Source organism: Leopardus geoffroyi, chromosome C3 (assembly GCF_018350155.1).
Source record: "Leopardus geoffroyi isolate Oge1 chromosome C3, O.geoffroyi_Oge1_pat1.0, whole genome shotgun sequence".
Lineage (NCBI taxonomy): Eukaryota > Metazoa > Chordata > Mammalia > Carnivora > Felidae > Leopardus > Leopardus geoffroyi.
In genome coordinates this window covers 9679028-9822332 of record NC_059338.1, presented here as the reverse complement: position 1 = coordinate 9822332, position 143305 = coordinate 9679028, and the positions used below count along the sequence as shown (strand labels likewise).

The 143305-nt window shown below is 50.0% G+C and overlaps 1 protein-coding gene and 1 long non-coding RNA gene across 2 annotated transcripts; both read left to right on the top strand.

Moving 5' to 3' along the window:
- Positions 1-32929: 32929 nt before the first annotated feature.
- FAM78B (family with sequence similarity 78 member B) lies at positions 32930-113820 on the top strand. Its single transcript, XM_045455669.1, has 2 exons — positions 32930-33369; positions 112326-113820. Exons 1-2 carry the CDS (start codon positions 33107-33109, stop codon positions 112846-112848), a joined length of 786 nt encoding a protein of 261 aa, XP_045311625.1. The 5' UTR covers positions 32930-33106; the 3' UTR covers positions 112849-113820.
- On the top strand, positions 73152-76933 carry LOC123586447. Its single transcript, XR_006706796.1, has 2 exons — positions 73152-73373; positions 74777-76933. It is a non-coding gene; the product is annotated as an uncharacterized LOC123586447 (long non-coding RNA).
- Positions 113821-143305: the final 29485 nt, after the last annotated feature.

The window sequence follows — 143305 nt, the reverse complement described above, 5'->3', positions numbered from 1 at the left end:
AGAGTTGCCAGGATCCGTAAGGGAAGAGATTCAGTCCTCTGCTGTTTTTAGCAAGTAACACCTGGTGTCCAAGGTAGAGAAAATAAACCCATTCCATCAAAATGCCAGAACATAGGCCCGCAAGCTGCTTTATCAGAGAACTAGGTGAGAGGATTCATAGGTAATAACCAGGAAACTATTTCCTAGTAATACAAACTCTTAAAAAAATAACTGTAGCATGTCTTGACCCCCTCTAAACTTCTTCCCCCTTCCAAGTGACCTACAGTGAATCTCTTGGCATCCCAGAACTCTTTGGTGAGATGGCGATTTGCAATTAACTTTAGGATTAAAAGAGTAAACACAAGTTGGTCCCACATGGTCTTGACACATAACAGACCATTTTAAAAGGCGGTATTCGCCAGTTTGGAAGGGAATCACTAGTGTGAAGAAGAAAATCAGCCCAGGTGTGATTTGTTGATAATTTGGAGCAAGGGCCATATCTTATTCATCCTTGCAACCCCAGCACCCAGCACAATGTCTAACGTATAGTCAGTGCCCCATAAATTTTTATGATGATTGATGAACGTTAGCTAATGCGTAATGATGACCATGTCTGCCACCCATGCTCCAATTCTCAAAAACCAGTGACTGTCCTTCTAAAATCTACTTCGCTGGGCAGAAGGAAAATCAAAATGATGCAAACAACTCTGGTCTGAAATTCCAAGGGAATTTTTTCAACTTTTAACTTGCTTGGCTTGTAGCATTGTGACATTAATGAAAGCAATTCTATTCTTGGTGGGTAAGTTTCTACACCACGTATAAAATTCTTGAACCCCAATGTAGAATTATAATAGTGTCCAACAGCAGCATAGAACCATATTCCCATTTTTATTATGTTTACTTGGCAAGATTTATTTGGAGTTCCAATCTGAGATATCAGAAAGAGATCTTCTTCTGCTGGAGTCCCAGTTTCAGATTCCGGAACTCCTTTTTAAACCTCTTTCAACTCTGTCTTACCTTCCATTACCTGTACCCACCCACTCACCCTGATCTGCACCAAAACAGAATCTACTTCTCTTCTGAATCTCAGTGAATGGCAACACCATCTACCCAGGGACTCCAGTCTAACACTTTGGAATCATTCTTACTCCATAGTCCCCTCACTGCCATGACACACATCCACATCCACACACATACATCTTAACAGGCTCTCAGGTACCAGTGATTTCGCTTCAGCCACCACTTTAGTTCAGGACATTGTCTTTCTGAACTACTGCAGTGTTTCTGTGTTCCAGAAAGAAGAAAGCCATAAATGCTGTAAGTCTTCTGGCCATCTCTATGCATTTAAAATTACCTGAATTCAGAGGTTCCTGGGTGGCTCAGTCTGTTGAGCTTCCAACTCCTGATCTCAGCTCAGGTCATGATGCCAGGGGTTTGTGAGACCGAGCCCCACATTGGGCTCTACGCTGGCAGTGCAGAGCCTGCTTGAGATTTTTGTCTCCCTCTCTCTCTCTCTGTCTCTCCCCGTTTGTGCTCTCTCTCTCTCTCTCTCTCTCTCTCTCTCTCTCAAAAATAGAACAAATAAAAATTTATAATTACCTGAATTCATAGGTTAGGAAGTGTACTCAGGTGAGTACAACATTGAGGTAATAAATGAGACTGTAGAAGGAGATGAACTCTCCAAAAGGGGCAGACTTATTCTTCAGGACCTTGGAGAGAACCAGCAACATGGCAGATAAATAGATGGAGGCAAGACTGTAAACGAGGCCAAATGCTGGAAAGAACTCAAGCTAGATATTCCAGTCACAGATTTTCTTTCTGATTCTTGAAGCTTCGAATCCATTTTTTTTTTTTTCTGGGCTTTTGCACCAGATGTTTCCCCTGAGTGGAACCCTTTGCCCCTACATATTTGCATTGCCCTCTGCTCCTCACCATTCAGGTCTCAACTCAAATGACTCTGCAGTCAAGCCTTTCTTCACTCATTCTTATCCTATGTCCTCATCTTACTTTCTATGTGAAACTATGCTACTTATTCCTGTGTTTACTTGACTGTTGTCTCCCTCACTTTCACAGAAAGTAAGCTCCCTGAAAGAACAGACCATGTCTATGTAATATCTCCAGTGCTTAAAACATATCTGATACCTTGAAAGAACTCTACAAATAGTTGACAAATGAGCAAATGAAATACAACAAGAAATGAGAGCGGGCAATTAGATTTGAAGTTGAGGAGATTGTCGAGGACCTTGACCTGAACAGTTTGAGCTAGTGCCAGACACTTACCATTGAGATCTGAGATGCCACATGCAGATTTGTGTTAGCATGACCCATATAGAAACAGGCATCTAACACATTCATTGGGTGGCACGGCCAATGCTACATTTTCATTTGTAGACTCACCAATACATTTTGAGCTAATAAAAGCAAGACAGTCCCACATTTGGATCTCTGCAAATGCAGAAGGGAATAAGGAATGTTTCCCCATTCATTTCCTTTAGTAAGGGACTTTAATTTTTCTCAGTGACATCCAGTGGAGACTGGCTGGGCAAATCACTGGATGGGGTGTTTAACCACTCCACAGAGGTCAGTGAGCAACAGCTAGTGCCCCTGAGCACTCATTTACAGAATTATCAGGAAATGAGAGCGTCTTGTGGCCAGGGAGCTTGGATGCTGCCATCTCTGCTGATGGCACACCAGGGTGGTGGGGCCAAGGTTCTGCCCAGGAATTTGGTAAACGGGTTTTATTTGACCCACACAGTGGCATTTGAGTTTGAGGTCCCCCACTATGAAATGCAAGAATCAGATGGTTCTAGGTACTGGGGACATGAGAGTGATTAGGGAGATAAAGTATCTATATGGGATCGATGTGTCCATGTTTCCAAAAAAAGGAACAAATCTGTGATACATCGCTATGGGTGTGGATATCATGCACTATTTTGCGCAGCATCCCCTTGAAAGATGTGGTGAGATGTGTACATGTGTACTTGCATGCATACACGTGTTCACATAGGAGACACTCAATGCGTATTTACTGAATAAATTAGCGAGGGGCTTCAGAGCATTCATCAAAATCCTAACCCCTAAAAAAATATATTACAAATTACTGCTGTACATTTTACAGCTTGTGAATCCACTGTGCTTTTTCTCTTTCTTATTTTCTCCCAGTTTTAGTCCAGAACTAAGAATAGAGATGTAACTAAAACCCATTAATTAATTATAAATAGACCTGATCGATCAATCATCAATTAGTCTGCTTGCACCCATTTCATGTGGTTTGATAGGGCCTTCACTGCATGAGTGAAGCCCAGATTTCTTAGTTTGGACATATGGGCTCTCCCCCTGGCTCTGCCACGAACTGGTTGTGGTTCTTTGAACAAGTCACTTGGCTCTCTGACCAAAGTTTGCTCATTTGTAAAATTATATGATCTCCAGGGCTCCTCTCTCCTTTACGGTCTCTGTTTCTGTGAAAAACAGACACATAAGAGGTAAGAAGCTGGAAACTCAGAGCAAACACAGTCTAGCAAGGAAAGACCGAGAAGAGATTTTTTTTTTTCTTCCCCAATAATTAAGGCAAGGAGGCCTCCACATGCCCGGGCAGCAATCCATGGAGGGACAGGAGTGAAACGTGAACTCATTAGCAGGATGTTGAGTAAAACTCAGAAAGGAAAAGCGAGTAATCGGGAGGGAGTCCAACTGGAGACTGAGAATTCTAAAGAAAGAATGGAAAAGTACTGCTAATTAGGTCATTTAGAAACTGAACAACTGAACGTGATTCCTGCTGAAGCAATAGGAAAAAAGCCAGGGGATGCATAAGAGTAACAAGAATACATGTTAACAGACAAAAGCAGGACCCCCAAGTAACTCACGACGATAAGCCACATGCAATCCAATAGATGCCAGGTAGAAAACAGCACCTGAATTGAAGCACAGTTTTTTAAAAATATACAGAGGAAGCACATAGTAAGTGCTCAGAAAATATTTGCTGAATTCAATTGTATTATTAAAAGTTCTGGTGTGGGTACCTGGGTGGCTCAGTTGGGTAAGAGTCCGACTTCCGCTCAGGTCATGATCTCACGATTTGTGAGTTCAAGCCCCGCGTCGGGCTCTGTGCTGACAGCTCAGAGCCTGGAGCCTGCTTCAGATTCTGTGTCTCCTTCTCTCTCTGCCCCTCCCCCACTTGTGCGCATGTTCTCTCTCGCTCTCTCTCGCTCTCTCAAAAATAAATATTAAAAGAAATTTTTAAAAAGTTCAGGTGTGCTTTGCTAGGTAAAAACTCTGGCATGAAGAAAATGAAAAATCTGAGAAATCTCAGAATCATTATTCCTCTTTAACAAAAGGATTCACTGCAAGTCTATTTTAATTAAGCAGAAACCTTTTACCTTTAAAGTGTAAAATTAAAATATTTGTTTCTGAAGATTTTCCATTGACAAATAAGATAGAGCTCAGAATCGGTGTTTTACTTAATTTTGCATCCACTGTTCCCAACACAGTATCAGGCACAGAAGGTGGTGAAATAGCTTTCAGCGAGTAAACATGTGTGTTTTGTTTATCTGTTGCTACATAACAAACCTCCCTGATTTAATGGCTTCAAACAACTTTCTCATCTCTTACATCTCCCTAGGTTGACCAGGCTAGCTGGGAAGTTCTTGTGGTCTCACTTGGGTTCTCTCGTGTGCTTGCAGTCAGGTGGCAACTTGGCATGGGGTTATCTGGAGGCTCCTCTCCCTCTTGGGGTAGTCTCAAGCCTCTCCCTCTCCATGTGGACTCTCCGTGTGGTCTTTGAAGCAGGGCAGTCAGTAGCTCAGGGATTCCAAAAGTACAAAATCAGAAGCTACAAGGCTCCTTAAGACTTGGGTCCAGAGGTGGCACAGCGTCCCTTCTGCCATAGTCCAGTGGTTAAAGTGGGTCATTGGTTAAAGCCCAGAGTCAGCAGTGAAGGAACCACAGAAGGATACCAACAGGAGGTGTGGCTCAGTGGGGCAGTTTTTGCAGACTAGTCACCCCAGCTTGCCCTCGCTCTGGGTCTGCAACTTCCAAGGAGGCAGGAAGAAGGCTTAGAGCCACATAGCTACAATCACGGGCCATCCTTATGAAAAAGGAAGAATGACTCAGAACCAGAGCCCCAAGGATGAAACCAGGAGCTGGGGAGAACCATTCCTAAAAAGCAAAACTGTGCCTTAATCAAGGAACATTCCCTGCCTCGAGTCAGAGAAATTGGGACAGGTGCCAGGCTGGATTTTTCAGGATTGCTGTAAATCAGGGACTGCTTGTGTCTCCTCCCTTTCTTTTTCTTTTTGAAAAGGGGAATCAATTGTAGTTTTTCTATATCTTTCATTATTATATGATGGGTGGGGGTTGGGGGACAGATAACCTATCTTTTGCTATTCTCTGTACCAGAAGAAGTGATAGGGACTCCCTGGGGGCAGTCCCATCCATACTGGCACCTGATTTAGTGGGCAACATCTTGGGCCTTAAACTGATGCCATGTTGAACTGGGATTTGTAGGGGCAAGTGTATTTTTTATCTAGAAAGGACCTGAATCATTACAAGCCAGAGTATGGTAGCTAGTCTCCAGAGATGATTTCCCAATGATCCCCACCTCCCTGCATCACACCGTTGTGTAGACCCCTCCCTCACTGAAGGTGGGCTTCCCTGAGACTCGATTTAACAGAATATGACAGAGCTGACACTGTACCAGGTAGGACCTTAGTTTCACAGGTCTAGCAGCTTCTACTATTTCATTTGTTGAAACCTTGAACTTCCACATAAGAAGTCTGGTTCTCCTGGAAAGACCACATGGGGAGGTGACATGAAGAGGTCAAGTGGAAAGGGAGAGGTAAGACCACTTAAGGAGGGAAGAGGCCCAGCTGTGCCAGCATCCCAGCCAAGTCTCCATCTAAGTACAGCTGCAAGAGAGAGCCCAAGAGAGACCAGCAAAAGAGCAACCTATAGAAATTTGAAAGGTAATAAAACGATTGTTTTAAGCCACTATGCTTTAGAGTAGTTTATTAGCGTAGCTATAGACAACTAAAACAACATCAGTGGATGAATATGGGCAAAGTATACTCTCTGAGGAAGTTATATTTTCATGTGCTATCCATAAGTTTCTTTTCTCTATGTAAGAAATATTTGTTGAGCCCTGACATCTGTCAACACATCCTTCTTGTGCATGGAGCAAAATGGTGTCTCCTTTGTCTCGCTTACCTGCTCTCTCACCCTAAATCAAGCTTCGATTAAGATTTAGGAAAAAATACTTAGTTGGAAAGTGAAACGTTTAATTAAAAAAATTTTAGTGTGGGGCGCCTGGGTGGCTCAGTCGGTTAAGCGGCCGGCTTCGGCTCAGGTCATGATTTCACAGTTCGTGAGTTCAAGCCCCGAGTCGGGCTCTGTGCTGACAGCTCAAAGCCTGGAGCCTGTTTCGGATTCTCTGTCTCCCTCTCTCTGACCCTCCCCCGTTCATGCTCTGTCTCTCTCTGTCTCAAAATAAACGTTAAAAAAATTTGTTTAGTGTGTTTGACACTGGCTCGAGCATCCTCAGGTCTGAGGGGAGATGGTTTTGATGCACTCGCAACAGGAAACCATCGCGGATTCTAGGGGGACCAGTGACATGATGAAGTAATGTTTGGGAAGTTTCATTTGGCAGTGGAGTGCAGACAGGTTTCAGGGTGTGTGGGTGGAGCCATGAGGCATGGGCTCAGATTCAAGCTGACCTGCGTCCAAACCAGGGTAGATGGGAAAGGAGAGAATTTGATTACAGGACTTAGTGAACTATGGAAAATAAAAGACAGCATGCCAAAGATTACTGAGATTGGGAGAATAATGATGCCATTAATAATAATAAAAATAATAATTAATGATAGAAAAGAAAAAAGAAAAAAAGAAGGAAGAATGTAGGACAATTGGAATAAGCACCGTTCATGTATGGGAAGAACAGATCCATCCCGATTTGGACTCATTTGGACAAGAGAACAACTGAACACAGCTGTTTTAGAGGCAGTTGATTGTTAAAAGGGAAAAAAAAAAGACAATGGGTGAGAAAGAGGAGGATTCAGGAGGTTCCGTGTTTGGCCCACTTGGAATTAGCATGGCTTTGCCCCCACCAGCCAGTGAACAGTGTGGCCCAGGCCACAATTAATGTCTGGATCTGAGACCTGGAATTCTCAAGTCTTTTCCAGTTACTGCTTCCTAAGAAGATCCTAACACATCAAGGTGGACACAGGAACCCCATTGAAGAGTAGAGTGCTAGCAAGGAAGGCCTACCAAAGACCAATGCTCTGTGGAGGGGCCATTGACTAAGCTAGTGAATTTGAACCCAAGGCAAATAATTTTCCAACTTCCCCCCAAATTATTTAAAAAAATTTTTTTTAACATTTATTTATTTTTGAGAAACAGAGAGAGGCAGAGCATGAGCATGCAAGGGGGAGAGAAAGAGACGGAGACACAGAATCTGAAGCAGGCTCCAGGCTCTGAGCTGTCAGCACAGAGCCCGATGTGAAGCTCAAACTCACGAACCATGAGATCATGACCCAAGCTGAAGTCGGACCCTTAACCGACTGAGCCACCCAGGTGCCCCAAAATTATTTTCAAAGTAGTACAACTTCATTACTTATTGTTAGGGACTGAATGCTGTGTCACACCTCAAAATCATTTGTGGAAGCCCTAACCCCTATGTGATGGCATTAGGTTGTGGGGCTTTTGGGAGATGATTAGGTGAGGGCATGAAGGTAGAGCCCCCATGATGGGTGCAGTAATCTTATATGAAAAGGAAGATACATCAGAGGTTCCATTCTCCGCCATGTGATAAGGTAGCAAGAAGGTAGCCATCAGCAAGCCAGGAAAAGAGCCTTTACCAAGAGCCAAATGGTCATCACCTTCACCTTGGGTTTGTAGCCTCCAGAACCGTGAGAAATAAATGTCTATTGTTCAAGCCTCCCAGTCTCCGATACTTTAATATAGCAGCCCAAGCTGGCTAAGACATTTACCCTTTAAATAGATACAGTATCCTGCATGGAAATGAACTTGGTGAACTCCTAGTAAGCTCGTAGTTGTTCAGCATAGTTCAAGCTCCCATGGGAAGCAGCTTGTACCTCCAATGTCTGTGGCACTAGATATTCCTACATTAAAGCCATAAAGTAAAAATAAACAATGTTTGTGAAGATGACGAAACAGAACTGGAGTTACTTCTGTTCTGTCACCCCATGTGATCACTTGTAGCTTTTTATGTGTGTTTAAAAGTTTTAGACAGTGAAACACAGTGGCTGGAGAGATCATTTGACAATGTGCTTAAATGGATCTGAAATCCAGATGCCTCTATAATGTAGGCTCAAAACCACAATGTGTGGTTGGGACCTTGTGTATTAGGACTCCATTGTAGATGTGGAGATCATTAAGTCTTAATGGCAATGCCATGATTGTTTAGCACTCAGATAACAATTGTTGTTTAGGAAGGAGAATGTTATTATTATTGCTGGCATATGATGATAATAAAAAGCAGGCCCACTTCCATTCTTTTTTATAATTAAAAAAATTCTCCACAGGGGCGCCTGAGTGGCTCAGTCGGTTACCCGTCCAATGTCAGCTCCGGTCATGATCTCGCGGTTTGTGGATTCAAGCCCATGCTGGGCTCTATGTTGACAGGTCAGGGCCTGGAGCCTGATTCGGATTCTGTGTCTCCTTCTCTCTATGCCCCTCCCCCACTTGTGCTCTGTTTCTCTCTCTTGAAAATAAATAAGCACTAAAAAAAAATTTTTTTTTTAATTCCCCACGGAAGATGCATCAACTTATTACCTACACCAAGGGCGGACCATTCTCACTGCTCTGTCATTGGCATGCCAAACAGAGCCTGATTCTGAAAAACAATAACCTAGGGAGGTAGCACTAAACCTCCTCAAGTCCCCAGTATGAATGGCCACAGACAGAATGAAGAGACACATATTGGAGCACAGACCTTCTCCATAGGTTGCACAGCCCACATGGGACTCTCTGACTATCAGAGAAGTCAAACAACTTGCCCAAATACCTACATGTACCTGAGTTGCTACATGAGACAGACTTGGGGAACTCACCAATACCTGTCTTTTCTCTTTCTTTGGCACACTGCTGCATCACGATCCCAGCCCCCTTGCAGCTAGGTGGGGCCATGTGACTAGTTCCAGCCAAGGGAATAAGGGGGGAAACAGTTTGTGCCATTTCCAGCCCTGGCCCTTAAAACAAGTCCTACTACCTACCCCATGCTCCTTCTCTTCACTTGTCTCCTGGCTGGATACCAAGGATCCAGTGGAGGGCTCAGAGGAGGTGCTAGATGGAAGGAGCCCAGGTCCTATTCTACGTGGATATACGCCAGTGTGATCAAGCACAAGCTAGCCTGCCAGGGGACGAGATGCCACATGGAGGAGAGACAAGCCATCCCAGCTGAGCCATCTTTGACTGGCCAGCCCCAATCAGCTCTGCAGATTCTCACAGATGTATGAGACACCTGATATATAAATATATAAATGAGCGGCAGCATGGGGGAGAAATGTACCTTTATGATGTGAAGCAACCGAGATTGTGATGTTATTATAGCTGTTACTCCACACAGACACAGTGCCGTGATTTGAATCAAGGCCAGTTTGACTTGGAGTGCCCCAAAGGGCACAGAAGCATGACTGATAACAGATCCTACCTCCTACTCCAGATTGCCCAAATTACACCTGGCTGGATAGGAAGCTGTCCTTAAAACCCCATCACACACGATGTCGTCAGTAGTACTAGACTCCAGGAAAAATAGCTGTGGAGCTTTTGCTACAAAACAAACCACTTCAAAACCAAGTGGCTTACAACAACAATGAAAAGAAAAAAGCAAAGAAAAACATTATTTTAGCTCACGGTTTGGAGAGTCTGCAGTTTGGGCCTCCCACAACTGAGTGGTTCTTCCAGCCTGGACCAGACTCTGCTAATATCAGCTGGGCATTCATACAGCTGTGCTCAGCTGTAGAGCCGCCTGGGAGCCGGCTAATCCATGATGGCTTGGCTGCAATGGCTTACCTCTGCTCCGCACGATGTCTCTTCCTCCAGCAGGCTAACCTGAGCTTGATGGTTTGGTGGCAGCAGCAGAGGTTAAAAGAGCAGCAAGAGGAGAAACTTCAGTGCGCAGGCACTTTTCAAAGTGCTCCCTTTAGCCAAATTAAGACACGTGGCTATGCCAACAGTGGGGTGGGAGGGCACTACCAAATGCTTGGATACAGGAAGTGGGAGCAAATGTGGTCATCACCACAATCAATCTACCCCAATATCCAAAGATCACTGTTTGGAGACCTGAGCACACAAAAAAAGGTGTGCTGTTGACTTTCCAGCTCTGACCTCCAAACCCCCAGCAATCCAATAGCAATACAATCTGTGGGGCAACAGCATCGGTTGGCTTTTTTTGGAGTTTATTGGAAACCAAGCTTGGGAGGAAATGACCGATTCATTGTTCCTGTGGCTGGTTTGGCAGAACTCTGGAGGCAGAGAGTCGTCTCCATCTGACAGAAGGATGGTTCCGCTGGGTGTGAGAAATCTTCTTCCTGTAAAAAGTGAGTCATGATAAGAATAGAGTGCCAGACCTCCCTCGTACTCGTCAGTGGCAAGGAGAATGTGACCAAATCCCTGATGAGTGCACTCCCTTTCCTGAGAAGGAAGGGCTGAAAGAGTCTAGAAGGAGAAAGACAGCCGCCCAGTCTGCTCTCTGCAAACGTTTCCTTTTGTCTTGATTTCTATGTTCAAAATCTTCTCCTTGTGCCTTGCTGTTGTTTCTATAAAAATGTCTTTTACTTGGCAACATCCTAGCCAAGAGAGGCAAAATATCTAACAAGAAAAAACACAGCTTGTCTGTCATCTCAGTGACTTAAGGCCGGAACAATAACTTGTTATTGAGTTATGGGTTGCATTGTGTCCCCTCAAAATTCATATGTTAAAATTCTAACTCTCCAGGACCACAGAATGTGACCTATTTGCAAATCGCGTCATTGCAGATGTAATTAGTTGAGATGGGGTCTGCTCAGAGAAAGAACGGACTTGTGATGACAAAGCAGACGTCGTGGTGAATCAGCGGAAGCTAAGGAACCCTAAAGATTGCCATCCAGCCACTGGAAACTAGGAGCAAGGCATGGAACAGCCTTCAGAGGGAACCAACTCCACCAACACCTTGATCTCAGACTTCTGGTCTCCAGAACTAAGATGATACATCTGTGTTGTTTAAGACCCTCAGGCTGTGGTACTTTGTGTTACTGTAGCCCTAGCAAAACAATACTGGAGTGAGCAATGTTAGAAATAAGCCCACCGACCCAATCAAAGGAGGGAACAGTGAAGCGAGGCTTTAATCAATCTTCTTGCAAGAGCTGGTGTCTGATAAACAGGCACACTCGGGGCAGTTACAGCAGACAGTTTATCTCCTAGCGTGCAAGTCCCTCCCCTGGTTCCTCATTGGCTGAGCACTACAGGGGTTGCAGCCTGACGTGGAAGTCCCCTATGCCCACATAAGGCAAAAAGTAGTCTGATTGGAATAAATGCACATTCCCTGAGGTGACCCAGAGACTTTCAGTCCCTCCTCCCTTTGTTCTTTGGCCATGCTCATTGCAAAGCTTGGGGAAACAAGCCCGGAAAACGGAGGGGGGGGGGAGGGGGGGTGGAGAAGAACCAGGAAGTGAAGTGTCTAAGGGTTTGGGATACCTCTGTGGGGGTGAAGGGTTGTACATATTTCCAATAGGTTGTAAACTTACTGTTAACCAGACAGCACAGCTTTTATTTGGTATTTCTGAAAATGAGTCATCTCCCTTACTTCTCACAGCAACTCCCTATATCATGGGCCATTTCCACTCATTTTCTCTTCCACTCCTTGACCCCAAGAGTGTTGGCCCCGGTTGCAAATGAGAACACTGAGGCTGAGTTAGCATGGTCAGAAGCCAGGCTCAAGCCCAGGTGGCCTGAACCCATCTGTGCATTTTCCTTTACACAATGTTGCTGCCTCTTGGTTGCTGACAAAGGCTGACGGCAAGGCAAAGGTTGGGGCAGCAATTCTAAAGGCAGCTACACCCACCCCCATTGTGTAACAGAATGGTTTAGGAAAGAATTTGTTCTTAATTGATTCTTTATAAACTCAATGATGTTTTAAGTGTTTCCAGGAGTTCCCTATTAAAAGGAGCCCTGTGGGAGACCCTTTTGTGTAACAAAGGGTCTTTCTGGGTTGTGAATGATAACCTTACCTCCCTCTAAATTCTTTTGCTTTGCAAGTGTAATTTGTTCTCATAGGAGAGGTTTTTGAGAAAGCGGGCCTGCCTTCAGCCCTACACCTCTGCCTTGGCTGGCGGGGGCTCGGTAAATGCTCGCACTTGCCATTGTGGTTGATGGCACTGAAGGACGCCCACAAGTTGCACTGCCTTTTAAATACACGTGGTGTCTGGAATGATTTCCTCCCATTTCAAGCCATTTTCAGCATCCTCAACTTAAAATCACTGCTTGGGTAGAAAAAGGGAAAAACATCATTTTGCTAAATGCCAACATTTAGCTATTAATTACTGCCTAACTATTAGTGAGCTTTGTGTTAATTACTATTCTGAATACCTAGGTACTTGTAAATTAGCAGGTGCTTCACTTACTTTCCTCGGTCTGTCTTTAGGCTGCCTGTGCAGAAGGATTCCCCTTGGGAGATGCATATAGCCCGCTGGAGAGGCAATGGTGGTGGCCGGAGTCACTAGAATCTTACGACTCGAATAACAACCTCTATTTGAGAATACAGGTTGCCAATGTTTTAGATAATTTTCAATGTTCTTTCCTGCAATAGCTTTATTTTAGTTAGTTAGTTAGTTAGTTCACAAGCTCAACTGAGTAGCTACTAAGTGCCAGGCACTGTCCTTGGCCCTGAAGATGCAGAGATGAACAGAGGAGTCAGCCCTACCCGTCACTCCTCACCATTTAGTGGGAGGATACACATGTAAGTCAATAACCACAGCAATGTGGTAAGTGCTGTATCAGAAGGCTGGAGAAGGCAATTGGGGAGCGCAAAAAAAGAAGCACTACGCTTTGCTGGAAATGGCAAAAACCATTTCCCAAAGTTGGTGGCATTCTCACTAAATCTTGAAGGATGAGTAGGAGTATGACAAATGCATAATGTGACAAAGGACATTTCAAGAAGAGAGAGTAGTGCATGGAAGATGCAGTTATGAGCACCTGGTGTTTGGAGACTGGTGGGTGGCTAGACATAGGAGGTGACGAGAGAGTAGCAGAAAGTGAGTTTAAAACCAGTTTTCTGGGGGCAAAATCACAAGAGAGCTTGGGCATTAGTCGACCAGTCATAGGGAGCCATTGAGGGGTTTTACCCTAGAGAGGAGGATTGACTTGATTAAATGTGGTCTGAAAGGTGAAGGGGCTGGAGGCAGGGAACTGAACGGGGAGACAATAATAGTGGATGAAGATCCAAGCTGGGAAAGCAGCGGTGGAGACGGAGAGAGGCACGGTGATTTAAGCAATAACAGCAAGGTCAGATTCTAAAAGTTTGTCACTGGGAGATGAGACAGAGGAAGGGTCTGGGACAACCACACATCTCCAGCTTGTACATCCAGCTATACTAACCCAAAGTGGGTGATGCGGGCAGAAGGGCTTTGTTCCCAGTATTGTTTGTTTTTTTTTAAAAAAAAAAGAGAGGCGCCTGGGTGGCTCAGTCGGCTGAGCATCCGACTTCAGCTCAGGTCATGATCTCACGGTTCATGGGTTCCAGCCCCGCGTTGGACTCTGTGGTGACGCCTTGGTGGCTGGAGCCTGCTTTGGATTCTGTGTCTCCCTCTCTCTGCCCCTCCCCTGCTTGCACTCTGTGTCTCTCTCTCTCTCTCAATATTTTAATGTTTAAATAACATTAAAAAATATTCAAAATAAATAAATTAATTAAATAATTTTTAAAAAGAAAGAAAGAAAGAAAGAAAGAAAGAAAGAAAGAAAGAAAGAAAGAAAGAAACCAGCCCAGAATGGCGTCATTTGCCCCAACAGAAGCAAACCAAGACTTAATTACAGTTTTGACCTCCCCAGGGATGTGACCTTTTAAAAGTTAATCAGAAAATTTCTGATTAGCCCTAGTGAGGTAACCTGCATGAAAAAATAAAATAAAAAATCTTGCTGCTGTGTGTCAACCAAACTTCAATTAAAAAAAATATTTTTAATTGTATTTTTATCCATAACCAAAAAAAAAAAAAAAAGAAAGAAAAGAAAAGAAGAAGAAAGAAAAAAGAAATTCTGATGTTTCCTTACCTCCAAAAAGAAGATGTCAGCGCCTGAAACAATCCTTCTCCTCTCTCTCTCTCTCCCCCCCCCCCTCTCTTTAGCTGATAACTTCCTGCCCCACCCTCCTGCCTGTAAAGACCTTCTATTTTGTACACCTGCTCAGAGCATCTTTCTACTTGCTGGATGGGACGCTGCCCAATTCATGAATTGCTTAATAAAGCCAATTAGATCTTCTAATTTACTCAGCTGAATTTCGTTTTTAACAGTATCTTTGGGGTGCAGACATTGCAAGGAAGCTTCCAGAGGTGAGATTTGTGCTCACTCCTTCAAGGGTAGTTTAGGACCTGCTCGCTCACTCTGCCCCAGCTACTGTTAGGACCGTAGTCCCTGAGCGACAGAACAGGTGAGTCCTGTTTGCATTCTCGTGAGCAGGAAATGCTGGCTCTAGGTTTTTCAGCCAGGGTTCCAGGGACACACAACAGAACCCCCCCTTCGGCTGCCGTAAGTAGGAAAAGAACTTATTAAAAGATACTGAGCAGCTCAGAAAAATCTCCACGAGGGCTGGAAGGGCAGGTCTGGTGGCCCCACGACTGAAGTCAACACGAGGACCACACTGTGGATGGCTTTCTGAGGAGATCTCACGGGGCGGGGGTGGGGTGGGGCCGTGACAGCACACAGTTCACACCCTTGACCTTGGGCGCTGGAAGCCCCGAGCTCTGCTGCCCCCAGGAGCCACGTGCCACATAGCCTCCCTCAACAGAAAGCAGTTTCCAGCGCCTGCTTCCTCAGTCCGCTGTTTTCCTAACTGAAGTCTCCGGGCAGGGTATCTGATCGTCAGAACTTGCATCTGTGAACGAAGCCCGGCCGCAAGGCAGTCTGGGAAAGCCAGGGCCAGGCTCTTCCCTTGGGGAGGGGCGGCTTGTGTTGCAGAAAATACCCCAAACGTAAGAGGGATTTTAAAACATGTGAGTAGGAAGCAGACAAACATTAGCTCCAGAGGGCTACCGTTGGAAGAAGAAGCTGGAATTAAGTGATCTCTTCCTCCTGGGGCTTGTGAATCACTGCTTTGGTAGACTTCTACTTTGTACTATAGTTTTTCTTCTCCCCCACCCCCACCTCCCCAGACTGGAAAACTCCCTGTGGCACGTGAGGTGTCATTTTCCGTTTTGTGTGCCGCGTTGTTGGTGCCACAAACCCAGGACGGGCTCACAAATGTGTCTGTGTCCAAGCCCATAACAACGATAGAACTCTCTGTGCTTCCTCATTCGGTGAGTACGTCTAGGCACCTACTGTGTGTCCTGAACGTGTTGTACACCCCAGCTGCTTTAGCAGACGTACTGGACACACGTATGCTCACGCCCTGTAGTCACAGGGCCTTCTATGCAAAGTGCACAGAGATGACATCTGACGTTTGTCATCACTGTGGTAACCTGTCATCCTTATGGGAACAATCGCAGTTTGTCCTGGGAAAGAGACCTTCATTCGTCATTCCGGGAGGTAAGAGCCTTTTTGGGAAGGGCCACCCTGGCTGTACCTACTTGACATTGGTTTCTATGGACACTGCCTCAAAAAAAAAAAAAAAAAAAAAATGAAACCAGAAGGAAAAAGTACTGAGTTCCAAGGAGACGTAAGAAAAGGACCTTCTAGGCCATTTAGTCTTTGAAATGAGGATTCTAAGCCTACGGGAGAGGTTTAACCTACTGATAACTCTGTTTCAATCTGTCTTTTCCAAGAGGAACGCTCAGGGACACTCAACCATCCAAGCTGCCAGTTCCCCTGCAGCCCAGGGGGCTGCCCGACTCATTCCTTACCCCAGCAGGGCCGCTCCACCCAGGAGAGCTGAATTACGGGAAGGAGAGAAAGTCATTTATCACAACTCTGCCACAGAGTTAGTCATGATCCCAAGGGGCAGAAGTGAGGCCCTGGGCGGATGGCTTCACTTCTCAGTCTTGAGTTTCAGTGTTGTGGTGTTAGGAGGCCCCATGGGGTTATGGCCTGTTTCCCTGGAAACACAGGCAGGAATGGTCTTCAAGAAAGCCAGGCAAATCCACTGTGACCAGGGGCCCAGGCCCGACACTGCCTGCTGCCTTCAGCAACTTCCAGCTGATTAGGGCAAGTGAGTTCACTAGAATTAAGGGTAAGGTCAATGCGCCAGCCCCCAGCGATAATGGGGGCTTCTGTATCTTGCGCCAGTAGAGCTTTAAGAAGGGTAGAGAGGGGCGCCTGCGTGGCTCAGTCAGCTAAGCGTCCAACTTCGGCTCAGGTCATGATCTCACGGTCCGTGAGTTTGAGCCCTGCGTCGGGCTCTGGGCTGATGGCTCAGAGCCCGGAGCTTGCTATCGATTCTGTGTCTCCCTCTGTCTCTGCCCCTCCCCTGTTCATGCTCTGTCTCTGTCTCAAAAATAAATAAATGTCAAAAAAAAAATTTAAAAAAAAGGGGAGAGAGTGGACTTCTGATCTGAGGCAGAGTGGAACCAATTATGCAGACTTTCGGCATATTGAGATTGGTCCCTTGCTCCTTATCACACTGCAGGTGTCCACGCGCCAGGTTTTCATGACCATGTGCCAATCTTTGGGATCTGAGTCTTCTTCAAAGCCAAGTCTTTAAGCAATCTCATTTTAAGTTATTTTATATCTACTTTCACTTCCAAATAAGATGAAATAAACAGCTAAGAAAAACCTGGATTAAGTGTATGGAATGACAGGTTTCGGACATTGGACAACAGGCAGTAAAGGACAGGGTTCCCTGGGAAAGAAGGAACAAACAAAAGAAGCCCTATGGTGTCCCAGATTCATGTCTGAGTTTCCAGAACACAGAACAGAGAGAGGAGACCCAGGCGAAGAGTGTTCCTGAGTTGGGAGGTGGAGTTGGGAGTCTGGGGAACCCAAGGCACCTAGAGTTCACGTGCACCCTAGCAAAGCATTAGTGAAAACAGACCTGTACAGACAGAAAACTGCAGAGATCTGCAGAAGGTTCCTTTGGAATATTCGGGTGAATACTGATTTAGTGCTTACATGTGAGGAAACTAGCTGAGGCAGAAGAAAGACCCACCAGAAAAGACCAGGAGAAACGATTCCCAAAGCTCACACAGAGCTGGGAGTCATTTGCAACAATTAGAGTGGAGAAACCTGAAATATTTGAGGTATCAGAAAGCGTATTCAAAAGAGAATTGCCAGGTTACCTCCAAACAAAAGATTGGCTGGTATCGCTCAGCAAAGTTCAAAGCAAGCCTCAAAAGGACCACATTGTTTTGTTTGGTTTTTCGTAACTGCATCCCAAACAACGCACAAAAGCCTGCAAGGGAGTACCAAAAATTCAGCACCCAAAAGCATAAAATGCAAAGTGATTAGCATCCAATGAAAAGTTATTAGACATGCAAATAAGAAAATATGTATGATCTTTCATGAGGAAAAAAAATCAACCAATAGAAACGGGTCCACAAATGGTACAGATGAAAGGATCATTAAGGAAAGACATTGTAAATATACTGTATATACTCAAGAAGATAGTGGAAAATGGGGCGCCTGGGTGGCTCAGTTGGTTAAGCAACTGACTTCGGCTCAGGTAATGATCTCACGGTTTGTGGGTTCGAGCCCCGCATCAAGCTCTGTGTGGACAGCTCGGAGCCTGGAGCCTGCTTCGGATTCTGTGTCTCCCTCTCTCTGCCCCTCCCCCACTTGTGCTCTCTCTCTCTCTCTCTCTCTCGAAAATAAATAAAATGTAAGAAAAAAGAAGAAGATAGTGGAAATCATAAGCATCATAAAGAGAGATGTGAAAGATATTTTTAAAAGATCCAAATCGAACTTTTACAGATGGGAAAAACATCTAAGATGGAAAAATACAATGGAAGGTATTAGCATGAAGAGCAGATTAGACACAGTAGAAGATAAGATTAGTGAGTAGCAATAGCAATAATCCTAGAAATATTCAAAACAAACTGTATGGTGAAAAAAACATTAGAAAAAGTGCACAAAATATGAATAACTTCAAGCAGCCTAACATATATGTAATTGGTGGCCCTAAAAGAGAGGAAAAGGATGTAGAGAAAAATATTTGAGGAAGTAGCAAAGAGATCTTTTTTCCATATTTGATGAAAACTATAGACACAGACCCAAGAAATTCAAAAGAGCAAACGTTATCAAAAAAGTATACCAAGGTATATCATAATCAGATTGCTTAAAACCCATGATAAAACAAAAATCTTAAGAACAGACAGATTTTTGGGGCGCCTGGGTGGCTCAGTTCCTCTCAGAGGAACAAAGATAATAACAAGAAATATGTCTTTGGAAACAACACAAACCAGAAGAAAGTAGAGCAACATCTTTAAAGTACTGAAAGAAAAACCCATCAACCTAGAACTCCCTATTTGTAAATTAAACAACACACCTATAAGTAAACCATGGGTCAAAGAAGAAATCACGAGGGACAATATAAAGTATTTTGAATGGAAATAAGGCAGATCCCAACATATCAAAGTTTATGAGATACAGTGAAAACAGTACTAAGAGAAAAATGGATAGCATTAAACACATGTTAGAAAAGAAGAAAGGCCTCAAATCAATAACCTTAAGAAATTAGAAACAATTAAATTAAACCTCATGTAAGAAGAAAGGAAATCATTATAACAGTCTAAATCAATAAAATTTTAAAAAGAATAACGGTAGACAAAATCAAGGAAACCAAAAGCCAATTCTTTGAGAATGTCAATAAAATTTATAAACCTCTACACACATTGATCATGAATTAAAAAAAAGAGAAGGCCCAAATGACCAATATCAGAATGAAAGAGTAGATATCACAACAGATCCTATAGAATTAAAAAAAAATAGAGGCAAACCAGGAAACAGACTATTAACTACAGAGACCAAAGTGGGGGTTGCTGGAGGGGAGGGGGGCAGGTGATGGGTTAAGGAGGGCACTTGTGATGAGCACTGGGTATTGTGTGGAAGTGATGAATTACTAAATCGCACACCTGAAACTAATATTACAGTGTATGTTCACTAACTGGAATTTAAATAAAAGCTTGAGAAAAAAAGATAACAAGGAGTATTATAAACGACTTTGTGCCAACAAATTCAGCAACTTAGATGACATGTTGCAAATTTCTTAAAACGCGTAATCTACCAAAGCTCTACCAAAAAGAAGTAGATAACCTGAACTGTCTTAAAGCTATGAAAGATGGATTTTGTAACCAAAAATCTTTCCACGAAGAAACTCCAGGCCCCGAAAACTTCTCTGGAAAATTCTACCAAACATTTAAGGAAGAAATAATACCAATTCTACACAAACTCTTCCAAAAAATTAAAGAAGGGTATGGTAAGCAGAATAATGGTTTCCACAGATGCCCATGTCCTAATCCCTGAAACCAATAGATGTGTCACCTCACATGGCAAAAGGAACTTTGTAGATGTGACGAAACTGCGAATCTTGAGATGGAGAGATTACCTGCATTATCCTCGTGGGCCCAATGTAATCACAAGAGTCCTTGCAAGTGAAAGAGAGAGGCAGGAGAGTTGAAATAAGGGATTGAAAGATGCTATACTGATGGCTTTGAAGAAGGAAGGCGGGGCTGTGAGCCAAAGAATGCAGCATAAAAGGCAAGGAAACTGACTCTCCCTAGAGCCCCCAGAAGGAAGTCAGCCCTGCCAACATGTTGATTTTAGCCCAGTAAGATTCACTGTAGACTTCTGACCTCCAGAATTGAAAGATTCACAAATTTTCCTTGTTTTAAGCCAATAAAACTGTGCTTATTAGTTCAGCAGCAATAGAAAAGTCGTACAGAGAATGCTTCCAATGCATCCTATGAAGCCCGTGTTATCTTGATATCAAAACTAGACAATGCCATTACAGTAAACCACAGAGTATCAGCACTAGAAGTCCTTAGCAAAGTTAAGCAAATCTACTCTAACAACATATAAAGAAGATAAGTCCTCATGACCAGATACGGCTTACCCCAGGAAAGCTATTACGGTTCGATGTTCCATTGCTTTTCCAACCTGCTCCCAATCCCTTTGATAGACTTGGTCTCCAGCATCCCATCCTATGTCGTCTTCCACCCCATTTCACTCTTCACTCAGAATTTGTCTGCATCGGACTTCTCTCCATTTCCTAAATATATAAAGTCCCTCCATGTGCTCATGCCTTTGCTCATGCCATTCCTCTGCGAACACTGTCTTCCCTAGCCTTCTTCCTGGGGACACTTATTCACCCTTCACATCCTAGAGCAGATCTCTGCTTGTGCTCTGAGAAACCTTTCCCTCCAGCCTCAGGCTCTTCTTCCCCATCTCCCTATCTCTCTCTGCAGCACTCCAATGGGACCTGTCTTACAGGATTTCACCTTCTCTTATAATTCTTACTTTCCTCCCAGACTATGAGTTCCATCAGGGCAAGAAATGGTGTCCAATTCTTCTTTGAATCTTCAATGCCTAGCACAGCGCCTGCCATGTGGGAGACCCTTCATAAATTACTGATCAATTGGCACTTTAATAGAGAGTAGTTGATAGTCACTTGAGATACAGTCTAGTGTTCTGCGGGACAGAGGGAACTAATCTACGAGGAAGAAATGAGCCTCAGAGATTGGAAGCGGTCCAAAAAGAAACACATCATCTTTCCACTCAAAATTACATCATCTAATTGGCATGCTGAAGCATTTACACATACGATATTCTTTTTGAGGGCAATAAGGAAGATGGGATTAATCCTACTTTTCCATGAGGAAACTGACGCTGAGGAGAAATAAATAGTTACCCAACATTATGGTGTGAGACAGTGGCAGAGCAGTGAGATCCACTCCCAGGTGGCTCACGATACCCCATATGCCGCAGTTGCCCACCCCTGCCTGAAGGAAGTGAAAATCAATTGGGTCTTTGTGCTGGACTGCAGGCATCCCATCTGGAGTTCTGAACTGCCTGCCCTCCGGATAACTTCCACTGCAGGCTAAGGTTTCCCCAGCCTAGTAGCAACCCTGGCTGCCCCTTGACCTCTAGACCTTCTAAGCATTGCCCTCACCTCTACCAAAGCACTCAGTCAGAACACTAACAAAAATGGGAAAGAGAATATGTTTGAGTTGAAAATAGGGATGCCTATGTAGCTCGGTCGGTTAAGTGTCCACTCTTGATTTTGACTCAGGTCATGATCTCACAGTTCATGGGATCGAGCCCTGCATTGGGCTTGGTCTGCTTAGGACTCTAGCTCTCTCCCTCTCTCTCTGCTCTGCCCCCTGGTAACCTCTCTCCCTCTTTCTCTCTCTCAAAATAAATGAATAAACTTAAAAAAAAAAAAAAAAGAATTGAACGTAAGTAGGTACAGCCAATAGCCCAGTGAGCTTCCCCATTTTACATCTTAGGAATCACCTAATAACCCAGACACAGTCCACTGGCTCCACGGCCGTGGCATCTTGCAAGTGTTGGGGGGGGGGCCCTCTGGCCAGTCTAATGTGCCCAAGAGTGACCTCTCTATTTACGTGTGACACATACCTCCTCACGCTGATCCCCCCAGTCTGTTTTTTGGTTTCTACCACGTCTGCTCATATACCTTCAACCTTACGTATTCTGCTCGGTTGTGTACACGTCCCCGTGCAACTTGGGTAATGTACATAAAATCTCTTGTGCTTTTACCTCTACTCCTTACCTTGAGAATTTCCTTCATATCCCCCCTTTTCAGGTCCCATTACTCTGTCTAAAAGAGGAGCTGAATTCCTTCCAACCGATCATTTTTTCATCTGTTTCATGTGGTATTTTAATTTCTTCCTCTTTGAGGAAACAACTGTGTAATCTCCTTATACCTCTGCAGAATTATTCAGTTTTACATTCATCTTTGTTACTACCATAGCATGCTTACGAAGGTGCTCTCCTGAGGGATGGCTCTCGATCTTCAACGACCAAGAAGAACAAACAATAATCTTTGTGTCATGCTTTGCAGATTGGAAATTGAGTCACAAAGTCTAGGGACACACGCAGAGAGGGCTGAAAGCCTCTAAAATAGTATTAGTGATAATGATATCAGACACTGGCAAAGCTTTTCATACTCTCTGACTGACGAGACTCTTCAACCCTTAACAACCACCTAGGATTAGTAGGGCAGGGCGGTTTCCAGCAAGAATAGGAGCACCGGCTTATTCCAATGGTAAGTGCTCTCAAAGATTTCTGCCCTTGTGTCGCATTTATTGGCACCATTTTGCATTTGACCTGGCATACTCAGGTTTCCCTTCTCCTTGAGAAGGAAGGACTGCATTGGCTCAAATGCGGAACCCATGCCCTCAGAGAATCCATTCACTTTTCCAAGATTTCTGCCGTTCTAGGAGGCTTGTGCCCTCGAAGCCTCCTCTGTCGCTGCCTTCACGACACTTCTCAACTCTTGCTCTCCACAATAACTCATACAGTTGTCTGCCCTGTAATCGCCCCAGACGTGGAACTCAGCCTTACTCTTTAATTTACGTGCACGCACACACAGACACACACACACACAGAGTCTTCGTAAATAAAGAAGACTTTGTTAAAGATTTGGGGACACAGAAGAGAGGGTCTTTTACATGAAAAATTAATACAAACCTTTTGAAAACTGGATATTAGATTTCCCTGTTCTCCCTTCCCCGCTTGGTAGGCCATCCACCCTCTCCTCCCTGTCTTCTCTTCCCATCCCCCCAATTCACTTTCATTTCTGTGGGAGAACCACCTAACATCTTTTTACCAGGTCTCAAGCTCCTTGTCGTGGAATTCTCCTCTTCCGCCCCAAGCAGTTTATCACCGTATTTCCCAGAACAAAACCAGGCCAAAATCTGGAGAGAGCCATGAAGATTGTCTCTTTGAATTACAAATACAAACAAGGAAACTGAGGCTCAAAGGCTTTCTGTGACCTGCCCAAGGTTAGCGAGTTGGTATCACTTCCAATCTTCCATTACCTGAAAGACACAAAGCCTCAGAGACATAACTTTCCAATAAAGCTCCCCGTGCCAGGCCATGGGCCTATTTTCAGACACAATCAATTGTACTTCGAACATTTTAGGGAAACAGTGTGGTCCTCTCCACCCAGCTCCGTGGCGGGGGCTGGGGGTGGGGGGGGGGTTGTGAAATGAAATTGTGATGTGTGGCCTGCTGGATGCCTGTGTCTGTTGCTACAGGATTGTGGGTGTTGCCAACTGCCTCAGGAAGTGTAAACACTAATGTTATTTTGCTTCCACTGTGTGTGGTACTTACTGGGTGATACAGATAGAATTAGTTTCTATTCCTGTAAACATAATACCCAATTTAAAGGGATTCTCAGGCTTTCTCTTTCCTTTTGGTATTGTTTTCTTCCTAAACTGCTCATTCCCTTTATTATAATGTGATTTGGACTTGCTTTCCATTCATAAATCAATAGTTTCCAGCAGTAATAAATATAAGTACTCATTCCGATGGTAAATGCTCACAAAGATTTGTGCCCTCGTGTTGCGTTTATTTAGCCTGGACTGAGGCCCAGGTTGAATTTTCCGAGTAAATACAGCACACACTAGAGCTCCTTTTGCAATCAGTCCCCGGGGATCCACACATAAGCTCCTCACAACCTCCTGCTGTATCTCCAGACACATGTCCACACCACAAACTGGTCGGTGCAATCCAGGAGGGGTGGGACTTGGAGTTTAACATGAAAATCCCAAAGCAGGTGCTCAGAGAAATGTGTCTGGTCCCACAGGTACAGCTCGGTGTCAGGAAGGCCTGGCCTCCGCACCAGAGTGACGGAGGCATCCCAGCAGGGGGCGGAGTCAGGCCAGTTCCAGGAGCAGTGACAAGGCAGGCCGCCTGATGGAAGTCTGCGAGCAAGGGACAGGATTCGGAAACCAAGGCAGAGTTCGGGGATCTCTCTTCCGCCCCAAACAGCAATAAGTTCCCACACTAATGGAGTTTATAATCTAGCAAGGAACAGCGATCATAATTAAATGATCACAGAAATGATTAATTAATGGCTATCGTGATAAGGGCTGTGAGGAAGAGGTCCAGGGGCCTTACGGATGCACGATATCGAGCCTTCCCTGGGCCTGGGAGGCCAAAAGCACTGCTGAAGGGGTTGAGCATTTTTTAGGTTGAGCGCTGAGGGATGAGTTGGCTGTGTGAGCGGCACCTGCACAAGAGAAAAGGCAAGTGCATTTGATAAATATTTATTAGGTGCCTACCGTAGTCCAGGTACCAAGCTAAGCATTTGGGATCCATCAGTGAACAAAAAGGCAAAGAGCCCTGCCTCATGGAGCTGGCCTGTTTGTGGGACGTGACAGTGAAAAGAACATGGGATGGAAACCGTGTGGGTCTCAATGTGGCTCTGTGTGAGGGGGGAGCCGGGAGGTTATGCGGTGGGGTGGGAAGGGGCCAGACTTCAAAGTCTTCTTCGTCTCGTGGAGAAGCATAACATCATGGCACCTTTATAGCTCCCGCATACGATGCCTGACAGATGGCGTTTGCTCAGCACACGAGTGAATGCATAAATGAATGAATGAAACAATAAACGAATGAATGAATGGCTTCAGACAGGCCAGTAAACAGTGACCAGAGTGTTTCAGAAAGATAATTCTCAGTGTAATGTAAAAGAAGGGATTGAGACCAGGAAGCCAGCTAGAAGAAGTTGCAATGGTCTCGATCAATCGTTGCCAAGTAGGCTTGCTTGTTTACTTGTTTATAAATGACTTACGTGAGCACCAAATACTGGTACATTCTTTAATACAACATACACAAAAATAGAGGTTTTAACAGGAAAAGCAGAAAACAGAAATGCTATTATTTTCTTTCTCTGCTCCAGTGGAGATGAGTTTGGAGACCAGTGCTCTAGATGATGCAGATTGGATGGTGGTGGTGGAGACAGACGAAGGGCAGCAGTGAACTTGCGGACAAGCGGTGGCTCTGTCCTCCACACCGCGCGAGAGCCAGAGAGCAGCCAGCCCTGGTGCGAAAGAGCACCTGTGCATACACACTGGCGTTGAAACGTCGCCCCTGCACCCTAGATCGCAACCCCACTCTCTCACCCACGCAGAGGAATCAATCGCAATGAAACACACCTCATCCAAGATGAGCGGGTGCCTTGGCAGGATAACCCGGTGGTGAGGCAAGAAGGAAGAAGAAGGAAAGGCATCTAGAAGAAAGGTGACTGAGGCCAAAGCAAATCCAGAGGTGACTGCCTTTTGCTGAGAGTGTTCACTGACCTGGGTCTACCTGCAAGTGGCAATCCCGCCTGAGGCCTCAAGCTGTGTAACCAGTTTACAGCCCATCGCCTCCAGTTGTAAAACCAAAACAGAACATGGAGAGGCTATAGCCAGGAGACCCATCCACACTGATGATCGTCTTGCCTGGAAGTTCCTACAGGCAGGGACTGTGTTTTATCCGTCTGCCCCGGTTGACTCTGGCATCCTTTATAACGGTGGTGATGCTCACTGCCATTTGCTGAACACCTACCATGCCCTGGGCATGGCATTAAGGAGATTTACATTTTTTTAATTTTTAAAAATGTTTATTTATTTGTATTCAGAGAGAGAGAGGGGGGCAGACAGAGAGGGATACCAAGAATCCCAAGCAGGGTCCGGACCATCTGTGCAGATCCCGATGCAGGGTTCAAACTCAGGAACTGTGAGATCGTGAGCTGAGCCGAAACCAAGAGTCAGGTGCTTCACCAACTGAGCCACCCAAGCACCCCAGGAGATTTACATTTAATTAATGTTCACAGCAGCCCTATGAAGTAGACATTGTCTTCTGCTTATTCTCATTTGAAAGACACAGAAAATGAAGCTAAAGGACATTGAAACTACACACCTAGTTCTCGTCCAAACTGAGGTTAGAACCCAGGTATGTCTGACTCGACTGCATTAGCTTTTCACTGTACCTCTCCTGGCCTCATGTAGACCCTGGGAGCTGCGCACCCTGGTCCCAGCTTCCCTCTCTGACTTCCTCAACGCCCATACCCACATCCCCATGTGCTACGTCCTGCCACGCTAAACTTCGCTCTGCCCCCTACACACCATCCTCTCTATCATGCTCATGCTTCATGAACTTGGATGCCAGTGCAGCTAGTCCTCAGACCACAGTTCAAGTAACGAGAACTTAGAAACTCACCACGGGTGCGGGGTCTCAGGCCCACCCAGATCTACTGAATCAGAATCTGCATTTCATCAAGATCCTCAAGTGGTCTGTATGTATAATTTGAGAGGCACTGGTCTCAACCTGAAATGTCTTTTCTCTTCCTCCTCACCAGGCTACCTGTTACCCAGCATCACTTGAGCATTTACAATGTACCAAGCACTGTGCTTACAACTGAGGACACCAAGTCGAATTAAATGTGAGACACAAACTCAAGATGATGAAAATGTATTCATGGAATAAGATGGAGTATCTCAGATGCCTCACTGTCTCCAAGCAGCATCGTAATACCAAGAAAAGGCTCGATGATATTTCTGGAAGAAAGTAAAGGCAGAAAGGGAAGGGAGAAAAGGGGAAGGAGGGTGAAATGAGAGAAAGAAGGAATTTCACTACAGCTATACTTTCTAAAATGGCAACTCAAACAAGATGGTTCCATCAGTGACTTCCCTACTTGAATACATGGATATCCTGATGTCAAGGTCACGAGAGCCCCCAACCCACCAAACTCTCTTCCTCTTTTCATGTGATTTGCTTAGAAAATGGTATTATCGGGGCACCTGGGTGGCGCAGTCGGTTAAGTGTCCGACTTCAGCCAGGTCACGATCTCGCGGTCCGTGAGTTCGAGCCCCGCGTCGGGCTCTGGGCTGACGGCTCAGAGCCTGGAGCCTGTTTCCGATTCTGTGTCTCCCTCTCTCTCTGCCCCTCCCCTGTTCATGCTCTGTCTCTCTCTGTCCCAAAAATAAATAAACGTTGAAAAAAAAATTAAAAAAAAAAAAAAAAAAAGAAAATGGTATTATCATTCTAAGTGATTAGCCTGACAATCTTACGTTTATCCTCGACTCTTCCTTCTCCTTTGCTCTTTCTATGAAGCCATTATAAAATGCTGTTATTCTACTCATTCATGTGTCACTTACTCAGTGTCCAGTGTATGTTGTGAGTAGGAGTTCAGGAGTGAAAAGGATCATTTCTGACTGAAGTGCTCACAGTTGTTATGAGTCAGAGGGGTCACAGTGCGTGGGCAGACAGAGATCTGAGTGTTGGCCCCGCCACTTACCAACGTGACCTTGAGCTAGTCCCTCATTCTCTTTGTACCACCATTGGCAAAGGAGGTAAGAGTATCACCTCACAGACTCATGTAAGGAACCATGACACATACATGGTTGCCATCATTATCATTGTCATGGGTGGGTGGGGGCAGATTTGGACTGAGCTTAAACAAAAACAGAGAAGTGGAGAGGGTGGAGGCCTGTGGAGGGAATGGTGAGTTGTCCGCTCAGGCCAAGGCCCAGGGTCTGTTGGAAGCAGAGGGAAAGACAGCTAGAAAGGCTGCCTGAGGTGCCCTCCTGGAGCACTTCAACACCAACCGGCGAGATTTGTGGTGAATCTGATGGTAACAAGAAGACGCTGAAAGTTTCTACGATAGGGAGAGTCATGAGGATTGTTTTTCAAGTTTATTTTTATTTTTAAGTTTATTTATTTATTTTGAGAGAGCGAGAAAGCACCAGTGAGGGAGGGCCGGAGAGAGAGGAGGGGGCGAGAAGCCCAGTGTGGAGTCCAATGCGGGTTCAAACCCATGAACCACCAGACCATGACCTGAGCCAAAGTGGGGCACTCAACTGACTGAGCCACCCAGGCTCCCCAGAATTTGTTCCCCCTTGGTGTGTGAATAATGAGTGGCAAAGACAGAGAAACCTTCAGGCAGAAATGGGGTAGTCAGGAGGAGACACTGGCTTGCAGGGAGAAAGGTGTCAATTCACTGAGATGAAGAAGATGGCAGTACTTCTGAATGGAAACATCTAGTGGTCAGATGGATGTGCTGGCCTTGAGTTGAGGAAATGCTTAGGCTGGAGGCACCAACTTGGGAGACATCCATGGAAAATAATACAACCAATAGCATGGGTAAATGCCCTGAGGGAGTTCAGGTAGGGTGAGGAGAGACACTTGGGGTGGCGGGGTGGTGGGGAAGCAAGAGGAGTCAGAGAAGCTGGGAGGGCAATCATGATTGCAGAATTGCGGGATTAAAAGAAGGGGAGAGAGTTAAACCCTACAGGCAAGAATTGGGAAAAGGACTCTGAACGTGACAGAGACAGGCACGAGTGCCCTTCAACAGGACAGCTGGGGAACTAGAGCATCCTTCTTCACAGTCTTTGTAGCCCAAGGTAATGTGAGGCTGGTAGGAAAGGCTTGACAGCTACCGGCCACGTGAAGCAGTTGCCATATCTTGGGGCCGAACGCCTTCTGCAAAGAGTCTATGGCCACGGTCCACTTCATGCTGAGCCTAGCGTGGCCTGGAAGAGAAATCGATTACTCTGACTTGAACTGGTGGTAGGAGGTTGCTCACAGCCAAAGAGCAGAGTCGTCTCTTTAACCCTGAACCCTTAGGGCTTGAGGATTCATTTACCCTCTTGCCTGTCTTCAGGGCATCGAAGCTAGGTAGAAATCCACATCCATTTTTACCAGCTCCAGAGGCAATTCCTCAACAATATGTGGTAGTCTGTTCTACAGCTTCTGAAAACCCTTGCCAAGGTCAAATAGAAAATAGGCCCTTGTAACCCAGAGTTTCTAAAAAGCACACTTGACCACCAATAGGAAGAAATAAAGTCAGAGATCACCCTGCCCCTGGAAAGCCTGAGCGTGGGGTCAGCAGAGGCTGAGGGAATGGACTGCAAAGGAGGTGCAGAGGCCAGCATCCTGGGGAGTGTGCTCTGGGGCTTGAACTTGGCGAACTGAGGGTCTCTGTCATGCACGAGACCATCAAAAGCAGGACGTACAAAGGAGCATTTGTGCTGTGCCCTGAGAATAAACTCGAATGAGGTTATTCACAAGGAATGATTGTCATCAAGGTCTCGTCATTGAAGTTTTTCCCTTTCTTGGTGCCTAGAATGGAATGGATACCCCTGGAGATGGTGTACTGCTCAGAGACAAAGGGCATCACTGAACACCAAGGAGGCACGTTGGGAGGAATGAGCGGGATGGCAAAGAAGGACCGTGCAGAAAGAATTAGGGTCAAAATTTATGCCTGCTGGAGGTAGGGAGACAAAGCTCATAGTTAGGTTATGGGAAACAATGTTTTATCATCCTAAAAAGATCATTTTAAACATTCTAACATTTACTGAGCAGCTCCTGGGTGGCAGGCACAAGGCTGGGCCACTGGGCATGATGGTACATTCTCTAGAGGGGTGAAGAGCTTATTGAAGGAGATCGGTACAAGTGATCCACCTTCCGGAACAGCGCGGAAGGTGCTAAGAGAGGCAGGGAGCTGATGCTAAAGGGGCGGGGACACTCACTGTGCCAAGAGAGAAAGAGGAACTTGGAAGAACAGCACAGAGACATTATGGCGCTTCTGAGGATTTGCCCTCGTGCTACATGGAGTGGTTGGTTGGCATTTGAAGACTGAATATTTGTGGACGAAAATAGTCTCCGCTGAGTGACCCGAAAGGTCCCTGTCATGAGGCAATTGTTGGGCCACAAACTTGAATGGCCTGGTACAAAGCCAGAGAGGACTTGCCAGCCACTTAGCTCGTGAATGGACCACGCCCAACACCTGGCATTCATGTCCTGGCACAACTTAGCCCTTCTCTTCTCCTTGACATCTGTGTAGTAATTCTATTGTGACTTTTCTTTTTCCTTTGCAGAGCCAGGGAAATATGGAGTTAATATATGGAGTTAATAAGGTACAGAGCTAATGAAGTAAGGAGTTTATTTTAATGGCAAAATTTATTTAAGTCGCTTTAGAAATTACCTTGGTCCCATATTTATAGAACCATTAAGAGTCTAAAAGGATCCCTTACATTTTTCACACTTTGCTGCTTTTTGTAGTGGAAATGATAAGTCATGGTGACATTCATGATTTTGGAGACTCATGAAGGTCATGGATGAACTCTTTGAGAATGTCAGGGGTCCAGGTCTGTGAATAATGAGTTGTATTTTACTAGCACTCTGCTGGATACCACGAGGCCTCATTTGTAGTTTGGAAAGAAGGTATACTCTCTTTTACACGCCTTCCCTAGACTTTGGAGAAGGTTACCACTGCTCTGCCCTGTTTATGAAGGTTTAGCTTGTGCTACCAGAAGATGATATTATCCACAAAATTGCAGCCTGACAAGTAACTCAAGCCAACAAAGATGAACTAAATTCCCCCCAATTGAGTGCTTTTCTCTTGGTCTATTTCCTGGAACCTAATAACCATGGAAACTCAAACTCTGGCCCCTTCCCCAAAATACCCTCCAAGTACCTCAAACTTAGCATGACGATATACAACCTCAATCTGCTTTCAATTCTGTCTTCTTGTTCTGACTATTAGGATCTAATGTATTTATTGCTGAAGCCAGGAAATTCGGAGTTGGCCAGACTCTCTCTCCAACATCTAATCAGTTACTAAGTAAATCGATTTTACCTCTTAAATGACTCTCAAATGCAGCCAGGCCTCTTCTGGCCCCATGGCACGGCCCTCGCTCAGGGCCAAATCATCTGTCATCACAATACCCTGACACCCTGCCTCTAAACTGTCCTTGCCCTATCCTCCAAAAGGATAGAGTAATTTTTCTCAAAATGCAAATTTTGCACTCAATGGCTTCCACTGAAGATCAAGATAGGGTCCTGTCAATGAGATCCGTAGCTACGTGGGAAAATGACAGAAGCACGTCACCAAAGGGCAAAAACTGCTCTTTTGGTAACCATAAAGTGAATCGAGGCGCCAGAAAAGTTAAAACAAGGATGAAGAATGCTTTTGGATCTCAACTGACTTTTTACTCATCACATCTGTCCTAGCTAATAAAGACCATCATCCCAGGTGAGTGTTTCACACTTGGGCACCGGATCCTGCCAATGTTCAATGGTCACAGAAGAAATACGTAAAGGGAAGCTATTGGCTTTTAAATGTAAAAAAAGATGCCCCGTAAGAGCAACAGCATTTGCTAAATATTGTTTTCCGTTTGGCACACGAGACCGCAATGTCAGATGCACGACTTGGGTCCGACTGCACACGGTGTCCAATATCCGTGGCGGCGGTTTCCACAGGACAATTAGGGTGAGGCTGTTCTTTGTTTACGCCTTCATTCATTCACAGACAACTGTCAGGTCAGCCCGTTCGTGCTGGGCTCTGGAGAAGCAAAGACAAGAACGGGCCCCTGAGATTCCAGGCTTTCCATCAGGTAGATGGCTTAGTACACACCGGTGTCCCGGACTTGTATCATTAAGCAGTTACTATTTAAATCCAGCCTGGTTCCAAAACCGTTCCCAAGTTCCCCTCGTACTTAGCAGGTCACAGGTTACCTTGGGTAACCTCGGGAAGGCCGCTAAGCACTCTAATCCAGCTAGATGGTCGTGCTAGGCACAACCTGTCTCTAGGATGCAGCTACATTCAAAACGCGATGTTTAGTTAGGGTAAGTCCACCACTGCTCTAATTCCCCAGTGTGTGGGATTTTGTTGAAAGAGCATTTTCTAGGAAGGAAAAGATTTGGACGAAGGCAGGCGATGAGTAAAAAGCTCAGCTCGCGCTACAACCGAAAACTCCTGGCATTTTGGTGACGTGGTGTTGGGGCACGGAAGGTTTCTCTGGGCGCCCTCCCTACACAGGGTGGTGGAAAGAAAAGCTTCCAGAGCAAACCCAGTCGGGCAAAGCCGTAGTAAATCCACCGCCTTTCGAGCCACTCCGGGAGGCCTCCTCAAGGTAGGGTCCTCGGGGAGCTCCAGCCCAACTCCGATCTAACAGACCGCGTTACAAATACCCCACCAGCCCGGGATACAGCTGCTCCCCTGCCCCTCGGCTGCCCCAGACCGTCACCGCCGGCTTCCCACCACGCTCGGGAGCGCGGCGCCCTCCTCGGCCCCACCCGGGCCCGGCCCGACCCCCAGCCCCCACGCCCACCCGGGCGCCACCTCCCGCAGCCCCGCCCCGCGCCGGCCCCACGTGCAGGGCCCCACCCCGGCGCCCGCGGCCCTTTAAACACCCCCCACCCTACACATCACCGCCGTCCCCCCCCCCCCCGCCACCCGGACGGCAGCCGGAGAGGGACAAAACTCATGGCGTACAGCCAGTCTCCTCCGCGGATCACGTCCCGGGCCGCCCCGCGCGAGGCGCCCTCCACCCGCGGTCGCAGCCCCCTGGCGCCCCCCAGCCCCCAGCGGCCGGGCAGGGGAGTGCGGGGCGGGGCCGGCGGCCGCGCGGGTCTCCGCTGCCGCCGCCGCCGCCGCCGCCTCCGCCTGCCGCTCGGGCCGCCCGCTCGCCCGCCGCTGGGTGCGCTGCACGCGGGGGGCAGCCGCGGTGCAGAGGTTCATGCAGCGGCGGCGGCGGCGGCGGCTGCTGCTGCTGCTGCTGCTGCTGCCGCCGCGGAGGCAGACAGACCGGGCGCTGCCGCCGCCGCCGCCGCCGCCGCCGCCGCCGCCGCCGCCCTCCCCCGGCTCCATGCCGCCGCCGCCGCCGCCGCCTCCTCCTCTCCGGCGAGGGGCGGGGGGCTCCGGCCCCGGGTGGGCACCGCTCCGCGCAGCGCCGCTCCCCCCTCTGCCCTCGGCGGGGGCGCCCGCCGCCTCCTAGGAGCGCACGCTCCGAGCGCCCTGCCGGAGAGAGGGGGCGGGCGTGGGCGGGGGCCGGCGGGCGGGCGTCGGGGCGGCGGGGACCCCGCGCGGCGGCCGGAGGAGGGGGCTTCCCCGGAGGATGCCCGGCGGCGGCTCCCCGCTCCCAGGCGCGAGCTGAGCCGGACCGGGAGCGGGCGGCGCGTCGCCATGCCGGCGTGACGGGCGCCCCCGGCTGCCCGCGCGGGCCCCCGCGCTGCCCCACGCCGCGCCGCGCCGGCGCCGGGCGGCAGGATGGGCTGTATCCAAAGCATCACCTGCAAGGCGCGGATCCGGCGCGAGAACATCGTGGTGTACGATGTGTGCGCCACCATCGACCAGTGCCCCACGCGCATCGAGGAGACCTCGCCCATCGTCCTGCGCTACAAGACCCCCTACTTCAAAGCCTCGGCCCGCGTGGTCATGCCCCCCATCCCCCGCCACGAGACCTGGGTGGTGGGCTGGATCCAGGCGTGCAACCAGATGGAGTTCTTCAACACCTACAGCGACCTGGGCATGTAAGCGACCGGCGGCGCAGTGCCGGAACCGGGTCCCTGGCCCCGTCTCTCCTCCCCACCCCGACCCTCCCGCTCAGCTCCTTCTTAGCGCTCTCCCCATCCTCTTTCTAAACCTTCCTCCCGCCTCCTCTTCCACCTCCCTCCTCCCTGCGCTTTTGTTTCAGTGACAGGGCGGGTGTAGGGAGGCTCCTCGCGAAGGCATTTTCTGGTGGTTTGCTTCTGACTCTCCGTGAACGCGAGGAGGACGGTGCGGGGCGGCGAGAACACGACAAGGAGGGTTCGAGAGACGGGCGTCGGGGTGGCTGGCGAGTGCCCTGGGAGTTTCGGGGCGCCGTCTGGGCTTGGTGGGCGCTTCCCGGGAAGAGTTTGGGGGGACCTGTGGAGAGAGGAGCGGAGTGGAGTGCCGGGGGCGCACGGGCTGTGCCGCGCGTCCTTTGGAAAAGCCCGAGCGGGCTTGGAGGAGAAGGTCCCGGGCGTCCGAGCGGGACTCGCTGGTTCTGCCCTTGGTTCCCTCGACCGTTGGGTTTGAAACCTTGTGCCCCAGGCCGGGGAGCCTGCCGGCGTTAACATTCGGAGCCGCAGACCCGGCCGAGCCGCCTCTCCGGCTCGGCGCCCTCTGGACGAGGTGTGCGGCGGTGAGGAGCCCCTTGTGCGAGCAGCCTGGGGCTGGCGTGGCGCGGTGTTTTCCTTGTGCTCCTGCGAAGCGCAGGTCCCTTGGCTGTCCAGGGTCCTTACTTACTCCACTCACTAACTGCGGCGCTGGAAGGGATTCCCCGGCGCCCACCGGCGAATCCTGCCGGCGAGCTGGGAGCTCTCCAACTTCCTTCAGCAGCGCCGCTCGGTGCGCGCGGGGCTGGGCGGCTGCGGGGAGACCCAGCGCCTCGGCGACGCCGCGACCGCGGCCAGGAGCCCACAGCCTGCCCCAGCAGCGCAGGCTGCGGGCCCTCGCGTCCAAGACTTTTTAGTTACTCGGTTTTCTCAACCTCCCTGCCAGCTCCCTTGCAGGAGCAGAGTCTGAGCAGTGGGCGGCTGCAGCGGCTAACGGTTTGGGGGCCTGCCTTCTACCTGTGTTGCGGTGTTGGTCCAGAGCACCCTACCTGCAGCCTGTAGAGAAACCCTTTCCTGGAAATTCGGCCTCGTGCCATTTATCACCCGAAGACTCTAGAACTTCCAGGGTTCATCTCCTGAATGTTGATATGGGGCGAGCGTGTTTCTATTTCGAAAGGTCAAACTATCCTTTCAGTGGCAGTTGGCAGGCTTTTTCTTGCATTCCGAGAGCATGTAAATTAACACTAGTCGTGGGTGCTAAAAGAAATTTTGACAGGTCGTTTTGTTCCCCTCACCTTTGCCTCAAAGGGTTTGAACTTTTCTCTTTAAGCACGGGATCTCATTGCTGGAGAGAGCTCATTCCTAGTGATGATGGGTGAGAGCCTAGTTTCTTCCTGTAATGCCTCTGCTCAGTGTGTGTTCTTATCTTCCTGGAAGACAGCTGGATGTAAGAAATGGGGGTGGGGGCCATATTATTTTAGGTGGATCATGCTGTTTAAAACCAGACACACCCTCAATAGGATGATTATATCTGAACACAGGGGTCTCTTAAAGTGGCTTTTGTAGAAACTGTTTCCAGCAAAGTCAGACAGAGCAAGCCCCAGACCAAGCAGAGGCTTTCCCTTTTGTCTCCCTGGCCCGGCTCTGATGGCAGTGTGCTCCTTGGCGGGGGTCGGGGCAGGGGGCAGTCATTGGAGTCTGGGGCCTCTGTAGAGGAGGCTGGGAGGGACTGAACAGAAACAGCCTCACTTTTCCCCAGACCGCACAGCCAAACCTCTCTGTTGCTCATATCTCTCGTGAATCAGTATATCAAAAGCCAACAAACAAATAATTTCTTTCCATAAAAGAAAATATATTCTGCCTCAGGAAGAGTCAAGTTGAGCTATAAGCAGACATAGTAGTTGAACTTCCTTGGATCAGTGGGAGGGTGGACCAACTGTGATGGAGATGAGCTGGGGTTGGGTCTGAGGGACACATATTCCCCGACCTTACCTGACCGAATTCTTGCCTTTGGGGCTTGGGGAAAAGTTTTGCTTTTAAGCTGCCACTATCAGTATTTTAAGATTCTTGGTGGTCATTTTGCTGCAGGGGAGCAGGAGTGTCCCCAAGAAATCATGAAGCCTGTTATTGTAGATCTGTGCCCAGAGTCTACCTGTCTTTGTGGTCGCAGCAATTGCGACCTTTGGAGCCCAGATTTGATTGAACCGATCTCCACAAAATGTTTATGACCTGAAAACTTAGCCAGTGCAGACTTTTTAATGGGACCTCATGTTGCATGAATGTCATCACAGCCTATTAGTTATCTGCTTTAGCCAGTGTCTTGAGTTGGGGGTGGGGGGGGGAGCGGAGAACACCGCAGGCTGAATTTTCACCCTGTGCAATGCTGTTGTTCCATGAAGCATGATATGATCAGAGGGTTTAGCTTAGAAAGCTGCCTTTTCGGCATTATAAAAGGGACTGCCAGAGGAAATCCACAATTGAAAATGGCAAGAAACTTCTAGTGACAGGCTTAAAAAGCAAACACGGGCTTTTGTGGTTTAGGGTTTCAACATTTCCAGGAAGGAGTCGGTTTCTGAAGGAGCATTTGAAATCGTTGATGATACTGATGGCCAGAGCATCGTTTGAACTTGAACTCATGTAACTTGGAATGTCCTCCCACGACCACATAGAACCCAGGCTGGGGAATACTTATGTCCCCTATTTATGTCTCCTGGGCCCTGGTGAATGCTGCCGATGCAGCCCTGGGGAGACAGCTGCAAGCCTTCCTCTTTTGGGGATGAAAGGCCTCTGGCTTTTCTCAATCGTCCCATCAGTAAACAAATATTTACCAAGCGCCTCCCAGGTAAGGGTGCCAGCAAAGAAAGCAAAGGACCAGCAGGCAACTTCACTGTTCCTCAGGAGGAAGGAGTGTTCCCCAGGGTGTCGGAGAAATGCTGGAGACGGGGTTGGGAAAGCAGGCAGCGTGTTCTGGAGGCAGACGGATTGGATCTGGATGTGAGTGTGAGGAATGGGTCAGGTTCACCTGGGGGGGGGGGAGGCTAATTCTTAAGGGGGACGAACAGCAAATACATGGAGTCAGGAAAAAAGAAGTTGTTCTAAGGGGGCATAAGTAGGCTGGGGGAAGGGGAGCTGTCAGGTAGGAGAGCAGTGGGAGACGAGGTCCGAAAGCAGGCTGGGGTCTGTCCGGGAAGGCCTAGAAGAACAGTGTGACCCGGAAGAGAAGGTTGAGGTCAGGTCATTGGAGCCAAGACAGAGTGTCGGGAGGCTCTTCCCACCTCCTTCGGACCACGTGGGAGCTTTCCAAGAGCGACATAAAAATCTTTGTGATGGAACAGCTTTGAATGCTAGAGTGCGACTCCCAAGAGGTTTCCTGAGTGAGGTTTGAACAAAGAATGAGGTTCATGTGTCAAGGACGGACGAGGTGAAGCCGGAGTGCGGGGCGAGAGCCAGCAGCAGCCCTCCCCACTCTCTTGGAGCCCCATGGGAGGCATCTTCCGAGCTGTAAGGGAGCTCTGGTCAGCCCGGGTGAAACTTTTTTAGGAGATCGTAGCTCACTCCTGCCTGTCTCTCTACTCTACTCTTTCTTCAGAGCCAACGTTAATGAGAATTTGACTCCACTAACCCACCTTGGTCGTCTGTTCATTTCGACCCAAGCTGGTTTCTATCCATCGCAGAATCGTCCTTGCTCAGTTTGTGACATCCGTGTGACCAATCCAGGAGACATCGTTGAGAAACACTTGCTTTTTCAGCAATGACAGCTTCCTCCATCTTGAATCACCCGCATCTTTTAGCTTTATGCCGTTTTTCTAGCTGTTTCTCTGTCTTACCTCGAAGTACCGTTCATCAGGACGTTACTCATCTGATCCTCTCCCTGGTAATTTTATCCATCCCAACGGCAGCCTCTGCGTGATATGCAGTCACCTGTGGTATAGGTGTGTGTGTCTATGTAGTTTCCACTCGGCTATCTCAAAGACATCTCAAATTGAATGGCTCCAAACTGGAACTCTTTTTTTTTTTTTTTTTTAATGTTTATTTCTTTTGAGAGAGGGAGACAGAGAATCTCAAGCAGGCTCCACACTCAGCACAGAGCCCAACGTGGGTCTCGATCCCACGATGGCGAGATCACGACCTGAGCCAGTGTCTAGAGTTGGGCGCTCAACCAGCTAAGCCACCCAGGCACCCCCAAACCAGGCCTCTTGATTGCCACTATAGCTCCCTCCTCCCCAAATCTGCACCTCCACAGTCTTTCCCCCATCCTGGTAAAGACCAGCCCCTGAGCTGCTCAGGCTGAAACATCTGTGTGTCACCCTAGATATCCTCCCACATGCCCAGTCCATCATCAAACCCTGCTGGTCCCATCTCCGAGATAGCTCTGTAATCCGGCCACCTATCTGCATCCACGCATACCCTCATAGGACAGGTCACCGTCAACTCTCATCTGCTCCAACAGAGGATTTCTAGACAAACTTGCCACCTCCATGCTTGTCCCCACCCCCCACCTCCAGTCTCTTCCCCACCCAGGAGCCAAGTGATACTTTTGAAACCTAAGTGTTACCGCTTTCCTGCTTAAACTTTTTTACTGATAAATTCATTGCAGTCGGAATACAGTTTGAGTTTGTATCCAAATTCAAGGGATAGCCTCTTCCCTGGTCTCTGAATGTCTGTCCTCAAGCCGCGTTGGCCTGTTTCCATTTCTTCAAAAAACCCAGCTTCACCCCAATTCAGAACTTTGCCTGTGCCGCTCTGTGTCTGACGTCCTCTGCTTGCTCACCCTTCTCTAGAAGATCCCTACTTCTCAGTCATGTCTAAGCTGGTACCTCCTCAGAAGCCACTCTGACTTCACAGTTTAAATTCAGGTTCTTCTGGTCTCTTTGAGACACTATTCTTTTACTCGTTACAGTTAGCGAGAATGTAACTGTATACTTATCTAACACCTGACCCTTCTACTGCCCCATGAAAGCAGATACTGTATCCATTCTCTTCCGGCCAAGAGTGCACAGCTTCTAGCAGATACTCCATAAACATTTGAAAAAAATAAATGAGCCATTTTTTTCTGACCTCAGTGAGGCTATGTCACCTTCAACAAATCCTGTCTCTCTTCAAAGTCAGCTGTTCATAGTAAACCCAAGGCTAACCCTACCAAGCTCTTGAACTCTAGACATACGCGCCGTCACTTAGCACGGACACAGTTTAATGCCACTTTGCTTTTGTGTCATTTCGTCCTGCCTTTGCCCCAGCAGATCCACTGCGTCTCAGAGCAGGGCTTCTGTCTGTCGCTTCCTCTGTCTCTGTGCAGTAATCTGTGCACCACGAGTCACGCTCAGCAAACGCGGAAGCCTCGCTTTCCTGTCACCTGTGATAAAGTGGCATCCAGGGCCTGCCCGAGGAGAGGTAACATAGAGACCTTGTCATAGCATGTCACCTGCATCGCTGACTCGTGGCCTGACTCTCAGGACCTGGGTACTTTAGCATTTAGCGTCATTTCCCCCAAAGCTAGCACGCCCCTTCTTGTTCACAGCTGCGTGCTGCCTGCGTGTGCAGTATGGCTTTGCGGGTGGCTCTCACTGGTCGTAGAGGTGCCTCCTTTGGGCATCTGATAAGTCCCCAGGCCATTGCACCAACAACCATCCCCCATTCCTGTTTCATCACTGGGTGGGGGTGGGGGGGGCATGATCTGGAAGTAGCTGGAGCTGCTCCCCACCGGAAATGTTGGGGACTCCCAGTCTAGAGCATCAGATGGGAAACAGGATGTACTTCCCTTCTTAGACTCCTGAGTGCCCTTGGAGGGGGCGGTGGCCTAACCCTTTGCCTCTAATCTTCCCCATCTGGAAGAAAGGGAGCTGCAGCAGATTAGCAGGCCTTATCAGGAAGCACTAAGCTCACTGGAGATAAAGCACAACCCCGGGGCTGGAGGGAGTGGGAGGAACCAGAGGAGACTTCAGGAAGAGGGTTCCAAGGGGAGTTAAAAACGTGGCTGGTGGAACCCAGGATGCTAAAATACAACCGGGCACTGGGTAGACGGGACGGCAGGGTGTCAGTGACCTTGCACGGGGCAGCAGAGGCAGATGCTGTCTTTGGGGCCTGGTCTGCAGACGCTTCATGTTCCAGGTTAAGAGAGAAGGCGTCTGGGTGGCTCAGTCGGTGAAGCACCCGTCTCTTGGTTTCAGCCCAGGTCATGATCTCACAGTTTGTGAGTTCGAGCCCCACATTGGGGTCCTCTCTACCCCTCCCACACTCACTCACTCTCTCTCTCTCAAAATAAATAAGTAAACTTTAAAAAAGAGAGAGAGAAAGAAAGAGAGAAGGCTGGCTGCTGCTGCGGCCTAGGGCCTCGCTTCTCCCTCGGTGCTCCTTGAGGAGAGGCGGAGGGTTGCCCAAAGGCCCCAAGTAGGTGATTCTGTAGCTCCCTTCTCGTCCAGCCACTTGGGTCACAGATAACAGAGGGCTGCCCTTTCTGACGTGTTTACGCTGAACAGGCCGCAGGAAGTGGCCGCGATTCATAAATGGCTATCATGAGAAAAGAAATGATGTCAAGTTTGCTGTAACAGAGCATTCTGGTGAGCACTCCCAGAGAGGCAGGGCCCGTGGAGGGCTGGGGTCCCTGGCAGGGGTCGGGGCCTGCCCGGCAACCACAGAGAAGTGCCCACACCGACAGTCCTGCGCAAGCTGCCCGTCTTTCTCGCCGGCCCTCCCCTGTCACTGAGGCGCCCTGGAGGTTTTGCCGAGGGTTGTAGACGGAGGGGCCAGTGTGTTGAGGTGGGAGAATCATTCCCATCAGGGAAAGCCTCCTGAGTCTGGGAGATGCTGCTACCGAAGGGCCACGAGGGGAGGGCCACAAAGGCAGGGGACAAGATGACACGGAAGGTCTCTGCTCCGTATGCTTTCCACACACGGCCTCCGGGAATCTCAGCAGCCAGGGGGGTGCCTCTGTGGCCGGGAGGGTCAGTAGCGGGCCCAGGGCCTCAGGGGCAAGCGGCCCCAGCCAGGAGGCCTGGCTGGGGCTGCCATCAGCCCATCACTCTGTCTGGTCCACGGCCTTAACTCCTAGGAAGGAGGTGCTCTGAACTCGCTCTGCGGAATATTGCTGTCCCCCGACGGTTCGCTGGTCTTTTCCGAAGCGGACCTAGTTGTAGTGTCTGCTCAGATCTGTCTTATTTCCTCACTCCTCGGGAAACGGAGAAAGTTGTCCTGAGGTCACGGATGTGGGCGTCTCAGAGCTCCCGCTGAGGGCAGACGTTAGCAGGGTCTTTGGGGGCGAGGGGTGCAGAGAAGGCAGGGAACCAGCTCTGTCCTCGCCCAGAATCTCGTTCTCTGGGAACAAGGGGACGCCTCCTTGCCTCACAGGGACCCCACGCCGGCCAGTCTGGGCTGCAGGTTTTAGGCCCATGCCTCCTCCAGGAGCTTCCTTGAGGGTCCCGTGTCAGCCCTCATGGGCAGCATGACAGTCACCCAGACCCCTCAGTTAGCTGGACTTCAGAGTCTGTTTGTCCCTCAGACTCTCCAGACAGTTGCTGTCTGGATGGACGATCGAGAACAGAAGGCAGATCACTCGTGGTGGTGGAAGGACCCTGGGCTTGCGCATCGGCTCAGCGGACATACTCCTGGCACTGTCACTCCTTTCCCAGCCCATGCTGTTCCAGCTCAGGAAGGAGCTGCGGACTTTCCAGCCCCGGGTGGGCAGATGAGGACCAATACCTGAAGTGATTTGCACCCAGATGATGGCTGATGTGTCCGCTGTCGTTCATGTACTTGGTTCTTTCCATATAGACAGATCCTGTCTCTATAAAAAGGAGACTTCACACAGGCACCCTGACAATGATCACAGACACGTTGAGGACAACCGTTATTCCCATTTTAGATGAGTAAGCAGAGGCCCGAAGAAAGAGACTACGAAGTGTGCTCAAGGTCACCCTGGCAGGCACTGGCTGGGTCAGGCCTGGTGCCCAGGCCTCCCAACTCCTGCCCTAGAGCCTTTGTGTGCCAAGTGCACAGTCAGCCAGCCCTGGACAGGAGCCGGGGACAAGAGAGGTCATCCTGAGAGCCGCGCACACTGAGCATCCCTGGGTCAGTCAGCATTTGTGGCCTGTGAAGACCAGAGAGGGGCAGAGAGGAACATCGAAATGCATTCAGCAAAAGCAAAGAGAAATTTTCGGGCTGTCAGATTAAACTGAAATAAATAAGACCTTGGCGTCTGATGGCACCCCAGCGGGGTCTCTGTGACAGGCCTGCCTCAGAAAGCCTCTGGCTGGCCTCCTCTCTTGGGGCCTGACCTTTCCAAGCTGGCTTTGGGCCCGCATCAGGCCCGGGCGCTCCGAGGCTGTCAGAGGTCTGGCTAATGGGAAGCGATAAACCGGTCAGCATCCTTGCTCAGCAGGCCCTGCGGCATCTTGAAGAGGCAGGCGGGCTGAGGAGATCGGGGCTTCTGGGCATGAGGGGTGGCCTCGACAGGCTTTGGCAAATTGGAAACAGCCAGAAACGGGCCAATGAGATGTTGCTTTGCTCTAGAAACGGGAGTAGGGGGCCGGGGTCAGGGGCTGGGGTATGTGGGGACTGAAAGGCATGAAGGGGACTTAGATGGGCTGGTTGTGGGGGAGCAGGGTGCCACCCTCTTGTCCTCCTACTAAGAGCCCCCCGCTGAGCCTCCAACCCCAGGGGGTGGCCTCCACCTACGGCTGACTCAATCCAAGACCAAATTTTTCTTTTTTTCCAGTGACTCAAATAATGGAGAATCTGTTTCAAACCTTCCTGAATAAGCTTCCCAATTTTTAAGAAAGATAAGAAATTTGTGGGGCGCCTAGTTGGCTCAGTCGGTTAAGCGTCCAACCTCGGCTCAGGTCATGACCTCGCGGTTCGTGGGTTCGAGCCCCGCGTCGGGCTCTGTGCTGACAGCTCGGAGCTGGGAGCCTGCTTCAGATTCTGTGTCTCCTCCTCTCTCTGCCCCTCCCCTGCTCACGCTCTGCCTCTAAATAAATAAACGGACAACCATTAAAAATAAATTTGTGCCATAAAACTAAACCTACACTCCCAAGATTTCTTCGTGGCCTTTGATGCTGGGGAGGCTGTCTTATGCTGGGCCACACGTGCACTTCAAGGAAGGGGTGGGTATTGGCCTATTCTGTTGTCTGTCTGCCCTTGAGGCCATAAGCAGCTTACTCAATGATAGTCAGCCATTTGTTGAACATGCGTCTAGTGCTAAATGCCTCATGTGCCCGTCTGCGAAGTAGGGCCGTTCCTTTCCCCATAGTAGAGATGAAGAAACTGAGGCCCGAAGGGGTTGAGTAACTTGCCTGGCATTGCCCAGCTAATCAGAGACAGAGCCAGGATTGGAAGCCAGATTTCCAGAGACTCTGTGATGTTACAAGCCTCATTAAGGGTTGAGTGAATGAATGAACAAACGAGGAAATACAGGGCGTTCAGGAGATGGCCTGAGTGCTTGCTTTTGTCCTTAGTGAGCAGACCCGGGGAACAAAGGGTTTAATCAAATTGGAAATCACCGGCCTCCTCGCCTCCCAGCTGGTTTGCTCAGCTGGTCGTGACATGACGTTAATGAGACCGGGGTCTTGGGGTCGGACCCAGGGGACCCTCTTGGCACCCGAGTCAGTGTTCTTTACCCTTCCGGCTACCAGTCACAGCAGAGTCTAAAGAGAAACACCCAGAAAAAGGCAGGTAGTGGGTCAGCAGAATCATCTGTGAGTCACGGAGTGTTAGGGCAGCATGGGAGCTCATCTTGCCCATCTGCCCATCTCACAGACAGGGACACCAAAGCCCAGAGAGGGGCTGTGACACAGCCAGTGAGTGGCACCACCAGGCCTCAGACCCATGTCCTTCCGACCCCCCACAGCCCTAGTCTGTAAAGTAGTAATTGGGTCACCACGTCTGATTTTTTTCATCCCTGCCCCCACCACCCTGCACACCGTTTGCTGAAGGTCCAGGTTTCTGGACAGAGATGGCCACCCGCCCAAGAGAGGAAGCCACACAGAGCTCAGGAAGAACCCGGCCCTCGGCAGCACAGAGGGGAGCTCGGATCAGCCCAAGGGATGTCTACACAGCTGCCAGGAACGGAGAGACCAGCCCATTCCCAGTGTCCACAGACAGTGATTAGCAAGCAAGAAAGGAGAGGGTCTCCCCAGAGAGGCGCATCACAGATGGCAGGAAATGGGAGGGTTTGGCAGCCCACAGGGGGGGGGGGTGCGGGGGGAGGGATGTATGGAGAAATTGGGATTCTGCCTGGGTGCCCAGCAGCCCAGAATCCCTCTCCCCCACCTCGTACTCCCCTCCCACCCAGGTGCTGATGCTGTACGTGGGCCCCCTGGCTCGCTGCCCACACACAGGCAGGGTGGCTTCAGGGCCCCTGGCAGCTCCAGAAGAAACAAGATCCAAGTGGTGTCAAAGATGACATTGTGAGGGGCCGGGGGCCCTCCCCTGATAGCAGGGCTCAGCCGGGAGGCCCCCGTGGAGCAGAACAGATGGGGAGAGTCTGAGAGGGATATCCTAGCAGCCTGGAGACTCTGTTTCTGTTGTGGCTTTTAATTGGGTTTCTCTCCATTTTTGGGGGGGGGAGGGGGTCTTATTTTTTGTTAACTTGAGGCACTTTAGCAGGGGGCATGATCGAAGTGGGCTGTCTGTTCCCTGCAAAGAAGGGAGGGGTGGACGGGAACAGAAACGAGCCGGTCAGGGCCAACACACCGTTTGCCCGTTGTGGGATTTAAGGAGGCTCTAGAGGAAGGACTGCAGAGGGGGCCTTGTGTGCCTCTCAGCAGCCTGTCACTTCTGCCCGTCTGGTGACTCCAAAACTGTGTCTTTGTACCACTCCAGGCTGCCCGTCAGTCCTGATGACTAGAAAAAGCAATGTCATGTGGTCTGTCCCCCTCTTACGTGGTCCTGTTCCAGCCTGGGCCTCCCTCTCAAAACTTGGCACTAGAACCTACCTCTGGACCTCCCTGGAGGTCCTACCTCCTCCCTGGAGGAGGACGCCCCTTCAGATCTCCTGGCCTAGTTGGGCCCCTCGGCAGTGTCCCCTTGGCCCGCGGGGCCTTTTCAAGTCCCTGTCCACCACGTGTAGCATCTCTTGAGTCCGTGTCGACATTTCCCTGCCTGGTTTCTGGCCCTCTGCTTTATCTCGGGTCAGTCTCTCTTACTCTGCCAAGCTGCTGGGCCTTAGCCAGATGCCTGCCCCAGCCCCGTGTCCTCCTGGGTCCTCCCTGTCGGGCTGCCTCTTTCCATCTGAGGTGGGAGGGAGAAATGCAGAGGGGGTCCTGGCCGGAGGAGCAATGCTGTCCTTTGCCCCAAAAGCCCGTGAGCCACCCTGTCCTCCTCATACCTTCTAAACCTGCACGGGGCTACCGTCGTCTCGTGGTGGGGGCGGGGAGGGTTTCAAAAGCCATGGAAAGAGCTTTATTTTTTTTAAGTTTATTTATTTAGTTAGAGAGAGAGAGAGAGAGAGCGAGCCCAGGAGGGGCAGAGACAGAGAATAATCCCATGCAGATCCTGCTCTGTCAGTGCAGAGCCTGATGTGAGGATTGAACTCATGAACCATGAGATCATGACCCGAGCCATAATCAAGAATTGGACGCTTAACCGACTGAGCCACCCAGGTGCCCCCATGGAAAGTTCTTTATAAGGAAAATTGTTTGGGACTGAAAGGGGAAACCAAACTAGAGTTCTGGAAGACTGGCAAGGCAGCTGAAACTCAGACAAGACCAGAGGACTAGGGACATCCCCAGAGTGGGTGGGGCTGGGAGGGGGCCGGTCCACTCACAGAAGTCTGTACCAGAGGGACGGGGTATGAAAGAAGTTTGAGAACATGGTTCACTGCCCTTGTCCTCTTGGCCATCAGAAAGGCCTGGGTGTCAAGAGCAGACCCTAAGATGTGGGAAAGAGGACAGTTGATGAGGTGTGGATGGGGCCCAGGGAAGCCACAGTCAGCCTGGTTCCTGCCCAGCAAGGCCGGACAAACTCTTGACCTTCTGTCCTGCCCTGCCTGCTGGGTGTGGACTTGGGAGACCCGGGCAGGGTTGGTGCTGATCTCACTCCCGCCCCAAAGCCAAGAACAGCTACCCTTGGTCTTCTTTGCTGAAAAGCCCCTAGGGTAACAGTCTCTGGTCAGGTAGCTGAGCTGAGTGGCCCCAACTAAGGGGTGCCAGAGACAGAAGGGAGGGTTGGGGCCGGGAACCCCGAGGTGGCCCCTCTGCGGCCAAGATGGCGTCCTCCTGCTCCGGCCACTGTCTCAGGTGTCTCTGAGAGAGGTCACCTTTTCCGAGCCTGAGTCCCACAGGGAATCTCACCACCTGGGTGTACCTGTGGGGTCCCTTAATCACTGTTGAAAAGACTTTTCAGAAGTGGAATTATTGCATAATTAGACAAAAGGTTGGACCTGAAGGATGCCTGAAAGGGGTCACTGTGCAGATTTGGAGCTAAAAGGGCCCCTTTCTCCTGCAGGAACTCCCAGGCCTTTGGCGTAGCATGGAAGGGGGGAGAGGTGGCTCTGTCTACCTGGTAAGGTTTTCGCGGAAACCGTATCTGTCAGCCTTTAACCTCCAGATCTGTGCATGCCTTTCCGTTAAGCAGCCAATTCTCTTTTAGCCACATGGCTGAAGGGTGGCGTGCATCCAGGACTCGAAGTCGGGGCACCTGGGCGCAGCAGCCCCCGCTGGGGGTTGTCTGTGAACACTTGGAGCTTCAGATGGTTTTTTCTCGACTCACATGGCGCCACGGTTTCTGCAGCTTGTGTCAGTGACGAGAGACTCCGGATGGAGGAGTCCTAGGCCAGGTACCCCCACAACTGGACGAACAGCCGCCACTGAGCCAAGAAGAGTAGAGATGCTTCCGGGTCAGCAGATAGGTGTGTTTAGCTTTGCTCCAGGGGAGAAATCCATCCTTACTTGAATGCCGAGAGTGGTTTTTCTAAGGTTTACCCTCAGCATCTGGTGCTTCTTGAAATGTCTGGGCAATCAGAATTAGGATCTAGAGTTTCACTGTCGTATTTATGACTTGCCACAAAAAAAGGAAAAACATTTCGGAATGGGTTTTCATGCTATTCCAAAAGAGCAAAGACATTGAAAAAAATGTTCCATTAGAAACCTCTCTGGTTAAATGGAAGTGGAGTAGCTAGAGAGACAGAAGCGGGTAGATGGTGAGGCTGCCTACACGGGGACGGGTCAAGGGCTAAGTATATCCAGAGTCCAAGAACACAGACTATTTACAGGCTAGCATCAAACTCTTGAGCTGTTACGGCTCTCCCTCCAATCATTTCCAGTCTCCAGGATTCAGTTTCTTCTGTGATGCCTCCCCTGTCAGTCAACATTTTGATCCGTGCATGCATGACCCAGGACGGAACTGGGATGGTGCTCCCTGGCCTGTAGCTCCTTGGTGACAATCAACTTCCGTACAAGCTCAGAACGTTGGTTCTGGGTCCCTCCATCCGACTTCTGGTTAGTCACTATTTATGTCCATACGGCCCAACTTGTTACTTGTGTTGTGCAAACGTTCTGTGTTCTTGCCAAGCTTTATCTGCTTGATCTATTAGTTAGTGAGAAGGTCTGTTGAAATTTCTCTCCATGCCGGGGTGTTCATCACTCTTCCTGCAGGGTTCTCGAGTTTGCTTTATACATTTTGGGGCTGAGCCTGCTTGCTTCTTTGGTTTCGCTTCTTCTTCATTTTTGACCTCTGGGGAACGTGTTTTTGCAAGCTCAACTGTGGATCCCGTAAGAGATTTGTAACGGAGGGTCTTCCAAGATACTTATTTCACTACATTATGATTTCCTTACTAGGTTCTTCTGTTCCTTAACTGTAAAGCAAAAGTAAGGCAAGAAGTAAGCTCTTTGTGGCTACCTTTTCTGGTTGGAAGGAATACCTTTCAGAGCAAGCTGCTTGTCCAGGCGAGGCCCTTTGGTAAAAAGAACTGAGGTTTCTCAGCAGCCCACCATTGGGGGTGGAGAGAGGAGCCAAGGCACTGGGAGGGTCTTGGATTGGGGGGGGGGTGTCTGGGAAGACCCCTGCCATGCACTGGACACAGCCGACTGAGGCGTGCTGTTGTCTCGGTGACTCCGTTTCTCTGCATTGTTGTCAGTGCTCTCTGGTCAACCACTATGGCATTTGTCCCCATCTGTGCACACCTCAGGGCCCCAGCTCTTCCTGGACAAGCCAGGATGTTCTGGAGAGGAGAGCTGCATTCCTAGGAAGCCTCGAGGCCCTGCCTGAGCACAGCCACCCTGCATGTCTCTCTGTAGCATCCGAGACTCAGAAGGAGTTGGCTCCAGATTTCCCCGCTCTTCTTCCCTGGGCTGACCCCTGAGGCTCATTTTGCGCTGGCATTTGGCTTTTGGCAGGTGGTGAGCTGGTTTGCCTCCTTCTCTTCCAGATGGCTCCGAGAAGGACCGACAGGAGGAGGAAGGGGGCAGGGAGGCAAAGCTGTCTGCTGTTTGTCAGGCAGAACCAGGGACCCCAGAGAGGGCACACACACACACACACGCACGCCCGGCATTGCCCTGGCACTCCTCTGGCTGACTCTCTCCACATGTGGGGATGGGGGTGGGGACACCCTGTGTCGAACTACCCTGGGGTGTGCAGATCTCAAGGTAGTCGGAGTCACGTAAAACTCGAATCTGGTAACAAAAGGCGAGGCTGGAGCTTCTGCATTTACAAAAGCGCCTTTCTGTAGTTACTTCTGCTGAGGCTCCGATTCATTCTTCGAGGCGGTGGTGTTGTCCACATGACGCCGGAGAAAACCAAGGCTCGGGAAGCTTAAGCAATTTGGCAGGTTTACACGGTTAGGAAGTGGCCACGCTTGCCATCTGATTCCAGATTGATTGCTCCCTTTAGGTAGCTGATGCCAGAAAAGAGGGACACAATGGAACTTTAGACCCCGAAAAGACCACGGAGCCCCCAACCCGACGGCTTTGCTTTGCAGGTTAAGCAACGACACAGATGTGAAAGGAGGTGAAGGGAACTGTCCAAGGTCATACCAACAGCTAAGCGGCAGACCAGCTGAGATCCCCCCAGGATTGAGTTTATTTTAAAATATGTCTGGGTTTTTTATAACAATTCAGTGAGTTTAATTTTTTTATACAAGCTTATCACTTCTCTGAGAAACACACTATGTAACGCAGTAACGGTCTGCAGGAATGACCTCGCCTGGACAGGCGCTTTATCGGGGGCACAGGGTCTCTGCTGTCAGCTGGCCTTCCTGGCTCTGAGGGGCAGAATGACTTATCTCCTCCCTCACATCCATGTAGTGCCCGTCAGAGATCTGGGTTCTACTTCACTCAGGTGACTGACAGGTAAGTCCCTTCCTAACCCACGTAGTCAACAGTGATTCACTGATTCATCACCTGGTAGGCACAGGACGATCATGAGATACAAGATGTTTTACAAAAATGTACCTCATTAATATTGGTTTAAATTCCTATTGTCTACGGCCGCCTGGGTGGTTCATTAGGTTGAGCCTCCGACTCCTGATTTTGGCTTGGGTCACAGCCCCACGGTTCATGAGATCAAGCCTGGCATCGGGCTCTGTGCTGACAGCACAACACAGAGCCTGCTTGTGATTCTCTCTCTCTCTCTCTCTCTCTCTCTCTCTCTCTCTGTGCCTTCCCCACTTGTGTGTGCTCTCTCTCTCTCTCAAATAAATAAACTTTAGAAAAAGTCTTTTTAAATAAATCAATAGGGGCCCCTGGGTGGCTCAGTCAGTTAAGCGTCTCACTTCAGCTCAGGTCATGGTCTCACTGTTGGTGGGTTCGAGCCCCACGCCGGGCTCTGTGCTGGCAGCTCAGAGCCTGGAGCCTGCTTCTGGTTCTGTATCTCCCTCTCTCTCTCTGCCCCTCCCCCACTTGCACTCTGTCTCTCTCTGTCTCTTGAAAATAAATAAATATTTAAAAAATTTTTTAAATAAATAAATAAATTCACATTCTCTCTATTGCACACATAAGGAAACTGAGGCCCTTCAGAGATCATGTGATTTGCCCAACCTTGCAGTGCTAGAACCAGAATCGAAGAGCAGGTTCAAAGGACTCCTGGGCTCTGCTCCTGACCACCGAGATCAGTGCAGCATTTCTCGTACTGTTGCTTCACCTACAAGAGAAAAGTTAACCTTAACGATTCCAAGCAGGGCTGGAGGAGGCTGGGAACAGCAAGTAATGTGAACACCCATTGACAGGACTATTGCACACACTCCTACAAGCTGTAAGTACAGGAGAGGTATTTCAGGATTCTTCTGAGGGCCAACACAACACTCTTTAAAAAAAAAAAGATACAAAGGTTTGTGCTCTTTGTGTTCCCAGCTCTTTAGACCCCTCATGGCTTTACTTGCATTTAGGTGAGGTCTCCACGTGGCGGAATTGGGTGGAGCTAGAGATTCCTTGTCGTTGGTGTCCTTGTTGGAGACGGAGTATTAGATTCCCAGGAGATTAGATTAGTGCACCACGGTGGAGAAGGGCATGGGGTTCAGAGCCGCCCACCTCCTGGAACTCACTGTCCTTGACTCCTCTTTGGCTGAAGGCCACATAGCATGAAGGAGCATGGACTTGGAGCCTCCAGACAGAGGCTGTGTACCTAGGTCCATACGTAGCTGTTACTAGCTGTGTGACTTCAGACATCTCGGGTACCTCTCTGTGCCTCTGCTTCCCCACCCATAAAAGGTGGTGCCTCCTGCAGAACGTTGTTCGGAAGATTTCATGAGTTGACGTTTGTGAAGTGCCTACAGCAGTGCCTGATGTATCGCAGGTGCTCTGTGGTTCTGTTAAATTTTTTTTTTAATGAGCGAACAAATAACTGAATGGACAAGGCTTTATGGAATACCTGGGACATGCCAGGAACTAGGATCGGAAATCTTTCATACCGTGCAGAAACACTGGGTAAAAGCCCTTCCTCCAGCTAAATCAGCCAGCCGGTATTAAGCACTTGGGTGCTCGGTACTGTGCGGGGTCCACCGTGAACTTTGTAGGGAGGCCCACCCAGAGGCGGCAGAACCTGATAGGCCAGTAGAGACCGCCTAAAGACCGCTGTCAGTTGCGTTTTCTCCAGGCAGAATTATACCTGTTCCCTAAAGTGTCGTTACGGGTTCAGACCTGCTCGTCCTTGGGGCCCTGTTCCCAGAGAAGTTCTAGCACGAGTGGGCAGCAGCCATGAATGACTTCCATCCGGGCGTTGTCATCCTAGCATCGTGCCTGCTTTGAGCCTCCAGAACCACAGCGTTCCAGCAAAAGAGGGCAGCTGTTACCTTCAGCAGCCTCGAGGACTTTCCTGGCCATCCTCACCTCCTGCACGTCCCTTTCTAGATGTCAGCACACTCGCCTGCCCCGTGTCCATTGCTGCACTTACTTGGCTTTCCTTGTTTTCCTTCCTGACCACCGCTCCCAGGACAGATTTCTCTCTGCTCCTCTCCTCCTGGATTTGGTGTCTCCTGAACCACAGACCCAGAGCTCAAAGCTCTTGGATTAGATTATAAGCTCAGGATTTCTAGGAATCCTGATGGCTTTGTGTGTGTGTGTGCTTGGCTGGGGGTGGGACCTGCAAAGAAAGATTACAAGGTCATTATCACAGAGTCATCAACCTAGCCTGAGCACTGATACTGAGGAAGGCAGAGGACCCAGAGCATCCAAGACAAAGCTCAGGATAACGGCAGGTAGTAGAAGCCAAAATGAAACGCACGCTAATGCTCAGGGGGCTGTTTACCTGCACCGAGAGGTTGACCGAGATGTCCCCTGAGACCCATTCCCCACAATTTGTCCACTTTACCATCCTATTGGATTTCTGGGTTCTGAATTTGAACATCAGCTTAACGTGCCACCCTCTGACCCTGTAATCAATAAGTTTAATTCAGAGGTACAAAAAGGGATTCGGACAGGATCCTAAATAAACATAATGCTTTGTGGTCCCAGATGTCATAAAACTCTGCATGGAGAAGGTAGAAATTGGCCCTTGAGGCCGAAAGCCTTTTCAACAAAATGGCCATGGCAGTAACTCTGAAAGATCAGTCCATTGAACTAAAGGCCCAGTGCATTCCCGTGAATTGTCCTCAGGGAAGTTTCTGGACCTCCAGGCCATGTCAATAATAACCATTCTTCGTCTTGGTAATAGAAACTTACAAAGTGCTTCTGTTCATAACGTTTCCTTTGCTCCTGGCAATGGTCGTAAAAGGAAGGTAGAGAAGGTATCATCTCTTTTTTGCAAATGAAGAAGGCAAGACTCAGCGAAGTTATGTGACATGTCCAAGGCCAGAAGGCACAGGCATAGGACTAAACAAGCTTCTTCTAACTCGTGATCCACGATTTGTCCACTTTGCCATCCTGCTGGCCCCGGGTTCTGAGCCTCAGCTTGATGGGCAGCTAACCATGAAGAGCCAGTCACCTTTCATTTGGAAAACTTGCATAGATGGGCTCCACTTGGTGCCAAAAATGTGTCCGAGTTGAGCTTATCTTTGAGAATATACGGATCCAAGATGGACATTTTGCTGACTTTCGCTGAAATTATGCTTTTGGGCTCTCTTAAAGTCACAAAACAGCGGAAAGGGAATTGGGGAAAACATCTGACCCATCCCTCACTCTCCCCCAGGAAACCCAGAAGCAGGTGGGTGTCCTGTATGATGGCGGCCCCTTCTGCAACCGCCCCCCTCCCCCACCACCTTTACCCAAGGAAAAGCCTCCTTGCCCTTTGAAAACCCAAGCAAAGTGCTGATGCCATGATGGCATCTGGACCCAACCTCCAGGATGCCCCGGAAGGCAGGACACCAGATGCGCTCTGGGACAATTTTTTGCCATTCAGACAGGTTGGGCAGGGGCAGGGAGACAGGTGCAAGCACTTCCAAAATGTAAAGTCTTGCCTTAACCAAGGCTGACTTGGTATGCTGAGAAGGCAGCTCTGATTTGGAAAAACGAACATGCTGGAACCAGTCTTGATGGAAAAGATGAGAGTCTGAGGCAGGAATGGTGATTCCTACGGTCCTTGGGCCTTCTGGGTCTGTGGATATCAGACACAGATCACCTTCTTTGTCCCAGGGCCTCCCAGGGAGCACAGCCTTTACCTTGACTAAAGCAGATTCAACCCCTTCGGGTGCCCTACCACCTGTCTTTTTTGGCATAGTTTGAGAATCAAGGCACTTAGAAGTCTGATGTGGGTCTAACATTTCAATGTTAGTCAAGCCTAGAAGGTGGTGTTGGGTCCCCCCTCCCACCCACCCCCATCTGAGGCTTTTTCAAAAAAAAAATTGCAAAACGTCTCCTTTCCATAGGCAGGAGAAAGTTTGGAAGCCTTTCTTTGGAAGAGAGGGTCGCGTTTTTAGTGGGAAGATGAATGGTGTCTTAGAGAAATCTCTAGGTGAGGTCCCAGGGGGAGAAGAGGGGGGGGGTTTCTTCCACAAAGAAATGGCAGGTCTCCCCTTCCCCTGTGGGCTACCTTTGATGTACTCTTTCCCCCCGTGAAGCTGAAGAGTCTGCCCTGAGGAAAGTTAGTTTACACCTTGTTACTGAAGAAAAAAGCTGAGGTTGGAGAGGGAAACAGCCACCCACTCCCTGTCTGTCAAGAGCCAGTACATCTTGAGATGAATGGGAGACCTCTCTCTGCTCCCCTCTCCGCCCGCCCCATTACACTCTGATGCTTCCTGCTTCATCCTGAGGACAGCCAGCCGCCTCCTCCCCATCCCTGCCTCCCACCTTTTGGAATTGAGCTAATGCTTTAGGAAATATTTAATGTTCCTATGCCTCCCTTGCATAGAACCAGTTTCAGGGTTCTTGTGATCCTGGATTTACATCCGTCTCTTTCCTTTCCTACAAATTTATTGCCATCTGTTGGTTTCATTCCCATGACACCCACATCGAGATCATTCATAAGGAGGGTCAGAACCATTCCTAGACCCTTCGCTTACACAGCACTTTCCCCCATCCAAATGTCTGAGCCTGTGTGGGTCTGTGAAGGCATAATCTCCCTCCTTTCCCCTTCCTCTCCCCACTCTCGCTTCTCTCTGTCTCTCTGTCTCTCCAAACACAAACGCAGGTGCGCGTATTTGACAGACCGTCAGGCAATTTAGAGTTTTGGCATTTGTTTCCTGAATGATGAGAAGTAGGCACTCACCGATCCCTTTATGCCTTGGGAACCCTGGTTGCTGGACCCACTAATTTGGGTTCAGGGTTTCTTTGCTGCCTTTCCTCAGCTCTTTGGCCTCGTCGTTACTTGCTCCCACATAAAATCCCCTTCCTTCTTTATTCTCATCAAAGGTAAGTTAGCAGGTTGTGCCTCATCTGTCCCTCAGCCCCTGAGGGCATCCAGTCCCTCTCATCCTGCCACCCCACCTGCTCAGGGATTGGAGGGCTTGGGGAAGGACTGAAAGAGATGGCCCATGCTGAGGGGTCAGCACAGAGCCTGAGTCGCAGTGAAGGGCTCCATATGCATTGTTGTTGGTGGTGTTGAAGCAGTCCTGTGTCTTATCCTAACCTTCTCAGATCTGCCCACTCTCTTCTCTCCATCCCCACCCCCTAGTGCAAGCCTCAGCTCCTCTCAGCTCTGTCACTGCCTCCGTGGCCTCCCAGCTGGCCCCCCTGCCTCCCGTCTTCATGCCCTTCCCTCTGCCACGCAGCCTCTGCATCTCCGCGTATACATCTGATCATCTCACCCCTTCTACTTAAAAACCTCCTAAGGTTCTCCATGCCCTCTGAGATAAAATTGAAACTCCTTACCAAATAATGCCAACGTCCGGAGACCTGGCCCTCCCTGCCAGGGAAGCCCAGGCCATCTATCCTGCCTCAGCCAGAGCCATAGTATACTGCATGCCACCCACAGCCAGGGTTCCCCTCCCTTCTGTAATACACCTGTGAGTCTCCCCAGAGAGCCCCCCTGGCATCCACCCCACCCCAAGTCTGGATTAGGTCTCCCTCCCTCCCACTGCCTAGCCTCCACCATACATTAATAGCCAGCACTTACACGTTCCGAAGTATTTCATACATCTTGACTCAATTCTCACACCAGTCCTGTGAGCTGGGCACTGTTATTATGGCCACCTGTACATGCGGAAGTTGAGACGTAGAGGAATTAAACGATTTGCTCAGGACCACACAGCTCTTCAGAGCCACGATTGGAACCCAGTGATCTGGCTCCAGAGTCTGCATTCAGAGCCACCAGGCTCTGTGGTCTCCTGTACTGTTGATCAAACTATGTCCTTTACTGGACGCCTTGCCTGAGAGGCCATGTGCTCTGCGTGCTTGAATCCTGGAGCCGGCCACACTGCCTCCAGGTAGGGGCACATCTCCTTCCAATTAACCCTTCAGCCAATCCAGCCTTCTAGGCCCATGGGGCTCAGTAGATTGAAGACTAACCCACCTTATGCAGCCAGTTGCCCACCCATCATTCCATAATAGGCCTAGAATGCCTTCTATGTGTTAGAAGCGTGGGGTCAGAGACTTAGAACACAACCCTGCCCCCTTGGGGAACTTGTGATTTGGTTGAGGAAATAAACAAGATTATACACAAATCTAGAGCCATGGTAATAATGCCTCAAAGCACAAACAAAGCCAATTTCTTTGATTTATGGTCTATCCTGATACAGAGTCTCCATGTTGTCCCAGCTGGACTCCAGGTCCCTTGAAGGACCATGTGCCCAGCGCTCACCAAGTGCCTCTCTGTGGGCTCAAGGCTCCTGCTGCTGTGCTGTGCCTTGGCCTGAGTGACACAGTCTTCCCAGGCCTGGGTGGTAGAGGTCGCTCAAAGGAATCGGGCATCTGGGAGATCCTAGGTTGGAAGCGGACTTCTGAGGGCAGAGCCCAACGGCAATAGACCTGAGTTGTTGAGGACACCAGAACCTCCTTTAAGGTGTAGTCTGACTGCCCCCCCCATCCCCAACAATCACTTTCCATTGCACAGTGTCCCCTAGTGACCTACCTCAGTATAGATCTCTACAAGGCAGCGATCCCCTTCCATGTCAACATGCCCCAGGACAGGGCTGGCTGCTACCGTGCCACTCACCCTCACGATCAGTCTGATCACAGGGGATCTGTGCCCAGGGCAAGGAAACCAGGATCTCTGACAGCATGCCATGCCAGGGTGCAGGGAGACCACAGCTCTGCAGGACCCGCCCAGGCCCTAGAGCCCGCCTCCTCCCAGGTCTCCACACAATCCAGCCCAGGGCGGTCTCCTTCCTATAGAGTCCAGGTCACTTGCAGACTGTGCTTGGTATGCACAGCCTTGCATCCACCAAGGCATGCAAAAGGCAGTGCCAGCTGTCATGGGCCGTGCATCTAACACCTGGTCACCACCCTTTGCCAGGCCCCACGTAGATCTATACTTCTCATCACCTCCAACAAAATAGATCGCCACCACCTCTTCTATAAGATGGGAATAAGCATGCTTACCTTGTAGAGTTTTTGTGAAGATCCTGCATGTACTTGGCTAACAAATAGTTGTTGAGTACCTGTTGTGGGCCCAGCTCCCAACACGTAGTAATCACTCACTTACAACAGCTTTAAGAAAATCTGTCTTCGAGGGGCGCCTGGGTGGCGCAGTCGGTTAAGCGTCCGACTTCAGCCAGGTCACGATCTCTCGGTCCGTGAGTTCAAGCCCCGCGTCGGGCTCTGGGCTGATGGCTCAGAGCCTGGAGCCTGTTTCCGATTCTGTGTCTCCCTCTCTCTCTGCCCCTCCCCCGTTCATGCTCTGTCTCTCTCTGTCCCAAAAATAAATAAACGTTGAAAAAAAAAATTAAAAAAAAAAAGAAAATCTGTCTTCGATGGGGGTTCAAAATAATGCGGAAGATGTACAGGTAGAAATACTCCACTGTCTTCCTTCAGTTATTCAACGCTCTTAGGATGTTCAAAGAGACGAATGTCTTGCCCAATCACCAGAGTAAAACCCGGAGAGATTTGCATGTCCCCAAACCACTGGTGTGCTCACGATGGGGCACCTGCCCCATCAGCCATTTGACTCGCTATGGTGTAACTGCGCGTTGACTTATCTGCCCCGCTAGAGACCCCGAGGGCAGAGACCATCTTCATGCGTCTTACATGTCCTTCCTCCAGAAGGCACTTGTTGGACCACCACAGGTGAGCCCTGTGTGAGTGTTCCGCCTGTTCACTGGCCTGACCTTCACTGTCAGGGGAGCACGGCCCCCACATGAAGAGGGCGTGAATGCTGTAAACCCTTCATGCCCCTGTAGCACAGCTACTTTTTGCTTACAAGGCAGCGAGGCAGCCTGGGCTTTGGTGTCTGAAGACCAGAGAGCGGTCTGTAAAACGAGAGCATGGGCTAGCTCGGAAAATTTCAGGTGTCCTTCTTGCTTTGTGATTCTGGAACACATTCAGAGAACATCCTGAGGGTGGCAAAGGGTCTGGATATTCTTCCCGTAACGTTCATGGGACTGTAAGTGCTGAGGTAGGGAGAAGATATGACAGCTGTCCTGAATTATTTGAGGCACTGTCATATAGAAGGCAAAGAAGTTGCAACTCTTTTGAAAGACCCCAAAGGCTAGAAACAAAACCAATTATTAATTAATTCAACAAATATTTATTGAGCACCGGCCGTATGCCAAGCGCTATTCTAGGCAACAGGGATGCAGTAATGAATAAAAACGGACAAAAAAGCCTCACCCTGATGTCATTTACATTCTAGTGAGTGCAGACAAGAAAAAAATAAACGTGATGGGTAGGGGCTTCTTGGAACCCCAAAATGGGCTGCCTGGGAGCTCTGCAGGACCTTGTGTTCAAGGATACTTGTAGGACTTCTATGGCTGGTTAGACAAGATGACCTTGTTACAAGTTCCTTTCAGCCCTACAATCCTGTGAGTCTCAGGCTAGTTTAGATGAGTGATCTCTCTTTATTTGGACACCTCTGGGTGAAATCATGACCTCCACTCTATGGCAACTCCCACTCCCCGAGAAGAGATGAGGTGGATACGGCAGCTATTTAATGGATGGCACCAAAAACTGGTATTGGAACGTGTGCAGGGCAAGAGGAAGAGAGGCCTTTCCTTGAGGTCGCTGAGATGTAGAGGCTGAAGAGAGGACTACAGAGGATGGACAATGTGGTTGGACCAATGAGGGTGTCAGGAGGATGGAGAGAGAGAGCGGTGGAAGTGTGGATGGAGCCTTTGACGAGGAGGGAGCAGAAGTAGGAAACAAAGGGGAGCCCCCTAATCGAGACCCAGGACCCCCAGCCTCACCCCCTCCTCGGCCCTACTGCCATCATCATCTTTTCTGAGCTGCAGTGTCCCAGGTTCCAGTCACATCGCTCACGTGCAGTGACGAGGTCTGGGACAGCCACTCTGGAGAGCAGGATGCGGGGGATGAGGGATACGAGAGAACACAGCTTCTACCTCCGGCCACATGCTCCCTTCTGCGACATACCTGGAACCAGCTGCCCCCAGGGGGCTGGAGACTGCCGCTGTTAGCCTTGGCTTTTTCCCATTCCCATTCTTCCTGAGCTCCTGCACCCGGGGCTATAGAGAGAGAGCATCTGGATACGGCTGTCCCTGTTACCCGCATCACTGATCCGCTCTCAGGGGCCAGCACACCGCGAGAAGTCTGCCTCCCTAACCCCCCCCACTCTGCAGGTGTGGAGCGTATTCACCTGAAGCTGAGTCTAGGGCTCCAGACTCCTCCCTTCCCATCTTGCTACTCTGCCTCTGCCTTCCGGTGTTTTCACGTCTACTGATAGCATCGTGGTGCGGCAGTAAGAGCACGGGCCTAGGAGCTCAGAGTGCTAGGATTCTGGCCTTTCATTTGAGTCAGTAATTCTGTGAAATAGATGTCTTGTAGTCTACAGGTGAAGAAAAGGAGTGGGGAGGGGGGTGGGGTGGAGAACTCATTCATCCATATTTATGGAGCTGGACCTGGTATTAGGCCCAGGATAGCATGACATAGTGAAGAAAGGACTGGGCTTCTAGGTGAGAGTCCTGGATTCAGATTCCATCTCTGCTGCTGTCCAGCCGTGTCACGTAGAACACATGAGTTTTCTGATACACTTTATTAGCTACAAAATAAATAGGTGTCCTAGAAGGAGGCAGTAGGGGCATCTGGGTGGCTCAGTTGGTTAAGGGTCCGACTCTTGATCTCAGCTCGGGCCTTGATCTCTGGGTTGTGAGTTCAAGCCCCACATTGGGCTCTGCACTTTAAAAAAAGAAAAGAAAAACAAAATACGGCCATTAGGTGACATTGGGGTCCCGTTAGCCCTTTCCATGCTTGAGGCAGACATGGCTAATCGATCACAGCACACTGTCCGCCCCCCCACCTCTGGGCAGCCCCAGGATCCTCCTGGCCCAGGAGCCAGCAGCTGATGCTGAAAATCGGAGTCACCCATAAAATGAAATTGCTTGCCTTCTCTCCACTAGATCTCCAGGTTCTTTTCTAGTCGTGCTGGGCATAGAAACCCATTTTCCTCCCTGCCAGCCCATGCACTTTCCACCAGGTCAGCCTGGAACCTTCCTTTTCTATAGACCATTAGAAAGAGTAACAGAGTGAGAAAATCTGGGTTCTGGTCCGTTCCCTCCCTTAGTTTCCTGATGTTTAACTAGAGTGTAATGGCAGACTGTGCAGTAGTTATGAGGCGTGAGGGGTGGGGAGGAAGCACCTTTCGAAACTGTAGGAAGCCGTACGAGAGCATTCACGTAGCACGCGCTCAGAGCACCTGCTTTGTGGCGGGCACTGAACTAACATGCGGGGTAGCGCCTTATTCGTATTTGGTCATGGCAGCAACTTGAACACATCACCAGGCGTCTAAACCCTTTTCCCATGAAGAGGCTGAGCAGGGACCAGGCCTCTTGATCCGGAGCAGACACACCGCCCCAATTATGGGCAAGGTGGCCCCGGGCCTGGGACAGAGAAGGTGGGAAGCTCATACTCCGTGAGCTCATTGCTTTTTTTTTCTTTTGGCAAATCTTCCTGTTGCCCCTTTACTCTCTTAGCTGCACTCTTGAGTCTTTTATTTTGGATTTTTGCTTATCGGTGAAGCTGTACTGTTGTACGGAGGGAAGGAAGGGTCACAGTCCGCAATGACACTGGCAGAGAGGAAGGCAGGGCAGCAGTCTGGGCAGAAGGACGAGGCGTCCAGATCTGGCCGTCCTGTTCCCCACATCACTGATCCGCTCCCGGGGGACCAGCACACAGCGAGAAGTCTGCTTCCCCAGCCCCACACCCTGCCCCTCAAGCCTCAGGCCTTCCATTACCCGGGGCTCTGGGAAGATTAACGTGTCATCTGTAAAGCACTTCGCGCTTCTTGGAAAACGCCATGCTGTGAATTCTGACATTGGTAGAAGATAGAACTCTTATCACATCTCTGACTCGCTCCACGCACTAGGATTCTTACAGCCTTGTTCTGTTACCATCCTCTGTGTCCTTTCCTAGTTCTCAGCTGTCCCCACAGACAAGACATTACTGGCAGAGTTTGGTTAAGACACTGTACTTAGCCTACCTAAAAATACTGGTGAGTGGCAAATCTCCCTCAAAGGGGCTCATTGAAAAAAGATTTAGTGCTGAGGCTTGCCATGTTTCTTCGCTTTTTCTGCTCCATCTTGCAAATGCAGGAACCCCTGGGGATATCTGTGGTCTTGGGAGACTAGATCTCTTCTTAATATATCAAAACCAACTTTTAGAAAATGGGTTTGGTCCGTACTGATTCTAAAATACCTTGGATTGTTAACCTTTGCACTGTCTTGGCAGAATACACACAGAATATGACTATTTGGGGGAAGGAGAAACTCATTTAGGCCCCAACCTCCCCTCCCCACTTGACAGATGCCATTATATTGAGTTAAGCGCTATGTCTGGGCCTGCATGGGAGCTGGTGACCCAGAACCCTGGGACCACGATGGAAATTGTTCCACTTGGAATTCTCTCTGGCTTGGGTACCTCTCCGTCTCTTTCCTCACCTGGCCACAGAAGGAGACGCAGACGGTGCCATCCGGCTGCCCTTTCTTTGAATCTTCAAGGAGAATATCCTCACCCAGCGTGTCTCATACTATTGGATTGAAAAGAAAAGCAATGAAAGCTTATCCCTTGTTGATAGTGAACCAGACAAGGGGTGATGCTTTCATTCTAAATGGTAATCAAGAAGATTCAGGTAATGCAACCCGAATCCTCATCAACATGGTGTTCCCTGCTATCCCATCTCCCAGCCTTGGATATTGGAGTCATTCCCAATATACCCTTTGTTCAGAAAGGAATTGCTCTCAGAATTTTGGGCTTTGAAAACAAAAGAATATGTTTTGAAGATTCCATTGCCGGTATAGATTATTTCACTGTGGTTATAGATTATATGTTCCTGCCCCTCAGCTCCCTTTTATCACTTTTCTTCTGGGGCAGACATAAATCATGTCCTCACAGGTGTCGAAAGAAAATTCCTCCTGGGGCGTCTGGATGGCTCAGTCAGTTACGTGTTCGACTTTGGCTCAGGTCATGATCTCATGGTTGGTGGTTCAGGGGTTCGAGCCCCAGGTCAGGCTCTGTGCCGACAGCTCAGAGCCTGGAACCTGCTTTGGATTCTGTGTCTTCCTCTCTCTGTCCCTCCCCTGCTAACCCACTCTCTCTCTCTCTCTCTCTCTCTCTCTCTCTCTCAAAAAATAAACATTAAAAAAAAAAATTCCTACTAAAGTGGGTTCCACCTGGAAGTCATCTGGAGAAGGTAAACTGTTGGTGAACTGAACTCTTTTCAGGGCACTTGTAGGAACTTCAAAATTGGCCTAATTAATGTTTTTGCATAGTAATATACCTGTTTGCATTGTAGACTTAATTAGCTTCTTTAAAAATAATTCTTCAGGTGAAAGATGTTAATGGCTTCTCGTCCTGCCCTGCTGAGCAGAGCCAGAGAGCTTGATAGTTTTAGGCCAAATAAAAGAAAGTAGTACTTTACGCTGTAGGTAGTAAATGTGCAAAAATCATTACTCCGAGAAACAGTATGGACTGAAATTATAAATAGGTTCCAGGAATGAACTTTTAGAGAGTCGTGGATGACAGATATAAATGGGGTTATTAAATGGAAGTTAGGGGACATTTCCTAAATGCTGAAAGTCAACATTATACATGTGTCTCCCGTATTCTCCCATGACCCTCTGGGACACCAAGGTCAGGGGTTCCTTGTAAGATGGGGTGAATGCTGCTCTGACCTACCGAGGGGTTTTAAATTCTCATGCTCCGCTCTTTATAAGCCAGTGTAACCAGCTGAACCTCCGTTATTCTTATTTTTTGGATGTTCTGATCTCTTTCAGTCGACCACTTCTTCATAACTCTCTGAAATGATTTGGAAAACGTAGAGGGTCCTACAGCCCAACCATAAAATGAGAAACCCCTGAGCTCCAATCCTGCCCCTGCCAACTCCTTGCCTGACCCTGGGGTGTCCCTATACCTCTCCTACCTTGTTTTTTTTGTGTGGCAAAGAGAGGGAATTGGGTGAAATCTCCCCTGGTGGGTAAGTTCTAGGAACCCATAAATAAATAAATAGAGTCTGCAAGCTCATTCAGGGAGTGCCTGAAATGAAAACGTGGAGGGGTGGGGGGGGGGGGGGCTGCTTTGCCTTACTTTTCAGAAAGGGTAGAGTAGAGGGCTTCCCCCTTCTAACAGGAAATGAACATTGTAGGGACAGTGTCGGGAAAGCCGGTCAGCGTTGGGGAAACCCTGGTACCTTCCTTTTCTTCCACCCCCGGTAGAGGAAGTGAGCGAAGCACAGGGGAGAGCTCTGTGTGTGGGGATTGGGCAAATCTGAGTTTGGATGCGGCTCTGTCACCAGCTGAGTCCATCTGTCATCAGTGGCATGGAGATAATGATGTGGAGCTGGTGGGATTGTGGCAAGGAGAAAATGAGAGGCATGAAGTATCTTGCCCAGTTCCTGGTGTAACGTAAGTGCCCAGTACATCATAATGTTTACGGGAAGGAGGCAGGGGTTCCGAACCAGGGTGATTATGAGGGCGAGCCCCTCGCCAGCAGCCGGCAGGGAAGGAGCAGACTGCAATTGTGTGAAACCCAGTCCAATTAAATGGGCATGAGATTTGCATCGAAAAATGTTTCTAACCAACAGAAATCAGACTCTGTGTTCTGCCTTCTGGCCACGGTTCTTTTTGTCTTTAAGATTTCTCAGCGTGGCGGATTAATATTGCTTTAAAGTTGTATACGTTCTAATAAATCCGCAAAACCCAGTCCAATTAAGTGGGCATGAGATTTGCATCAGAAAGTGTTTCTAACCAATAAAAATCCGACTCCACGTTCTGCCTTCTGGCCACGGTTCTTTTTTGTCTTTAAGATTTCTCATTGTGGCGGATTAATATTGCTTTAAAGTTGTATACATTCTAATAAAAACATGGGAGTCGCATTTGCACACCTGGGGAGTTTGGGGAAAGATCCCTGCATAAAGGGGACATCTTTGAGTCTGGGTCACATGGCTGTCCCCTGCTGGCAGAATATGCAAATTGCAGGTTCTTTTGTTTCTTTTAAGATATTCTGCTAAGTGAGATAAGTCAGAGAAAGACAGAGGTCATAGGATTTCACTCATACGTGGAATTTGAGAAACTTAACAGAAGACCATAGGGGAAGGGAAGGAAAAATAAGATACAAACAGAGAGGGAGGCAAACCATAAGAGACTCTTAAATACGGAGAACACACCGAGGGTTGACGGGGGTGGGGAAGATGGGTGATGAGCAGCGAGGAGGGCACTTGGGGGGATGAGCACTGGGTGTTGTACGTAAGTGATGAATCACAGGAATCTACTCCTGAAGCCAAGACTACGCTGTATGTTAGGCAACTTGACAAAAAAAGAGAAAAGAAAAAGGTATCGCACCTCTAACGTGCATCTTTGGGAAAGTGTAAGTCTATATACAATAACAAGCACCTTCTCCTAGAGTTCTCATAACCTGCCTTTGAGGAAGATGAAAGGGGTCTTATGAGGAGTTGCCAGCCCGGCGTGCAGCTGCTGGGTCAGGACGGGCAGCTCTACAAAGCTCAGCCCTCGTTCCCCACGCCGCGGTGCCAAGAGAAGAGCAGAGGTGCAGACTCCAGCAGGCACCCTGTTGTCAAAGAGGAGACGGCCGCTTCGCCATCCCCAGAGCCAGCGAAGCCTCTCGTCCTGCCAAGATCCACCCCTTCCAAATAATCCATACCTCCCCTCGATGTCGGGAGTGCAAGTTCTCCAGCAAATCCCCAGCACTGCTGGTGACCTTAGGTTGGCCCCAGAGGTTGTTTGCATATCCCAGAAGGCCTGGGTAGCACTGTGGACACCCCTACACACTGCCCTTATGGCTTTCATCACGGTTCACGTTGGAAAGCCAGCGGATGCCATGGTGCCTTGTTTGATCACGTGGCTGAGCTGGCATTGTCACTCAAGCCTCTACTTACCTCATAATACTTCCAGGCAGTTAGCAACAAAGCTGACCTTACTGGTGCACATAGTTGATGCCATGTATATACACGTATGTGTATATGTATATATGATACATATGATACAGATTTTATACACACACACACACACACACATACATACATATATATGTAGTGTAGTGGCTCCTTTATAGAAACTGTAGTATAGCATAGCATAGTGGTTCCTTTATAGAAAACAAGTCGAAGCAAGAACTTGGTGCCCTCATCCTAACATGAGAGTCTTTGTCTAATTAAGTAGAACAATTTGGCAAGTGTGAGCAACCATTAGGTGGGGGAATCTCCTACTGCTGCACCTTATGGTGGTAAAAGGGGAGAGAGAGGACATATGCGAAAGCCCTTTGCCCTGATGGCTGACGTGCACCAGTCACTTACTGGCGCATGCACGTTACAAACGCCTCATTTCGTGCACTTTACCAACGCCTCATTTAATCCTCAACTATTACCCTGTAAAGGTAAGTAGTAGCAGTCTCCCCGTTTGACAGATGAGGGAACTGCAACGTGAAAATTGAGTGACTTGTCCAAGGTCACACTGTTCAGTTGCAGTGCCCGATTTTGAATATCTGTCAACGCCAGTGTCCTATTCCAACACCCTGAGTGTTGGGGGAGAGGAGAGGTTTGGAACTACCCCTCTAAGCAACCAAGTGAGCGCCGAAAAGCCACTTTGCAGTCATTTGTGTGAACTGCTTACTGAACCCCCAGGTAACCCAATAGTAATGATATCACTGAGCATGTTATATTCACTTTGTTAGAAGTCTTATTTCATGGTGACAGCTAATACGTGCCCAGTCTTCACAGCCCGTTGCTCTTACTATAGACACACCTGCTCACAAATTCTCAAAATTGGAGAAAACTGTACTTAGAGGAGGTTTTATGGCCTTCTTGACTTTCAGCCTCGGAGCGAAGGAGTCTTTCTCAGCTGAAGTCGGTAGCTTTGATCAGAGCGAAAGCAATGCCTGTGTGTCCCTGTCACTGTGAGACCCAGGCCTTCTGCATTCCGCTGAACATCTGCTATGTGGAGCTGGGCTTTTTCAAGTGACACCTCCCGTCCCGGGCAGCCGTGCCGCTGAGGTCATGAGCTCATGCCCCACCGTTAGCACACAGCCGCACACCCTTGCATTTCCCTTCATAAAACAGAACTTCGGAGCTTTCCAGGTAGGAACCTCTTCAGTATCCCTTAGAGGTCATGCCACTTACCCTGGATCTCAGTGACGTGGAACTGCGTGTGATTTTATGCAGCTGTCCCTATCCTTCCTCACATGGAGCCCAAATCTGCCAAATGTGGTCTTCTCCAGGAATCTCACTTCTGCCCACTAGAGCCCCCAAGACCATCTTCTCGCGTAGCAGCCCTGCAGACACTTGAGGAAGCGCTCATGTCCCTAAGTCTCCTCTGCCCCATCAGTCTTGCGCAGCCCTTTTCCATCTCACTGCTCTCCTGCAGATGGCAGGTTCTGGGACACGGGCCCAAATACGCAGAGAAAGTGGCATCTGTGTCTCTCGGGCCCCTCCTGCTCCGTGCCAGCCTGTCACCCTTCTGCTGTCTTGAGTCAAGGAATCCAGTAAGCGAGGCACGGTGTAGGGTTTCCCAGCATGGTCCCCTGGAGTCGCTTCAACCCCAGAGCAGTCTGGCCCTGCCTACTGGGATGAGAGTTCACTGCCCGCTGGACTTCTGGTATTGCCTCCTACTGTCTTCATTGGGAGGGCTAGCGAAAAGCATCCTGGCTCGGGAGAGTGGGTGGTGCACTGAGTTATTTTGCCTCAGCCCGCGCCCTTGCGGTCACTTTGACATCTACCAGGCTTAACAACAGCAATCTCGGTCGAGTCTGGTGCCTCTGAATTCCCGCCATGTTGTCTGGCTCTGCAGATAGGCACATAACCTAGAAGAAAGGACGCAGGGCTGGGAATCCGGGAACCTGAGGGTCAGCCTCGTTCTGCCACTTAAACAGCTGTGTTATGGTGGGAAAATCACCTGACTCGTTTGCGCCTCAGTTTCCTCGTCTCCTTCATGGGGTTAAGAAGGCCTGTTTCACACTGTATCAGGGTTTCTCAACAGGAACATTTTTGACCCTTTGGCTTGAATGATTCTTTGTTGGGGGGACTGTCTTGTGAATTGTAGGATGTTTGGAGCATCCCAGGGTCTCTCCCTACTAGACGCAGGTAGCACCTCCCCATCGTGACAACCCAAAGTGTCTCCAGACACTGCCGAGTGTCCCCTGGGGGGCGAAATCGCCCCCAAGCTGAGAACCACTGCATTAACTCCTGGGATTACCAGGATACACAGTGTGTGCACACGGGGGACCCCCCCGGGGGCCACCCTCAGCACCCTTCAGCACTTTGATCCTCTCTGATCTGACCATAATTATGCAGAAGCAGAGAGAAGAAGCCGCCTAGCCCACACGAGACTCTTACGGGATCCAGCGGGGAGCTTGATAGGTCTGTGCTTCAACTTCGTGCAATTCAAGTAAGTTTCCTTCTTTTAAAGTGTTTAATATCTACCGTGTTGTGAAGTGAAGAGCCAGAAAAGATGAGGAGCCACTTTTCACGGACGATACATTCTAGTGGGAGGAATTTTTCTGCCCAGAAATGCCTGGACTGCAGAACGCGCATACCTGAGACCCGACAGAGGTGCAGAAGGCAGAGAGGAAAGGCTCTGTGCAAGAGGTGATTTGGGGGATCGGCCCTGGGGGTTGAACGGGGTGGCGGCGGGCAGACAGCACAGTCGACAGGTGGTCTGAGCAACGGGAACGGTGTGATGGAGGCCGAGGGGCACGGAGCATGACAGCACGAGGCAGCAGGAGATACGAGCCGGCGGCCAGTTTCTGAAGGTCAGCTGTGTTGTCCTTGATGTGGTTGGCAGTGGAGAGCCCTGGGGGGTGTCTGAGCCCTGGGGCGGCGTGGCCAGAGCCGGGTTTAAAGGGCTGTTTGGTGGCAGTGTCTGGAGTGGATTGGGGGGAGGGGAGGCCAAGTACAAGGTGATTGAGGGCCTGAACGAGAGTAATGTCCGTGGGAGTGGGGAGCACAGGCCGAACGGGGGAGGAGGTGCCAGGAGAGAAGGCAGCAGGACCTGTAAGGCGGGGAAGCGGAGGGGGAGGCGATGGAGGACTGAAATGTGGAATCTGGATCCCTGAGAAGGAGGTGGCCGTCCATAGACCAGGAGAGGCAGAGGAAGGACCGGGAATCAGGAGCTATGGGCGCTGGGGAGGGGCCGCGGCAAAGCATTAAACATGCGGGTTTCCCAGAAGCTTCCACGTCCGCACCTGAACCCGTCCCCCACACTTCCTGTTTGCTCTCACACACATGCTCGTGTGCTCAGTGCTTTGTTTCTTTCCAGTGCGGCCGGGCTTCTCAAATCTATTTAGAATTTTTTCGGGACTAAATAACATTCAGTGAAAAAAAAAAAAAAAAAAAAAAAGAAGCAAAGCTCAGTCTGGGGCCTTAGTCCCTGTGCAAAGCACCTTTTTATTATAAGCAGAGAGAATCGGCGTTTGGAATTAAGTTAGTTAACAGCGGGAGCAGAATTGCATGCGGAGTATATGCCATATGCTGTTGTTTCCGAATTTTCTAACGGTACACCGGGACGCTCCGGGTCTATATACGGTGCCCGCAGCAGGGGCTCGGGGCCCGGACGGGCGCCGCTGGGCGTCCCGCCACTGCTCACGCACCCGGGCACGCAAACAGAGCCGGGACTCTCGGTGTGTGAGCGGGTATCCCCACCGAAGGCTCTGCCCTCCCAGGGCCACCTCAGTCACGGTTTCTTTTGTCCTCTCAGCAGGTGTCCCGACCGGCTTCTTCTTTTCTGCCCTAGACCTTGCTTTACCTCCCCCTACGCTTTTTACTATTCATTCCAGCTCCCTACGATTACCACGTTGAGATCCTTAAATGCATCTAAGAAGGGACAATCAAAGCGATGGCTCCCAGGACACCCATCCATCTTCCGTCCTACGTACATATTTAGTCATTAATATTTATCTGCTAACCAGCCAGAGGGCTGCTCCATGCGTCTGTGGGTCCACCACAGGAAAGAAGGAGGTCCTGCCTTGGCCACCCCGGCTGACAGCCCCGTGCCAGCTTTGCCCCCCCGTGGGGAAGCTGGAGGAAAAGCCTCAGATCCCGCAGGCTCTGGCTTGTGGATGTGGGCAGTGGGATCCAGCTTGAAATCTCCTCCCCTCTGTTCTCCAGCCGATACCTGAGAACACTGGCTTCCACGTGGGTAGCTTTTCACAAGTGATCTGGCATTGAGCCCTGGCAGTTGCCGTGATGGAAAGTAGCGTGGGTGTTAACCCCAAACTTCAGGGAGCAGTGGGGTGCAGAGGGGTGTGTGTGACTTGTCCCAGACGTTCCTGGTGGCAGCAAATCCCATGGTACTTTTAGTAATAACAGTGGCAACCACTTCCGGAGCACCTCGTGTATGTGTGTGTGTAGTACTCTGAGAGGAGCTCTGAGCACATCCAGTAGGGCCCCAGCTGATGAAAGGGGAACAGTAGAGACTCAAGGTTGGGGACACCGGGAGCACCAGATCCCGGCCTTCTGGAAAGAAAGGGCCGTGTGTGGGGACAGATGAGAAGGCGGTCCCAGGAGAATCCCAAGCTCCCCACTGGATTGGTGGTGATCGACTGGAGGCTACTGATACCTGTCCTGTGTCCGACTGGGGCAGGATTGAGCTCGGGGATGGACAGGCAGTGACTGCAGCTCCAAGAAGCTGGGGAAGGAGGTAGGAAAGGAAAGAGGAACTGTTGGCACTTGTCAGAGCCCTTGTACATGCATCATTTCATTTAATCCCCACGACTCGATGAGGAGGGATGGCATCCACTGTATGGGTGAGGAATCCTGTCCTGTGTCGGAGGTCCCGTCACCCAGCAGGGGACAAGACCCAGGCCTCTGTCGTTCCATCCATGGCACCAGGATTGGATGAGATCTCGGGGATTCCTTCCAGCTCGGAAATTTCTGAGTCTCGGGTCCCACCAGGCCTAACTTGGTTGACATGGGAGGACGTCCAGAAGCTTTGCTCTGCCGTGTGTGGGGAGAAGGTATCTAGCATTAGGTTGTAGGCCTGGACTCTGATGTAGACGACCTGGGGCGGGGGGCGGTCAGTCCCAGCTCTGACACTTAATACTTACAGGTCACATTACCTTGGACATAACCTTTCTCTGCCTCAGTTTCCTCACGTGTAAAGTGGCTCATATCGTGACTTACAAGGGCCTGCATTGATATGGCCTCTCCTCCCACCTTCCCAGCCTCTCTCGCCCCCTCACTGTTCCCTGAGCACCCTGAGAACAGTCCCGCCTTGAGGTCTTCCCCTTGGCCATCCCCTTTGCTCCGAATGAGCTTCGCCCAGATATCCACAAGGCCAACTGGCTCACTCCCAATAAATTTTCGCTCAAATACCTTCTCAGTGCGGCCCACCGAGGCCATTTCCCCAGCACTCCCAGCCGCTCACCTGCCCTGCTATTTGGTCCATATTCTTTCTAACCTACCACATGGTTTGCCTTGTAGTTTACTTGGGTGTGATGTCTATTGCCTGCTGTCTGTGTACAAGTCACAGGTCTCTGCGTCGTTCACTGCTGTGACCCAGGTACTCAGTACTGACTCTGGCATAAATGGGTACTCGTCATACCATTGAAAGGATTGACTTTCAGGTTTGTGAGGATTAAATTAGATAGTATTTGGCAATAGCTTAGCTCAAAGCCTGGCCCATAGGAAGGACTTAATAAAACGCTGCTGTCGTTGTGCCTGTCTTTAATATTGATTGATTTGCCGCTGGGTTATAGTTTGGGTTCAGGTCCTACCGAACACGGGCCATATGTAATGACCCGTCCATTATGGCTACAGTCCCTCCTTGCCACCCTTCCTAGTAGAAACAGGCCCTTTCATTGAGCTCCATGGCCTACCGAGGCAGGGTATTAGAGCCAGCTTCAATACGCAATTGGAGAAATCAAGTCAGGGAACGTTTGATGGCGTATTTAGCAAAGGCCGCGAGTCAGAGACCTGCTTGCCTCCTGGGCCGGCAACCGAAGGAAAGTGAAGCGAAATGGAGGAATGCCACAGCTCCAGGCCTCCTGGCCCCGACACTGGCCTTATCACGTTGTGTTGGAAAGAACTACAACTGGGAGAGCTCCTTTCGTGCCACTGGGCAAGTCTCAGGCAACCGCAGAGAAAACCAAATCCCCTTCAAGAATATGGACATAAGTTGGAGAGAAAAAGCGCGGCTGAGTCAGCCAGAGGCATTTCACAGAAATGGCCCGGTGGGCAGGAGGGCTCTGGCCAGCCTGTGTGGTCTGCCAGGACACGGGCAGCTTGGGGCGGGACTCCTCGGACCCCATTCCTTCCATAGGTCTGCAAAAGGAGGGTCCAAGGGCCCCAAGTGGTCTTTTCTCCTTCCCTCTTCATCCTTCCGCCACCCAACAGAGGAAGTCCTGATCAGTTCTCAGATGGTATTGCGTGAGTACTGACTCCCTCGTCACCAGGAGTGTGAGGTTGACTGCCACGACTAGCCCTGCCCTTAAGGGCTCACAGCCCAGCAGGGCAGACCGCGGCCCTGCAAGCCACCTCTAGATGAAGTAGGAGCACAGACTCAGAGCCATGGGGCCTGGGTTTGAGCTCAGCTCTGCAGGTTGCCAGCTTTGTGATCTTGGGGAAGTTACATAAACCTTTGAGGCCTCAGTTTCTTTGCTTCATAAAATCAGGACTGATAGGGGCACGTGGGTGGCTCAGTCGGTTAAGCGGCTGACTTTGGCTCAGGTCATGACCTCGAAGTTCGTGAGTTTAAGCCCTGCATCGGGCTCTGTGCTGACAGCTCAGAGCCTGGAGCCTGCTTCGGATTCTGTGTCTCCCTCTCTCTGTTCCTCCCCTGCTCACGCTCTCTCTCTCTCTCTCTCTCTCTCTCTCAAAAATAAAGATAAAAGAAAAACTTTTTTAAATGGGGACTGATAATATGCCTACCTCGTAGGGTCGTTGTGAGGAACAAATGAACGAAATGCATTGTGTACCTGGACCCGTGCACGGCACGTGGTAAACATTATGTACGTTTGTCTTTATTACTATCATTATTATGGTTTAGCATCATTCTGGGGTAAGCCCTGTGAAGATGTGCAGGGGTTCTGGGAGCTCAGGAGACGTCTGATCTAACCTAAAGCTCTAGGAAGGGTTCCTGGAAGAGGTGACAAAGAACTGAATCTAGAAGGAGGAGGAGGCATGATCCAGGCAAAGAAGGTACAGAGAATCCAGGAAGGGGGCATTGAAAACCATGAGCAAGACATAATGGCATGTGCTAGAAAATGCAAGGAGCCTGGTGTTGCTATAGCATAAGGTTCCAGGCTGGATACTGAGCAGCAAACAAGGTGCTGGGCTGGCCATGCGGTCAGATCATAGGGGGATTTGTCATGACCTTTCTGGCTTCTTTTAGCCCAGATCCCACTCTTCTAACGGCTTTGTTAGGCCCAGGAGTGGAACCCAAGTACGAGTCACCTCCCCCCCGCCCCTTCCACTGGCCACAGTGGGACCTCCCCCCCTTCCACCGGCCGCTGAGTGAGCGAGGGATAGGCATGTGACCCAAAGTGGCCAATCGTAATGCACCCCTGGGATTTCTGCTGGAGCCATGCCCCCCCCCCCCCCCCCCCCCCGTCTTCCCCGCCCCCTGCAGAAGTCCCCAGCTTGGGCCCCTGAGATCCCAGGAAATGCCCAGATTCCTGCAAGTTCTTCCTTTTTGAAAAACTCCATGCTTTCTCAAGTTGGTTTGTGACATTTGCAAATGAAACAGGCCTGACTAATAGGCCACACTAAGAGGCTGGGATTTCATTGTCTGAGCAGTGAGGGAGCTATTGAAGGTGTTAAATTGGGGTCTGCATTTGAGAGCCATCATGCTGACAGCGCTGTTAGAAATCGACTTAGGAAGGGTGGAGCAGGGTGCCCCTTAGGCGCTGCCTCAGTCCAGGAGTGGCGTGCCAGGCCTTCCCTGACGTACCCGAAGTAGCAACAGAGAAGGCAGACTGAACCCCGAAACACTGAGGCAGTACCCTGAGCTGCTGGCGCCGGACCCTGTCAGCTGTGTCTCTGCCGGTGAGGCCGGGATGAGGTACTTGGACCTGTCACAGGTGGGGGAGAGGCCTGGCCTGGCCTTGAGAGTGAAGGCCTAGGAGCGGGCTGCTGGCAGAGGCCGTGAGAAGCGCTGTCCCCCCTCCCCATGCAGCAGACCCTTTGGGCCACACTGTACTGTCACCTTGGTCCTGGGTATGGCCCCCAGGGCTCCGCTGTTACCGGGGAGGGATTTCTTGTAAATGTATTTGTCTGGGGGCACCTCGGTGGCCTAGTTAGTTAAGCATCCCCTTCGGCTCAGGTCATGATCTCAGGGTTTGTGAGTTGGAGCCCCGCATCGGGCTCTCTGCTGTCAGTGCAGTATGCTTCAGATCCCTTGTCTCCCTTTCTCTGCCTGTCCCCCCTCTCAAAAATAAATAGACATTATAGATACATAGATAGATAGATAGATAGATAGGTACATAGATAGATAGATAGGCAGATAGATAGATAAATGTATCTATCTGGTTTCCCACCTTCCTTTAGAGTGGCTCCAGATCAAAAACAAACCCTACCCTCTGCTGCTTTTGTACCCCCCTCCCAGCTCTTGGCTGGACCTTGGTTCCTCCACACAAGAGGGCCTCCCGTAGCTGTGACCAACCTGTGCCCGGGGTCCTGCACACAGCTCCCGGGATGGCCTGCAGGGTAAAATAACGTTTTGTCCAAGTACAGTCTGTGTCCCAGAGACTTTAAAAATGTCACCTCACTGAATTCTCTCGGTAATCCTGGTGGATACTTTCTGTCACCATTTTACAGGCGAGAATGCCAAGGTTCAGGAAGAGAAAATGAAATACACAACAACACACAGCCACTGAGGGAGAGAAGGAGAATTTGAACCCAGATCTGAGGTGATTCTCTCCTTCAGACCGATTTTTCAAACATTTGTGAGTGGGTTCCAGATGCCTCTGTTCTGAGGTCGGTTGCTACCTGAGATACGTGTCTACTGACGTAATGTTGGACGCCACACTTTACAAGCTTGTAAATACCACGTTCGTGGGGTTTTCCCTTCATGCTTACTCATTCAGGTAGAGGTGGGGGGTTGGGCTTCTAAGAGAACCAAGATGAGGTGCAGTGGCTTCCTTTTCTTTGGCTTGGACCTTCCCCCCAGTTCAAGGTCAGCCACCATGACTGGCTGCTGGAAACTTCAGTCATCCAGGCTGTCGTCCATCGCTCATGCTTCAGGCAGATCTGTGCCCTGGGCGGAGCCATCTTCTATTGGCATCAGCCATGGCATCAACCCACAAATGCCCTCTGACCGAGCTTCTCCTTTCCCTTAGGGAAGATTCCGTTCCTCATCCTGGCCGAGGCGCACACACACATCCATGCCCTCACTGACTTCCAGCTCTTTCACAATGATGCCTCAGCAAATCTACCTCATGGATCTGGGAGTGAATCTGTGATTCAGCAAAGCAGTCAGAGATACGGGGATGTGGAGGAGAGTTGTCACAAACATTGCAGCCACGAGAATACAACAGTGCTCCATAGCACCTGTCTGGGAGTTGTCTGGAGGGCTCTGTGTCTCTCTGGGAGGCTGCGGTGTGAGCCTACGTGCCCTGCAGGTGAGCTCTGCCACGTGAGGAGGGGACACGGGGTAGTCGATGGAGCAGCCCGACAACTGGGCTCCATCGCTTGTCGCCTTGGGCGCGTTGGCTCACCTGCTGTGTGTCTGAGGTTCCCGCGCTGTGAAAATGCCATAAGGATGGTACCTACCTCCTGGAGTCATGAGAATTAAGTGAATTAGCCCAGGTAAAATGCTTCAGACACCTGTCAGTACGGGGCACTTGGTGGGGGTCAGCAAACGTCTCTACCACTCTTACACCCTTGTCCTGGGCCCTGTGCCTTTGAGGGCCCTGCACTCCACAGGGCATGGAGTTCTAAATGGCCAAGAAGACATGTCCATACTCCTCCTTCTAGGCCATTCTTCAGGTACCCAAAACCCCAGAATTCCCCACTGAGATGGCCTCCCACCTGCTTCCAGGACCCATGGGGAGCTTTTCCCCAGGGGAGCCTCCTGTGGGTGGCCTCCACTGCCTTGGGGATCCTCAGAGGCTCCAGGTGCCTGAAGGCAAGGCTGTGGGTGGAGCCTGGGCTGTGGAGTTCAGTGTCCCACCATGTAGGTGCGGCCCCTCACCGCCCCTGATGCCCTCATCCAGGGGTGTCCCATCCCTCGCCACCTTGGTCCAACACAGAACTCTGTGGAGTCTGAAAATTCTGAATGGAGATCTGATCTTCCAGATGGGAGACCTATAGTAGCTAAGGTAGGAAAATAGCACGTATTTTATCTAGCAGTTTGTAGGCTTGGTTTCTAACTTTTAAATATTTACTCGTATGGCGTGATGAGTCTATTTTTGCCCCAGGCCCTGAAGATGTTGGCGGTGGGCCTGGTGGTGATAATCGTGGTGAGGAGTGAGATCAAGGACGGTTCATCGGAGCTGAAGCTCTGAGGCTCGTCTGCACCATTGTACTGATTTGCATCCTTACTTCCTCCCTCTGCTAACTGTTGCCAAACAGATGGAAGGCAGGGGTGCCGGCAACTTAGCTGTAAAGAACGATAGATGGTGGATAGATGGTGTTCGCAGACGTGGCCTGGGGTTCCGGAGTCAGGCCCACCCCTCTGTCTAGAGCCTGCATCCGCTTACCTGTGAGCTCACAATGGTGATCTCTGCTCACCACCCACCCTTTCTCTTAGACGCAGCTTAGCGCCTCCTGTTTTTATGCGCCCACCTCCCCCCAGGGTCAGCCAGAATCTTGCATTTTTGCTGTCTTGGGCAGCCCTTGCAATGGCCCTGGGGGATGCCTCTTCAGGAGCCCCTGGGGTCTGAATGAGCACCGTTGTCTGTAGCTCCAGCAACCCCACCAGCCCAGATCAATCCCAATAATTCACACTAGCATGCACAATTGTATTTCCACACAAATCGCGTCTGTTCTTCCCTCATTTCACCCCTCTCCAAATGACCTTCAGCGTTCCAACTTGCTCTCATTTCAACACGACGTGCGGTACCTCCAATGCATCTGTGTCTCGACCCACGTTCCTGCAGCTTCTGGGCACCCTACGAAGTGGCTGAGGCACAGCTGGACGGCAACCGCGGTGAAAGACAGTCCCCAGGCTTCGGAGGTGGCACTTGATGGAAAGCACACAGACACACATGAGTTCAAGCCCCGCTCCATCACTTACTTCCTGTGTGTCTTTGAACCAGTTGCTTCCCTTCTCAGAGCTGGGAATGCTGCATGTATAAAATGCAGATAATAATGCTGACCTTCTTGTTGTATGATGATTTAAACAGATGACACAGGTAAAGTCCCTAGCAAAGTACCTGGCCCAGATTCTCAAAAAATGTAAAGACAAGGACTCTCTCCGTCTTTGACTGCCGGCACCCTACCCGGTGCCTGACACGATGCATGTTGGTTGTCATCGTCTTTAAGCCATGAGAAGCTGACTCCACTGAGAGGGGCAGGCTGAGTTTAGAGGGACAAGTCAGAGGGGAACCACTGGCTGAGCCCACGCAAAGCCACCTCTGTTGTCTGGTCTTCTCTCTCATCCTTGGCTTTCCTCCATTAGCAGGGAAATGTCACCCTTGAAATTCAAACTTGTATTGAGCTGGTCGGGAGCTCTATGGGCACAGGGAACAATGCACCTGTCAAATGTCTCACCTTGGCAAGGCTTTGGGGGTCTCTCGTGGCTGCTTACGGCACGCACCCTTTATTCTCTTGACCACTTCTGTTGGGAAAGCCGATGTTCTTTAATCTCTCACATGAGTATTCATTACTGTCTGTCCAAGAGAGATGTGTAATAGACGTGGAAATGCAGACAATGTAAAGGCTTGTAAATGGCAAGAAGGAGGGAAACAGTCCTCTGAGGGGCTATAGCTGGGCAAAGGGAGAAAGCGAGGGTCAGCCTTCAATGTGTACTCTCCTGGACAGATGTAGATCATTCTAATGGCCGATTGATCTTGTAGCTCTGAAAAATCTCCCACACAGAAAACAGAGGCCCAATCTGGACCTCAGATTGGCTGTTTGTTCTTTTAAATATGATTGTGGGTAGACAGGGTAGTTTTCCCCTTTGCATTGTCTCCTTTGGAATCTCTTATTTCAAAAGAAGATAAATATCAAGTACTCCTATGTTTTGCTGTTTGTAGCAGATGCCGCGGAAGGAACGGAAGGCAACAGGGTATGTTAAAATCATTTTAACCCATCAGGGCTGCTTGGAGTAATTTCCCTGGAAACCTGTGAAAAGGGTTTTCAAGTTGAACTCAAGACAGTTGTAAATGTGTCCTTTTGTTGGATAACAGAAGGTGAATGCTAATGCTGAGAGGGAATTGGGGAGCCAGATAAGTTCTAGTCTTAGAAGTTCTTAGAAGCTCTCTCTGCCCTCCAAGCCGCAGCCTTCTTGGAGCAGCAGACGAGAGCCAGCACTGGGGGCTGCGACCTGTCCTGCAGCCATGTGGTGGGAGGAGTGACCCAGGACCCATCAGTTCATCTCTGCCCACGGCCCTCGTGTCTGTAAAATGAGAACACGACATGACGTGACAAGGTACCCCTAAACAGAAGAGCCAGCAATGGGAAGCTGGGAGCTGCAGCACAGAAATACGGGCCTGGGCAGCCAACATCACGGTCTTGTTCCCTCTCAGCCACCAACTCACTCAACCTAAAGGAAGTCACCAAACTCTGCCAGCCTCAATTTTCTTACATATACAATGGGGGATTGGATAAATGGAAGAGTGGCCAACTTTTTCTCTGTAGAGTCAGATAGTAAATATATTGGGCTTCATGGGCCATATGGTCACCACTGTAACTACCCAACTCTGTCACTGTGGCAAGAAAACAGCGAAAGACAACATGTAAGTGAATGGGTGTGGCTGTTCCAATAAAACTTTATTCGTAAAAACAGGCAGCAGGCCGTAGGTCTTGGATTAGAAGATCAGGGAGTTTCTTTTTGTGTTTTTTTTAATTCACAACATTTCTTTTTTTAAATTAACGTCTTTATTGAGATGTAACTGATATATCTCAACAGATACAGATAGATGTAGATATAGATATAAACTGCACATATTTAATATTTCAATAGAGTTTTTTCTAACTTAATAAAGTTATGTTTTATCTAATGAAGGCATAAACCCCATTAGAATATGAAATTGTTGGTTCTTTTATTTGCTGCGTGATTAACTGAAATTATACATTAGATGACTCTCTTGGGATATACTTGATAAAAATTTCATGGAATGTCAGACTCTCAGTGCAGCAAGGGATCTTCGGGATCACAGAGTGCCACAGCCCCACACGCTGGAAGCCCCCCCTCCTGCCTCGTGAGCCCCAGTTATCCGCTTATCCACAGCCTGCAAAGGACTTATCATCCCAGGCGGCAGCCCAGTCTACCCAAGCCCCTCGGCGGCAAAGGCAGATGCTGCATCCTCGCCGCTTCCCCTGTTGGTCCTACCCATGCAGGCTCCTTCGCTCTGCCTTCTCTTTCTCCCCTCCTCCCCACAGACGGACTGCAGTTCCCCTGCAGAGCCCAGGACGCTTGCCTCAGAGGACCAGTTCAGCTCTGCCTCCTTCCCTCCAATCTGTTCCTGGCCTGGCGTCCCTGGGCCCCAGGCCCCTCCCCGGCTGCCTCCGTCTGGTCTGCTCGCCTTCGTGAGTCAGTGCTCCCGTGGGTCTGCCTGCTCCGCTCTCCACCTCAGCTGCGCTCCTGACTCTCTCGGACCCCACTTGGCTCAATCCCTGGGCCCTTCCCAGACATCCAGGAAGCCCTGCCCGAGTCCAGCCCCTGGGCCCCCATTCATCTAGGAAGAAGGTTGAGAACGTCCGAGAATCCTTTAGGGATTTTAAATCTCTTTCCCAGACCAATCAGACCCCAGGGCCTTCGACCTACATATATACCTACAGTTCAGACGTTCCTGCCATGAGTAAAACAGCTAACGGCCATCTCGACCGAAATCTATGCTCATGAAAGCATTTATCCATAGAAAAATAAGTGCTATTAAGTCTGGAATGAAACAGAAGCCCTGGGAGCTGCACTTCTCAGGTGGGAGTAAATGGATACTTAGGTTCTTAGCACATTGGAGACACGGCCACTTGCGCTGACCAGGAAATGTGGTATTGGGGGGGGGGGCGGGGTGCGGTGCCAGGACGACAAGGGCTGACCGGCTAAAAAAAGACAAACTTGCGATCTGGGAGTCTCTTATTCTGCTCCTGTAATTATGGAGCTCCAATAGCAAGCCTCGGGCTTCACAAAATGCGAAATAATGCAAAATTAGGCAAGAATCCTACCCAGGGGCACAAGTCTTTCCCTAAACCAGGGAGGGAAGCAGAAGGAGACCATGGACAGGCAGAAGTCCGGGTAAAATCCAAGAGACGTGGTAGATCCTTAAGCAGTAGAGGTGGCAGGTGCTGCCGCTAGGGAGGAAGCGTCGTGGGACCTTGGAGTCGACTGCTGTCACCCCCTCCCCTTTTCCAGATAGTCTTGAGGCTGGAGGGGTGCTCATGCTCAGGGCGATACAACAAAAGCCGTACTGGAACCCTGCCGGTGCTCCCCTGTGAGTGGGGTGTCGGCATCCCAGCTGAGGGAGGGAGCTTCCCGTAGGACAATTCTGCAGAAGACACACACCGCAGCTGACATAAAGCCTTGGGCTTAGTGCAAGGACACTCTCCTTTTCCTACAGGGACCTAGAGATGAAGGGCTCTTTAACTCGGGAGGGTACGCGGAATGCCCTTCAGTCTTGTCGGGGCCTGTTGGGTGTTCAGCTCTGACCGTGCCAGCCTGCTGATGGAAATGTACTCCCAAAACCACCTTCTTTACAGAGAATGCAGGCTCCTCACTTTCCCGGGCTGCGTGCCTCTTGCTACAGAGAAACGCCGCTCTGGACAGAGCCACGCGTGGCTTACGGGGAACAGCGTCCCCCTCCCGGATATGGACAAATGGCAGATGCGGGGTGGCCACGCTCGTCTGGAGCCTGGGGACCAGGGGTCTGCACACACGTTTGAGCAATCCCAGCCACCACTGGAGCAGATACCACAAGCTCAGGGTCTGCAGCAGCCCAGCTGACGGCCGCAGGATGTGCGGGGGGCACGGGATGCAGCCGGGCCTCCGGCCGAGATGCCCAGCTCTGGATCGTCACAGCTGAGCCACCAGCTCTCGTGGCTTCCAGGAGGATGGGGAGAGGCAGGAGCCTGCGCCCTCACCCGGAGCCACACAACGCACAGGAGGAGAAGACAGTGTGATGAGATCATAGCAGCGTTTTATACCTGGTTAGGGCTTTGCAGTTCTCAAAGCGCTGTTACGCCCGTGACCTTGTTTTCTCTGGAGAGAACAGGTACTGTTGTTCCCATCTTCCGCACAAGGAAGCAGAAGCTCAGGGAGATCAAGGGACCTGACTGGGACAGCAAGTGGGCAGAACTGGGGCCAGGACACAAGCTGACTTCTGGCTGGTCCCATAGCCGCTCCTGGTGTCCTCTCCTCTGGAAGACCTTTCCTGAGCCCTCGGCCCCTGCACGTGCCCCACCCCTCCCCCGCCCTGACCACGGGGTCCCGGACTCAGCCCTCTGTCATCATCACTCGCTAGATCCTAAGCTGTGTGGAACCGAGGGCTGTGACTTGACCATCTTAGTATCCCCAAGTCCTAGGACCTGCTCGGCATGCAGAAGATACACAATAAGTTCCCAGAGTTCATTCGCCGTGGCTTCTAGGGCCCATCGGAGCTGGGCCGATGCCGTGTCAACAACCTGTTTGGCCCCACCTCCACCCACCTTCCCCAAATGCAGGAAGTGCTTTCCCACCCCAGGGCCTTTGCCCTTGCTGGCCCTCTGCCTGGAACCCTCCGCCTCCACATATCCGTGCAGTTCTTTGCCTCACTTCGTTTGGCCGTTGGCTTAAAATGACAACGAGACAACACTCTCAAAGAGGCCTTCCCTGCACCTGTCTGACGAAGCAGCCGCCACCCCTCCTTACCTTTTTCCTGTTTGTTGTCTATTCCTCCCCCCCCCCCCATGCAAGCTTCCTGAGGGCAGGAGCTTTGTTTTGTCCCTTGCTGTCACCCCAGAGCTTAGAACAGCCTCTAAGGAAACATGAAACCACGCTTCAAGTTAAGGCACCAAAAGCTGCTTTCTGTTACCTCCTGATCAGATGGTATCGCCACGTGCCCCTCCTAAGCCTCTCACGCCTCATTCTTCCTCCCCAAAGATTACCATCTCTGTGCTATCAAATGAGGAAGGCTGAGGGGAACCATCAGTACAAGACCAGATTATCTCCAAGGGAGTTCGGAGCCCCTGGTGTAGACGTGGGTCACACACGATCTAACTGCTAATGACACATCCTTGGTTTCTGAGTTTGGCGGGGAAAAAGCAAGGAACCTACGCTATATATTTCTTAGGAAATAAGGAACCCACATGGTCATATTCTCCTGGGCAGGGCCCGTGCCTTCCTCTTCGGTGTCCTCCGAGGTGACCAGCATAGAGCTGGAGGAAGGAGGAGTAAAGGTCGCCTCCCCACCCCCACTCTGTTATAATGCAGGACGGACGAAGTTTTTTCAAGTCCTGCTGGAAATCTCCCGGCTGGAAACCTTCCCAGATACCCAATTTTCTTGCTTGAAGTGCATTTCTTTTCTCCTTGAAAATTAGTGCAGGAGAATTTGTCTCTGTTATAAACCCCGTCCTGGTGGGAGGTGCAAAGTGTTCACACAGAACTTTGCAAATGCTTGGTGTGTGCACTGCACAGGGGCTGGGGGCTCTTGGGGTTGGAAAGTGAAGGACGAGGAACAGGGCAGTTCATACAAAGCGGTTGGAATGGACTCCTCTCCCAGAGGACGTGTAAACTGGCTCTGGACTCCTATGTGTCAAGAGGCAGGAAGAACTGGCCGTTCGCATCTTAGCGTTCTCCGCAGGAACCGGAGGGGCGGAACTGCGTCCCATGCCTGTGACACCCCCTTCTCCCCTCGCTGACCAAACTGACAGGGGCCTTGAGCCCTCCCTACCATGAGACCCAAGGGAAAGCAGAATTGGTCTTCTCTCTGGAGACGATAACTCAGACCTCAGGAATGTAGTCATTCTTCTAATAAATTCCTCAGGCAGCCTTGTTCTGGGCCCTGGACTTGGAGAACTGAACTGGACACAGGCCCTGCCTTCGGGGTGCTTCCGTTATGGAGGAGACAGAGAGATGGAGATGATAGAGATAGAGATAGAGATGACAGATAGATAGAGATAGAGATGGAAATAGAGAGAGAGAGAGAGAGAGATTATAGAGAGCAAGCTAGATAGATGATAGAGAGAGAGACATAGATATATATATAGAGAGAGAGATACAGAGTGAGATAGACAGATATAGAGATGATACAGATAGAGATAGATGGAGATATATAGAGAGAGAGATGATGGAGATAGAGTGAGATAGATAGAGATAGAGATAGATGGAGAGAGAGATGATGATGGAGACAGAGAGATGGAGATGATAGAGATAGAGATGACAGAGATAGATGGAAATAGAGATAGAGAGAGATTATAGAGAGAGAGCAAGCGAGATAGAGAGATGATAGAGACATATATATATATATAGATAGAGATAGAGAGCGAGATAGATATAGAGATGATAGAGATAGAGATAGAGATGATATAGAGATGGAAATAGAGATAGAGAGATTATAGAGAGCAAGCTAGAGAGAGAGATAGAGACATATATATAGAGAGAGAAAGCGAGATAGATATAGATAGAGATGATAGAGATAGAGATAGATGGAGATATAGAGAGAGAGATGATGGAGATAGAGCGAAATAGATAGAGATAGATGGAGAGAGAGAGCGAGATAGAGGTAGATGGAGAGAGAGAGATGATGATGGAGACAGAGATAGGATGCATAGTGGGGGAGGGGATCAGAACATAGAGGATTCGTGGGCCTGCTAAGGAGCCCGTCCATCATTCTGGAGGCGATAGGGAGCTTCTGAAAGATTTCGGGAAGAGGAGTGGTTTGGTTGGATTTTCATTCTCAGAAGGGGGTCATTAGGCCGTTGGTTGGCCGGGACCCATCACGGAGGTCCCAAGCCTCCCTTGCCCCACGAGCACCACGTCCCCTACATCCGCCAGCCGGACCGGGCTCGTCTCCCTCGTGCTCACGCAGCAGCTGGACTTGTCCCTGCTACGACAGCGCTCACCCTGCGTGCTAGGGTTACCCGTTCCGTCCTGCTCCTCGCCAGAATGCCAGGCACTGTGGCGGGCTCGCCTCTATCCCCCCGTGTCCAGCACAGGGCCTGGGATGCTGCTGGAGCTCACTCGTACATTTACACGTACATATATATTTCTCGCAAACGTCAAATGGAACCATTGAATATCGCAAGAGAGAGAAAACTGGGGTCCGGGTGAGCTGGGGCACTGACAAGAGGAGCGTGAACAGGGGTCGGGGGGAGGCACGGGGGGTGGGCCGGCCTCATGGCTGGCCGGTGCTCGTGGCGAAACTCTGCTTCCTGCGCCTCTGTGCTGTTCTCTTCCGCGAAGCTGAACTTTTAACACCTGCTCACGGCGGTGTCGCAGAGAGACGAGAGGAGAGTAGAAAGTGGCCCCTCACCACCGGTGTCATTGACAGCTGCTCGGCTGCCTCGGTTTCCCCAGTGCCCAGTGTGATCAGTCCCGGACTAGTAGTGGCTGAGCAAAAGGGGGAGGCACAGTCTGAAGGAGGTAAAGTTTCCTTTTCTACCTTCTGCCACTTTCCTGGGGAGGCCACACCCACGAAACAATACCCTCACTTCTCTCAGGGCCTGGGACCCTCTGGCCTCAATGGCAGATCTTTACCAAAATCAATTCCGGAAACTTCCAACCAGTCCATGACTGACTGACTGACTGAAGGGACAAGTGGCTTTCTAACCCTAGCTCTGCCGTTTACCATGACCTAGGACACCTTTCCACCCCGAACGTTAGTTTACCGACCACGAAATGGGCATTAGACTATGCTTTGCACAGGTTTGTTTCAAGAATTCAGTCCAGTCGTGCCTGTGTGAGCCCTTCCCAAATTGTAACGTGCAACAGAAATGTCCTGTTATCAACATACCTGCCCCTCACCCCCCGTCCCCCCCAAAGGTGCTCAGCATGGAGCGTGCACAGAGGAGGCTGTGGCTGGACGTTGAAAGGGTAAATGGGGTCTATATGATTTAGGGATCGCCCCACATCTTGTCATATGAAGTATTTGCATGCCAGTAGGTACCCGCGGGGTGGTGGGTCCCACTGTGGAGACCACATCACCGGGGCTAATGCACTGCCTCCTTTTGGCCACTCTTTGGCTTTCATGGTTTCACCCCGGTTTGGATCCTGACACCTGCTCCTGGGGGAGGTGGCCAGTTCCCCGGCTTCCCCGGCCACGTGGCAGAGCTGATGAAGGCCTGGCCTGTGGTTTCACAGCTGTGCCCACCTGTCCCCCATCCCGCAGTCCTCTGTGCCAGGAGATGCCCACTCATTCCTGTGCAGGACCGTCGAGGGGAGAGCAACTGAGTGACCTTGCAGGGGAGGTGGGCTAGAGCGGCACAGCAGAGCTAGAGTGACGGGAACGGGGGGATGATTCCAGCCTCCAGCAGGCTGGGAGGATTTTCTGATGCCACGTCCACAACCCACTAACCTGAGCAAATTCCTCTTTTGAAATGTAGGAGATGGGGCACCTCGGTGGTTCGGTCCGTTAAGCGTCTGACTTCAGCTCAGGTCATGAGCTCACAGTACTTGAGTTCGAGCCCCACATCGGGCTCTACGCCGACAATGCCAAGCCTGCTTGGAATTCTCTCCCTCTTTCTCTGTCCCCCTCTGCTCATGCTTTCTCTCTCTCTCTCTCTCTCTCTCTCAAAATAAATACACTGTAAAAAATAAAAATAAATAAATAAAATGTAGGAGGGTAAACCCTAATGGTCCTTCATACCCTGATGAAATAAACTTAGTTACATATTTAACTGCCGGTGTGTATAAAGTTTTGGCGTGTCTGTTGTCATCACACTGTTAATTTCATCGTCCTGTGATGCAGCTTCGAGCCCTCTTTCACAGTTGAGGAAATCGAGGCTGGAGCAGTGAAGTCGTCTGGAAGCACAGCGACAAGTAAGGGAGGTGGGATTCCAGAGCCAGGAGTGTGTTCTTCCTGCCGAGCGGGTTCCCCTTCTCTGTGACACACAGTCTCCCCCAAAGCCCATGGGGGCAGGACGCTGATGGGGGAGGGCTGTGACCTCAGGGCCCACTGCAGGGGCCTCCTGGCTGTGGACAGTGAAACAGAGGGCCACCGTGACAGCCAACCTGCTCCCCTGGCCCACATCCACCTCCCGGCCCTGGCCTGGACAAGGCCTGCAGGTCTGGACCCACTGACCGGCTAAGGACCGAAAGTCTCTGGACAGGGCACGGCCGAGCCTGGTCCACTACAGTTACTTTCCGCAGTGTTAGTTTTTAATTACAAAACAGATTAAAAAAAAAAAAAAAAAAAGCTCTCATCTCCATAACTTAGCCTGTTTAACAATGCACTTACAATGGATTTTCCAGGCCGTCTGGGTGGCTCAGTTGGTTGAGCATCCAACTCTTGATTTAGCCTTAGGTCATGATCCAAGGGTCGTGGGATCGAGCCCCACATTGGGCTCTGCGCTGAGCATGGAGACTGCTTAAGACCCTCTCTCCCTCTGTCCCTCTCCCCCACTTGTGCCCGCTGTCTCTCTAAAATAAATTTTTTTCAGAAAATGGATTTCCCAAGGATAGAGTCTAGTGAGTTGTGTTCATATCCTAGCTCTGGCACCTATGAGTGGTACGACTTTGGATAAATGACATAACCTCTGTGGGCCTCAGTTTCCACATCTGTGAGGTGGTCGTAGCCCTAGTTATATACTTCATGGGGTCGTTGGGAAGAGAAATGAGGGGACTGTCCAGGGTGCTGAGTGTGGGGCCTGGAGCGTAGAAAGCATAGGTGGGCCACAGCCTTGGAGCCGCATCCCCGTCCTGCTTGGTTTGAGGGCAGGAGCATGGGAACACCTGCCTCTTGGGTGACAGAGCAGCAGGTGTATTCTAACCATCGCTTGAAGAACGAGGCGTCCACAGAGGGCGGTGCAGACTGAGAGGTTAGTGTGGGCTCTACTCTGCATGGGCGAGATCTGGGACTTAGTGTCCCCCCCTCCCAGTCTTGCCTCAGATAGCCCAACAGATGAGGCCTTCAAGCCGTGGCTAGAATGGTCTTGCAGCCCTTTTGGGCTCCACAGTTCCTCTCCTCGGCTAACGCAGACTGTCGGCCCCAAACACCGGATTAGTGCTTTTATATAAATGGGGCGAAGTGAGGTGAGAATGTGAAGCAGACACACAGGCTGGGCCTCGCAGAACGCTGCCCTGGCCTCACACTCGTATTTCCCTCCATCTGTCTCGTTCTTGTGTCTGTCTGGGGACCAGGGTCGCGAGTGCAATTATAATAGAAACATGATAAGTCACTAGGAAAGCTGATCTGTCGTACATACGTTCTGAAGGTGGGAACGACTAAGCCGGAAGAGAATTGCAGCGGCGGGTGGGGGGGGGGGGTGGTATATGCCCCAAGAATTGACACAGAAGCAGAAATGCCAGAGCGCCCTGGCTGCCTCAGGAGATGAGTTGCAGAATTATCTAGCCAGGGATGTCCAGGCCGCTGAGTAATGTCTCCTGATGTTAATCAAGTCTGTGACAACCTGGATCATGCAACTTACTGAACTCAATTTATATTCTCTTAGGCAAAATCGCTATGACCCGGATGGAAATTTAGCCAGAGAGCAATAAAGAATGGAAAGCCCCAGGTAATGAACTAGCCTCTGGGAAGCCAGGAGCCCTGCTCTCTGGCTGGTTATATTTTAAATATTACAGGAAATTCGAGGATCCTGAACATTTACTGAGCATTTAGTATGTACCAGGAGCTGTGCTGTAAACTTTAAGGACCTGCATTCGTTGGGTCCCCTCAAAAGCTCTGTGCAGAAGGTATCCCAGACCAGCAGCCACGTGGTAGTTTTCTGACATATAAAGACATTTTCTTGAGTTGGACTTTCCCCCCACTTCAGGTGGCCAAAAAGAAGCGATATCCCCAGTCACCTGTAACGAACGCGAGAGACTTAGTGCATCTCCAGAACAGCAGGGACACCGTACATGAGCCACAGTCAATGTGTCCTTGCTGGATGCTGGCTGTTCTGGCCTCTCTAACATGTCTGAGATTTCTAGCCTGCTTTCTACATTGGTGAGATCATTCACATCAACTATCTTGACTTGACCCATCGCTTGAAAGCAGAGACCCACTTATTGGGGTGCAGAGAGCAAATATGAGCCCATTATAACGCTATCCTTCCTCTCCCTGTCCATCAGTCCTGGAGAGAGTCCTACCTCTAACAAACCCCATAAATGCGGGGTCTCCTTGATGCACAGAGCAGCAGGTGTACTGAGCAGGGCCCCCCTTGGACAGAGCCTAGCCACCTGGATCCTGCGCCTGCTTGATCCAGGGGACCAATGAAAGAGAAGGGTCAAGTTCAGGCCAGTCAGGAGAAGGAGAAGTCAGAGAATGGCCCCGTACCTTGCCTTCCCACCCTCCAGGTTTGGTCATCAAAGAGTTCATACTGGTCACTTTGTTTCTCTCCACTCCTGGGTCCTTCCTGTTTGCTCCACAGGGACCTTGCGGATTTTTCTGCCATCCTTCGTGTTTATGGAGCACAGAACCTTCCAGAGCATGACTGCGTAGGGCTAGTATGCTTATCTTACAACTAATTCCTGCTATTATGTGCAGAGGCCCGCGGACCTTGCACTTTGCCCTAGGACCGTGTCATCCCAGTGTATCTTCTGGCTCGTTCCTCACGGTGTCCCGGAGCCCTGCTACCTGAGGTGTCAGAAGCTGTGTCTCTCCGAGTTGGGGGCCACAACTCTACTCTCCCAACCTGGGGACTCCCTGGGTTTTCTGTGTAACTCAGCTCCCGATTTCACGGAGTCCAAAGTGGCCAATGCCCACCCTGCCCCTAACCGACGTGCGTGTGACATAGGCTGGCTGTGTCAGGGACTGGCCAAGCAAGAAAGGAGAGGGGACGTTAATGATTAGCCAGGCTTGGGACAGCAGCACAGGAGAGGAAAAGCCTGTGATTGCTCACTTGCACTGGCCTCGGCCGCAGGAAGGAAACATAATGAACAATGTCCAGAGCCGCAGAAGGAGGAGAGCAGTTACAGTCTCTTGCCGCCCGACTCTTCAAAGATGCCCAGCGGTGCTGGGAGGATGTGAAGTCAGGATTTCATGACACCCATGGCCAGGGCCGGTGATAAATCCCCGCCCGTTTTCTTTTGAAGATGGTTCCTCCCCTTCTCTTGATCCTAGGACTCCAGCCTGGTTTCCCGGGCAACTAGGCTGACTTCCTGTGGCAAAGGTCAGCGTGCGGTGGGGTGCGAGCAGACCTGCCCCGGTGGTGTTTGGGGAGGAAGGACCCCCGGGCAAGGAGAGGAGCAGCAGAACATGAAAGCAGGCCAGTCAGATGTTCTTGTCCTTAGCCCCCATCTTAGACGAGGAAACTGAGGCATAAAGCGGCTAAGTGACTTGAGATAGTACATCGTGGAACCAGGAGTTGGATCTCTTGCAGAGTGAGTCTGCCTTCCTTCCCGAGAAACTGCAGCCACTGACCAACCTTGCGGACGTGGTGCGCTTAAAGCTCAGGCTCTTGGACGGGCGCCTGGGGGGCTCAGCCGGTTAAGCGTCCGACTCCTGGTTTCAGCTCGGGCCATGATCTCACGGTTTGTGAGTTTGAGCCCCGTGTCGGGCCCTGTGCTGATAACGCAGAGCCTGCTTGGGATTCTCACTCTGTCTCTCTCTTTCTCCCCCTCCCCGACCTCTCAAAATAAATAAATAAATAAACTTTAAAAAAAAAATAAATAAAAAGCTCTTTCTCTTGGAGAGGAGACAGGTGCACAGTGACATGCGTGGGGGCCGGTGGGCTTCCTGTCCACGGTGGGGGCGGGGGGAGCAGGCTGAGCTCACTGCCCCTGCCAGAGCCGTCAGCCCATGTGCGACGATGGCCGCCTGTCATCCCAGCAGTGGCTCCTGGGTCACCACAGAGACTCAGAGGCCCAAAGCAGGGGGTGGGGGAGGGGCTGGAAATCCAAACGCGTTCTTCCCACCAGTCAGAGCGACTCGGGATGAAAACTTGCTGAGGGCAGCAGGGGCTCCCAGGACGACTGGCAATTTGAGCTTCTCAGAGACAGACAATATGTTGGTACCAGATGTCATTTTAAGCTAAAAACCTATGGTTATGTTACTTAGATGATCTTCTTTATTTACTCTAACCCATAATCCAGAGCCGTTCTCGATTGAACGTGGGCCGTTGAGCATTCCTGTGGGAACCACAGCTCCGTATTTTTAGGTGTCGCCTGTTCCCAGCTGGGGAATTCGTTTCTGTGTGCGGCTTGCTGCGTTTAGGGTCTGATCCTCTCTGCGTTTATTCTGTCACTGGTCCTCGGGAATTGGCGCCTCACTCCTCTCTGTTGGGAGAGTATCACCCACCCCCCGCAAGATCGTTCCTAATGTCTCCCCTCCTCCAGCCCCAGAGACCGTCTCCTGGGAGGCTGTGGGCATAACTCACCGTATCTATCACTTGGGCAGTTCTCTGCTCATCCCTCCTGCCCTCTTGTCAACAGGGGTGAGGAGAGGCATGACTGAGGGGGCCTGGGGGTCCCTGGGGGCTCAGGAGTTCTGGGCCAGAGGCAGGGCGGTGGAGGTAAAGGCTGTATAGCTGCCTTGGAAAACAGTGGCGGTGGCCTTCCCACTGGTGCCGTCCCTCCCCTCCCCTGGTGGCTTCGGACAGCCCACACCGCAGAATGGGGAAGCCGTGAAGAGTACCCACACCCCCAGAAGGGCCCAAGCCTCGGGATGCCTGGGCGTGTCTCTACCCCAGTCCTTCCGGCCTGGCCACCCCAGCCGCCCTGGCCGCCACCTCTTGTGGGACTAGGAGGGTAGGAGGGCCTGTCTTTGAGTTGTTCGTGCTCAAAGGAAAGGCAGCGCCCCCCCCCCCCTTCCAGGGCAGCCGCCCTGCCCACAGGGCCTGGGCAAGCCCTTTGGGGGTGGGGCTGGAATGCCGCCGTCTTTGGCCGTGTGCACCCGCCAGCTTGCCCCTGCAGGACCCCTGCGATCGAAGGGACAGGTGGAGGGAGTACGCCGACCCGAGTGAGGATGGGAAGGGGTGTCTGGAGCGTCAGAGCGGGCTGGCAGTCTGGCCACCTCTGACTCGTCACCTTGGGCAGGCGGTTTTGGCTCTCATGTTTTTACGCAGTAAAAGGGTCTAATAATACCCACCGTGCAGAAGAGTGGTTACGGGGAGTCCAGTATCAAATGCTGTCCACCCCCTGGCAGGCAATAGTGCATAAACCACAGTACTACCGTTGTCCCTGCTGTCACGACAACTGAAGGCCTCCCGTCCCTCTCTCTGCGGGCCCTGACCGGCCTCTGCAACTCTCAGGGTTCCTTCTAGACTAGGTAGCCATTTCGACTCACAGCAGCATCCATACAGGCCCGGCATGTTCACTGCAGAAAAATCAAGGCACATGCTGTCCCCACACCTACAGGACACGCCTGGGCTGTCAGCCTTCTAAGGGAAGCACAGACTGGAGCAGAGGAAAGTCTGCCCCGATGGAACAGGACGGCATGGGGCCAGACTTCTCTCAGCTCCAGCGCAGCGCGGCCGAGGGCTCTGCGGGGTCCACTCCAATTACAAAATGCCCACGGCCGCGCAGACCCTCCAGATGCACAGGTCCCAGCCTGGCAGGGGACGGGTTCCTATGGGGAGCGCAGGGCGCATCTCCCCTCCCTAGCAGGGGCGGGGGGCCCTTCTGCTTCTGTCCCCCACCTCCCGGCTACAGCTTCTCGCTCCCTCCAGGGCCACTCGACCTTGATTCCCACCACCCTGTTCCTCCTTTTCACTTGCCAACATTTTTCTCTTGGCTGCGACTACGGGTGCTTTCCTAGGCTCTGTCCCCTCCAGAAAGCTGCCTCTCTGGGGCTCCATTCGGAGCTTCCTGTGTGAGGTCAGCCCTGATCCCAACCTCCTGCTTCCTCTCCAACCTCTGGCTCTATAAAATGTGGCCTCAAGACACACACACACACACACACACACACACACACACACACTCATTCACACTCCCCGAGGACCTCTTCCCTCTTCCCCTGTCCCCTCCTCTCCCCAGGGCATCATCGTTATTCCCAGGACTAGGCAGTTTCCCTTCCCAGCAGCCCTGTCCTTGTATCATCCCAGCCAATCAGGAGGCGTCAAATCTTCCCTAAAACCCAATGCCTGCTTTACCTCCATTGCCTCATCTGTGTCCGCTAATTTTGTTGCTTTCTTTAAAAAATAATAATAATAGTAAAGGGCACTTTCCTTATGACCCTCTTGCCTGCCTATCGCACGATCCCATGTGGGAAGGTCCGGAAAGATATGTTACATAAAAGAAAGCAAGCTCTTTGCTTTAACGTGGGGGTCCTACAGGGGCTAGCATGGCAGGAGAGTGATGCTTTGGTTCTTTTTTCCTTCTGCGTTTGGCCCAAGAGAAAAGGGAACCCAAGGAGACAGACGTCCCATCAGACCCCTTTTCTCTTGGTAGAAGTCATGGGAAGGGCAGGTATGAGGAGTAGCCGCATAAAAAAAATTAGAATTTATGACCCTCTGCGTGTTTCTCCTGCTGTTCACAACCGCCATGCAAAGCTAGACTTGATGGACCACTTGGCCGTGTCTCCTTACCCCTTTCTACCCAGTACCTCTCCTGGGGCTTTTCTGACGTGCCCCACTTTTTTTTTTTAATTTTTTTTTTTCAACATTTATTTATTTTTGGGACAGAGAGAGACAGAACATGAACGGGGGAGGGGCAGAGAGAGAGGGAGACACAGAATCGGAAACAGGCTCCAGGCTCTGAGCCATCAGCCCAGAGCCTGACGTGGGGCTCGAACTCCCGGACCAGGAGATCGTGACCTGGCTGAAGTCGGACGCTTAACCGACTGCGCCACCCAGGCGCCCCGTGATGTGCCCCACTTTAAGACACTGGGTATCTATTTTTAAAGAAACTTGTAAAATAGGGAAAATGAATGGGTGCTTGTTTATCTGTCACATCAAGATTTTTCTCCAGAACACTTCCCTGCAAGATTTCTTTAATGAATGGCTGCCTCTGTACATTTGTTTCTTTGCTTATCCTGAACCACGACTGAAGTTTACAAGTGGACTTAATGGCACACAGGTTTGGGGCTCAGAGAGGTCCAGCTTTAAGCCTAGAGTGGCTGCTTAGTGGCAGGTTGGGAGATCCTGAGACCCAATGGGCTCACCTATAAAATGGGCATTGTTGGAGGTTTAAAGTTACTTATTCCCTTATTCAGCAAAAGTGTGGGTTAGGGGGCACCCGGGTGGCTCAGTAGGTTAAGTGTCTGACTCTTGATCTCAGCTCAGGCCATGATCTCTCGGTTCATGAGATCAAGTCCCATATCTGGCTCTGTGCTTACACAGCACAGCCTGCTTGGGAGTTTCTCTCCTCTCTCTCTACCCCTGCCCTGCTCGTTCTCTCTCTCTCTCTCTCTCTCTCTCTCTCTCTCTCTCTCTCAAAATAAATAAATAAACTTTAAAAAACTTGTGGGGGCGCCTGAGTGGCTCAATCAGTTGGGCGTCCGACTTCAGCTCAGGTCATGATCTCGTGGTTCAGGGGTTCAAGCCCCACGTCAGGCTCTGTGCCGACAGCTCAGAGCCTCGAGCCTGCTTCAGTTTCTCTGTCTCCTCTCTCTCTCTCCACCCCTCCCCTGCTTGTGCTTGCTTGCTCTTTCTGTCTCTCTCTCTCTCTCTGTCTCAAAAATAAACTTAAAAAAAAACGTGAATTAGAATGACATTTCTTAGGACCTCTTTGCTCTCACCTTTCATGCAAAAATAATCAGACAGGCTGCACCAAATTTAAGTATGTTTGGGATGCTTGGATCTACAGCAAAAGCTGTGCCGCGTACATGGAAGTCCCTTTGGGGGGCTCATTGGGGCGTCAAAGGATTTGAAGACTAGCTTTCTGGGTGGGCCAGGCTGGCTGGCAGCTGAGGAACATGGAGTAAAGGAAAATCAAGGTCTACGTCCTGGATGACAAGCTTAAGGAAGCCGGACGCTGGAAGACTAACAGGCAGCGAATAGGCAGAGAACCAGAAGGGAATCCAGGATGGAAGGAGAGGCAGGAGAGGCAGAGCGGGACAACCAGGCGCAGGAAAAGGGGGAGGGGCGGTGGGGAGCACCAACCACCTGCAGGGGGTCCCTGCTGGAGAGGGTTGAGAACACCAGGCAGGTTTGGGAGCGCAGGCTGCACAGAGGGCAGCCAGCCCGGGATCCCCTGCGGGGCAGGGAGCAGGGCCATGCCCCGCCATCAGAGGACACTTTTCCACTGCTCTTTATTCTCCGCACCAGTGCTGCCTCCATTAGCACAGATAATTAGCATTGATGGCAGCTTATTACCTCATTATTTCTGGCTCATGTTTGCTCAGTGTATTACAGGCGGTTTGGACAGATATTCTCCCTGAGAGCCAGGTTCTGGAAAATTCTTCAGAAAAATAGAATCTTGGTCCATAAGGCTCCCCCCCTTTTTGTGTTTTGGAAAAAAGAATAGCTCGGCCCTGTTAACCCCCGTCTCTGGGTTTTCCAGCTGTCCCGCCTCAGCGAGAGCAGGGCAAGTGTGGTAGACAAGACACAGAATGCAGATGTGAGTTCGAGACCGGTCTCCGTCACCTACTAACTGTCGGACCTTAAGAAAAATCATTTAACCTTCCTGAGCTTCGGTTTCTTCGGCTTTAAAATGGAGGACAGGGCGCCTGGGTGGCTCAGTCGATTTCAGCTTCCGACTCTCGATTTCAGCTCAGGTCGTGATCTCGTGGTTCATGAGTTCCAGCCCACGTCGGGCTGCGCACTGTCAGTGCAGAGCCTGCTTGGGATTCTCTCTCTCCCTCTTTCTCTGCTTCTCTCTCTCTCTCAAAAATACATGAGTAAACATTTTTTAAAAATGGGGGACATAGGGGTGCCTGGGTGGCTCAGTCAGTTGAGCGTCCGACTTCAGCTCAGGTCATGATCTCACGGTCCGTGAGTTCGAGCCCCGCGTCGGGCTCTGTGCTGACAGCTCAGAGCCTAGAGCCTGCTTTGGATTCTGTGTCTCCCTCTCTCTCTGCCCCTCCCCTGCTCATGCTCTGTCTCTCTCTGTCTCAAAAATAAATAAAACTATTAAAAAAAAAATGGGGGACATACTATCAACTTCACTGGATTATTGCAAGGATTGGATCAGGTCATTGACAGGAGGAGATAAAGCCGGGATTTGGCTATGGTTATGTTCCCATTCAGTCAGTCACCAAACATTTGTGGGGTGTCTCCATGGCAATGCTGAGTGGCAGGGCAGGACCCATGAAGAATTATGCTTGAGAACCCACTTGCTTGCACCAACCTGCCGTGGGGGCGTGGTCAAAGCCCCTCCGCCCCCCGCCGGGTCCCCGGCCTCATCTTCCCTCATGTTTTAAAAAAATTCATTCAGGGATTTTATTGTATTTTATTTTATTTATCAATTTCTTATTTAAATTCTAGTTAACATACACAATATCGGTTTCAGGAGTAGAATCCGGTGATTCATCACTGACAACACCCAGGGCTCGTCCCAACAAGTGCCGTCCTTTGCACCCATCACCTATCTAGCCCATCCCCCACCCACCTCCCTCTGTCAACCCTCAGTTTGTTCTCTATCATTAAGTTTCCTCTGGTTTGTTTCCCCCTCTCTCTTTTTTCCCCTCCTCCCATATGCCCATCTGTTTCTTAAATTCCCCATATGAGTGAAATCATGGTCTTTGTCTTTCTCTGACTGACTTATTTTGCTTAGCATAATATACTTTAGCTCCATCCACATCGTTGGACATGGCAAGATTTCGTTCTCTTTGATGGTTGAGTAATAGTCCATATATATATATATATATATTTATCCATTCTTCAGTCGATGGACATTCGGGGTCCCTCCATAGTTTAGCCATTGTTGCTAATGCCTCTGTAAGCATCGGGGGGCATATACCCCTTTGAATCTGTATTTTTGTTTCCCTTGGGTAAATACCTAGTAGTGCAGTTGTGAGATTGTGGGGTAGTCGCGTTTCTAAGTTCTTGAGGAACCTGCACACTGTTCTCCAGAGCGGCTGCACCAGTTTGCATTCCCACCAACAGCGCAAGAGGGTTCCTGTCTCCCCTCGTTCTTGGCCCCACTTGATGTTCAAGTCGTCCGAAGTCATTCAGCAGTGCCTCGGGTATCCTCTCTGCCTGGGCCCTGCCTTGAGCCCATCACTCGTGCCGTTTCCTCCTCTGCCCCCATTCTTCACCCGGGATTCCACGGGGGGTGTGTTCAAATCCCTCATTGCCCCGGGCTGGTTCGTTCACCCCCCAAACCCCAGTCCCGTGGGACGGTGCTACTTCCAACCTCGTTGGGCGGTTGTGACCATTGATAAGTAGCGTGTGGGGAATGATGCCCACACAGAGCAAGCCCTCAATCCGCATTGGCCGTCACCATTGTCACCACCTGCTCCTATCCTCAGCTGGCGTCCATGCTTCTCCTACGTCCTCTAGGGTGACATGGCTTTGTCCCCAAATATCCCACACCATATTGAAGTGATCTGCCTCTGCCTCTAAGGCTGTCATTCCCTGGCGGGGGGGGGGGGGGCGGCGTGTCTTCATTCTTGGTGTCCCCTGCACTAAGGACAGTACCAGGCACATGGCAAGTGCTCGAGAAATCATGGAACCAATTTAAAATGAGCCATAACTCTGAGGTGGCTTTCCTTTATTATTGATTCTGATTGTGGAGACATCCCCTTCAGTGGGGCTGGGATGTAGCCTTTGAAGGAAGGACTAAGCTGTGATGCTGGAAAGCTCTTACCCCATTGTCTTCATCGACATAACCTCCTCCTTTGGCCCATGGCACATACTTCCCGTGTGACTTACTTTTCAGCCCAGTGTTCCCGTTGAATAAGGGGTCGGTTTCGGTGGCTGGGCATCGCTGTGCCCGTCCAAGGGCTGGGCCATTTCCGGCATCGCTGAATGGGCAGATGGCTGGATGCTCCTGGCTTGGAAAAGAGAGCATTCTCTCCAAGGCTGTATGCTCAGGAGCCCCAAGAAGTGGTGCATGAGGGGTAGGACTTGCTGCCCCCCGGTCTTCATGTTGACATCTTTCAACCCTCATGAGCGCATGGGGTCAGAAAGTGGGTGTTGGGGACAGTAGGGCCTGGGAGGGCCAGGAGGAGCCTTGTATAACTGACCTTGGTATGAACCTTTATGTTTTAAAAGAGCTACTTCTGCAAGTGGCCATTACCGGCTTCCTGTCTGGCTTTCCATCCCTGCCTCTGCCGTTGGGATTTACACGGGCTGCCAGGGGGGGCCAAGTGCCCCGTGCGGCTCAGGAACTGTGTGAACCAAGTCTTCCTGAATCCCTGCAGCACGGTTGACCACGGGGCTCCGGCCCACGGGGAAAAGCTGCTGTTCGACCCCCACCAAAGTGATGTTAACGGAGCCCCCCTGCCTCCCAGAGAGCCCCCTCCTGCAGAGTCCAGGGGCACCTGTGTATCCCTTGGACACGTGGAGGGCAGGGCCACCCCCACCGCAGGGACACGGGCAACATGGGCCCCTCCGTGGAGCCCTCTCCTACTTCCTGGTCCATTTCCTAGCCGGCTGGGCACTCGGGACACTCCAACTGCACCCCATCAGGAGGCAGCATCCACCCCTCCTGGGAGCCTCAGAACAGACCATCCCTCACGCTGCTCCTCCAAAACCTTAAATTCAATCAGTCCCTCTCAGGGAGTTCCCACCGGGTTTCTTTCATCTCCTAGAGCCCTTGGCCCTCTTCCTGCCCACCCCGCCCTGCTCCTCCTCCTTCCCTCTCAGGCAATCGACATCGCCACTCCGTCTCCAACACCTTCCATCCTTCTGCCTCTTCTGCAGACCTTCACCCCTCACATGTCCCTGAAACACCACTGTGTGCCACAGTGTGGCAGGTACTCGGTCTGTCGTAGTAACCAGAGTCTGCATGTTCGAACCCGCCTGAAGACACGGACGTTAAACCATAAAAACGCTCATACATGTGTAATTGCAAATGGTGATGTGTTGTATGAAATCAGAAAAAGAACAGAGTTCTATGGCAGAAACCTAGTTTAATTCAGCGTTGGGGGAGGGAGGATGAGTGCAGATCAGGAAAGGTCCCGGGGGAGGTACTACTTGCACTTAGAGCTAAGGGTTATTCAGAGTTACCCACGTAAATAATGGGGAAAAGTGCTTTCCAGGCAGCATGTGCCAAGGTCCTGGGGCAGGGAAGAGTCGGCATGTTTCAGGACTATAAGGGAAGCTGGTGGGGATGGAGCGCTGGGGGGAGAGTCAGCGACAAGATTAGGCAGGGTGAGTGGGGAAAGTGAGGGGTTTGGGATTCATTCTCCTTGTCATGGGAAGAGTTGTAAACCGGGGAAGCCCCCAAGCCAGCATCTGCCTCGTCTGCCTCTACATTTGGGTGGCTAAGTCACCAGCAGTCAGGTGAGCTGAAATGGTCACGAAGCACTTCCCGGAGGACTGTGGGGTGGAAACGGCTTGGCCAGAGCTGGATGTCACTCGATGAAGCCCGGAAATTGTAATGGACATAAAAAAAAACCCTAGCATTCCACACACTTGCCATGTAACCTGCACCGTGGCTCCGTAAGGGGGCATCATTTTACAGCTCAGGCCACCCAGGCCGAGGACAGCCAGGGTGTAGCTCACGAGGGTCGTGCAGCTGAGTGACAGGCCAGGATGCAGGCCTGGATCTTCTGACGTCAAGTGCAGTGCTTTTTCTGCCCCGCCAGCAGGGTCTGCAGAGGAGGGTCTTGGCAAGAGAGTTAGGACCAAGGGGAACACGGCATGTGGATGGATGTCGGTGCTCCTTCTGGTTCACACAGCTTTGATGGGCTCCCAAAGACAGGAAGAGTCCTAAAGCTCCCGATTTCAACTTCACATCTAAAGAGTGTGAGGTTCCAGAGGTTTCTGTTGTGAGTCAGCTCCCCTGCTGGCTCTCAGGCTGATGCCAGAATCTTCAGAGAGGAGATGATCCATCCAGGGGCAAAAGCCAGTCCCCCGGGTGTTTGATGGAGGTGACCAACAGCTTAAGCAGCATCGGCTCAAAGCGCCCGCAGCCTGGACCCCACCATGGGGGAGACTCCCTTCGGTGACACCTTCCCCAGAGCACAGGACACAACGGCCAACACGCACTCTTCATGCATCAACTTTGTTTCTAAGCACGAGCATTGAGTGTTCTGAAAAGGGAATTAGGAGAACAATGCCTTTCACAATAGCATCAAAAAGAATACGATACCAAGAAACAGGTGCCCTCTGGCATCTCCAACACCCCAGAAACTTTCTCCGGCCCTCCCTCTTTGCATTGAAGCTACATGGCAGCTTACACCTGCCAGGAGCCAAGCCAAGGCCATCTTCGTGTCCCCTCCCCCCATATGGCCTTGGAGGTGGAAGGACTTCAAAAAGAAGGTGATAAAGGATTTCATCCATGAGTAGGGAGAGCAGATCGGGAGGCACAGATCAATAATGTAACTTTTTAAAATTGAAAACACAACATGGTCACGTGGGAGGCAGGCACCCAGTTTAAGGGGAAGCCTGTGGGGTCTCTCCTGGGTCTAAATCCCATCTCAGCCACTTCCCAGCTCGGGGAATACAGACAAGTTCCTTAACTTCTCCGTCCGAGAGGCTGCCTGGGGCCGGCAGGGTTAGTTAGCAACGCCTCCTTCACAAGGAGGTTACGAAGCCCGAATGAGCTGAATCACAGCACCGAGCATGGTGTCTGGAGCATGGAAGGAGCTTGAGAACTCTCCATCTCTGGAGAGCTGAGTGCTGAAATTTGGGCCAAGAGGTGACCGCTCAGATGTGAATCCTGGCTCCATGGTTGCCCAGCTGCCTGATCCCGGTGTGACTTCATCTCTCTATCTCAGGTTCCTCCTTTGCAAAGCGGGGTCGTGCCACCGGCCATCTGGTAGTGTTGTTGCAGATTAGAGGAGGGCGGGTGTGCGGAGGATGTCCCTGGTGATAGCCGAGGGGGTCAGTCCACCTGGACCGAGCGCACGTGGCCGCGCGGGGGCAGCACTTAGATGTCCCTGGACGTTTTAGGACCTCTCTGTCCCTCTCGCTTGGCAATACCCGTGCGAACTCCTCTGTGCTCACAAACGTGTCCACATCCACTTCCCTGCAGACAGGCGTCCCTTCTGTGTGTGAAGCAGGGCACCTGCCTAATAAACCATTTTTCATGGCCATGTCACCAAGCTGAGGTGTCGGCAGCCTCATGTTGCCTGCCCCCCACCCTGCTTAGCTGGTGCCGGTAACTCGCCACATCTGCTGCCTGGCTCAGCGTGCAGTGAAATGTGGTGCGTGAAGAACACACAGCAGAAAGTTAATGAAAACAATAAACTCTGATTTTAAGAGTCTGTGCCGCTCGCCCACACCATTTCGGTCCTCAGCCTCATCCCTTCCGTGGACCTGTGTCTGCATCCCGCCTCCATTTAGCTTCATGAGCCTAACCCTTCCACCCGCCCACCCCCGCCCCCCGCTTGGGTATTATTTGGCAGGAGCTTGGATGTCCTTGAAGAAGAAGCCGATGTCTTTGGCAGCTGGGAGAAGGGGCACGGGCACGTCCCCGTTCCCCACCTTCCCGCCTGCATCCTGCCCAGTGCTGGTGAGAGGTGACCGCTCCCAGCAGCTGGACGGAGAACCAGTGCTTTGGGAGGGTGGGGGAGAGGGAATCAGGCTAGGGCACTGAGCTCAGTACTGCCTGCCAACAGCTTGGGTTCTGAGCCAAAAGGGGGCCCAGGTGCTGGGGAGTCAGGTTCAGACCAGGTCGGCCACCTACTTGCTTTGTGACTTTGCCAAATGCTTTAACCTGAGCCTCAGTTCCCTATTTGGGGGGGAAAAAAGTCAAGGGGAGTAACTCGTGCCTCCTTTGAGGTGCTATGTCAAGTGTTTAGTAGAATGCTGGACACACAGTAAGTCCCCAGGAAATATCAGCCATTAATAGCGGTATTAATAACATCTGACTTTCCGGAGTCCCCTCTGTCTGCCGTGACTTCCACCTCATCACCACAGCTGTTTTGCTCAGTCTGGTTCCTCTGGTCTTATTCTTGATCCAATAAACAGACCTTTGACTTCACTTTCTGGTTTCCAGACTGTAGGCCCCATAAGACCACTCGGGCCAAGCAGCCTTCACCCCAGACCCTGCACTGATACTCCCCCCTCCCTGCCCACCCTGAACCCACTCCTGAGTCTCGCTCTTGGCTAGGTGACCCAGACCAAGGTCTCTCAGACTCTTCCCTGATCTGTTGGTCTTTCTACCTAACTCCCCAGGTCTGGTCCCCCAAAGCAGCCTGAGCCCTGTGGGCCATTCTGTTCGGCTAGCTGATGGCGGGGGGCGGAGGAGGACAGGAGAGGGAAGGGGCGACCTCTCTTCCCCAGGCTGGGATCAGTGAGGCTCAGACAGCTCTGGACTTGGTGGTGCCCCCGTATTCCTGCTCAGACGCTTGTGCCCAGAAGCCCTGCCGTGGTTCATTCATTCAGTTGGTAAATATCTAGTTACTTCCCATTCATAGTGCAGAAGATTTAGCAATCATGTCATTACTAGTATCTCCTTGACCTCGAGAAATTGTCCCCCTTGGTGATTCCCAAACCAGATAGGAAAGAATCATAACCACTGTCTAGGCCAACAGATAGGAAGAGCTCTGAATTCTGGCCCCGGCCTCCATCAGCATTAGGTCCAGATGTCAGGGTGGGGTGGCAGAGAGGCTGTGTCCTCCTCGGGGCCGCCTGGGGCCCCCTGCCAGCCGTCCTCAGCGTTCATCGTCTCCATCAGATGCATGCGTCATCATTAGATCCGGCCCCCAGAAGACTGGTTGCGTCTTTACAAACGACATCAAAGGCTGCAGATGTTCTGTGTAAAAGTCAGCGAGACCACACAGCATGCCAGGCTGTCAGTTCACCGGGACTGGCAGGGTGAGAAGACCCCAACGCGTCCTCCCCCAGGGATCCACCGGGAGACTCCAAACTAGGAATCTCACTTGAATAACACAAAAAGAAACAAGCGAGCCACACTTCTTCCCGGTCCGTGACACAACAGGAGGGACAAAAGCAAGGAGGGGGGCGGGGGTTGGGTGCTCACAGGGTCAGAGGCCTTTTGCTGTCGCAGCAGCCGCAGGGTTCTAGATTGTAGGAGCCCCCGGGAAGGCCTGGCTTGGGGCTGGGACCAGGCGGGGTGAAGAGGCCATGGCTCCTTGCACCCCGAATGCATAGGTTGGCAGTGTGGTAACCTGCAGATCAGAACCCCCCGTCAGGAGCTGCAGGTGGTGCGGGAGACTCAATCAGGAGGATGCAGGGACCCTAGAGAGGAGAAGTGAATGGGGACCCAAGTCCGGCTTAGATCCAGGGCAGCCATCCGAGTGCCCAGGGTCTGTAGAGCCCAAAGAAAGCCAGCTGTGTGGGGTCCTGTGTTCTGGGAGGAGCAGCTCATTTCTGGGGAGAACACCCACTGCATTTCTGTCTTCAGAAATCAGACTTCCTCCCTTTGAGGCCCCGAAAACCCCACCAGCCAGCAGAGCGAGTGTCTCCATGTGACAGCACCGTCCAGGAGCTCTGCTCCGCGGCCCTGGAAGAGTTCAGAGGGACCGGGTGGTGTTGGGGGCGGTGGGGGGGGGGGGGGGTACGGGCTGCACACCCTAGCCATGGAAGCCAACTGAATCCTCTGCTTTTGTCCCTAGAGGCCAGACAGATGATGGACAAGAGGAGGAGGAGAGTGGATACGTGTTGTTTCCCTCTCATTTGGGGATTTCGCTACTACAGATAGATTCTTAGTTAAAATTAAGAAAGGCGTTATTGAATGGACACCCCACAATGGTAAAAGTCGTCATCTGTGATGGGGCCCCTGGGTGGCTCAGCTGGCTAGGCATCTGACTCTTGATTTCAGCTCAGGTCATGATCTCAGGGTCATGGGATTGAGCCCCATGTCACACTCTGCGCTGGGCACGGAGCCTATTTAAGATTCTCTGTCTCTGCCCCTCCGCAGCTCAGGAACACACGCACCCTCTCTCACTCTCTCTAAAAGAAGAAGGAAAGAAAAAGAGTAGTAATCGATGATCATGGGACTATGGGGATTTCCCTTTATTTTTGTTTTGCCTACGTTCTCACTTAAAAAATCATTCGTTTGTATTTGTTCTGTAATCGAAAGTGAGGAGTTACTTCACAGGGTTGCACATCGTGAATGTGAAGCATTTTGAGGGGAAAGAGGAAGAGAAGTGGAAACACAGTGTCACTTGAGCCAAGCTAGGCAGGCCAAGGGGTGGCTGCCGTTGACCGGGCAGGCAGTGTGGGGTGAGGACTGACACTGATCCGTGGGCAACTCTGGGCATTGCAGACGGTCTTAGCGCCACAGCACCCCCTCCAGGCTGTGTCCTTGGAGCAGCCTCTGGGAGATGGAGGGAGGACCCTCATTTCGAGGACAGGAGGGTGTGGGGAGCCTCTGAGTGCAAGTAAGCTGTGAGCCCCTGGAGGCTGGGCACGGACCCCCGCCGTGCCTAGCTCAGAGGGCGTGGTGCTCCCTAGGGACACAGTCTGGCCCTGCATGCCTGGCCCACGGGTGTGAGTGAGGACATTCCGTGTTTAAGGCGGCCCTGGCCTGCACCTGTCTGTGGGGAAGGCCGCTTCGCTCCAAGAAGCCCAGAATTGGAGTCGGAGACGAGCCATCCTCAGACGTGACCCAGAAAACTGGCCACTGACCCAAGACTTCAGGCTTGTCAAATAGGAACAAGCCAGCAGAGGCCTCTGGGAACCCAGCTGGAACAGGGGGTCTGCTGGAGAAACTGACCTCCAAGTGGTGAAGGGTAGATACATAACGAGAAGGCGTCTCCAATGCTACAGAAACCCAATCAAAACAGAGCATGAATGCGGCGGCAACAGAAGCCTTTCGCTTAAACATGGAGCCTCTCCCAACACGGATGGCTCTTTAAAAACACTGGAAATGGTCTTTTCTGCTGTGGGAAAAAAATGCCTCGCTGTGTGCCAAGAAAAAAGGATGTGGTCAGAAAGGAAGGGGCGGAAGAGGAGGTGGGCGGCTTCTCAGAGTCTGACATAAACAGTGCAGAATGAGGAAAGACCTAATTTTAAAACTTACTCTGTAATCATGGTGCAAACCATCTGAGAATCGGGACCCGTGCCAGGGCCGGGGCTGGGACTGGTGTCTCAACAGGCTGAGAGGCTGCCTAGAGGCAGTGGGCGTCTGGACCCACCAGGTGACGTAGGGCATTGGCTCTGAACTCCCGCCTCCCCCACCTCTCACCGCAGCCTTCTTCGCAGCCCTGAGCCCTGCCCCCACCTGCTCCTGCAAAGGGGCTTCTCTCCATCCTCTCCTCTCCCTTAACTCACTCGCCATGGGCTGTGACTTCAAGCTCCTCATGTGGAAGGGCTCCGGGGAAGCAGAGGTGCTGGGCGCTGCCTTTGCCAAGTCAGAAGTGACACTGAGCAGGAGGCTCTCCGGGATGTGGGTGCACTGCTTTTCCCAGCACTAGACGGGGAAAAGTCTGAATCCTCAGAAAACACGGCATTCTCTTTAACTTTCCACCTTCCCAAGTGGTGACACCATAGGTTCGAGCCATGAAGGTAAAGAGAGAAGGCAGGAGCCCCTTCCCACCATCAAAGGGCAGTAAAGTTAACAGCAGCCAGTCTCCTGTGAGAGCAAGTTCAACCAGGTGGAGAGATCACAGACTCAGAGCAGTGCCTGTGATAAGGTCAGGGCTGAAATGCAGCTCTGGAGCTGGAGTAGGGTCTCAGAGGTCCCCAGTCCAACCCTGTGTTTGGTTGGTGAATTTCGGAGAGATCCGGGGCCCTAGGAAGGAGCCTGGATGGCTAGGGAGGAGGCACCTGGGGAGGGGGGAGGGTGTCTGTTTAGCAGTTGTGTAAAAAATGTTTCACTATTGGTGACAGCAGCATCTGTCAGCTAATATCACCCATGACTCTTATCATTATTTTTCAGATCCCTTGGACCACTAATTTGGTACCAGGGCGTCATTGTGAGGAAAGCATGTGATTTTGAATCAGATCCCGGAATCGCAACTCAGCTCTGCCCATCGCTAGCTGTGTGACCCCTGAGCAAGTTCCCTATTGTGTAACGGAAAGTAGAATGATACCCACTTCATGAGACTGATGTAAGAAGTGGGTACAAAGCTATTTCTGGGAGTACTTTGTAAATGTTAAGACTGAACAGATGTGAGTAAAAGCACACAAATCAAAAGAAAATTTTGAATTAGAGCTGTCCAGACTTCCAAAGCCACAGGGCTCCAGATCTCCCACCTCCACCTGTCCCCAATATTTGTGGGATCCAAGGTAGGAGCACAAACGAAAGCCTATATACCATATTTCTAAATAGTAGTTTTAATTCTAAGTCAACATACGGAAAGCTGAGGGTGTAAGTCAGACTGGCAGTGCTAAATCACATCGCTTCTGTCCTCTTACCTTGACAGATACACCTTTCTAACAACGTAGAAAGCGAGGTTCAGATTTAGAATTCTCAGGCTCCTCCAAGTTCTGTGCTAGGGTATAGAGGCATAAGAAGGTAAGAGCCGGCCCCTAGCTGGCCCCACTCTCCTTCCCACCCTGGCTCTGTACCATATAGAGAGATACGGACCATCATGGATATGCATGTAGGCACCTAACCACCTAACACACCTGTCCAAACTCCATACATGCCCCCTACAAACAACCATGCTTTGGCTCACACAGGTGGAGTAGACTACCCTTAAGAGGACAGACCAGGAAAAAGGCCTTGCATCAACCCTGGAGGCAAGTGTGGGGCCATATGGGCTGGGAATACTGAGATCCCAGATACCCAGAGCATGGTCTAGAAGAAGGGGCACCGGCTCCAGATGGACACATCCGCTTAGCCCCACAATGTGAAATGGCATAGCCAGAAGATAGCAGAGTGGGTCTCTTAAAGTGGAGGGCCAGGCAGGAGCTCCTGTCGCCTGGGCTGAGGGACAGCATCATCCTGGATCTCACAGCCTCCCTGGGAGCTTGAAACACCCTTGAAACCACCCATCAATCAGGGGACATCAGTGTCAGCAGTAACCCCCGAATACCTGCCCACTCCCTGCCCTCAAGAATGCTGCTGCTGGCTCCCGACCTCCTTGGTGACCATGGGGCTTCGGAGGGGTGGGGGGAGCAAAGAGGGGCTCCTTCGGGGAGGTTGCTCTGCTCCTCGTGGGCCCTGGGAGAACTGGCTGGGTCCGGGTAGAAACAGGACCTCAACCCAGGGGCCACTTATTTGAATGAAATGCTTCGCACGAGCTTGTTTAAAGAAGATTTGCCTTTTTCTTCTAAAACTGGGCTGCAGAAAGCATGAAGGTTGCAATAATCGATGCTTTCATTATTAGCTCCATTGGCGAGTCCATTAGCTGTGCGCTTTGGGTCAATGACTGATTGTCCAAAATGAAAACACTGTGTTTATCCCGTGAGGAGAGGGTTGTAAGAGAAGGAGGGGAATTGAGATAATAACTAATGTGGGTCTCGTGTGTTATAGTTTCCAAAGCGTCTGCTCACCTGCCATTGCTCTGTGTGATCCTTGTAACAGCTCCGAGATGTAACTTGCCTGGAGTCACTTTCCTTCTCTAATTTGCCTTCCCATTTTACACATGAGGAGCCTGAGGCCGACAGGAGTGTCTTGTCTGAGGTCAGCCAGCTGTTACTTTGGCACTGACACCCAAATCAGTGCTTTCTCCACTCACCACCAAGAAGACCTCAAAGAGAAAAAAATGAGATTGGGGACTCATTGAAGGTTAAGATTAAGGAGCTTTCCCACAAGCATGGTGAAGGAGAGAAAGCAGGGTTTGGGGACAGAAAGACCTGACTTCAAAGCCTGGCACTGCCCTCCCCAGGAGGAGGAGTTTGCACCGTTCACTCTGAGCTTCTGTTCCTTGTGTGTGACCAGGGTACAATAATCCCTGCCTCACATGCTCAATGTCAAGTGTTTGCAGCTGGCAGGGTCGACGGGTGTGAGTTTCCTTCTTTCCCAACCCTCTCTCTTCCCGCGTCTCGCTTCCTTACTCATATCTGAACTTAAATCTCACTTACTCGCGCCCCATGCCTGACCACACGCCTCACATTCATTATCTCATTTAAGGCTCACAACAAGTACATCAAGGGAGTCCTATTACTATGCCTGGCTTGGAGATGGAAACTGGCATAAAGAGGGCAAGTGACTTATCTAACTGACACAGCCAGTAGGTGGTAGCACTCAGTTTAAAAGCCGAGGCAACCTGGCTCCAGAAATCCTGCTTTCGGTTCCTCTGCTCGGACAACTCTCCAACTTTGGTGCCCAACTTCTTGAAGGAATTACCTGAATTCTCTTTTTTTCCCCTTGTGCTTGTTCATTCCCCCCATAACTCCTTACCGAAAGGCCTCCACCAGCATATCTTCACCGCTGTCTTGATAATAAATCTAATGGTCTTTTTCTTAATCCCACTCTCTCCAGTTCATGTGGCTTTTAACAATGGTGACTTCCTGAAATTCTCTTGACTTGGGAAGTTCATTGTCCCCTTTTGCTGGTCCTTCTGCTTCTTAGTTTCCTCTTTGTCTTCTGGCCATCTGAACGAGCCTCCTAAGGCATCTCCTTCAGCTCCAGTGATCCCAATATCACCGTCAGGTCAGCTGACCCTCTCCATGCAGACAGTTGCCAGATTTACACCTCTAGCCCTCACTTTCTCCTAAGCTCTAGACCCAACTTTGCAACCCCACAAAAGCATCGCGTCCCAATTGAAACTCAGTCTCCTCCTACCTTTCACTCAGACTGTTTCAATACCTATCTATTCAACAAATAATTTTGAACTCCTTTTTAAAATATTTTTTTGATGTTTATTTCTTTTTGAGAGTCAGAGTGTGAGAAGGAGAGGGCAGAGAGAGAGAGCGAGACACAGAATCTGAGGCAGGCTCCAGGCTCTGAGCTGTCGCACAGAGCCCAACACGGGGCTCGAACCCACAAACTGTGAGATCGTGACCTGAGCTGAAGTTGGATGCTTAACCGACTGAGCCACCCAGGGGCCCCAATTTTTAACTCCTTCCACGTGCCAGGCATTGTTCTAGGTACTGGAGATATGGCAGTGAACACAACATAAGACATACTTTGGGCTTACATTTGGGGAGTTGGGAGACCATAAGCGAAATAAGTTATATAGTATATTAGTGGATAAAAATAAATCAGAGACATAGGATGAAGAACACTGGGTCGGGAAGTTGCAATTTTAAATATGGTTGACAGGAAAGGTGGCACTGAGAACACGATGCTTGAGCCAGGAATGATGGAGGCAAGGGAGCAAACCTTACAGATCCTGAAGGAAGAATGCTTCAGATGAAATGAAGAGTGCAAAGGCCATGAGGTGGGAGTTTGCTTGGCATGCTCAGTGAGCAGCACAGAGGCCAGAATGGGCAAGAAGGAGAGAAAAGTTAATGATATACAGGAGGAAATGGAGACCCAGATCATGCAGGGCCACCTAGGTCCTTTTAAGAACATTGACGTTTCCTAAATAGTTTAGGAGCCATGGAATCATTTTGGGCAGAGGAGTGACATAATTTCACGTTTGTTTAACAAGACCACTGTGACTGCCATGTTGAAAATAGACCAGAGCAGCAGAGCAGAAGTATTAGCAAGCATACTAGTTTAGGACGCTAGTGCAGCAATCCAGGAGAGCCAGCTGTAGCTTGGATCAGGGTAGTGGCGATGGAGGTGATGGATGGGCAGGAGTTGAATTCTAGATGGATATTGACGACATCAACAGGATTTGCCAATAGTTAGTAAGTGGAAGGTGAGAGAGTGGTCAAGAGTGACTCCAGGGTTGTTGGCAGGTGAGCCAGGGGGTATATGGAGCCCAGGAGAGCAATCCAGGCTGGAGATAGAAATTTGGAAGTTGTCAGCATGTAGAGGGTACTTACAGCCATGAGACTGGATTCACCAAGATGGAAAGGAGAGGAGGGCCAAAGACTGAGACCTAGGGCCCTCCGAAGGTAGAAGGTTGAGACATGAAGCAGAACCAGCAAAGGATGGTGAGGAAGAGCTAGCGAGACACAAGGAGAAACGAGAGTTGTGTGTGTGCTCCATGTTCTAACCACCATGTCCTGGGCAAAGACACAAAGACAAACACGACTCCGTCTTCCCTGCCTAATGGAAGAGTCAGAGCTTTGCACCCTGAAATTCCACTGTGGGTGGGTCTGGAGATGGGTGTGGCATGTCAGCCACAGTGAGGCCACACCTTGTTACTTCTGAGAATGATTTTACACACACACACACACACACACACACACACACACACACACACACCAGTCAGCTGTGCTTGGCTCTTCTGAATAATTGTTTGAGTGAATGTTTTACTTTATTCCCTCTTTTGTCTCTGAGAGGCAATCAGTTGCCAAGCCACAGTAGATCTACCTTTGCAGTATCTCTTATATGTGGCCCTTCCTCTCCATTCTCAGCCACCAGCCTAGATGAAAGCTTCACTAAAGATCACCTAGAATGTTGCAAAAGCTCCGGAGCATCCCGGTTCCCTCCCTTGGGTTCTCTAATTCTTCTTCATGCATCACCTTTCTTCCTGGCTCATCATCTCTCGCTGAAAAGTCCCACCAGCCCTGGGATGAAGCCCAGTGCTCAAGCCCATTATTAAAGGCACTTCCTCCCAGACTGACACTGCCTTGCCCAACCAGCCTTGTCTCCACTCTTCCCAGGTGGTCCCTCTGGTTCCTGGACACTCCATGTTCATGCTTAATGCCACACATTTGTCCATGACGGAAACTCCTGCCAAGGTGTGCCCTTCTTTGTTCCTCCCAGCTCAAATTCCATTTCCTCCCCAAACCCTCCCCCTATAGCCTGCATGGATGTCCATGTTTCTGACTTCCTGTATCACTCCAAGTCTGTGTCATTAATTTTTGTATGTAGGTATATTATGGCGTGAACAGTCACTAAATACATTTGTAGTCACCAGTTCATTCATTTTATTTGTGTGTGGCTTGTCTGCCTCCCCCTCAAGGATAAACATGGTGTTAAACATGGTGCAATTGTAATAATGGAATACGTGAATGGTACATAATAGTTTTTTTAACGGTGAGGGAAAATATAAAGTATAAAACTGTGATAAAACACTTTGTTATATACAAGCTGTATATGAGACAAGCATGAAAATGATTTAAGTAAAATATTCCTTTGACAAAAATGTATTAAGATCTACTATCTGCCAACAATGTGCTAAATACTAATGATCCAAAAATAAGTCACAATCCCAAGCCTCAAGGAAAGCATAATCTAATGGAGAAAGCAGACACATAAACAAACAATTATAATATAACCTGGGACCTGTAAAGAGCTGGATATATCCAGGACAGCTTGGAAGAGAAGGCTTCCTGGAGGAGGTGACACATGTAATGATTCTCAAAAAAGAGTACTTAGGTCCAGTGAGACTTTAGCAGGGGAGAGAGAGCTTCAGGCAGTGGGCATGGCATGAGCAAAAGGAAGAGGGGAAGAACAGCATGGCATGTTAGGGTGGGAAGGCCAGACCATGGAGAGCCATATATTAAGAAACGTGAATCTTACCATGTAGATGATGCCATTGATGCCCATTCAGAGGAAACTTCGAAGGGTGTAGAAAGGACAGAATCGTGTCTGCATGTGGGAACACCAATGCAGCTAAAAGATGAATTTGAAAGGGATTGGGGTTGAATGCAGAGAGGCCCAGCTGTGGCCCCTTACCAGTAGACCAGGTGGGAGATGCTAAGGGTGTGAATTAAATGACGGCAGTGAGAACTGGAGAAAAGGAGATAAATTCAAACATCACGTATGGAGCAAAATTCACAGGATGCAGTGATGCGGTAGCTGAGACAGTCTAGGAAAGAGCATAGGAAGATGGCCCTTATTTCTGGCCTCAAAGACTGGGTGAGTAGTGGGTCACCTGCTGCAGCAGAGATGGGAGAAGGGGCCAAGTGTATGCTAGAGGTGGTGAGTTCACTTTGACCATGTAGGATTTGAAGCGCCTCAAGCATTCATTTAAAGTAGTTCTCTAAAAGAGAGAGTGACTCCACGGTGCTATCACTCCTGAAACTCATCAGGGACTTCTTTGAAAACCATTATCAAACTGGCTTATCAGCTATATAAACCAATCATGCGTTGTATAGGCATAACTCTTTTTGGAGGAAAAAAAAAGCCACTACCTTAGAGTGTGCATTAGTACCTATTTTTCATAAAAGAAATAAAACTATGATATTTTTGGAAAAGAAACCTACTCCCTATTCTCTAGATTTAAGTCATAGTGAATTTTGGCTACTTCCAAAATCAAACCCTCCCTGGGGCTGTGGGAGAGAACATGCCTCAGACCCAAAGGATTTCCAATATAGCAGTGGCCAAAGTCACAGCAATGTGGATGGATGGGGTACGTAGCCTCCCAAGGTCACTGCACCCATTGGCTAAACTCAGCCATGTCCCTTTGTTTCCATGTGATGAATAAGAAGCTTGTTTCTCTATTCCACAGAATCTTCCAAGAAAAGGGTGTCTTCCTTCTCTCCCAAGACAGACACAAGAGTAGAGCCTTATTATATTATCTCTGTTTGCGGAACATCTGGGACCAAACTAAGCTTTGTAAATTTCTCACTTGACTGATCTCTAGACCCTGGGCTTAAGTCTGTTCACGTAGCTCTGGGCAGGAAGATGGGGGCAAAAATAGGAACCGTGAAGACACTATAGACAAAGTATCTTAATCAACCAGCAAGATAGCCAGTCTTTAAAAGGACAGTGTTATAACAGAATCAGAAACCAAATTCCCCAGCCAATATGCCACAGTTGGCACAGTGTCTAAGTACAGTGTTACACTGCTGAGAATACTTGTCCTCTAGTCCCACAAAAGAACCCCAAACAGGTCTCATCACTGTAACCTAAACGGAGATCAGAGTTGAGGCAACACAGGAAGTAAATGCCTGGTGACTTAATAACTGTCTCCACACTTTGGCTGGAGGCAAGAAGCTGACTCCAGTCTGGCCATTTCATAAACCCAATAAGCAGATTGGGCTTCACCTGACCTCTGACCCATATATGAATATGTCCTGCTCAAATAACACTCCCTTTTGTACAGTAAGAAATGGCCACAGCATTTTCGGTGAGCTACTCCTTGGCCCAGCTACAACCAGCATGTGCAGCAAAACGGTATCTCTCTGACTTTCTATTTGAGGTCATTTCTTCGTCTTCATTTCTGCCAATCATGATACACTGCAGTTACTCCCGGCAGCTACCAAGGGCATGCAGACAAGAGAAAAGGTTCTTGCAGCTGTGTGCTCACTTCCTCTCCAGGAAGCCACAGTGGAAGTGCTGTGGAGGCCAGCCAGAGGCAGTAGTTAGCGTCTCAATGTCCCTGCGTGACAGTAAAAGATGCTGAGACATTTCAGCATCAACTTGACAGTGGAGCTCTCTCTTAAGCCATTCGTATAAAGCCCTGTAGGATCTTCTGTCACTTCATAAGAGGAAGAACTTAGCTGATGAGTGGAGCATCTCTTTTATTTCTTTAATTATTACATTCTTCTGGGGCTCCTGGGTGGCTCAGTGGTTTGAGCGTCTAACTCTTGGTTTTGGCTCAGGTCATGATCCCAGGGTTGTGGGATCAAGCCCTGTGTCAGACTCCTCACTGAGCATTGAGCCTGCTTAAGATTCTGTTTCTAGGGGTGCCTGGGTGGTTGGTTGGTTAAGTTGGTTAAGCATCCAACTTCGGCTCAGGTCTTAATCTTGCGGTTGGTGAGTTCAAGCCCCACGTCTGGCTTTGTGCTGACAGCTCAGAGCCTGGAGTCTGCTTCAGGTTCTGTATCTCCCTCTTTCTCTGCCCCTCCCCCACTTGCATTCTGTCTCTCTCAAAAATAAACATTAAAAAATTTTTTTAAAAATTCTCTCTCCCTCTGCCTTTCACTAAAAAAAAAAAAAAAAAATCTTCTCATATCACTAAGAATCATTCCTAGTCCCAGCAGTGGGTATATGGAGAATGCACACTCAGGCTCTGCCGACTTAATTTCTGCTTCTGTTTGGATTCAATCCAGCTCCCGGTGGCTGCTCTGGGAGCTGCAAGCAGATGGACAGCCAGAGTCCCCTCCACTCTGACTTTCTCCAGAACCACGTAAGGGTACTTGGGGAAGTGATATGGTATAGTGGTCAAAAGCACAAAGTCTGGAGTCAAATAACTCCTAACTCCACCTCTTACAATCTGTAGAACCCACATTATGGGCCTTAACATCTTTAAACCTCTATCCTCTCATGTGTAAAATGGAAATAAAAGTTCATTTATCTTGTGGGATATTTTGAGCATTAACTGAGACAACATAGTTAAAGTACTTAGCACAGTGGTTGAAATAGAGCAGCATTCAATAAGTATCAGCTGTGACAATGATGGCGGTGGTGATGATGATGATGATGAGCTGGGGGAAGAGACATGGGCTAAAGTCAGGGGTACCCAAGAGAAGTAGCAAAGTGCCCAGAATGGCAGGTTCGCTAAACTAAGCAATTAATGGGGTGCCTGGGTGGCCCAACCAGTTGAGCATCTGACTCTTGGTTTCAGCTCAGGTCATGATCTCATGACCCGTGGGTCTGGGCCCCACATTGGGCTCTGCATGGCAACGTGAAGGCTGCTTGGGATTCTCTGCCTCCCTTTCTCTCTGCGCCTCGCGTCCTTGCACTCTCTCTCCCTGGCTCGCTCTCTTTCTCTCTCTGTCTCAAACATAAATGAACATGAAAACAATCTTTAAAAAAATAAAATAAAATTAGCAATTAGACTTCCAGTCTGGACCTGAAGTCAATGGGACAATAGCACTTTAGAGACTATGTATGCCAGCCTACAGCACAATGTTTGCTTTGAGGTGGTTTCCAGAAGGTGACCATTATCTCCTTGTGTGTCAGTTTCTATGTCTGTTTTCCAAGTGCTGGATTGGCCAATGATTGGAATTTAAGCAACCCTCTTTGTTGAGTAGAAATTCTACGACTGTGATTTTCTGGGAAATTTGTGTAACCCTTAACTCTGCCTCCTTTTGCCCTCCTTTCCACCTGATGCTTCCTTTCAAGTACATCAAACCGTAACCACTTCTTCCCAACAAACAAACCTTTCACACACTCATACTTCCCAAGAAAGTTGTTCTTGCAATGGAATGACTCTAAATAGCTGATGACAATTCCACCATCCCAAGTGGTTGATACCTCTTTGTGGGGCTCACAAATGCCTCTTTGAGCTTCCCGTTGCCAGTTAAACCGGCTATGATTTTATTTAACTTTTTGGTATTTTTTTTTAATCTTTGCGTTATTTCGATTTGTCCCTATCTCATCCCAAAGCAGCACAGCATAGAACTTTCTGACCTGAATTCCCCTCTGAGCTTCCCATTTTGACCAAGTTGACTGTGTTAGTAAGTGTTGGGCACCTCTCCATCTTTTGAAAAATTCATACAGCCTCTTCTTTTCTTGTGCATCTCTTCTGCTTTGCCAGGTCAAGCTGGGAACTACCTGACTTGAGGGAAGGGAGAGTAAAAGCCATCAGTGACTCAGATGGGGTGAGCTACCCTTGGTACGGGAACACCACAGAAACTGTGACCCTGGTTGGTCCCACCAACAAGATCTCCAGGTTCTCCGTCAGCATGAATGACAACTTCTACCCAAGTGTGACGTGGGCAGTGCCAGTGAGTGACAGCAATGTGCCACTGCTCACAAGGATCAAGAGGGACCAAAGTTTCACTACCTGGCTGGTGGCCATGAACACCACCACGAAGGAGAAGATCATTCTGCAGACCATCAAGTGGAGGATGAGGGTGGACATTGAGGTGGACCCTCTTCAGCTCTTGGGGCAACGGGCCCGGCTAGTGGGCAGGACTCAGCAGGAGCAGCCCCGGATCCTGAGCCGGATGGAGCCCATCCCCCCTAATGCACTAGTGAAACCCAATGCCAACGATGCCCAGGTCCTCATGTGGAGACCCAAACGAGGGCCACCTCTGGTTGTGATCCCTCCTAAGTAGAAGCAGACTGGCCTGACTGTGTGTGGAGCACATGACGCTGAGACACGCAGTGAGGCTGCCAGGGGTGGCAGGAGCCAAACTGAGTTTCTGAGCCAAAGCAGACCTCTCGGTTTGCCAGCCTTTGCAGCCACTTGTGAAGAGTAGGGCTGCTTCTTGGGTGGTAGAACCATAATCCTTAGGAAAATTCCCTTCCTTTTAGGAATAAAGAAATCGCTGATTTGACAGACTTGCTGTGATTACCATGCAAGTAGCCATATTTTGGAGCTGACCAGGATGATTCTTTTATCTGAACTATTGACCATTGCTTTCCTGCGAGATGCAGGGGATGGAAACAAAATTAAACAGTGCCTGTGGCAAATGCTGCTTCCCAACCAATTAGAAGTGGGAGTGAAAACATCCACACCAGGTGTTTGTAAGACAGACAGTCCCACTGTCTGACTGGAGGGTGCTGGGGATGGGGGTGGAATGAAAGTCAGGTGGCGAAGAGAATGGGGAGAGAAAGAAATAAGTTGTTATTACAAATTAATACCTGTGAATTTATTGGTAGACCATCAGCTCTTCAACATACTCAGTGGAATGAAAGGCACACTTAAAAAAAAAAAAAAAACGAGAGATAGAGTGATATGGGCTCCCTTCTGGAGAGCCTCCTTGGAACTGTCCAAGGTCCTGATGTGAACAGACAGATGGAGACTCTCAATGGTTCCATCTACCCACTTCTTTCCAAAATCTGATCGTTCAGAGTATTCCTTAATCACAATATTTGGATAGATAGTTCCTGAATTCTACAGTAGCTATGATATTTGGGGCCTTTGCCATGTTTTTAGTGAAACCTTAATTGCAATTTTGTTTACAGCTGCCTATTCTGTTCCCCGTTTCCAGCCCTAAATTTACAAAAAGATCATTGTTTCTAAACCATGGAATCCATGTCGAATTTCAAGAACATTTTAACAAATAAGAATACTATTTTCATTCCTTTTGTTTTTTTTTTTTTTTTTTTTTAGTTTCTGAATGATGTGAACATACAGAATGCACATATGTATACACATGCACGCATTCAAACATACACGTCAGGATGGAGACAGCATAACTAACACATTTGCCAGCAGTGCCTACCTATGTACTTGTAGCCCAGTACATACGCTTTTTATCTATATATGTTTATTTTAGCTCAATTTCGCAGAAGCTCAACTTTAACTGCATGAGCATTTGTGAGAAAGTGCTTCATAATGCTTAACTTCAGAGCTCTTTAATGAAAATATGAGCTGCTCACATTAAGCAAGACTCTATGGCTGAGATCCAACCATCAAGGATGAGAGACCATATTTCCTTTAGCTAGGCCAATCTCAAACATTTTAAAGAGTTTCTAGTCTTTACAGTAAGAATTTTTCCAGCTCTTCTAGTTTCCATCACCCAAATCCCCCAAGCAAAATAATTATAAAACTGCCACAGTGTCATTGTGGATTTTATGGATGGATACCGGCAGCCTAATTTCAGAGGTAAAAGAGTTGAGGGTCAGAGTAATTATTACAGTCCTATGTAATATGGACTATGTAATATGGAGCCAATATGGTTGGTCCTATGTAATATGGAGCCAATATGGTTGGCTCCAATGAGATCTTCTCCCAGAGTCTAGGAATGGAGAAGGAAAAGCAAGAGGACTTTTTAAATTATTTTTATTAAAAATGCAATTAAGTCTAATTTCTTTCAGGTTCTAGTCTCAGGGGATGGTGCTTATTTACAACAGAGGGTTAACAGATCCACTTGAAATCATGTAGTGTTAACCTCACACCCCAACCACCAGCTACTGTCTTATAGATTAGTTATTGATGGCAAGCTGAGCTATTTATAACAGCACATTAATGACACATCAGTGACTCACAGGAGACCTGGAGACATTCCATTTAAAAATAATTCAGCTGTTATGTCTGTCCTTCCCATGCTTCCTTGTTTTTTAAGGGAGCTCCAAAGAACGCCATGGCTGAAATAAAGCTGCTTATTTTTCACTCTGATGTTCAAAACAACTTTTCCCTCTCAATGAATTAGATGTCAACCTTATGGGATGCTGAGACACTGATCCTAGAATCTAACCCACATGGCCCTATCCGAAGAAAACCTAATATTTAAAAAACCAACATTGTACCAAACAGCTGGTAAAAATGATCACTTAATTACAAGATCCTATACAAAGTTTCTGTTTTTAAATTCCCCTCGCCCATCCATTAAAACAAGATGACTTCCACAATCACGTTTACATATAATGTAACTTTTTCAAGGGCATAGCTGTATAAAGCCAAGGGTAGCATACTTAACTAGACTTGCTCCTGCTGAAAATTCACACTTTTCAGAGTTTGAAAAGAAATGACCTGGCCAGTTTTCTGGAAAATTATGTAATACCAAAATGAGAAAAATAGAGGGGAAAGTGCTTATAAAAGTTAAAAGCCCTTGGGCAAATATACATTATGATTATTGTTGGTGATACCATTGCAAGCTCTGCAGTTGGGTCTCTTGGTTCTGGAATGAGCCTGGCAGAATGCTCCATTGCCCTGCAGCCAATTATTTTAAAGTTATAGTGGTTTTACAAGGAAACAATCCCTTCTCTTTCTCTGATCCTTAGATCATTACCTTTCAGCTTAGTCAGGATATTGTCAAATGAAAGGCTCTCCAACAAGAGAGAATTCACCTTGAAATCTCTACTGGGGTCACATCTTCCCACCCGGCTTTTCTTCTCCTGAGACTCCCTGGGTCTGATACCAGATGCCGTCAGTTTAGAGAAGTTCACTCAGTGCCTTGATCAGGTTTTAGTCGGGAGGTGTCAGGACTATACTTGGATTCCGAACACGCACATACGCAATGGTTTCTGGTGACACCAGAGTTTTTGATTCCCGTGTGGAAAAGACTGTTTTGTCAGGTCATAGATCTTAAATGTAGTCACCTTTAAGATCCTTTCTTCCACGATCTCACGGAAACTGCGAGTTAAATTAGCTCATCTTTTCAGGGTCAGAGACCTAATTAGCAGCAGAGCCAAGAGAAGAGCCTGGGTCCCCTAAATCTCATAGCACAGCATGGTCACACTTACCTGACACCCACAGTCCTCTCCTCGTTTCCATCCCTGAACCATTTACCTTTGTAGCACTAGAGACCATTAAATTCATCCTTTAAAAAATAGGGTGAAATCTTCGTTACAGTTATGTCAAAAACTGAATGCTCCAGATTCCCTTTTATCCATGACAGCTGTTTCAAGATTGAGCTCTTAATCTGGGCCCTTTGCAGCATGGATTTTATATTCCCAGGTCAGTGCTTTAGTGCACAGCACATGAGAAGGCTGGAGGCTGGTCCTCACTCCACCTACCATTCCATGGGCCTTTAATAACTCTCTGTCCCTGGTACTAGGAATGATATCTCAGAGGTCAAAATCATGTTCTAAGCAACAATTCTGGGCAGTAAAATAAAAGAATTATGATTTGTAGAGTATTTTACCAAAGGCTTCTACGTGCGTTTTCTCATCCCCAGATAGTCTTAGGAGGAGTGCAATATTGTTGTTGGTATTATTATCCCCATTTTACAGAAAATCCATTGAGATCCAGAGGGGTTAAGTGACTCATCCATAGGCACACAAACAGAAAATGTCAGGAGCTGGGGTTTGAACTGGGCCATTGGGCTCCAAATCCCATGCTAGGACACTCCTGCGCGGCCTCCCCAGATGTTCCCTGCCTGGAGGGCACAAAAGACAAGGAAGCAAAGGAGAAAGCAAGTCACTTTCACCCACAGTCATGTAGTCTCTACCAGCTACTAAGTGGATGTATTAAAAATCAGAGAACTAACACTGTTTTCTAATGCAGAGAACCTTGTAATCTCCAGGGAGATTGGCCCAGAAAAATGCCTGTCAGGGGCTGCAGTGTGGGTGAGCTGGCTGTCAGTCGGTAGCTCTCAGCACGGCACTGGTAATTAGTAGAGGAGGAAATCTGCTCTCCTGGTCCCAGAACCCCTTAAACACCATAAGCACAAAAGGAGGAGGAAAGCAGGCATCCTGCAGTAAGGGTCCCAGCTGAGCAAGGGCCTGCCACCCACCATCCCTCAACACGGCAGGAACAGCCCGTGGGGTGGAGGCAGCGGAGACAATGGCTTTCCGAGCTCCGGTTGGCACATTGGACGATCTTGTTAGAATGGAGGGCACAATTAAACATTACCAGAGCCAGCTCCCGACTGAGTTGCAAAGAAAGATGTAAACACACACACACACACACAGACCCACTACACTCACACGCTCCTTGAGCTGAAAAGAAAATTAATCAAAAACCCAATGAACGCCTGAACTCTATAATTAAGCCTAAATGATCCTCAGATAGAAAGGGAGCTGAGTGAGCAAGCTTGGTGCACAAAGATATTTTTACCCCGGAGTCTTATTGCCATTAATTTCTTTTGAGATCTTGAGTACATCTGGTTCCAGTTTCCCTGGTAGGACATCTGCCTATGGAAGACCTTCAGGAGAGTTGCCAGATCAGTGGCAAGGTTATTGGGCTGTTCCTCCAACACTTTTATGGGAACGCATCTGGGGAGGCGAGTGCCATTGCCCTCCTCGGTCAGCCGTGCTCCCTCCCATAATGGATCGTACCACTGACCTCAGTCCCGCTAACAATTCCTCTGAGGTGTACACGGCTTCACAGTTTACAAAGGGCTTTTACGGTCCTTTACGTAGAGTAAAAAACATCTCTGTTGAAGATAGCATATCTGAGGACTGGCCTTATCTTTCTGTCTTTATGATTATTAACAACAATGACTCCCGTTTGATTAGTATGCTACAGTTTACACAGCACGGACCCAAAGATTGTGTCGTTTAGTCTCAACAACCCTGTAAGATCTGCTTTATAACCCCATTTTGCAGATGAGGGAGTTGAGGAGAAATGTCATGTGAGCTGTCCAAGGTCCTTAATATGAGTCATGCTCTGAGGACTTTGAGCTTCAGTCTTCTGGCTCCACACCTTCACTCCATTTCCACGGAACCTTCTCTCCCTCATTAAACACAAGCAATGTTCTCTGCTTCTCCGGCCACTGCTATTCCTCGGGCAGGACTGACTCACAAGGAGAGAGAGTCTTTGCAGAGTTGCCCTGATTGACCCCTGGATCCAGTTTGACAAGACAGATCAGCTCTCCTGAGGAGTCTGGGTTCAACTCTCCCAGGCTCTGTGCCTCCAGGTGATTAGGGAGGTTCGTCTGGGTGCTCTGAGGTTGGAGGCCAGAGCCCAGGACCTCAGCATGACTTGAGATTCAGCTGGTGAAATAGCCCTTGAGCAAATCATTTCATTCACCCGGGCTTCAGTTTCCTCCTCTGTTAACTGAGCCACTAATACAATCAGCCGACATCACAAGTCAGGAAGGACAGCGGGATGATGTCTGGAAACACTCCAAAATGTCTCACGTGCTTCCTGATGTAAGCTTATTGTCACATCAGTAGAATCACGGGGCTCAGTGCTTGTTGCAGGATCTTAATTAAGTTCTATCTACTTGGAAGCCCATTTTCCCATTTCAGGGAAACCCAGGCTCCCTGCCAAGTAAGCCTGGCTCAGTGGAGCGTGGTGGGCTTTGAGCTCCCCCTGTCCTCAGACGCTTTGCTGCAGAGACCTGGACCCTGGCAGTCAAGAAAGGAAAGGACACCACTGTCTAGCCATGTAGAAAGCAGCTCTGGGCAGAGTTTGTAGCTGCAACTCTAAGTAGCTGCAACTCCAAGAAGCCTTTGGTAAGAAAAGGAGGCTGAATATCAGATCTGGGCCAGACTTGAAATCCCAGCACACTTTGCCACCTAAGCCGCCTAGAGAAGCCAGCCAGGGACAGCTGCGTTGTTTTTGTCATGAACTCAGGCAAGAGATACAGAGGCAGAAAATAATAATAATAATTTTACACACACACACACACACACACACACACACGCACACACCTTTTTGTGGGTTTCCACTAATACAGAGGGAGAAAATAATGATATATATTATATATAATTATATATCTATAGTGTGTGTGTTGGGGCAGGGGGAATCTCCCACTGGCCTGTCTCTACACAGTTTCTGATGCCGCAGATCTTGGCCGGGACTCCACAGTTTGCAGGTCGCATTACAGATTTGACCCTCAAAGTACTCATAGAAGGAGGAAATACTTCTTCAAATGCTGCACCATCCCCGCCCCCCCCCCCACAGGCTGTCCCACCACACTGCAGGCATATTTGGTCATGGCCCCTCTCTCTGCCCCCCCTGCCTGCTGTGGCCCCATCACACACGGCCCCACCTGGACCAGCCACACAGCTTGCCTCAGGACTGCTGCCCAAGGTGCCCTGTCCCCACAAATCACTGTGCCCCCCTCCCAGCTGGGCCCACCGCCACAGGCTGAGGAGAGGTCATTTTGTCCAGCTGGGGAGTGGTCCAGAAGAGAGCCCGCTAGCTCCTCTCACCAAGATAAATATGAAGCCAGGCCGCTGGGCGGCGGGCCTCACAGCCACACACAGGAGCCTCTCCTCTGCCTCTGGGCTCCCATTGGTTCTTGGCTAACCCAGAAAACGTGGCTCAGTCCTTAAAACCGCTGTGTCCTGGGTCAGAAAGCCTGAGAGAAGGGAAAACAGACACCAGAATTACAGCAATGAGGGGCCCAGCTGCCTCTGGACCTCCCTGGGGACCGGGAGGGGCTCTGACAGTGCGCGTGACACATTCAAACGGCAAGACGGCTGCACAGGGGGCTGGTCTCAGGCCAGCTGAGGCCCAGTGTCTCTGGGAACAGGCAGGAGACAGGAAGGAAGACAGAATGCTTTGCCTCAGGCCAGGCCAGGGATGCAGGGGAACCAACCAAAGTGCCCAGGGTGCAAAATCTCAGAAGACCCTTAATGCCAGTTTGTGCAAAGACCAGCACTGCGCTTGGTGCAAGTGAACCGCCCCCCCCCCCCCCCCCCCCCCCCCCCGCCCAGTGTCTACTCTGGACACCTGGCTTGCCTCGCCTGGGTCCCAGCCCCGCTCTCTGCCACCTTCTCGCGTGGTTTTCTTCCCAGGAAGGGTGGGTGAGGGCGGCTACGTGAGATCCCTCTGGATACCCATTCTTCCAGCAAGTATTTATACAGAGCGTGTACTGTGTGTCAGGAGGAACAGAGCCCAGAGGGAGACGATGCTCGCAGAAGGCTCTGGGCGCCACTCATTGTCCCCCTTTGGGAACCCCACAACACAAGTAACCCCAGAAGTTTAACAAGGGGCCCCCTAGTCTGCCCGCGAGGGGAAGCTGCCTTTCCGGCCCCAGGACTTGGTGAGGGTGGGTGAGGTGACAAGGCAGCATTCTGTCAAGTCGTCTGATCTCTTCCAAGGAAAGGCACCGGGGGAAACCCTCCAGCCGCATCCATACACACGCAGGCACTGGTGGGGGAAGAAACCGCTGGTTCTCTCTCCATCTGCTCTTGTCCCTTCACCCTCACCCTTCAAACCAATTCGAATATTCCTCGCAGACATGATGCAATGAGATGTTAATTGGAAAAATAACAGGAAGGATAATACATGCGCCTCAGGCTGAGAACTATTTCATTAAACTGGGCTTTGAAAGCAAGACAGCCAATTAAATTATTTCCCACTTCACTCCCTCACGTACCAGAAACCATAGAAAGCTATTACTTCTAATTAATTAGAAAAGAAAGAAGGACTCCGCATATGCATATCAGATGAACAGGGACCCGGGCGCTACACCACGTTCTCTCTTCGCTACAGTGCGCATGCGTCTACGCACGCACACACAAGTGTGCGCGTGCACACTCACACACACGCATCAGGGGCTAAGACTCGTCCACCGTCTCACCTGAAGAGTTTCATGGGTCTTCTGAAAACCCCAAACATAAAAACACCTGCCCCCAAGAGGCACTCACAAAATCAAACAAAGGAAAACGCCTTCTTTGGGCACCTTCATCAGAAAGGAAATAGGGAGAGAAAAAGCAGCTCTAAACTCAGATTCCAAACCTCCCGCACCACAAAGCGACTTGTCTGTTGTCCTCTTCAGGAAAGGAGGAGGCATGTCCCAAGCCAGCTCCCTCTTTCAAAGGCTCAGGAGGGGCTCACGGACTAGGGGACCTCAGACCTCCGAGGCATACTTTTGAATTGACTTTGTTACTATGCAGGTCACATGCAGGGCACCCTCACTTTTCCATCTGTGAAAAGGGAAGAAGGCCTGTTCTCAGTGCCATAGTCACCCCCCTCAACGTTTTTCAGCTTGTGAGAACACATTGGCAGAGAGCCCTGAGCTTCCTGTGCCTTGCCTTGGGGAAAGAGAGACGAAGCTCAACCATGCAGCTAAAATATTTCCTGTACAAAAACTATGCTAAGCCAAAGTCACCCTTACTGTATCGCAAGTTTAATACAATTAACATAATATGAGTATTATAATAATGACTATAATGGTCATATAAAGCAGTCGTCACAATGATGTGACTTTTGCACACAGGAATCTCTCCAGCATGGTCCATGAGCAGCGGACAGACTCGGAGGTTGTGACAAGGCTTCTGCATGAGCCCACATGAGCCCCATCCTCCCCCCTCACCCACCATACCTGACATTCTGTCCCATGCAAGACATCAAGGGCTGGCAGAGTCAGTGCCTCTGACCATTCGCTTATTGCAGGAAGGGGAACCGGCATTCGCCGACACTAGAGCGTGGCAGTTCTTTCAGAGTATAGGGTTTATGGAGGAACCATTTCTAGAATGGCTCTGTAGGCGATTAAGTCCCCCCATTTGTATGCATGATGAGGTCGTTTGCAAACTTCAAACAATTGGAACAAGTTTATTTGACAATAATCTATGTAAGAATTTCAGGTTTGTTTTCTTCCTGAAATTGAAACCACGCGTACACTCTGAAAATGCAACAGTGTTCATCTGTTATCATAAAAACTTGTTCTGCCATTCAGGGAAGAAAGGCGAGGATGCCTGGTGTTTGGGTTTACCTTGGAGCAACTCCTTCCATGCATTCAAAACTATTCTTTTTATTCGAAAGACTTGGTTCACCCACTTCTGCTTTGGGACCTCAACTATTATATAAAGCAATAGATAGAAATACCCACCCACACACGAAAATAGTGGTAGCAAGTTGTTTTTTTCTTTAAAGAAAAACTGATTGCCAACTTCGAGTAGTGTAGACCTACACTCAAGAAGTTTTAGTGCGGCTGAAGTGTGCCCCCGTGCACAGGAGGAATTCGGGGTAAGCCACGGGGTCCTGATGAATCCTCCTATGCCTTCAGATGCTGAAAAACAAGGCCATGGGGTGGGGCCCTGGAATTCCCAACCATTTCTTTAGATCCCTTTATGCCTTGATAGCGGTTATGCCGATGGATGATCTGGAATCCTTTAATATTGTTTTCGTTTTTAATCATTTTTTCAAGACCCACATAAATGCCATAGACCATCTCTGCAGAGAAATACATAAGTAAATAAGTCCCAATAATTTTGCATCGAATTTCAGGGTCATTGTCCCCTTAAAATCTATTTATAAAGCCTCGATTATAAACATCGACCTGTAAGGAATGACATTCTTTAGTCACTGTCTTAATGCCCATTTTATTTACATGTTTTTATGTCCACATACAGGTTACCTAGTAGGACAAGGCACGTCCATCAAGCAGAACCACATGGCAGAGACTAAAGAGGAGGAAAGGAGCCATGGCTGGTGGCTCTAAAAGCTGAAGACCTGGACAGCTGATTTCCCATTAAAACGAATACCATCCTATGTGTCTCCTTGCCACCCTCCCATCCCGTGACCTGTACCCCCTTCTGCCCCGCCATATGCCATGCAGTGCTCCCCATGGACTGGCTGAGCTGGCTGCTTGGCTCTCAGCAGGCTGTGCTCAAGTGGGAGCTTTACGGGCTGTATCGTTTTGTGTGGCAGGATTGGGTCCATCCAGATCTCAAGTCCATCCCCAACCCTGAAGTTGAAGCTGCCCAGGGAGAAGAGCTGGTCAGCCTGGACTTAGACACCTAAGATGGCTCAGCCTTGGTTCTCAAACTCCACCTTCCCTCCCTACACTTTTGGGTGGGAAACAGCAGGAATGTGTATCTCCCTTTTTCCTCCCGTCTCCACATGGGTGGCCAATGTTGATACTCTCTCGAGATGTCTCTGACCCTTGGAGCCAGGGCCAAAGCAGTCCTGCTTCCCCTGCACCACCAGGCTGAGTGTCTTCAGGTGACCAAGAGCAAAGTGTATGTCAGCAGGATCAGTGGGGTGAGGGGAGAACCACCCTCGGAGGGCAAAAATGGTGTGCATTGTTTTATTTGTTGGTTTATTGATCGGCTTGCTTACTGGTTGGTTGAATTATGAAATATGTTATTTGTTATACAGCAGAAAAATCCACTCCCACCTTTGAAACATCCAGCCCCAGAATTTGTCTTCTTGGCCTCATAGAGCACAGTGAGTTACTCCTCTCTGAAGCCACAGAAAGCAGGGCGGGGGGAGGGGAATTCTCTCTGTGCCCAAACACTTTCCCCCCCCAACTAGATTTTCAGACAGAAATGGGACCTGAAACCACCAGCTAGTGAGGTCACAAAGCCACACAAATCAGCAGAGGCTCAACTGTCCACATACAAGCTCCTAGCATCCCACCATCTCCTCCCCTTTGTAACAGCCCTGCTTTCCTGCTCTGTGTGCGCAGGTGGGGGGTGGCCAGTCATCTGCAGCCTGGCCACCTCCAAACTAGACTTATTTTTCTGCTCTGGTGCCACTTTCTGAATGCCACATGCACACTAGAGATGCCTGAGGAGCATCCATACCTGGTCCCCTCCCCAACTCATTACAGCAGCATCTGGGGATAGAGCCTGGGAGCAGGTGTTTTTAAAAGCCCGGATGATCCCAACGCAAGGCTAGGGTTGAAAAGCACTTCTAGTGTTTGTGTTTTTCCTTCCTTCGTCCCTCCCACCCACCCACATCCTTTATCCTCTGCTTCCAAGCTTCCTGCCGCAGCAAGAAAGGGAGCAGCCACTGGAGAATGAGAACTCTCTTCCCATTTCTCCAGCCCCTCCTCCTCAGTGAACCTTACCCATCAGGTCAACCAACCTGAACAGTTCCCTGCAGAGTTAACAGATCTCACCATTTGTACCTCGAGGCTGGTGCCTGCACCCAGCCCGGGGGCGCTCAAACGATTTCCAGCTTTTCTAGGAACAGAAGCAGAAATCTACTCCGCTCTGAATTCTCTCTCCACCTCCCCCAGACTCCCCAATTCCAAAGGTTTAAAGGGCACTTGGGTGACATTTATGTCTCCAAATTCCAACCCTGATGGGAAGGTCCATGCTCAGTCTTTATAACCCAAGTCTTGGCCATGTCTGCAGAGCCACCTGAATTGAATGAGGGTCTACTGGTAACAGAGGAAAGAGTCTCATTGCCCCGAGCCAGTTCTTTCCCCAACAGTCGGTAGGCATCCAAATCCCAAAGGGCTGAGAAGAGACATCTCACCCTTTACATTTATACAAGACCTCCACTGCTGAGTGTGAGTAAATGCATGTGTGAACGCGTATACGTATGCTGCGTAGAAACCATCGAGGTCCATAGAGATGTACTACGTTCATAACGGGCCCAGGTGAATTCCATATTAGATACAAACACAAGAATGTTGTAACATATACAAATTGTTACACACACACACACACACACACACACACACACACACAGCCTCAGGAAACCTGTGATGTGGGAGGAGTTTTTTTTAGTACTCTATCTCCCCCATCTGAGCGATTTCCTGGGGCAAGTACTATCTCACACTTACCCTCCCCACTGCCCAGCCTGTCCCCTCCTGTGCTCTCTCCCTCCATGCCTTCTTTTCCCATTAATCAGAATGTCCCTGCCCCATGTCCCATCTCTCAGGGTCCTACTCTCTGATAGGTGACAGACAGTTCAGTCAGTGGGTGCTAAAGAGTTGAGTGTTACCCCTCCCAGGTGACATTCATGTTTCAATTGGGGCTACAGATAAATGCCTTAATCTGAAGGAGTGGCTCTAATGGTGGGACTTTTGGGCACAGCAGTGGGCCAGTAAGGGAGAGTATTTTTTAACCGGGGGAGCTTTTTAGCGCCCCCCAAACCGTACCTATCTCTAAGATCAACCCTTCATAAGTACATGAGCACAAGCAAACACACTTACCTACATACACTTTCCAGGATTTTGAGACCCCTCTCTTGTATTGGCCCAAACTTTACAAATGGGAAAAAAAAAAAAAAAAAAAAAAGAAGAAGAAGGAGGAGGGGGAGGAGGAAGAGAAACAACTAAATTAATTTAAACCTCACTGGGAAATGTAGCCTGTTTTTCCACTGGTCACCAGCCATCAGGCTCACCCCATCGCCCGTGTGCATCTCCCTTCTGTTCCTTCTCTTTTCTGGGGCGGCCTATCAAGTTCATTTACTCAGAAGTGTCCTCCCTGTGCCCCGCCCCCAACAAGTGTATTCCCTTCCTTCATTGTTCCCCGCTTGGAATTGTGCTGTTTTTCGGTGTTGTCTGGACAAAGAGCAGGTTAAAAGCATGAGCATGTGTGTATTGCTTGGGTATTCTGCTACAGTTTGGAGAAAAAAGCCACCCGAGGAAGAGACGGACGTTGGCTCTGCAGAGTGCCTTAAAAATGACTTTAATTAGGAAATTCTGAGTCGTCAGTCTTTGGATGTTACATAAACTCAAACAGATGTTGCATTTCACTTCTCTGGGATTAAAAAAAAAAAAGTTAAATACAGTACGTATTCAACAACAACAAAGTATCTTTTCTCTTTAATTTGGTCATTAAAGATGCAGCGGCTGGTTTTCTGAAAAGCCTGTTGGAAAGGCCCCAGAACAAGCAGCTCAGGGACATACAGACAGCAGATGCAGGAATCCAACCCACTAGGACAACTGGTGGGCTGAGGCCAACTTAGTGCTGCGAACTGGGGACCAGAGAACATTCTAGAAACCCAGAGGGCAAGCCTTGTCCTTCCATACCCTGGCCACCACCACTCCTCTCTAGGGCACCCTTTGGCCAGTTTCTGCTTTGCTTTTGCTAAGTGACTTTTCTTTAGCTGAACACTCGCTATCTAGGATTCTACTAAAAGAAGATGATGGGAAAAGTCGATGCTCCCGGGAGTAGTCAAGCCTTCTAGGACCTTGCCTTCTCTCCTTCGGGGTGTTTCTTAATGGGCAGACCTTATCTGGGCAACAGGGGGAAGTGCAGGTGGGAGGGGGATCTTGATGTGTACGTGGATTCTGAAAACTCTGTGGGGTGGGAAGGAAGTGAGGACCACCGCTCTTCCAGCTCTAGCCTGCCAGAGCCCCCTCCTGCCTCTCCCGCCTCAACCTCACCCTGCGTTTCTGCCGGAAGCCAGCACCTGACTGCTAAATGCTCGGGGTCATCCAGCTAATAGCTGTTCTCTCCATCGGACCTTTTGCTCAAATCTATCATGGCTGTTTTCTACAAGAGCTGTGACCCTTTTGAGGGAACAGCAGTTTTAAGGGGGCTAGGAGTCAAAAATTTACATTCTCTCTCTCTCTCTCTCTCTCTCTCTCTCACACACACACACACACACACACACACCATTCAAAAGAGGAAGGGCAAGAAGGAGATCCAGATACCCAAATAAAAAGTGGTAAATAGAACTTTCCACTACCAGCAAAAAAAAAAAAAAAAAAAAAAAAACAAAAAAACGGTCTATCATGCATCTCACGGGGTGAGGGGAGCACATTTTTAAACATATCTATTTATAACTAGGACACCCCACCATCACCATGTGAACCAAGCAGCACATGTCCAATTCTATGGGAAGCATATTTCAGAAAAAGGGACATTTCAGAAAACGCGATTCCTGCCTCTTCTCCATTAAAAAGCGTGATCCGAGGTACACCATCTGTGAAACAGCAATTGGCACTTTTTTCCTAAATTCACTTATTTTAGGGAATAAACAATGCCCTGGCGATGGCTGAACACCGTGCGGGCGTGTGTGTGTGTGCACGCTCACACGCGCATGTAGTAAGCTCAAATGTATGAATGAGGGTTTGGAGCCTACTGACAGTTGAGGCGAACTGACAAATAAGTGGCATTTCTTTCTCACTAAAAGAAAGTGTAAAATTCTACAACGGTTTGGGAAAGGAAACAAGGATGTATTTGGTTCTTTAAACACACACACACGTGCAGAGAAACTTGGGGGAGCAAAGACGGAACGTTCAAATAAAAGCTATATTGTTACCTTTGTGAAGAAATGGTGCAACCTGCCTAACCAACCTAGAGTCCTAAAATGGTCACATTTCTTTTATTTTTCAGATTAATTTCTTGAATTTTCTTAGGGCCTGTCACAGAGTTCAGTAACCCCTTCTTGGGCCTCCTCAGCGCACCCACCCCCGATTTCCCAAGAACCCTGTGTCCTGAACTCATCCCATAGAGAGCCGAAGCACCAAGCAGAAAGAACAGGGTCGTATTAATCCATTCCCAACTTCCCTTCCCACTAGCTGAGGGAAGAAGGCAGCTCACAGCAGCCAGGACACCCAAGACACACGTTGTCAGCTTGGCACGGCTTTGGGCACCATACTCGGCTCAGTCACTGTTCTCAAAGAAAAACGATGCCAAGGGGCTGGGACGGAAGGCCCTTCCAAAATCAGTCCTATGTTGTGCTGACACCACGCTCCTCACAAATTTCTAAGCCTCTATGTTAAACCCAGCTCAACAGCCTAAAGCCCTGTCCCTCCCCTCCCCCAGGTCGGTGACCTCGTCACTCTTCCTGCTCTGAGCCCAGCTCTGGGTCCCTTGCAGATCCCAACGGGTGTCCCAACTTCAAACCTGGGGAATGGGGATTGGCTCCCATTTCCCATCCTACGGAAAGGCCCAGGTGCCCTGTGCAAGTTGACCCACTTCTGCTATGCCCCATCTCTGAAGCCTCCATTTTGCACAAGGAGACCACTGGAGTGGTCTGCAGAACAAGAGAGTTCTTATTTCAACAAATACTTACTAAGTGACCAGCATATACCAGACACTATTCTAGATGGTGAGCATTCCTCAGAACAACACAGACAAAATCCCATCCCTCCTGGAACTGCCATTTCAGTGGAGGGAGAGAGAGACAGAATGGGCATCATGAATAAGGAAAGTATACATTATGTGGTGAGAGGTACGATGGGAGGGGAAAAGAACAGATAGGGGGATCAAGAATTCTGGAAGGGGCCCCTGGGTGGCTCAGTCGGTTAAGCAGCCGACTTCGGCTCAGGTCATGATCTCGAGGTCCGTGAGTTCGAGCCCCGTGTCAGGCTCTGTGCCGACAGCTCAGAGCCTGGAGCCTGTTTCGGATTCTGTGTCTCCCTCTCTCTGACCCTCCCCCGTTCATGCTCTGTCTCTCTCTGTCTCAAAAATAAATAAACGTTAAAAAAAAATTTTAAGAGAATTGTGGAAGACCAGCTTCCAGGTGCTTTTCTGTCTGGGCCATATACCGAGAAACAGCTGTCGGTTGCACTTACTAAGAAAACAGTAATTAGGGCCTCTCCCATTTAATCTCTGCATCAACAGGCATCCTGGGACATGTAAGCCTTGAGGACCACACTTCACACATTCTGAAGCAGTCTCAGGTTGACCGTCTCCTATCTGGAGCGACGCACGAAGCCATCATTCACCACTGCTAAAAAAAAGGTTAAGTGACTCCCAAGGGCCACATGGCCACTAAGTGTCAGGGTGTGAACTCCAAGGAGGCTCTCTTGACTCCACGGTATGATTTTCCCGATGCCCTGGCAATGAGCACAGGATGTGAAGGCAGAAGACCCCAAATGGAGACCCAGCATTCCTAGGCGCACAGCACCTCACCAAGTGCCCTGCAAATAGGAGACAAGACTGGGTGCGAAATTACATTCTCAGTCATAAGGCGTGGTGTCAATGACGCTTTCGGGCAACTCCACAGGCTGCCTCAACACTCCACTTACCTACTATCTGTGTGATTCATTAAGTAAATAAATATAATTAAAAGGAGTTCTTTTTCCAGCATGCTGCACGCAGCTCCCAAAGCAATCCTTACTCAACGTTGGAAAAATTAAAACAGTATATATTTTCTGTCTGTAAACCGATTATCTGATTCAAATCCGATTCGAAGCAAGCCCGCTTCTCAGGTATTCTATGAAAGCACGTGCACAGCCACACTGAACGTGCTGGGGAAACTCTGGAGCACGGTCCTTGTTAGGAACTTCCGAGCACTCTGTGTGGAGAAAAGGACAGTCCTGTGACAGATCCCCGGGGTGTGGGTGTGGCTATGAACAACCAATGGATTTACTGTTCCATTCCCGGCCTGTGGTTTCCCTTTTTATCTCAGCCATTGGAGAACACCCACTGTGGAACAGAAAGAAAGTGTCACAGTGGCCTGAAAGGCAGCTGGTACTGAGCCCATCAGTCTAAGCTAGTAAATAGGACTGAATTCAGCTTCTGGGAAAGCTGAGAAGATGCAAACTACAGGCAGGAAGGTGCTATGCGCTGTGTCCCCCGCACCCCCTCCCCCCGGCCAAAATGCATATGTCGAAGGGCTATACCCCAAGTGGTGGTATTTGGAGACTTTGGGGTGTAACTAGGTTTGGGGGGTATTTGAGTCTTGCAGAGGTGATCAGGCTTGGATGACATCATGGGGAAGGAGCCTTTATGAAGGGATGAAAAGATCCTAGCTCTCTCACTTGAGTGTGTTTTCTCTCTCCTCTCTCTCAACCTCTCTCTCTCTTTCTGTCTCTCTCCCCATCATGTAAGGAAACCAGGAAGAAGTCCCTCATTAGAACCCCACCATGCGGCCACCCGGCCTTGGACTTCCAGCCTCCAGAGCCATGAGAAATAAATGTGTGTTGTTTAAGCCATTCAGTTTGTGGTGTTCCTAAGACAAGAGGGATTCTCTCTTTTCTGAAGCGGTTCACAGAGCTGCCAGGTGCTGCCCACGCTCCTCTCCTCAGGGTCAGGATGAGAGACTTTAGAACAACAAGGGAGACAGTAAGTAACCTTGTCGCCCACCCTCCCGGCCTGGAGGGTGCACACAAGTGTCCTTTCCTGGCTTCTACAGCTCCTCACCATCAAGATTCCACGGCAAGTTGGACAAAACCACCCAAAAGACAAAGATGCGTGATACGTCTAGGGTCAAAATGGAGGAAGCCGGGCAAGTCTCGTGTTGATGGGGCAGGACAGAGAAGGAACCGCGACACAGGGTGAAACAAATCTCGGAATAAATAAGAGGCATGGGGGGAGATGCTAGAATCATGACGATCAGGGTTTCCAAACTGAAAATTCACGTCCAGAGCCTGACACAGACGCAAAATAGTCTATCCACAAGGTTCTGGAACTTGGGTGTGTCCCCACCCAGCAGGGCGATCTGAAGTGTAGTGATGGTTCGCTCTAGCGAGATGATCTACCTTGAGGTGACGGGAGACAATTATTTTCCTGCCACGGAGGAAAGACAGAGAGAAATGGGCTCCAACCAGAGCTATAGGGATCCTTTGTTAAGATTCTGAGAGAGTGAAAAATGGTATTTGGTGGGGAATTTTTCTTCTCCTCCTAACACCCCTCTCCCACCCCAGATAGAGGGGTCCATAAGGCAGCTGCAAACACAGCAGGCTGGAGAGTTTGTCCCTGGGCGATTCTTTCTTTCTTTTCTTTTTTTTTTTTCTAGCTTATTTATTTATTTTAAGAGGCGGGGGGTGGGGGGGGACAGAGGATCCAAAGTGGGCTCCATGTTGTCAGCACAGAGCCCGACACAGAACTCAAACTCAAAAACCATGAGATCATGACCTGAGCCAAAGTCGGACGCTCAACCGACTGGGCCACCCAGGTGCCCCTGTCCCTGGACGATTCTGAGTTGACTTTGGCTATTTCTTCTGAATTTCACAGTATTAAGCTGATGGCTAAGAGGACCCCCCCCAAAAAATTCCATGTCTTTAAGAGGTCCCCCCACCCCAGGAGAAGCAGTGCCTTTTAGGAGAAAATAGAACTCGGATGGCAAGTCTGGGGCGCTGAGTTGCTCGGGAACCAGACAGCCTGGGATCCCAGGGACATGGGGGTCCACTGCCAAAGCAGCAGATAAAACACCAACAAAGCTGACCAGGGACCCCAGCTTCCCTCTAGTGAAAGATCTCCCTGCTGCTGACATCAGACAGGCAGAAGCCAGAGACTGTGAACAAGGATGTGCTTCTATCTCCGTTGAACACCTCTCTTGCCAAATCACGCTAGGATAAAACTGCCTGTGGGGAGGCAGCCCCTGCGAGGACAGGGAGGGGGGCCCATCCAGGTGAGCAAACCTCCTGGGAGGGTCTACTTTGTGCGGACATGAAGAGGACCCTAGTACCAAGTCCCCAGGTGAGCCTGAGAGGAAGCCTATGACCAGAGTCTGGGAGGGGGATGTGGGCTCTGTGAAAGAGGACAGGGGCCCCAGAGTTAAGGGAGCAGGGGCTCGGAAAGCAAGCAAAGGAGTTTCCCAGTGATTCCTCCTGCAATCCACAGCGGCCATGCAGCGCCCCTCAGCAGAAGTACAAGATGAACCTCCCTTCAGCGCAACTATTCGGCCCTCAGAAACCCCCATTTCTTCATTATTTATCCAACAAACGTGCAGGGCACCCCTGCTTTGTGCCAGGCACTGCTTCAGGTGTGGGAGACCCAGCAGTGGGCAAGGCAGGCCAAACTCTGCCTTCGGTAGCTTACATTCTAGGTGGAGGCTGGGGAGGGACAGATAATAAAATCAGTAAGCAAAATACAGGCTATGTCAGTGTTGAGTGCTCTGGAGGAGAATATAGCAGGAAATGAAAATATTGATCGATGGGTTTGAAACAGGATGGTCGGGGGGGGGGGGGGCCTGGGTAGCTCAGTCGGTTGAGTGTGCGATTCTTGATTTCGGCTCAGGTCATGATCTCGCGGTTCGGGAGTTCAAGCCCCCCATCGGGCTCTGTGCTGACAGTGCAGGGCCTGCTTGGGTTTTATTCTCTTCCCCCCTCTCTCTCTCTCTCAGTCCCTCCCCCCAGTTTGTGCTCTCTCTCTCAAAATAAGTAAATAAACTTAAACAGTTTATTTTAGAAATAAATTAAATAGGATGGTCAGGGAAGATTCACTGAGAATGTAGCGTTTAAACATAGATTTGAAAGAAGTGGGTGTCATGCAGATACCTAGAGAAGGAGTTTATCGGGAAGAAGAAACCGGCAGTGCAAAGGCCCTGAGGCTGGAATGAGCCTGAATTGGACATGATTGGGGAAATACAGAAGGCCAGTGGGGTGACAGTGGAGTGAGTCTTGTCTTTCAGACCCAGCTTGCCAGGTCTGACTCATGTGAGTCACCAGGTCTCCCTCATGTGAGTGCCCTGCCGAGTCTGAACCCACACTGCCCACTGGTCTTCATCAGAGGTGAGGATGTCCTGGCTGGGTAGCCAATTTCCTCATGACAATTCTTCAGTAGTTCCTGAGTCTCTGAGGGAGGTGAGTTGAGAACCCATACTGGGAAAAGGAAGGAAGGAATAAGAAGGAGAAGCAAGATGGGACATGTGGGGCCGTGGAAAGACCACGGACATCTGGCCAGGACCGTAAGCAGGTCATGCTATTCTCTTGGCGACTCTGCACGAGCTGTCCCTGTGCCAACGCCCGCCCTCTCTTGCCCCCAGGTCCTGCTGCAGGAGCTCGGTCTTCCAGCTACACTCACATCAGCTGCTCTGCAGTTTGCTCACTGTTTCCTGAGGTCAGGAGCAATGCCCTATTCCCAGGACCCCAGAATAGATGGTCGCGGGGTGCATGGACAGGAGATTCCAAGCTCACCGCTTTCCCTAGAACCGAGAGCTCTGAGGGTAGTCATTGCAGCCTCGTGGAGGGAGCGTCCACCCTGGAGCAAAAGAGTTCCTTTTCGGAGTAACTTTCCCTTCCCATCTGTGTCTGTGAGCTGGTGGACAGGCCTGCAGAAGGGGAAAAGTCAGTGTGTCCCATCCCCCATTGGCCTGGGACTTGAGATCCCTTTTGGGAGGTGGGGGTGGGGGGCAGAGGCTCCCCGGAACTGGAATCAACTGAACACAGCCCAGCCCTCAGTCTTCATGGGGACCCAGCAGGAGTCACATGGCTTGGCCTTTCCCTGGTGGGGCTAGGGCATGGTGGGGGCGGGGCGGGGGGGGGGGGGGCGCGGTTGCTTTCAGACTGGTGCTAAGTGCCTGCGGATAAACCTGAGCAGGAATCCACATCAGCACCGTTTTTAGGGGCCCGGAGAGAAAGGTAATTTTCAGTGGCTTTGCGCACCTGTCTTTTGCCAAAGTGAGATTTTAGCCACAGTATTTGCTGCTTCAGAAGCCCAGGGTTTACTCTCAAATGCCACCAACAGAACAGACTGCTTCTCAAGAGCCAATTACCAGTGCAGGTCGCAATTTAGTGAGAAGAGGGGGCGGCCAGGGTGCAGCCACAGCCTCCCGCCAGCCCCCTCCCGCGTGGCCCCCTCCCGCGTGGCCTTTGTCATTCACACCTCACGCTCCGGCTCCTGCCTCCTGGCCATCACGCGGAAACACGCCAGCGGCCATCCAAGGTGCCAGCGAGGCAGATCTATTTGTCTGGGGCACCAGGGTGTAAGAAAACAAATCCTTTGTAGAACAAATGTGGAGAACGCTTATTTATGTGTTAGACATTTCAAATCGTGTTTTCTGTAAAAGTGGCTCGCAGGCAAGAGAAGCAGCATAGAAAATCTTGGAGGTTGAGGTGATTCCAGCACAAGAGCGAAGTAAGGGAGGGTCCAAACAGGAGGGGGAACCTGATCATCTCGCGGGAGAAGGAAGCTGGGAAGTAAGAACAGGGCAAGAAGAGAACCTATTTTTTATTTTTCTGCAAGATAACCTTTTGCTATATTCGATTTGTTTCTGTGTGTGTGTGACGTCTTTTCAAAAAGTTTCTAACTCACCATATTTAATATATACACACATACCCACATTTTACATTGATTTTCATACCGGTGTTGTGTATTTCCTTTTCAAGAAACACTGAAAAATACGCCTGCTGGACTTTGCAAGTGCCAGCTGCCCCTCATTCTGCCTTCAGGACAAGCCTCCAAGTAACAGAATGACCGCTTCAGGTCAGGAAGCTGAGGCTGGCTGGCACGGGGCGGGGGTGGGGGACTCGCCCCAGAGCACACGGTAAGTGGCTAAGTGGCCGCACTATGCTAACCTCCCAGCCACTGACTGCAGGGCCGTGTGCCGGGCCCCCTTCGTGCCTGCTGTACGAGTCCTGCACGCGGCGGGAGAAGGCTCCAGAGGAAGGTGCTCTGTTAGACACTGGATGAGAGGCTGGATGAGCAAATGGAACCGTCTCCTCCCTCCTCCGGCCTGGAAACATTTCCTCTTTTCCCACTTGCCTTTTCTGCGGGGTTTGCCTTTCCTGAGTCTCAGCAGTCGCTAGCTCTGTGTTGTCTCCCACACTGTGTGCATAAGACAGCAATGAGCTATTCTTACCTCCTGTGAGCTCCTTGGTGCTCAAGTGTCTCTTAATTCAAGGCTACAACCGCAATTTCTCTCTCTCTCTCTCACACACACACACACGCGCACACACATACACACACACAGTTCTGTAGTCATTTTGAAATTTGCCATACCAACACTCCCACGCCAGAATATCGGCTCTACGCTCAGAGACTGCCACTGACCCTTGATCCAAGGAGCAGCATAAATGAACCAGATCACCAGTGAAGACCTCTATCCCCCAGGCTGTATTCTTGTCCTTAGACGCATCTAATGACACCCGTGGTCTTCTTCCAGGGGCCCCAGGGAACCCCACTGCCAGCACTCACAATCACCCCCACTCCCCACTATAGACTGAATGAGTGTTTGTGTCTTCCCAAAATTCGTATGTTGAAATCCTAACTCCCAATGTGATGGCATTAAGAGAAGGGGGACTTTGGGAGGTAATTAGGACATGAGGGCAGAGCCTCATGAATGGGGCGGGTCTCTTATGCCAGAGGCCCCACAGAGCTCCTTGGTCCCTTTGACTGTGGGAGGACACAGCAAGACGGCTGTCTGTAAAGCAGGAATCAGCCCTCATCAGACACTCAGTCTGCCAGCACCTTGATCTTGGACTCTCGAGCCTCCTATGAGAAATAAATACTGTTGTTTGGAAGTCACCCAGTCTGTAGTAATTTGCTAGAGCAACCCAAACAGACTAAGACACCCCCCTAAAAAAATACCTATTTCCTACCTACAGTGGGCAATGCCATGATGTCCTTTTGCGCAAGGCCTTGATCCTCTTAAAATACTCTGGCCCCTGGAAGGGCAGCCTGGGGCAGTGGCTGCTGCATACCGTATGCTGCATAACCTAGAGGTGCCATTCACATCACAATCCGCAGGGGATTTGTATATTTTGGTGACCGTTTTCCGGCAGATAGCTGCCAAAGGTCTGGTCTTAGTGCCGCCTGCCCCCACCAGGACAGAGCCCATTGTCTCCCAAGGGCCTTGCTGCCTTGACTCCCTGGGGGGGTTGCAGGGATTATGAACTTTGTCTGCCCAGGTCTCTTCTTTCCAGCAGGGCTTGTGCTCCTGCATGGCTTCAGTCTGCTTCCGTGACCTCTTTCTGCATCTTGATGGGAACCAGTGTTCTCCACTCGACAGGAGACCTCGCCCTGGGGGCTCCAGTGCAGGACTCCTTAGTCAGTCACTGAATGGGGGAGAAGGGGCCAGAGAGGGTGGCCGGATCCAAGGGAGCTCACGCCATCTCCTCATTGACCACCACACTGTCTGACTGTGGAGGTGCTCCCCCCACCTCCCACCCCCGTCTGAATGCCTTCAGCTGTTTCTGCCATATCCCCAGTGTCCCTGGGCTCTTCTGGTCACCACCAGACTGGAATCCACAGTTGAGTGACTGCAGTTGTCCATTCTGACGGGGCTGAGGTTCTGAAGGGCTCTGTCCCCACCTGTTACAGTCCTCTCAGTTCTTACAGCGATCTCTCTTAGCAAACTTGGGACATGGCCCGAGACCTAAATCAAAGACATGGGTAGGGTCCCCAAATTCCCACCGCAAAACTGTCCCACCCTCTACCATCACTCTGTCCACAGACAGACCCAAAGCATCTTACTCCGCGTTGTCCCAGAGTGAATTCCCAGCCCACCCAGGTCATCCTCTGGGAAGCTGGGGTCAGGACATCTGGTGTCTTGACACTTTACCACCAGTTTCCATTTCATGCATGGAATTTTTTCTTCTTATAAGGTTGGTTTGTTTGTTTTTATTTTCAAAAGCCATGAAGTTGCCCTCCTCTGCCCTCCCCCACTTTGTCCTATGCCTGTGTAGACAGCTATAGATCCCAGGCAGTCCTTTGGACTTGCCTGAAAATAGGCACCTGGCAGGTGTCTGGACTCAATGAAGATGCAAAGACAAGCCCCTCACTCCAGCTCCTTTGCTGGGGCTTCCACCTTTGTTTCACACACAGAGCATCCACCCACCCACCGCCCCCCCCCCCCACGGCCTCCCCCAGGCCCTGGGGACGGCAGACCCTCTGTTGAGATGGGACACATGCCTCCCAGGGCACCGCTTTGTACAGGTTTTGGGAGATTATTATTTACAGCTCAATGTCTGCTTTCCCTTCCGGCTTCCTGGGAGGCAATAAAATGGGAGACACAGCTGCACCTGCTCTAAATACTCACCTTGCTACAAACAATGGCTTCTGGTGATTTAGGTCTTACCCTCTCAGTAGGCCTCGGGCAGGGGATCCCCCAGTCCTGTAATTACGCTTGTCGTTCCAAAGGGATCTGAGGCAGCCCTTTCCAACCGTCTAAAACAGGGTGGTGTATTTATGTGTAAGCCAGCCAGCCAGCAAGCAAGGGCAAAGCCACCAACCTGGGAGGGTCGAGGGCCCAAGTGCATGAATTAATCCCAGAGTCTGGCAGCACTCAGGGCAGCCGAGCCATCAATAAAACATCAAAGGCCGGTGCCATTAGAGGAGGCAAAGCGGGATATTTTATTCATGACTGTATTTTGAAGGGGCTTGCTCATGACTCACAAATTATTCATGAGCTTTTTTCTATTTTTAAATGCAAATTACAAGGGTGTTTAAAGGGGCAGAAGTGCTACACCCTCCCCCTAGTACCTCTCTAGGCTATTTTGGGGAAAGATTGTCCCACTTCGGGCACAGAACTGCTTTCCTTTCCCGGTCCTGTCCCGCACGGCGGTCAGCACTGTGTCCCCCTGAAGGCCTCTCCCAGCCTCGCACCTGCACCCCCAGGACCACCCTCTGCCACTCATTCCACCAACAGCTCCTCACCAGACAGAATCAGAGGCCAGCCTCTGTGACAGGGACCTGAGCGATCACCTCTCGCCGTGTGCATGAACTGCACATATGATCTGCCGATGGTTCCTGAATCTCCCAGGGTGCACATTCCTGGGCTTCTCCGACTTTCTCAATCACAGCTTCTGCGATGGGGTCCAGGGACCTTCATTCTCTATAAGTTTCCCCAAAGTGATTTTTAAACAGAGTGCCGTTTAAGAAGCACTGAGCTAGACCAGAGGCTTTCGGACTTCAGCACGTCTCAATCACCTAGACAACTTGTTAAATTACAGATGGCTGGACCCCACCCCCAGAGTTTCTGATCCAGTAGGTTTAGGGAAGGTCTGAGAATCTGCATTTCCAACCAGTTCCCAGGTGATACTGATGGAGTCTGGGGACTCCACTTTGAGAACATTTGACCTCCTGAAGACTATCGAGGCCTGGGTTTGACAGAGGCCATACATCTGTCTAAGAGAAGAGTGTCAACCCAGAAGGTCTCCCAGCTCCCAGGTCTATAGGCCACTGTAGATCACCACCTCCCATCACATCCCGTAGGCTTTCTCACTTTGGAGCCCATTTTCAGGTCTTCCTGGCTTGCCAGAAAATGGCCACTGCAGTGACATAACGTAAATATCATGACAGCTTTAAGAAAAATGCGTGGGCACCTGGGTGGCTCAGCTGTTAAGTATCTGACTTTGGTTCAGGTCATGATCTCACAGTTCATGAGTTCAAGTCCTACATTGGGTGAGCACAAGTCCCACTTCAGGTGAGCCCCACTTCTCTCTCTCTCTCCCTCTGTCCCTCTTGGGATTCTCTATCTCTCTCTCTGCCCCTCACTCGGTTGCACCTTCTCTCTCTCTCAAAAAAAAAAAAAAGAAAAAAATGTGCAAAGTCCTTCTCTCCAACCCACATACATTGCAGAGGCATCTGCTTTATAGAGCACCCTGCCTGCATTTCTTGAGCCAACAAACACCAATTAAGTACTTACTATGTACGCACCGGTGATGGAAAAACACAGAGTTCTTGCCCTCAAAGAACCAACAGCACATAGGTTCAAATACAAACCATTCTGTGCAACGGTGGCATTTATGGGAACTCTGAGAGGGGCATAAATCACAGCCTGGATTGTGGGGAGGGACCCCAAGGGAGAGGCAGTATGGGGGCCGAGTCTGGAAGGACATAAAGAGTCAGCCCTGGGAGGAGCGAGCAGGAGGGAAGATAAGCTTAAGCAAAAACAAAAGTAAGAAAGCATAGGCGAGGGGCAGGTCCAGAAGCACGGTGGGTGGGCTTCTCAGGTCTTCAGTCTGCAGTAGCTTTTTTGACATTTAGAGCAATTCATCCAGTCCCTGGAGAGGGCAGGGTGGGAAGCAAGGAGGTGGGAAAGTTCTTCAGCTTCTGTGAGATGAGCCAGAAAGAAGGCGGTGGAGCCATAAGCCCATGACACTTCATGAATGTGACCTTGAGCATCAGGGTCCAGAGGATCACTGCTCTGGTTGGGAGGGAGTGAGGACTAGGGCCAGCAAGGTTTCTGTAGAGGCTTCGCTACTGGTCTCTAGGAAGCTGGGGTCCCCTGACTGGCCTTCAGGCGCAAGTGCTGCAGACTCATCCCCACAGTGGGATTCTTCCACCTTTTGCCTCCCAATATCCAAAGCAAACCCATCTTCCAAGTCCAGCTTAACCATACCCTTTCCCCTCTTTAAAAGTGTATTTCCCCTTCTGTGGTACAAACTCTTGTAGCATTTGATCTGTGCCTCCCTTTTGGCATATAAGACTTTCTTATGTGCTTGTCATTTCCTTGACTAGACCAAGATTTCTTTTTTTTAAATTCTCTAAGCTACTTCTATTCATTTCCTTTTTTTTTAATGAAATTTATTGTCAAATTGGTTTCCATACAACACCCAGTGCTCATCCCAACAGGTGCCCTCCTCAATGCCCATCACCCACCCTCCCCTCCCTCCCACCCCCCATCAGCCCTCCGTTCGTTCTCAGTTTTTAAAATTGACTAGACCAAGATTCTTGACGGCAGAGGCCATGTTTTATTCATTCATCAGATACGTAGTACCTGGCGTGATGTCTACCGCGTAGTAGAGTCTCAAAAGATGTTGAATAGATGGAGGAATGCATTGAAGAAGTAATTGAATGAAACTATTTCCCACGGTGGCCTCATTCCCAGAAAGCAGGCTAGCCACCATGCGGGTGGGGATGAATATCCAGGAAAAGCATACTCTTGGTTACTGGGTGTTCCCCATTGACGACCAGCCTCCGGAAGGAATGGGGCCTTTACTGAACCTCCCACGTGCCAACACCCTGAATGAGAAATTCATCCAGAGCTCCCAGTACTTAACCAACAGGCGAGGGCTCGCAGAGCCCCAGATCCATCGGAAGCTGAGAGATCACTTTGTGCCCATGCTCTGCAGATAATTAGCCAAGCACACTGGGGACTGCAGGCACTTTGGGGAAATAATTACAATAGGTCAAGGGCTCAGCCAAAGCAAAATCAAAATGAAATCATATGGACTGCTGAGGTCAGGAAAGGGATGCTCTGGTCTCTGATATCCCATCAGAGTAATTATGAAAGGAAGGTGGGAGGGAGGAGGGGTAAGGACGAGAGAAGAGGAGCAGAAGGAGGATTCCTGCCCCCCCCCCCATGAGAGCGGGGGATTCTGGGTAGGTGTGGACCAGCTGGCCAGATAGCACTCCAGTGCTGCCTCCTCCCACGGCCTGGGGTGGTGGGCGTGCAGGGTTCTCCCTGTGTCTTCCTTCTCACACACACACATGCCCACTCACTCCAGTCCCCTCTCCTCCTTGAGGCCGAGCAGAAGGGATGACTTCAAGGGAGATTAGAATTACAACGCACTGCCGTGGAGCTTCTGGGAACGAGGAACCACTCCAATTATTCACTCACAAAATCAGGCAGTTACTTCTGAAGCCGCGAGTACATGCCCAGGTCTGTGCCAGGCTCAGAAGGGCTGGCTAAAGACAGTAAGACCCATCCCAGCCACCAGCGGCTTATGCCTGGGTTGGGGGAGAAAACTAAGGCTCATGCAACTATCAGAGAAACCATAGGACAAGCTGCGAATCACCCTTAAGCAATGGCATACCAAGGTAGGCGCTCCGAGGTGTCCTTCCCACTGTGAGGGATGAGGAAGTGCTTTGTACACAGAGGATTTACAAACAATGGGCGGACTAAAGGAAGGTCTGCTTTTTATTATCACCATTGCTGCAACTCTAAACAATATCTGTGAGAAGATATTCCTCCCCCCACCCCCTGCCCCACCCCAGGTAAAGATAGTTCCTACCCATGATGCCACTGCTGTTAAGATGAAGCTTCCAAGGAAGAGGAAGTTGGTATAGGTTAGAGTAGTTTGGGAAGATTTCACAGAGGAGAAAGATCCAGGGTTAAGCCTTGATGGGTGGGAAGAGTTTGAAGAGTAAGGAATAAGTGTAGGGATTCCAGACAAGATTCCAATTCTGTGTCTGCTGCATTGAGAAGCATCCCCTCCTTCTCTGTCAAAGACTTCCTATTGGTGATCTGCCGATCTCTGATGTCTCTGATGTCTCTGATGTCTCTGATCTGTGAGTCAGTGAAGGAGCCTCCTGGTTGAGGCTTGGTGCCCTGGGCCTCCTTGGAGGACTCTAACAGAGGAAGGAAAAGCAAGCAGGCCCTGCAGTGTGCCTGGGGTACATAAGAGGGTACAGGTAAGACAAGGGGAGTACACTAGAGAGTTGTGGTTGAGGTCCCAGGGCACTGAAATGAAAAGAGAAAGCATTTTTAAGAAACAGAAAATAGGGACGCCTGGGGGGCTCAGTCGGTGGAGCGTCCCACTTTGGCTCAGGTCATGATCTGACAGTTCCTGAGTTTGAGCCCCGCGTCGGGCTCTGGGCTGACAGCTCAGAGCCCGGAGCCTGCTTCAGAGTCTGTGTCTTCCTCTCTTTCTCTACCCCTCCCCCACTTGTGCTCTGTCTCTCTGTCTCAAAAACAAATAAACATTTAAAAAAAAAAAAAAAAAGGAAAAGAAAAGAAACAGAAAATGGGATCCATAGCAAAGTGGATTTCCTGGCATCTACCAGAGCAAGCAACAAAAATTGAGCGATCAAGAGAATCTGGTCCTCCAAGCTTTGGGGAGAGGCTGCTGTTCTGGGACAGCTCTACTTCTCAAGCTTCAGAAGCAGTGTCACTGCTCAGCAGGGGGACCTGGGAGGAAGCTCCAAGTAACTGAAAGGCTGTCAGGAAGGAGGGAGATGAGTCTAACTGCACAGCTCCAGAGGCAGAATTAGACTCAGCGGGTAGAAATTATACAGAGGCAGATCTCAACCCCACATTAGCCTGATGTTTTCTTGCCCTTAGAGATGTCCCACAGTAGCTGCTTGAGAGGTGGCGAGCCCCCAGCCACTGCGCATGATCAAAACGTGGCTGAGCAACCATTTACTGGAGGAGCGTAAGGTGTTCTGAGAGACATTCGAGCAATGAGCATAATCCTGGGGGCACCCACAGGTGCCTTTTTAAGTCTGAAACTCTGTAATTGTGAGCATCCTCCTTGACCAAACTCTTGGATTTAAATCACGCAACCTGAAGGGCACCTAGTGGCTCAGGTCATGATCTCATGGTTCTTGGGTTGGGGCCCCGTATCCGGCTCTGTGCTGACAGCTTGGAGCCCGGACCCTGCTTCAGATTCTGTGCCTCCCTCTCTCTCTGCCCCTCTTCTTCCCCTTCCCCACTCTCTCTCTCTCTCTCAAAAATAAATAAACATTAAATACACACACACACACACACACACGTATAATCAATCAATCAGTCAATCATGCAACCCAATATCCAGACTCACGAAAGCCACTGTGGAAATGTCAATGTCAATCCCCAGGGACACCCCCTCCCTGTTAGCTCCCCAGAGTCCAGCCAGCCATCTCTAGAGGAAACCAGAGACATGTTCTCCTGCTCAGCAACAAGGGGTAAAAACCATGCAGGGCTCAGAACCGGGAGAGCTGGGTTCTGCTCTTAAGCCTGTTAACTGTCGTGGAACCTTGGGCAAGTCTCTTCTCTGGGTCTTGCTTTCCTTACCTATCAAATGAAGTAGATCATTCAGAGTAGTCCTCAGATTCTCCCCAGCCCAAAGCAATTCTCCCATCTTCATACTTTATCGAGAAAATAGAAGCATCCAGATCAGAATCACCTCACCTTCCTATTGCCGGCCTCTAAAGCCACACACCCTGTTTCCTCTTGTGTTCAGGTGGGAAAGTGTCTCCCATGTCTCTCTAAAATTGTTTTTAATGTTTATTTATTTTTTTTTTTAGAGAGAGAGAGCAGGGGAGGAGCAGAGGGAAAAGGAGACACAGAATCTGAAGCAGGTTCCAGGCTCCAAGCTGTCAGCACAGAGCCAGACGCGGGGCTCGAACTCACAAATTGCAAGATCATCCTCTGAGCCAAAGTCAGACACTTAAATAACTGAGTCACCCAGGCACCCCCTCCATGCCTCTCTAAAGTCAGCTTCTCTACTTGTGCTCTGGACCTTGCGTGCAGGAGCATTTTAGTCCTGAAATTATTCTCTCTCTTTCCTGCAGAAGCAACTCTCCCCTCCCTACTAGGGGAACACACACCCGTGCCAAAATAGCAGCAAAATACATCATGGGGACCTTGTTCGGATCCTGATTTGAAGAAACGTGCTTCATAAAAACACCTGTGGGACCAGCGGAGAAAAGTGAACTCCAACTAAATGTTGGATAATATTAAGGAACATGTAATATTAAATGCTTCCCTTTAAAATAATCCCGGGGACCAGGCGAGTATGTGGGCTTATGAGTGAAACAGGATTGGATATGCAGTGATAATTGCTGACGTTGAGAACTGAGTACACAGGGTTCATTATACTATGTTCTCTGCTTTTGTATATGTTTGAGATTTTTGTGGAATAAATCTTACAAATAACAAAGAACTAAATAAGGGGCAAGGCTTTCAGCAGGTATCACACCACATCTTGGTAGCAACTCCCCCCACCCGGGTTCCAGATTCCTGGCAGAGAGGAGAGGCAGGTGGGGTCTTCGTGCCCTTGAAAGGCCAGTCCAGAAACAGAGGCGATGTGTCCTGAGGGAGCAGGATCCGGGGACCACCAGGGGGAACACTGAGGTCTTGTGGAGAGAGGTCCAAACCAGGACCCCTCGATTAGTGTACCCAACTCTCAACCCACCGTGGGGGCTCAGAAAAACTCCCATTCGGCACTTTACTGCTTCCTGAGAAAAATCTCCTCACGCGCCTTATCTCATTTCCAA

Coding starts and splice junctions, on each gene's coding strand:
- FAM78B (XM_045455669.1), top strand. CDS start 33,107: ATGGGCTGTATCCAAAGCATCACCTGCAAGGCGCGGATCCGGCGCGAG. Junction 33,370..112,325: donor ACCTACAGCGACCTGGGCAT/GTAAGCGACCGG, acceptor CTGCTTTGCCAG/GTCAAGCTGGGAACTACCTG.